The 117,316-nt window shown below is 42.1% G+C and overlaps 10 protein-coding genes and 1 long non-coding RNA gene across 16 annotated transcripts; 4 read left to right on the top strand and 7 right to left on the bottom strand.

The window, feature by feature from the left end:
- Nucleotides 1-7,707: 7,707 nt before the first annotated feature.
- LOC114785183 (rho-related GTP-binding protein RhoU) lies at nt 7,708-9,545 on the top strand. Its single transcript, XM_028971037.1, has 3 exons — nt 7,708-7,912; nt 7,962-8,020; nt 8,708-9,545. The coding sequence occupies exons 1-3, from the start codon at nt 7,708-7,710 to the stop codon at nt 9,218-9,220; spliced, it is 777 nt and encodes a 258-aa protein (XP_028826870.1). The 3' UTR covers nt 9,221-9,545.
- A 5,373-nt stretch (nt 9,546-14,918) lies between these two features.
- On the bottom strand, nt 14,919-19,661 carry ccsapa (centriole, cilia and spindle-associated protein a). The gene is made up of 4 exons (XM_028973886.1): nt 19,548-19,661; nt 18,704-19,076; nt 18,175-18,464; nt 14,919-16,737 (listed from the first exon to the last, which is right to left on the bottom strand). The coding sequence occupies exons 2-4, from the start codon at nt 19,053-19,055 to the stop codon at nt 16,558-16,560; spliced, it is 822 nt and encodes a 273-aa protein (XP_028829719.1). The 5' UTR covers nt 19,056-19,076; nt 19,548-19,661; the 3' UTR covers nt 14,919-16,557.
- Nucleotides 19,662-20,389: 728 nt separating this feature from the next.
- Nucleotides 20,390-23,129, bottom strand: LOC114785348 (actin, alpha skeletal muscle 2-like). The gene is made up of 7 exons (XM_028971485.1): nt 22,858-23,129; nt 22,211-22,350; nt 21,794-22,118; nt 21,528-21,689; nt 21,261-21,452; nt 20,988-21,169; nt 20,390-20,905 (listed from the first exon to the last, which is right to left on the bottom strand). The coding sequence occupies exons 1-7, from the start codon at nt 23,126-23,128 to the stop codon at nt 20,762-20,764; spliced, it is 1,416 nt and encodes a 471-aa protein (XP_028827318.1). The 5' UTR covers nt 23,129; the 3' UTR covers nt 20,390-20,761.
- Nucleotides 23,130-23,841: 712 nt separating this feature from the next.
- nup133 (nucleoporin 133) lies at nt 23,842-39,328 on the bottom strand. Its single transcript, XM_028972800.1, has 26 exons — nt 37,963-39,328; nt 37,763-37,869; nt 37,564-37,667; nt 37,192-37,296; nt 36,325-36,456; nt 36,032-36,202; nt 35,769-35,924; nt 35,360-35,430; nt 32,726-32,873; nt 31,825-31,975; nt 31,342-31,499; nt 30,991-31,082; nt 30,749-30,912; nt 28,267-28,358; nt 27,952-28,176; nt 26,968-27,090; nt 26,763-26,862; nt 26,411-26,662; nt 26,052-26,185; nt 25,799-25,957; nt 25,559-25,694; nt 25,363-25,481; nt 24,671-24,751; nt 24,531-24,595; nt 24,187-24,275; nt 23,842-24,093 (listed from the first exon to the last, which is right to left on the bottom strand). The coding sequence occupies exons 1-26, from the start codon at nt 38,088-38,090 to the stop codon at nt 23,963-23,965; spliced, it is 3,393 nt and encodes a 1,130-aa protein (XP_028828633.1). The 5' UTR covers nt 38,091-39,328; the 3' UTR covers nt 23,842-23,962.
- On the top strand, nt 38,717-43,455 carry soul4 (heme-binding protein soul4). The gene is made up of 6 exons (XM_028972808.1): nt 38,717-38,867; nt 39,860-40,038; nt 40,132-40,217; nt 40,322-40,463; nt 40,814-40,997; nt 42,134-43,455. The coding sequence occupies exons 2-6, from the start codon at nt 39,879-39,881 to the stop codon at nt 42,306-42,308; spliced, it is 747 nt and encodes a 248-aa protein (XP_028828641.1). The 5' UTR covers nt 38,717-38,867; nt 39,860-39,878; the 3' UTR covers nt 42,309-43,455.
- A 1,307-nt stretch (nt 43,456-44,762) lies between these two features.
- On the top strand, nt 44,763-70,844 carry LOC114786036 (inactive tyrosine-protein kinase 7-like). The gene is made up of 20 exons (XM_028972801.1): nt 44,763-45,134; nt 56,589-56,879; nt 57,495-57,597; nt 57,741-57,931; nt 58,736-58,883; nt 59,367-59,497; nt 59,620-59,886; nt 61,137-61,273; nt 61,670-61,805; nt 61,892-62,011; nt 62,179-62,328; nt 63,324-63,468; nt 63,564-63,691; nt 63,982-64,176; nt 66,106-66,264; nt 66,411-66,640; nt 66,804-66,884; nt 67,336-67,487; nt 67,589-67,767; nt 70,020-70,844. The coding sequence occupies exons 1-20, from the start codon at nt 45,044-45,046 to the stop codon at nt 70,178-70,180; spliced, it is 3,195 nt and encodes a 1,064-aa protein (XP_028828634.1). The 5' UTR covers nt 44,763-45,043; the 3' UTR covers nt 70,181-70,844.
- LOC114786040 (uncharacterized) lies at nt 62,846-71,888 on the bottom strand. 2 transcript variants are annotated; one of them, XR_003749158.1, is made up of 4 exons: nt 71,378-71,888; nt 71,156-71,303; nt 64,040-64,102; nt 62,846-63,417 (listed from the first exon to the last, which is right to left on the bottom strand). It is a non-coding gene; the product is annotated as an uncharacterized LOC114786040 (long non-coding RNA). The 2 variants fall into 2 exon arrangements; XR_003749157.1 differs by having other exon boundaries at nt 62,846-64,102; nt 71,378-71,881.
- Nucleotides 71,064-87,175, top strand: mark1 (MAP/microtubule affinity-regulating kinase 1). Of its 3 annotated transcripts, none has more exons than XM_028972804.1 (18): nt 71,064-71,345; nt 75,027-75,230; nt 75,469-75,522; nt 76,157-76,205; nt 77,061-77,126; nt 77,201-77,271; nt 77,707-77,763; nt 78,695-78,931; nt 79,169-79,288; nt 79,609-79,708; nt 79,852-79,964; nt 80,070-80,223; nt 81,309-81,487; nt 81,590-81,687; nt 81,848-82,009; nt 82,209-82,463; nt 84,995-85,039; nt 85,984-87,175. In XM_028972804.1, the coding sequence occupies exons 1-18, from the start codon at nt 71,319-71,321 to the stop codon at nt 86,324-86,326; spliced, it is 2,334 nt and encodes a 777-aa protein (XP_028828637.1). In that variant the 5' UTR covers nt 71,064-71,318; the 3' UTR covers nt 86,327-87,175. The 3 variants fall into 3 exon arrangements, with proteins under 3 accessions (XP_028828637.1, XP_028828635.1, XP_028828636.1); XM_028972802.1 differs by having other exon boundaries at nt 71,066-71,369; XM_028972803.1 differs by having other exon boundaries at nt 71,068-71,369; nt 82,215-82,463.
- Nucleotides 87,176-87,464: 289 nt separating this feature from the next.
- LOC114786038 (creatine kinase M-type) lies at nt 87,465-94,562 on the bottom strand. Of its 2 annotated transcripts, none has more exons than XM_028972805.1 (9): nt 94,466-94,562; nt 94,255-94,301; nt 93,568-93,766; nt 92,028-92,182; nt 91,442-91,574; nt 89,953-90,109; nt 89,099-89,222; nt 88,530-88,719; nt 87,465-88,230 (listed from the first exon to the last, which is right to left on the bottom strand). In XM_028972805.1, the coding sequence occupies exons 1-9, from the start codon at nt 94,497-94,499 to the stop codon at nt 88,037-88,039; spliced, it is 1,233 nt and encodes a 410-aa protein (XP_028828638.1). In that variant the 5' UTR covers nt 94,500-94,562; the 3' UTR covers nt 87,465-88,036. The 2 variants fall into 2 exon arrangements, with proteins under 2 accessions (XP_028828638.1, XP_028828639.1); XM_028972806.1 differs by having other exon boundaries at nt 94,385-94,505.
- Nucleotides 94,563-95,058: 496 nt separating this feature from the next.
- traf5 (Tnf receptor-associated factor 5) lies at nt 95,059-105,073 on the bottom strand. 2 transcript variants are annotated; one of them, XM_028973692.1, is made up of 5 exons: nt 104,715-105,073; nt 102,509-102,583; nt 101,966-102,085; nt 101,418-101,589; nt 95,059-95,951 (listed from the first exon to the last, which is right to left on the bottom strand). In XM_028973692.1, the coding sequence occupies exons 1-5, from the start codon at nt 104,853-104,855 to the stop codon at nt 95,386-95,388; spliced, it is 1,074 nt and encodes a 357-aa protein (XP_028829525.1). In that variant the 5' UTR covers nt 104,856-105,073; the 3' UTR covers nt 95,059-95,385. The 2 variants fall into 2 exon arrangements, with proteins under 2 accessions (XP_028829525.1, XP_028829526.1); XM_028973693.1 differs by having other exon boundaries at nt 102,002-102,085.
- A 1,201-nt stretch (nt 105,074-106,274) lies between these two features.
- On the bottom strand, nt 106,275-115,110 carry rcor3 (REST corepressor 3). The gene is made up of 12 exons (XM_028974434.1): nt 114,892-115,110; nt 114,752-114,808; nt 114,309-114,386; nt 114,161-114,213; nt 113,869-114,030; nt 113,618-113,742; nt 113,445-113,523; nt 111,607-111,825; nt 110,409-110,486; nt 110,271-110,328; nt 109,580-109,824; nt 106,275-107,192 (listed from the first exon to the last, which is right to left on the bottom strand). Exons 1-12 carry the CDS (start codon nt 115,004-115,006, stop codon nt 106,833-106,835), a joined length of 1,629 nt encoding a protein of 542 aa, XP_028830267.1. The 5' UTR covers nt 115,007-115,110; the 3' UTR covers nt 106,275-106,832.
- Nucleotides 115,111-117,316: the final 2,206 nt, after the last annotated feature.

Genomic DNA, 117,316 nt, shown 5'->3' with positions numbered 1-117,316 from the left:
GCTTCCCCGCGTCCAGATGGCGCGGCGAAGCCAGAAGTTTCGGTCCCAGCGGAGCCGACAGCTCACCAGCGGCCGTGGGAACGTAAACAGCGAGCGCGTCACACGATATCGATCAGATGAAGGCGTGTCACCAGCCCCACAAAACGCGACCCGATGGAGTCGCGGGGTGTCTGTAGTAAAACCGATGGTTTTAATTGCTATGAAATATGGTGATTGGGGTATTACCAGGGGTTTTACAAAACACTAGACAAAACAACAACATTTTGCCGTCAGCAGAACCGAACACCGGTTATTGTGTCTTTGCTACCTGTGAATGCGGCACTCCATTGTCTCCAGGTCTTATTACCCGAGACAGCTGCCCACAGGAGGACGCGGGCCCACCCCACGTCACTCCGGCCGCGTGGCACGTCGTGTAGGCGACGACTGTCGCCGTGTTGCCAGATCGCGACACATCGCCTCCGCAAACACAGTTAGGAAAACAGTGCAAAACGCGGCCCGATATTTGTCGACGTGGCCCAAGGTCAATAAAAACTTTTACTTTACAACTGTAGCGCCCAGTCGTTCGCGGTTCATTTCGGCCCAATCTGGCAACCCCGCTTGGTAGGAGACGCGATTATTCAAATGACGGGCGCGCGTGCGGAGGCGCGGCGGAAGGCGTGGGGTCGCGTGTCGCCGTGCACCGCAACATCTGCCCGCTGGTTTCATGGAAGATGCGTGTCGATTGGATCACGTGGCACTCGTTTTCAGCTTCATATAAATGTACATGGCTTTATAGGCATCGGTTATGTAAATCAGTTTTTTGTGTGGGAGCATCTGCCCTTTGAGGCAACAGATGCAGACACCTGTGCTGCAGGCTGCACATATGCACACATCAACCCCCTTCTCTCCTCTCCTCTCCTCCCTTCCCCCTGCACCTCCTCTGTCTCCTCAGCAGCAGCGGTGGCAGCAGGCGCCACAATGGAGCAGGAGAGCAAACCCCACCTAATCCCCCAGGACCCACGCTCTGTTAGAGACATTGTCACGGCTACTACAGCATGGCCCGCAATGGCCAAACAATCTGTCAAATGACTGCTCACTTCTAGGACATGGCATGGTCTGAAATGGAGTGTGTGTCTCTCTGTGTGTGTGTGTGGGGGGGGGATTCATTTCACACAAATGAATCTGCAGTCACAGACACACACACACAAGGGATCTTCAGTGTCACAAAGAGACAAAAAAGAAAGAACTGAGGAACAAGAGACAAAAATACATTGCCCTGAAGGCCAGCGTATGGCGTTTACTCCTATTGTACAGTGTGTAATGTTCCTGTTACGATGGTAAAGTTCATCCTTTGGGTGAGAAATCCAGCAGAGAAGGAGCTGTTGCGTCCCGACATTAAACCCCAGAGAGATAAGACCTGTGTGGAAAGGTGCAGCAGTGGGTGCTTATGATGCAGCGATTGGGGACAGAAGCCCTTGAGTGAAAAAAACTGTCCCTGAGTTTTTTTTTCTCCCAGAATCCATTCTGCACCTGTTGTGAACGTTGTACCTCAGGAATGCTTTTTAAACACACACAAGTGTCCTTGGGCTGTCTCAGGGGGACGAGGGGAGTTGAGCAGACACTGAAGTACAGAAGGTGGACAGGAGAGGGGGAAGGGGGGTCTATCCTTTTCTCTCTTCCACCCTTTTCAAGGGGAGGCCTGGCCTGGGACCTCTGTCCAAAATGGCTGGCCTCGGGGGGAATGGTCCCCTTTTGTATCGAGATGGCCGTGCAAGCTGGACACACAGCTGCCAGGACTCAGGGGCTAGGACAGCTTGTCCGGCACAATGCCGGCACATAACACCCCAGGGGTCCTGGGCCTCTATCTATTAAGCCTCTCCTTCCTATTCATGACCAGGCCATCTCTGATATGCACAAACATGTTTTCATCAAACTTTAATGAAGAGGAACTTCACCGAAGAGATGTGTTTTTTTTGTCTGTAAATATGTCCCATTGTTATTGGTATTTGCTAAATAGCTACCATACTTTCATTCAATATTTAAAAGAGCAAATGTGGTTTAAAGGCTTATTCTAGTTATTAGATGTGTTGTGGGTTTAGAACAGCTTTTCCAACACTTAGAATGTTCTTATTTAAAACTATGAAATACCTCAAACATCGTCTCATCTGAAGCAATGTTCTGAATTGTCCATACGGGACAGAGTCCAGATGTCTATTATTACAGCATAAGCTCAAGCCTCCATCAGTGTCTGTTCAAGTCAAGACTTCCATCATCTTTTTCTTTCTTTCGTCAGGGGTCAACACAGCAGACCCTCCCCATTTCCTTTGGACTGGCACCAAGAAATACACTGTTCCGTGCGTCCCTAGTGGGACGTACAAGGCATTTAAGCTAGTTGTAGTAGTGCCACAAGAATTTTCACCCCTGCAGGTGTGTGTGTAGTTTACATAAGAATGAGAGGACAGCGATGTTCCTGAGTCCCGCATTTACCTTTTTTTGACACTACTTTTGACCTGGACCATAGTGCAGCACTAGATAAGATAAGATGATCCATTATAGGTTGGAAATTTACATTGTCACAAAAGTGGACAATAAGATAATCATGTCGACAGTATAATTTAAAAAGTTCACTACACTCATAAATAATCTTGAAATAACTGGATGAGTGTATTACAAAATATTTGAAAATATATACATATATGTGTGAATGAATAATAATAATAATAATAATAATAAAATAAAGTGAAGTGATTGTCACATGTGATACACAGCAGCACAGCACACAGTGCACACAGTGAAATTTGTCCTCTGCATTTAACCCATCACCTGAGTGAGCAGTGGGCAGCCATGACCGGCGCCCGGGGAGCAGTGTGTGGGGACGGTGCTTTGCTCAGTGGCACCTCAGTGGCACCTTGGCGGATCGGGATTCGAACCGGCAACCTTCTGATTACGGGGCCGCTTCCTTAACCGCTAGGCCACCACTGCCCTATATGTTTGTATACATAATATACTAAGCATGGGACTTGTTGGCTGGTGAAAGGACAAAGTAGACAAAAAAAACACAATCTTTAATGATTTTTATGCATAGTGTGTGGCTCCTCCCATTTAAAAATCTGTCTATAAATAAGTATAATTAAAAATGGCATTCTGGGAGACAGAAATAATTACACCAAGTGTTTGATACCCTTTTCTACCTATAATGTGTAACAAAGACCACAAGGTTCCTTGAATTCCCCTGAAATTCACTTTTTGTTCCTTAGTTGTATACAGGGCCACCAGAAAGTATTCACAGCCCTTCACTTTTTTTTCTATGTGTTACAGCATTATTCCAAAATAGATTTGAGTTAAGTTTTCCTTTACAAAATCTATCGACAAATAGATGTATTGTAGTATAGACAGTACTACAATACTTAAACACCCTGCCTTGGGTGAGTCCAAACTTAATTTGCTTTGGTGCAAATTAAAGTGACAACAAGGGTACCGGAGAGGCAACAGCTTTACAGCTGGGAGTGGTGGCCACAGACAATCATGATGTCCTTAAATATCCTGAGTGATATTCAAATTCAAATTCAAATTTTATTTGTCACATACACAGTCATACACAGTATGATGTGCAGTGAAATGCTTTCTGCAACTGCTACAGATATGTCTCTAGTTCTGTGTTTTGACAGTGTCCCTGTCATGTCCACATGACGTGGTATCTGAGGGGAAGCAGTGGCCTAGCGGGTAAGGAAATGTACCAGTTATCAGAAGGTTCGAATCCCAAACCAACCACCAAGGTGCCATTGAGCAAAGCACTGTCCCCACACACTGCTCCCTGGGCGCCTGTCATGGCTGCCCACTGCTCACCAAGGGTGATGGTTAAATACAGAGGACACATTTCACTGTGTCGCCGTGTGTTGTGCTGGGTATCACAATGAAAATCTAATGAAGGTTTACCAGTAGAGTCTCTAGAGCATGGAGGAGATTCCAGGAAATACTGTGAGCACTAGACAAGGTCAAACAAAACCAAACAAAACCATCAACCCAGCTTGCTAGAAGTCTATAGGAGTATACAGGTGATCGCCAATGATAACATTTTAAATAAATACAGTTAAAATAGGTTAAAATAACTACATGGATATCAGGTGAAGTAGTATGAGAAAATGTGATTGCTTTAGTAAAGATAATTTAGATAATTAATCTATGTCCACACAGGTCCACATCAGTGTCATGTCCGATGAAGATTTTCTAAGGAAAAAAAGGACATCTGCCTAGAGTCACAGCTGGAAACAGAGCGTTTACTTATATAACTCCAAAACTACAGGGGGTTGGGGAGAGTGGCCAAACATTTTACTCAAGTAAGAGTACAAAAGTATCTAGTGATAAAACTACAAGTAATGAGTAACTGCTGGATTGTAGTATCTCATTTATTTTTGAGAAATGAAGAAAAACTATAAATGTACTAATTCTGCTATTTCAAAATAATAACATCTTATTAAAGTATGATTTCTAGTAATTAATGGACTAAATCTGGGCACCAAAGCTAGTTTACATATGCTAATTATATACCGTTAATTCCTTCCTCTATAGGATTGTATAGGTCTACTTAGCTCATTGCACCATTTAACAAAATGTTTAAAACACTAAAAGGGTTGATGTGAAAGACTGGGATTCTGTATTCTGCACCGAAAAGGAAGCAAGTCACCAGCGGTTAAGGAAGCGGCACCGTAATCAGAAGGTTGCCGGTTTGAATACCGATTTGCCAAGGTGCCACTGAGCCAAGCACCGTCCCCACACACTGCTCCCCTGGTGCCTGTCATGGCTGCTCACTGCTCACTAAGGGTGATGGTTAATAGCAGAGGACACATTTCGTTGTGTCACTGTGTGCTGTGCTGCAGTGTTTCAAAATGACAATCACTTCACGTCACTGGTTACAGTCCATCGGGACATGTCCGTGTCGGGTCACATTTTAATCTGGTCACCCTGCATATACAGACGTGAATACGCAGGACTGAAAATGTTCTGCTGATGGACACTCATAGCTGCACTTGATCTTCCCTTTTCATTGGGTCGTGAGGATTTTGCTGTTAACTTTTTCAGAAAATTTCACATCGTGTTCTTGTATCCAGGTCATGTCCAGACACCAGGCTGTCTGTGTTGCCATGTGTCTGACGGACTCTCATTTAAATTCAGCAGAATGGAGGATTTGCGTTATATTGATGAACATCAGTTGATGTCATTTGATCAGCTGCATTTTGATAAAAACACATTTGTTCATCGAGTGCCGTCAGAGGAGTTTAAAAAATCCAGGAATACATGTAAGGGTATTCACATATAATATAGAGTGGTTTGTAAATACAGGTTTATTGGTTTGTGAGCAAATGTAACAGCAATGACATTTGTGCATCGAGAAATGCGTTTTTGTGAATGGGGTTACATTTTTTTGAAAGTCATGAATTATATTTGTGAATCTTGTTACATTTGTTGCTGAATCAAGAAATATATTTATGAAAGGTGTGATATATATATTTTTTTAACTAAACTATCTATATGGAGTAGAGTTTCTAATTCACAAATGTACTCAAGTGGCATTGTAAACTTATTCTTAGAAGAACTTTTTTTTTTTTTAAGTTACTCAAGCAAATGTAACAGAGTAAATACCCACCCCTGAAGTTATGGAACAGAGTTATATCTAAATTAAAAACTGTCCGATATAACCAGGCACGCCCTTATGCCCTTCTGTCATCATTAGCAATTCTACAATAGTTACTACCACTGGCTGTTACAAAAGTAATACTTCCACTTCATGAAACATCCTCCTTTGTTAGATCCAATCCTCTGCTGTCACGTGCACCAATCTACTGGCAGGAATGATCACAATTCAGGCAACTCCTGGAACGATGAAAACCACACAACCCAGGGTAATCCAGTGGAGGGGGAGCTTCTGAGTTTAGGCCCTTTATCTAATGTTGTGTTTAATGTAAACAGAACGTGGTTTGTTTCTCTGGAGCTTGTAGCATATATGAGCACATGTGAGACATACACACTACCACATCACATTATGATTGGGGCAGGACGATAAAAATGTAAGACCAACAAAAACCATGCAAAACATGTTCAGGCCTTGTCTTGTTCCTCCATGAAAACTTGCCATATTTGAATAAAAGCTGTAAGTGTGGCCAGGGTGGAGGAGGGTCCTACAGACATCCTGCCATGTGAGGGAACTTCTTTCTCTTCCCTCAATAAAACCGTCCCTCCTTTTTTTATCTACCATTGTGAGTTTGATCCTAATGACGCCTGTTCCAGCTTTAATTAAAAACAGCACACAGGTCATTAAAGCCCAAGGTCGTTCCCATGGTCCGCTGAAAACCTGGACAGCAGGCGCGGGAGTCGAGACAACGCCCCCGTGGCACACGCCTGTTGACCGGGTGACAAAGCGAGTGTGTGACATTGCAGCGCCCCAGTGACCTGCTGCTGCCCCACACACACAGTGCTCCACCCCCTCCTCCTTCCTCCACACACACCCACCCCTCCCCATACATGCACACAGCAGCTTGGAGTCCATGTTGTCCGGAAAGAAAGCCCCATGTCCCACCTCTTCTGATCAATTTTACCAACTCGCCCCTCCCCACCAAGACTTATGCACACACAAGGACGCCGTCAGCTGCTGGGGTGCAAACCCATCAGTGTGTATGAGAAGGCGACACACACACACACACACACACACACACACACTGATTACCATTCACCAAGGAGGGGCCTCTAATTCAGCGATTCACATGCAGACAGTATATCTCATTTTCAGCGTGTGTGGGTGGGGTAATATCGTGTATGTGGGGGTGTACGTGTGTGTATGTGTGTAGCTGGGAGGGTGCCTGCCAGGGTCACTCTGTCCTGGGAAAGTTAGGCTCTCCATTTAAATCAGCACATGTTGTCTCCTTCTGGTGGCTGCGGTGAATGTAGCCGGTGACAGATGGCCGCAGCCCATTACTACAGACTCCCAGCTCGCCCGGCCCGGAGGGAGCGGTGAGGGAGACGCGGCCGCGCTCAGCTGATCTCGTCCTGTACAGACAGAATGACAGGGAGAGTCAATATAAAAAAAGGGAAATCAGATACACGCTGGATACAACTTATGACCACACAACACAATTTAAACTATATATTTACCATAAAATGAGGTTAATTGCCCTTTAAGACATGGACAATAGCATTTAATGAGTTGCCAAGGTAACACAACCAAAAAAAAAAAAAAAAAAAGAGAGAGAGAGAGAAAGATCTTCCTGAACAACAGCAACTTGACTAATGGCAGGACAACAATGCTCTCCATAGCAACGGTGACTTTCGGGGAGAAAGCGACCATCCTCTTCCTCCCCCCACCGCGCCCCTCCTCCATCTGCTGCCAACATTCAGGCTTCCAACATTGTAAGTCCTAATTGCTCGGCAGAAAGGCCCCGAAGACTCATATTTAAGGTTACATTTAAACTGCACACTTTTTATTGTGCCTTTTATTCAAATGATAGCCTAAACACCCAAAGACGGTTCTGCAAGAGTGACGTTGTAACGACACGTGGCCACCAGGTGGCGCTCTAGGGGAAGAAAAGTTCCACCGACCCGCAGAAACGTGGACTCAAATCTCTTTAATACGCGTACTCGGCGCGCATTAGTCCCGTTTTTTGCTCCGGACGGCAGGCGGTGAGCATCTTACAGCCCTCCACAAGCCGAGAAACGCGCCATGAAGACGGAATGAAAATGCCGCTGCCGGACGCTGACGAGGTCGCGCCTCCGATCCCCCCGAGGAGGGGGCGGCCTGTCCCCAAGCGCCGCTCTCCTGTCCCCGCGGCCGAGCGCAGGGTGACGTGCGTGCTGGTGGGCGACGGCGCCGTGGGCAAGACCAGTTTGGTCGTCAGCTACGCGACGAACGGCTTCCCCGCCCAGTACGTCCCCACGGGGCACGGTGGCGCGTCCGAATCTAATTGTCACGCGTGTGCACTGTTCTCTTCCAGCGCTGGTCTCCGTGGACGGGACGCCGGTGCGACTTCAGCTGTGTGACGTGGCCGGACAGGTACCCACGCAGAACGGCGGAAAAGTGCTGCAGATTTACAGCATTTATCAGACGTCCTTATCCAGAGCGACTTACAATCAGTAGTTACATGGACAGTCCCCCCCAAGAGACACTAGGAGTTAAGTGTCTTGCTCAGGGAGCACAATGGTAGTAAGTGGGACTTGAACTTGGGTCTTCTGGTTCATAGGCGAGTGTGTTACCCCACTAGGCCACTACCACCCCAGCAGATGCTCTGCTGGTGCAAAGAAAACACCAACTTATTCCATCCTGCGTTTTTTTAACACATGGAAAAAGGGAACACCAGCTAAATCTGTTTAGTGTCGCCGTGATGTGAATAAAACCCAACTAACCTGCTGTCAGTAGGAACTTACAGTTTAAAGAGTTATTTTACTGCAGTAATGAAAAAACAAATAACAGCTACAGTTTACTGTTTTCAGTGCATCCACACATTATAAAGTTGAACTCCGGCTAATTTACAAAAATTGTCCAAAAAAGTTTTCCCTCTGTTATTTTCTGCCGAATTGGATGAGAGTGTCAGTGTAAGGCAACTTGTCTGAACGCGTGTCCGATGTAGTTCGTGGTTTTGTTGGTGTAGGTAATAGAGCTGTTGTGTCTGTATGGCTTCACGCAGAGCTTTACATTTTCTTTGTGTAATCCGAAAACCTGCTGAATGCATCTCCTCTGCAGGACAATTTCACACGACTGCGGACGCTCTGCTACAGAAATGCCGACGTCTTCCTCCTCTGCTACAGCGTGGTGCAGCCTTTATCCTTCCGCAACGTGACAGGCAGGTGGGCTTCTGAGATCCAGCACTTCTGCCCGGGAGTGCCTATCATCCTTGTCGGCACGCAGTCTGACCTGCGGGAAGACGTCCATGTTCTAATCCAACTCGCACAGAGCAGCGAGCAGCCTGTGAGTCTGCAAGAAGCCCAGAGCTGCTCCCAAAGCATCGGTGCAATTACGCACACTGAATGCTCAGCGCTAACCCAAAAGAATCTCAAGGAGGTGTTTGACGCCGCCATAATGGCAAGTCTGCAGAACGCAGAGACGCTTCAGCAGAGACAGCGTCTGAGGAGAACCCCCGACAAAATCTGGAAACTGTCAGAGTCCTGGTGGAGGAAGCTCAGCTGCACAGCTGAATCCGAGTCCTGTGCTGAGACTCCATCTTTATCACGCACACGTGACCTTCATTCAGAGTAGGAGTTATGACCAAAACCCTTACATTCATCGTTATGAAGTAAAAACAAAAAAAGGCCAAAGGTCACCGAAGACAGTGATGTCATCAGTGTCATGGAACTCTCTCTGTCCATTTTAAATGCCGGTAGGAGACAGTCTAATTGTGATTTAGTGTGCCAGTGTTGAGTGATGCTGTTGTTATTGAGGAATGGAATTTTTTGACATCACTTAACATTAATACGAGTTCCCCTAGCCTGTCTATGGTCCTGCAGTGGCTAGAAATGGTGATAGGTGTAAAGAGAGCATTGGTTATTCAGTTTCACCATTCAGAGAGCAGCAGCTCAGATGGTCGGATCTGGAATTGTCCCCTTATGACGTCATAAAGGGAAAGGTTACCTCCCATTTGTCATGCTTTTTCCGCCCAGAGAATTTCCCAACCCAACGTTACCTCCACGGACCATCATGGCTTGAAAATGTGCAAAGCATTACAGTTGCTTGGTGATTGGATCACAATGATCACAAATTTTTTTTGTTACGTCATGTGACACTCTGAAAATACAGTATTCTTTGAATACCCACTCAACTTCTATAGGCTGCTTTCCTCATCATTAGCATTTAAAGCTACAGACACTGAAACTGCACATCCTGGAGAAATCTCATTGTGGGACTGGATCAAAGTGGCTATAATTCTGCACCAAGTCGGAATTTTGGAAAGAGACTTCAGATACAGTATTAGGGGACCAACAAGACCAATATAAAAGTAAAAAAACTTTAAAGACCACAATCAGAGACCATTGTTGTGACAAGATTTGCCAAGATCTATTATCAATATTGCAGTAGCTATTTAACCAAATCTACAGATAACCTTGTCACACAAGTATATGAACATTGCTGAGACTTTTATCGACACATCGTAATTGTTTTATTTATGTTTTGTTAATTGTATATTTATTTTATATTATTTATGTGTCAGCAAAATAGCTAATTTTACTGATTGTTTACAGTCCAACGTTCACATTGACTTACTGTAGCTAATAAAATGTTTGGCGTAAAACATTTTTGTTTGGTGCATATATAACATAGTATTTATGTTGCTTTATGCAAATACTTTGGAATTAAAATCTAAGCAATGGAACATTGTTACTGTAAAATTGCATACTTAATTCAGGTATTATTACCAGATTTTGTATTTTCTACCACTGTTCCATTCCGAATTATTCGTTATTATTACTAGGCAGCAAAAAGGAGTGGCAATTCTCGCAATTCTCTCACAATAATAAAAACGCGTCACCTGATGAAGGGGGCCAAGAATTGTAAATCAAACTAACATTTTATTAAAAAAAATTAACATTTAATAAAACAAACGTGCAACATGCAAAACACAGAAAGCATGGTTACTATAGTTACTGACCACTAATTTAGTAGCCTGACTCAAATGATAAACAGAGCCCGACCCGGGCCAATATTTACAGCTCTTCTTCAGGCCTTCGCTCATTTGGATTTGTTAACGGGAGGTTAAAACATTACAGCTCCTGCTATCATGGTCACATCACACATGTTTACTGCTTCACTACTGCTTACGGAGGAAGTGGAGGTTGAGGAGTTTTAAAAGTGGCATTGGGGCACAGAGAGGCGCGCTGACTGACGCCACCAGCTCTTATCCTGTAATAAGACCAGACAGGGACCACCTGCAATGGATTAGCGTCCCAGATCCGCTCTTCGTCTAATACCTTTGTACACACACACACACACACACACACACACACACACACACACACACACACACACCTGCGCAGAGAGGTTAAACGTCGGTGTTCAGCCCCGTCCTAGTGACACACTGATAAAATCACGCACTCCTGGAGAATAAAGATTCCAGTGACCCAGTGGGACGTGTTGTTTTTACCGAAGCAGAAGATTAAGACAACCTTCCAAAAGCACAAACTGGTTCCTGCAAATCAAAACACACCTTTGCATGTGAAACAACAGAAAAAGAATGTCAATTTGTCGTTGTACTCGAAGAAAATCGAGCGAGCATAGGAAACATTATAATTTTCCATGACATTAGGAATCAGGGGACAGCATCTGGTGAAAACACCCCCAATCTGGGGTATTTACATGGTGGATGAAGAAGAGAACAGGGAAATTCACGTTTTTACCACTAGAGACCAGTCTTGCTTCACTTACTGGTCTACATTTACCGCATTTATCAGACTGCGAATCAGACAACCATTTCACAGGTTCGAACCGCACTTACTACCGTTGTGTCCCTGAGCAAGACACTTAACCCTGAGTGTCTCCAGGGGGACTGTCCCTGTCACTACTGAGTGTAAGGCGCATCTGATAAAAGCTGTAAATGTTGCTGATAGCGAGTCACTATACATTTGTGCAAATATTCCATGGTAGTAGCCTAGTGGGTAACACACTCGCCTATGAACCAGGACACTCGCCTATGAACCAGGAGACCCAGGTTCAAGTCCCGCTTACTACCATTGTGTCCCTGAGCAAGACATTTAACCCTAAGGTGCTCCAGGGGGACTGTTCATGTAAATACTGATTGTAAGTCGCTCTGGATTAGGGCGTCTGATAAATGCTGTAAATGTAAATGTAAAAATTACCTGCCAATTACAGTGAACAAATTTCATTCCAGCCACCAGGTTGTTTACAACATGAACCATGTCTGGACAAGATTTGATGTTGAACAAAATAATTGTTGTCTATCAAAACTGAGAATATTTCTAAATGACCTTTAACTTTTGAATGACAGCGTGTAATCATTCTTGTCATTTGCTAGTGAACGTATTTTTGGATATATTCAGATTATGCAGTATAGTCATGAGACACTGTGCTCAGACCTAGACAACATTGCAATAAAAAGTGCAAGACAGTGCGCCAAATCACATAAAAACATATAGAACAGAACAATAAGCAAGACAATAAGAACGATTCCATTGGCTGTAATAATTCCAGAGATTGATAGCATTCAACAAACAGCTTGTGCTATTGAGGTATTTGTGTTGTTATGGTACGTGTACATTCACTGGTGAAATGAATCAAGCATCTGTGTCCCATGATGGACAAAGCAGGTATGTTTTGGTGGCAAAAGGGGGACATAGTCAATATCAATAATATGTCAGGGCGGATTGGTGTATATTTATACACAGAAATAGTGTATTGAAATCATGGATAAGTAGTATTCACTTGATCAGGAAAGGTGTAAGAAAGATGTTAGCGAGCGTTCTCAATTTGGCCTGGGAAACAGATTCGTGACGCAGTTTGTGGCTTTAAATCCAACCAAAGTGACCATGAGTGAAGTACTGTCACATGTCACACCCTCACATGTGGCAGCCCCTTAACTGCGCATTTCATCACATGCATTGTGCAAAATAAAAAAATCTTATATCAGAATTGCACGAGCACAAAAGTCTCTCCTTTACTTAAAATACATCACTAATGTCCCCAAACAGTCAAGGCATTAACCTTCCAAACTCTTCAACCAAACAAGCAGCTCCAAACAGCTGAAAGTGCTCCTACTATCGAGTTCCACCTTCATGGACTAAGGGGTCTGGTGCAAGGGAGCAGGGTCACCGAGGGGATCTGTGACAGCTCCTATATTTAGCCTGCAGAGTCACCACTTTGCTGGTGGGCTTCCAGTCCCCAATTTTGGTGCTGGAGCCCTTCAGTACTGTCATGCTTTAAATAGAGGGGGTTAGAAATGAAGTAGTCTGAGGAGGAGCAGGGTATTTAATCTAAGGGAACGTCAGAAGCTGAGAACTGCTGTTGCATTAATTATCCACTTATTAAGGATTTCCTCATGTTCAGAATGCCTTTAGCCTCATCACTAGTGATTGTAATCTTTAGTTGCCTCCCTACAACCAATACAAGTGAAGGAAGCATCAGACAGCTAACAGCCTAAATGTATTTTGGAACCATGTTTGTAACACTTACAAGCTGCTGCCAGACTTTATTTATAATGTGTGAGAGATAAAAGGTCAGGGAGACGGCATTGTGATGATTCTAATCGTAATTCAATTCGCTATGGAAATGGAACTCAGTCCTCATTCCAGGAGATAGTGTAGGAGATGCTGGAGATGCCAATTCCTTTCAGTCACTAAGGGATGTTGACAGCTCTATCAGAACACCGTTAATCACGTATGTGATACTCGCAACCCCTTTTTCAAACGCATTAACAATGGTACAGGCACACAAAGCATTGACTCAACAAATACAAATACTACAGCTGGGGCCAAAAGATTGACACAAAGTTTGCTGCTTCCATTTTTTTATTATGGCAATTTCATATACTCCAGAATGTTATTGCAAACTCCCTCTTTGCCATAAAATTAACGTAATCCCAAAAAATTCATTTCCACGGCATTTCAGCCCTGCCACAAAAGGACCTGCTAAGATCATTTCAGTGATCCTCTTGTTAACACAAGTGAGTTTTGAGAAGCACAAGGCTGGAGGTCATTCTGTCATGCTGACTGAGTTAAAATAGCAGACTGGATGCTTTAAAAGGAGAGTGGTGCCTGAAATCATGGTTACCTGCAAGGAAACATGTGCAGTCAATATTGCATTGGATAAAAAGGGCTTCACAGGCAGGATATTGCTGCTACTAAGATTACACCTAAATCAACCATCAGATCATAGAAAACTTCAAGGAGAGACGTTCAAGGGTGGTGAAGAAGGCTTAGGGTACCCTAAAAAGTCCAGAAAGCACCAGGACCTAAAGATGATTGAACTGCGGGATCAGGGTTCCAACAGGACTGGAGTAAAGTCATTCTTTCTGATTGTTTGGTGCATCTGGAAAAATGATTGTCCGGAGAAGAAAAGGTAATGCTACCATCAGTCGTGTCATCCTGAAGCATCCTGAGACCATCCATGTGTGGGGCTGCTTCTCATCCAAGGGAGTGGGCTCACTCATAATTTTGCCTAAAAACGCAGCCATGAATAAAGAATGGTACCAAAACATCCTCCCACAGCATCCAAGAACATTTTGGCGAAGAACAATATCTAATCCAGCAAGGCCAAAGTGACAACTAAGTGGCTCAGGGAACAAAAATATGCCAGGAAACTCCCCAGAACATAATCCAATTGTGTACTGTCAAGTGAAAAGTGAAAGTGAAGAGATTGTCATTATGAAACATTGCATTACACCACACAATGACACAACGAAATATGTAATCTGTATTTAACCATAGTGAGCAGTGGGCAGCCATGAAAGGCTCAGTGTGGGGGAGCAGTGTGTGCTTTGCTCAGTGGCACTTTGGTGGCTTGGGGATTCGAACCGACAGCATTCTGACTATGGGTCCGCTTCCTTACCCGCTAGGCCACCACTGCCCACAATAGGTGGGTAGACAAAGAAAAACCCACAAATTCTGACAAACTCCAAGCACTGATTATGAAGGAATGGGGTGCCATCAGTCAGGATTTGGCCCAGAAGTTGATTGACAGCATGCAAATATTGCCTTTTTGTATAATAAGTCTTATTGCCAATAAAAGCCTATGAACTTCAATACGCCACAGAAATAACTGACAAAAAGATCTAAAATACTAAAGCAGGAAACTTTGTGAAATGATTTATCCTTAAAACTTTTGGCCACAACTGTAGACGTCTTCTTTGATGGAAGATGAGAACCAGTCACATTTTGTGTGAAATGGGCACAATGCCTGAATCTGAAATCTTCCTAATGAGATTTAATTGTAAAAATCACCACACAGCTACTCATACGTAAACATTATTTATTCACAGCAAAGCCTGCAAGTAGATTTCCACACAATGCTCAACATGAAAATATATATATATAACTGTGCATGTTAATACAATTACAAAGTGATTAAAAATGTAAACATTGTCTGCTGCAAGAAGAGAAGTCTATATAATACAAATATTCTGTTATAATAATGTTTTCTATTGCAAATAATTTTATTTCTGAAAGCGCAATTGTGAATAATGAAGTACGCTTCTAGTTAAACCTTTCTATTTCTTTGCTGTTAAAAATGATTGTGCACACATTTGAAACATAAGAAATCATATCTATAACAAAGTGCGCCTAATTGGATGTACTCCTGAGATGCAGGTGATATTAATGCAAAATAATGAGACACGCACTGTCCAATAAATTAATTGTATGGTTCAATTAAATTCTACTAATTACCCCATGAGAGAGAAATAACATTTCATGATCAGCATACAATAAATAAATACATAAAAACTCTATCATCCCATAAATATACATAATTTCCATAAAATAAACAGTGAGAAAATACAGATACATTCTGTGGTGAGGGTGAGGTGACATCGGTGTCATTTACACTGTTTTCAGTAAACAGTGTACTGAAACAATCAGCCAGGAAAAAGAAGACATTAAAAGTGTCACTCCACATAACAGTTACAGTTAACCTGAAAAACTCAACTTCTTGATGAAATATGTGACAAATATTTAACCCAAAGCACGTCCAACTTAGACAGATCACCCAGCATCTGAATATTGTGCAATAAGATTGCTTCCATTCATATCTGAACGCAAGCATCAACAGTCTGTGAATATGACCATAACTGGTTGCTGGTTTATGAATGCCTATTATCAGATGGCCTAACCTATCAACAACATTCAAAATGCTGTTCATTTGTAACTAAAACTAGGGTGAACACTGGTTAACTGGGACTATGATGTGACAAGTGCGATCTATGAATTTAGAATTGTATAAAAAACAGCATATTCTTTTTTAAAAATTAGATATAGTAAAAAGTGACATCAAACATAAAATCCTTTGATTGAATTTATAGGATTTGAAAGTGTGAATATCTCATGCAACAATATGTATGCTTTGGTCCATGATGAGGGAACTTTGTGTATATACATTTTTTATAGCTTCTTGGAATGCAATTTAATTTTAATGTGTTATGTGCTCATGCAAAATATTATTGTTATTGTTGTCATTGCAATGTCTCAAATGTATTACTGTATTAAATTTTGCCATAAAAAGGCAAAGGTAAATATGGTCAATATAGTTTAACCTCAAAACTCATGTTTATATCAGTGCCTTTTTTTCTACACCTTTTCAGTATTCAGTTTTGTTTAATCTCCCAGAAATGCCACCAAGTGGACTATATAAACAGTATTTGAAAATATTTTAATTCTGGATATTACTCTGCCATATAACACATTCTTAACTGCAAGACGCTTCCTGAACAATTAAGATACTGAAAATTATAACTAATTACATGCTGCTGCCTCAGTAATATTACCCGAACATTCCACTACACTTTCAAAAACACACCACCAAATCACAAGAACTGAGACTACATGATGGTGACCTGATTGTAGCTCTGGAGCAGAGGTTTTGCCGTACCGCAGATTTCATCTCAGCCGCGCCGAGAAGCATCGCATGTACTCGGTCATCCAGCGATCATCCGCCTGTGAGAGTTCCGACTTGCGGATCTTCTCCAGATCGGCCGAACGTGCCCTCCGCCTATCCAGTCCAGAATCTCGCTTCTGAGAACCTCGCCGAGATGCAGCTGATGTTTCCGATCGATGGATCTGTAATGGTCAATTGGTCCTGGTCAATATAAGAACGATTGTTTCAACACTGAAATCTAAACTGCACATGGAAGACAATGTTCCATGACTTATAGTCATATCTTAATTCTCTTAATTTTTTTGTCTGAGGTTTCAAAGTAGCAACTTGCTATTAATAAATGTCATGCCTTATGAAAACGCTTGCATTTCAACAGTGACATAAAAGGTCCACTATTACCGTTTCGGTGTCTGTAGCTTAAATGCTAACGAGGAGGGGAGCGGCCTATAGAAGTTGAGGTTTGTGCCATTCACCAAGCACAACTGAGGTAATTCAACCACTCAGGTCATCAGTAGAGAGCAGGTTACATGCATTCAAATCAGCAAAATGACATTTTTGCACAGCCAGTTACTAATTTCATTTCATGCAACTGAATACTGCTTTATATAAATATTTGTTCAGAAAACACCCCAGTGCTCAGACACATCGCTTTTGTCTTTTTATTATTATGCAGGCTGAGAGGGGTTCCCAAACCTTTTCATATGACTGTATTTGGCTTAAACTGAAGATGAAAAGCACAAATAAATGCCAAAAGGAAACACACACACACCCCGTTCACACGGCAGCGGAGGGAAGACAACCGAGCTTTGGTTACAAGGCAAGCTTTCATTATTCATCGTTCCTACAGGTAGTATTGCATGTCCTGCTCAGTCTCATTTAGGAAATACTTTATAGCTCCAGTTTTCACTTGTGATTGATTTGCTTTCCGTTCGAATGAAGCAGGTGCGTATACACTGACTACAGCTGACAGAATAAAATGAAGAAACGGCCACTGAGTTAATAATGATGATGACGACGTTATTTGCCAGTCTTAAGAAGGCCAGTTGTGGTCTTTTTTTTTTTTTTTTTTTAATCAGTGCAACTGTTTTCAGCTTTTTCTCTAAGGCCCTGTCCACAGGAGAACGTTGTTTTTCTCTAAAGCAGAAACATTTCTATCCAATCTGGCCTTGCGTCCACACGGGGATGCTGTTTCAGGTGACCCAGAATGGTTATTTTCTCATATGTGTTTGAGAGTGAATTTCTCTTTTCTGTGTGGATGGTAAAACTGCTTTTTTGTGAAAACGCTGGTGTATTTTCACCTGACCTCCAGCCTAAGACAGCACTCGGGACGTTCTCCACGTCTTCATTTCAGATAAAGCTCCTGTGTGAACGCAGGTTTTTTACAACTGAAAAACTAATCTTAGAGAAAAGCGTTCTGGTGTGGAATGGGCCAAATAATCAATAACCCTTGCTTAATTGAACAAATCATTCCATCGAAACCCAAGACTAACTGCTGTTGGTAATGGGACTCTCCACATTTCTAGCTGCCACAGTCATTTACAACACGATTTTTCAATCGTTGTCCATTTTACCCCCTTTTATTAACATGAGCCAAAACATTTGAAAGGTCGTCCACTCACCTCTCCAGCAGAAACAGAGGCACGTATGTTTGGTGTCCTTCTGCCCCTGGTTTCAACGTGTCTCTCGGCCCAGTCGTATTGCAGAGAAGTATTCCTGCTCTCGGTCTTGCTGTGTCTCAGTCTTGTGTTGCCCGGTGGCTGACTTTTAGCCCTCAGTGGCTTTTGAACAATCGACGACTGTGACCCATCGCTGTCACCGAAGCAGGGCACAGAACGAGGAGCATGACGCCTTTGCCGGTGCCTTGGCATCACTTCAGGAAGACCATCTGTCTCATTTTGGTCACCGTTTTCTGAGTGGAAAAGGAATTATCTTAAAAAAATGGTCTCCCACCATCTCTGACAAACACAAACGAGCATCTATCTAACTTCATTCCGATCTAAATGAAATTCTCACAAACTTATCAGTCCACCTCCCAGATCTATGGGATTTTAAAGCAGGTTTGATAGCGGGTTTAAAACATCATTTTCAGTTAAATTACTGTGGACCTGTTGAGTAAAATATATTCATTTTTATGGGATTTTGATCTACCTGTTAGGGAAGAGCTCTCCAAGTTCTCTACAGGTTGCCCATTCACCACTGGCTCCGGGGCATCATGGGAATCGGAGTCCTCTTGTTTGGATTCCTGAAGATGAAGGGGTTTGGACGTTACGGGTTCCACACCGTTTCTGATTTTGGGGCTTGACCTGCCGCTGGAATCAGACCCGCTGTCCCAGCCATCCCAGAACAAGGGTCTGTGGGCTTGTTCAATCACCCTCCGATTCAGCCGGTACTTCACGGAATCTTCATAGCATTTGGAGAAGGTCTCCCATTCCGGATTGCGGAATTTTTTCATATATTCCGACCGGACCTTTTTTGTAACCATCTTGTTATTGCTCGACATTTCATCCGTTTAAATGATGATCTATCAAAGACAAATGTGTTTCAGTATAAGAAGGTTAGAGAGGGGTGAAACACTAGATCCCACTCATCTGAACTGGACAAGCACAACCCTATCTGTCTGCCCACTGTGCCATGCACATTAATATTTCAAAACGTGACTGTAATGGCGTTTCACTATTTACCCATTTTCCCACCTGATTTACCACGTTATAATAATAAGTAATACAGAGGGCGGGATTCCAACCAAATAATAATATGACGCCTGCGTTTATTCTGCCATGCAAATACGGGCTTGGATTAAGCGTGTTTTTGAACGCTGTCCAAGACAGTAATAATCTCCTCGACAATTAGAGTCTGCGGACGAGACGCTTAAGACTTGTGTTGTCCGCGTCTGAGGCGTTTATTAATCGCAGGCCGAGCATTTGCTACAATCATTTGCACGACGTCCGCGCCTCTACCCAACCAGACGGAGGTAAACACGGTCCATTCTCACCCGCTCCCTTCGCTGTGTGGCGTCGTGTAAAAGCCGGCATGTCGGCCGTCCTCCACACGCAGAGCACTGGCGAGAGAGCGGCGCCTGTCAGCGGCGCGCATGCGCAGTCGGGCCGCCGCGCAGCGATTATTGTCGTCACGTGGAACGCGCATGTTCAAGGTGCTGAAAGCAAATGGGGCCCTCACATACGTCTTACAAAAAAATTGAATTGTACCTTGTTCAATGATTTGTAGATGTAGATTGTAGATAAAAGTACATGCTGAGCCCTTACACACATTTTACCAAAAACGTGCAGTTCTAGGCAACATGTGCCATTGCAGAAGCATTAGACAATTTAGAAATCAAATATTTGTTTCCCCCATACATTATTTTCTGTGCCATAATTAGAAACAACAGACAATAATGACCTTCAAATAATTTGATTCCCCCATCTCAGCATTAAATTGAGATTCATTTCTATAACCTGGTTTATTTTTTGCATGTTATGCTTGATTTTATAATATTTCTTAATAACTCCTTTACTATTAAGTACCTTTACCATAAAGAAAAAAAATATTCACATTGTCGTTGAACACTTCACATTCATGATATGGTAATATGGCGGAAATTAGAGGAACAGGTAAGGTACCAGCTATATATATATATATATTTTAAAGAAAATATGTGTTTCCTTTTCAGCTGTTTATCATGTTACCTATTTAAAAGGCTGATTACGGGGAGAATTCCCACACTGTGTTGTAAGATGCCCGATCTAGCCAACAACACTTTTCTATAACCTGGAGCTTTTTAAACATGTAATTTCATCACAGACATCTTTCAATAAGGAGGAACACATGAGAAAATATTTTTTCCCTTAACTTTATTTGTTGGTGTGTGAGTGTTATGTTGGTCAAATGAGAGCGCGTACAGATGTGACGTATGCTGAGCCAACACTGAGGAACCAGAGAAAATAGCAGCGAGCTCATCTTCTAACAACCTGATCTTTCCCAAACAAATTCCGAGTGATGAACGTAGTCAATAAATTAGCATATTTACATTCGCAGGTTGGCAATAACTTCTCGATATTTTCGTCCGCACTCCTTTGTGTTGACGTCCTTCTCTCTGTTGAGCTGTTTTTCTGCATCGCAAAAGAACAGTCTTTGAAAATTGTCCCACCATGCAGCAGGGCGGGCCATTGCTTCTTTCCTGAGTGAGACGGCCTGTGGGCGCTTGGCTTAGAAGCACTTGCGGTGGACAATGCTGGGGCCGGCCTCGTCGTACTCCTGCTTGGTGATCCACATCTGCTGGAAGGTGGACAGGGAGGCCAGGATGGAGCCACCGATCCAAACGGAGTATTTACGCTCAGGTGGGGCAATGATCTACAAAGGGAGAGCAGCAGATGTGAAGATGGGCAGACGGGAGACGGAGAGGTGATTTAAGTGAAAACTACGGAATTCGTACCTTGATCTTCATTGTGCTGGGGGCCAGAGCAGTGATCTCCTTCTGCATGCGGTCAGCAATACCAGGGTACATGGTGGTACCACCAGACAGGACGTTGTTGGCGTACAGGTCCTTCCTGATGTCAATGTCACACTTCATGATGCTGTTGTAAGCAGTCTCATGAATGCCAGCAGACTCCATACCTGTGAGCATCATGTAAACACATTTGTTTAAGCAAAATAAAAATATCGCTATTTCTTTGGTTTGTTAACAAAAACATTGCATCACACTCACCAATGAAGGAAGGCTGGAAGAGGGTCTCTGGGCAGCGGAAACGCTCGTTACCGATGGTGATGACCTGACCATCAGGCAGCTCGTAGCTCTTCTCCAGGGAGGAGGAGGAGGCGGCGGTGGCCATCTCATTCTCGAAGTCCAGAGCCACATAGCACAGCTTCTCCTTGATGTCACGCACGATCTCACGCTCGGCTGTAAAAGCAGAGTTCTTAGCACTCCAACTGCATACTGTACTACAGAGCTGGAACTACGGTGTGCAGAACTCACCGGTTGTGACGAAGGAGTAGCCACGCTCAGTCAGGATCTTCATGAGGTAGTCGGTCAGGTCACGACCGGCCAGATCCAGACGCATGATGGCATGGGGAAGAGCGTAACCCTCATAGATGGGGACGTTGTGGGTCACACCATCACCGGAGTCCAGCACGATACCTGGTGAGAACGGATGTGTGATTATTGGGAACCCAACCAAACACAAACCCACACACACACACACACACATCACTTTTTATCTGTATTTAAATACATGGTCTTACCAGTGGTACGGCCAGAGGCGTACAGGGACAGCACAGCCTGGATGGCGACATACATGGCGGGAACGTTGAAGGTCTCAAACATGATCTGAGTCATCTTCTCACGGTTAGCCTTGGGGTTCAGGGGAGCTTCAGTGAGCAGGGTGGGGTGCTCCTCAGGGGCCACACGGAGCTCATTGTAGAAGGTGTGGTGCCAGATCTTCTCCATGTCGTCCCAGTTGGTGATGATGCCGTGCTCAATTGGATACTTCAGAGTCAGGATACCCCTCTTGCTCTGGGCCTCGTCACCCACGTAGGAGTCCTTCTGACCCATACCCACCATCACACCCTTGTGGCCAGCAGAACAACAAAACACAAAAGTGAGTGGAGAAGAACCAGGTGTAGAAGAAAGATCAGCTGATATTGGTTTGCTGGACCCACCTGGTGACGAGGGCGACCGACGATGGAGGGAAAGACGGCCCTGGGGGCGTCGTCACCGGCGAAGCCAGCCTTCACCAGTCCGGAGCCATTGTCGCACACCAAAGCGGTAGTCTCTTCGTCGTCGCACATCTTGATGGACTCTGTACATGTTTCGCGCACAGTTGTGTCAAGTCGTGTTAATAAAACGAAATCGCAGTTACACGTTTAAACGCGGAACGCGTGTTGGGAACGTCGTGCGTTTTTACGCAAGCAACTACAACGCGACAACAATCCTCATTTACATTACATTTACATTTACATTTACGGCATTTATCAGACGCCCTTATCCAGAGCGACATACAATCAGTAGTTACAGGGGACAGTCCCCCTGGAGCAAGTTAAGTGTCTTGCTCAGGGACACAATGGTAGTAATTGGGATTTGAACCTGGGTCTTCTGGTTCATATGCGAGTGTGTTACCCACTAGGCTACTACCACCCCTCAGGGGAGGTAGTATCCGCTTCTCGTCGCTGTTATCGTCGAATGAATAAAACGCCTTAAAACGGCGAAAAGCTGTATCCTCTCTGGCAGATAAATCATTTCCATTATTTAAAAAGTAAAAAGAGCAAAGCGGAGCAGGAAAGGAATGGAGAGGTCCGAGGCCGCTTACCTGCGGTGGTTCCTGCCTCGGGAGACGCTCGACTGCTGCTGGTTCCAGCTACGGAGGCAGGGGGACCATCCCGGACGCTTTTATTCCCGCGCCGTCCAGGAATTCCTCCCGACCCCCGTCCATATTTGGCGCTGGGACCCCAGTGCGCGGGGGGTGCGCTGGACGCCCCATATATGGAGGCTCGGTGGCCGGGCCGTGTATGGAGAGTCCGGGCTTCAGGTCCCACCGTGAATAAAACAGACCCGAGGCCACCCGAGCAAGACGTGGGCATCCTCCTTCATCCTTCCGGATCCCTTTCCACAGCAATAAAGTGGATGGAGGGTATAACTCAATGATCCATAGATCACACACAAACTTCATTTAAAGCAGCGAACCTAGCAGAGTGTGTGAATATAGATTATGAATTAACAGTGAGGGTCCTGGAAACCCAAATGAAAGGATTTCATTGCATGGGGAAGAATTTCATTCTTCAACTGCACGCTTGAAGAGCACCAGACTGCAGTACTACAGCCAACTGTAAAAGCTGGACTTCTCCTTTAGGGGTTCTCGCTGCTAGAACCCCATATAGGGACACTTCAGTCCCCCCCTATAAAAGCTGTCGTTATTCATTTGGGTTGCCACATTCGACCACCACTATTTTTAGGAAGATTTGCTGAGACATCTGCTGCTGCCTGTACTGCAAGAAGATCAATTGCACCTATTAAGACCCTTCCAAGAGGCCCCCCACACACACACACACACAGCGAGAGTGAGAGAGATTCAGGTTATATTTGGATCTGAATATATAGAGCAAGTATATCAGTTGGAACCCTCAAACACACACAGGGTGAAGAGGGTGGTGGCTACAGTAGACATTCTGAGGGCGGAGACAAGACTGCGCAGAGACGTCCGTTTCCGGAGTTTAAAAAGGACGAGATCCATCCTGGACATAACGTGAAGGGAGGGGGCGATATATTATATATATAAACCCACAAGCTCAAAACATATTTTACACACAAATTTTATTAAGAAAAATGTTTTACATGCATTTACATGCTTGCTTTACATTTTCAAGAAGCACAAGACAAAAAAAGAAAAAAAAAAAAGAAAAAATGAAGCATAAAGATTACAACTGCAGGTAATGTTCATAGTTTGCCCTCAGCACAAACTCAAAGAACGGCTTCGCCTTTAAGCCCTGCAGCTCTTCAGACTGGAGCAGATCCATGACATCTGGCAGGTATGTTGGCAACGACACCCCTGGAGAACGAGTGGAGGATGAGAGAAGAACAAGACAACAAATAAACTGTATGGATTCATTCAGAGTTATGCAATAAATGGGAATTTGGTTACCTTCATGGAAGAGCTTCAGAAGGATTTTGATGAAGATGCTGTCTTTAGCTGCCTCCAGTGGATCATCATTACCATCTGCTGAAGACCAGCTATTGGAAGCAGCAAACACATTCATTACTAGCCAGACCCAAAATGTACTGGTGTTTGAAGAAAGTAATGAAGAGAAAAATACCTTCCTTAACAAATGCTACATGTAACAATACATCACCTTCAAGTTAACCCAGGCCATAAATAAAATAAACACAAATCGTGAGAATGCTTCAGCAAAAAAAATTAAAATAAAAAATACATAACCATTAAGTCAATGTTAAGATATTAATCGATACAATATTAAATTTACGTACTCATCCTTCTTCAGAGCTTTGCAAAAGATCTCACACTTCAGAGCGTCGATGTTTACATCATCACCCTGGAAGAAGTATCAAGAGATACATTTTTTTTTAATTCATACATTTTTCTGGCATTAAAAAGGAAGTGATCATACCTCATCTATGTAGTCCAGGAGGTCCAGCGCTTTCTTGAAGTCGTATTCATCAGCTCGGCGATTATCATCACAGATATACAACTGAAGAAAATACAAAAACAGGCAACCAGACATGAAAGGGCTGCAGTAGCCTAGTGGGTAACACACTAGCCTATGAACCAGAAGACCCAGGTTCAAAGCCAACTTACTACCATTGTGTCCTTGAGCAAGACACTTAACCCTAAATTGCTCCAGGGGGGGACTGTCCCTGTAACTACTGATTGTAAGTCGCTCTGGATAAGGGCGTCTGATAAATGCTGTAAATGTAATGGGTTGTACTGGTAGTTACTGGTCAGGAAAGGAAATATTTGTGAAGAGTTTACAACTCGACAGCATGCTTTCAGGTTTTTGCAGCTCTACTGACCTGGATTGTAAACTTCGAAAACAACTGTTGCTCTTTCTCTAACTAAACTGCAATTGCAATTAGAAGGGTTCTTACAAAAGAGTCAGATTTCAATTACTTTTCCAGAATTTTATACGTTTATATCGTATTCCAAAAAATGTTCTAATTCCAAGACTTTTCCAGCTTTTTAATGACTGTAGGAACCCTGATTCTGTATTGGCAGGGACAGGAAAAAAATAACAAATATCCATTGAAGCAGGGCTGCTGTCAGTGGTAAGACAGATAATTTGTGGGTGTGGGGTGTTCTCACATTGATGAGGTTGTGCGCGCTGAGCAGAGGCATGGTTTCAGGGTTCAGCTGTTTCTCCTCCAGCAGCTGCTTCGGAAGTGTCTCCTGGTGCAGGAGAAACCGCTCCTGTTCTACAATGTCTAGTGGAGTCCAAGAACCAGAATTATAAACGATTAAGCCAAAATGGCCACTAGTACTAATGCTGGTCCCATCTCACCATCCAGCTGCTTTTCCAGGGCACTTTCAGGCATGTCTGAGGCCAGGGCGCTGAGTTTGCTCAGGGACAGCAGGGTCTTCTTTTTCACAAAGTAACGAGTCTCCATATTGACTTGGCTGTAAAGAGTCTGATGGGCCTAGGAAGCAAAAAAAGAAATAAAAATAAATAATGCTACATGGTCCAAGTACAGTAGTCTGTGTTATTATGCAGCATAAGTGAGCAATGTTTGAGTCAGCCTACATTCTGATAGTCCTGCACGTGGAGGTCATGAAGCCAGCTGAGATGCTCGTGGGCCTGAAGAAAGCTGGCCAGTTGTTGGTGCTGCGCAATTGGCTGCGAGAGCAGCTTCCCCCTCTTCCCCTTCTCCATGTACCAGCGGAACACAAAGTCCGCAAAGTTCTAACGAGCATGAAACAATTCAAACGTATAAAACAATGCAAAAGAGAGCAACTATATAGGAGCGGTGCTGATAATGGCGTCGTTCGGTGCCCACCTGGTCTGCAAATTTTGTCATGTAGTGCTGCAGGCGGCTCTGATTGTCCGTCTGTTCACACATGAGCACGAGGACATCGAAGTCGCAATATTTCTCTGCCAGTGCTGCCACCCACTGGTACTGCCTGAGCTCCACTGATGGCACAAATGAAAGGTTGTAGGTGTGGTGCAAAAAATACATTTTACTGATATTTTACCGAAGCTTCAAATAGCATCATGATGTTTTTGTGGTGAGCAGAGTGAAACGGTGAAAACACACAGACTGCTGGTATGTGAATGCAACACTGACTGGAGTAATGACAAAAAAAAAAAGTCACAAAACCAAATCCAAAACGAATACAAAAACCAAACTAGACTGACACAGCGGGGTGAGCAGGTCGGTGCGTCGGTGTGAGTACTCCATCTCCAGCACGTCGTATCGTTCCTGCTGTGCGGGCCGCTTCAGTGACATCAGCTGGGCAACGTAACCGCTGAAGTATGAGTCCAGCAGCGCCACCAGTTGTTCGTTTAAGGCATTGCGCAACTCTGAGTCCGCCTGGGGATACACCATCTTCATGATGATCTCATGCTGCCGTGTGATTGCTGTTCGGACTCCGCCCACTCCACTCGAGGCTGGAACCGGAAATCTTGCTCATTAGTACTAAAACAAGGACTTGTAAAATACCTTTATTATATTGTATAGAACAATTATGTAATAGATATTTTTTTGCACCTGTCCAGGGGATATACTCTGGTTCAGGGGCGGTGCTCTCCGGTGGCCTGTAAAGCAGGGCTTTGGTTTCTCTGTGCTGAGCTGCAGACTGAAGCATGTCCTACATATTTCCAAAACACCCCCACCGTGGGTTAATATTACTGATGACTCCTTTTAAACACAAATTTTCACAAGAGGTGTGTAGTTTTAAATAGCTTTGGGTCACCTTAATGATACTGTTAACATCGAGGACAACCTCGGCCCATTGGACTGAATCCACCGGGTTCTCACTGAGGGCTTTTTCCTCCTCGTCCAGCAGACACTCAAAGATGGAGGATATTTGAGACACCTGGAGAACAAAGAAAATGCTAAAAATTACCTGATATAGGACAGAGGTGTTGACAGTCTAGAATTGGGCCAAACCGATGTGTTACCTGAAATGTTTCAACAATGGACAAAACAATAATGGACATGATATATTGGTGAGAAGAAAACTAATTGTGTGTCCCTCTGTGGTAGATTCATTGGTCCATCTGCCTTTTGAAAAACCCATTTCGAGAACAGTGAGACAGCAATGCCTAAAAGGGCTTGAATAGTGAGCCAGGCTGATCAGGGCAAAAAACAAAACAAACAAAAAAAAAAAAAAGAAAAAAAAAATAAGATTGCACCGGTAAAATACGATATGTTCCAAATATGTGTCTGTTGCTTAAATCGGGGGAGGGGCAGTTGCCCGAAGCGGACCTGTGATCTGAAGGTTGCCAGTTCGAATGCCGAACCTCCAATGTGCCACTGAGCAAAGCACCGTCTTTACACACTGCTCCCCGGGTGCCTGTCATGGCTGCCCACTGCTCACCAAAGGTGATGGTTAAAAGCAGAGGACACATTTCATTGTCTCACCATGTGCTATGTTGTATATCACAATCACTTCACTTTCACTGATGCTTGTGCATTTCTACAAATTTCTGTGGCATTTCTGTGGCTCTCTACCTCCCCTGAGCACTCCCTAAAATTGAATGTCCCTGAAGTTTACGTAGGAAAGTCCAAGTTTCTCAGGATACTATGGCCTAATTATGTAAATATTTAATAAATAGATAAAATATACACTTACTAAAACAATGGGCCATTGGTTTTAATACACCGAATTCAGAAAAGCGTTGTGGTAGAAGAAAAGGTAACATGTGTCCTGCAAACAGGTGTTTGAAATCTGTACCTCTCTGAAGAAGACATCTGCTGGGGTAAGGCTAGGAGGCACATCTGCTTTGCTTTTCTTCAGCGCATTCAGGATAGCAGGATTTACCAACTCTGGGTGTTTTGTGTGGTGGTTCTTCAGTACGATGGCTGCCGACAACTTCTCAGCATGTTCACAGAGCAGCATCCTCGTCGCTATGGGAGACGACCGGACTGTGGTGGAGCTCAGGCGGTCAAACAGGCCCATCTGGGTAGAGAAATAAACAGAAGATGGGAAAAGTGAAGACCTGAACCAGTTGACAGATATACTCAAACAGGCATATGAAACCAGAATTACCTGTGACAGAAAGTCCATGAAGCAGACATGTGCTTTCATTTTGTCCTCCAGCTGGTGCAGCAAAATAAGGGAGGTCATGGTGAAGCCGCTCTCTACACAAATCCACAGAAAACACATTTGTTGCATGTGTTTGTCACATGACAAAGCTGCAGAGACTTATTTACCCTTCAGTACCGCAAGATTTAATCTTTAGTCATATGAAAAAAGTTTGGAAGTGAGAATTGACATCAATACCTAGTTGAGCCTCCTTTTGCATATATAAAACACCATTTAGACGCCTTATAGCCTGTCATGGTCGTCTTGATCCTTTACCTTTCTTGATTGCTGCTGAGCATGGACAGCCTGCCTCACATCCCATAGATTTCCAATGATATTCATGTCAGGGGACAGTGATGGCCAATCCACAGCATTGTACTTAACCATCTGGATGAATGACTTTGAAGATTCCATACTGTGTTTTGGGTTGTTATCTTTTTGGAATATCCAACCCCTGCATAACTTCAACTTTGTGACTGATGTTTTTATCGATATTGGGTAGAATACATCAGAACTCCCGACTTTAACAAGGACCCTGAACCAGTCACACACCCCTACAGCAGGATTAAAGCTCCAGCAAATTTGACAGAAGGGAGTGGGTGTGCAGTGTTCTTCTTCCCCCATGCCAATCACTTTTTGTTATGCTCAGATAACCAATCTTTCATCACATTGTTCCAAAATGAATCTGGCTTTCACACAACCAATGACACATTTTGTGGTGTGAGAGCTGAAAGGGCTTCTTTCTCTTCACCCCGCTGTACCATTGCTCTTTTAAATAAAACTTTGCTGGTGATCTGTGGTTGTCTGCAACCACTCATAATTAATTTACAGCGTTCATCAGACGCCCTTATCCAGAGCACCTTACAATCGGTAGTGACAGGAACAGTCCTCCAGGAGACACGCAGGGTTAAGTGTCTTGCTCAATAGTATTAAGTTGGGTTTGAACCTGTAAACTGGTGGTCCTCTGCTTCATAGACAAGTGTTTTACCCACTAGACTACTACCACCCCTCGTGCGTCTGTATTTTTCTTGGCCGGCCAGACCTGTACCTGTCTGGCAACTGTATCTCTGCATGTGGGTACCATTTCCTCATTACATTCCTTACAGTTGAAACTGAAACTGACACCTCAGAGAGCCTCCTCTTGCAATTGGCCACCTCTCAAAAACCACAACACTTCAAGGACAGAACACCAATACACTCCAGTCTGTGAAGATTCTCAGTCATCCAGGTGAATTGTCTGAGAGTTGAGTCATGGAACTGGACTTTCTTTAGAGGTAGAGACGTTTCATTCTGCATCCACAGAACTTTGTCAATCTGAGGGAAGTTGGCTTGTGCCCACAAATTAAGGTGAAACAGGTTGGTTTCACCTTAAGGACAAAGGACACTAATTTTTGGACGAGAATGTTAAAATTTTGGACAGAGAAGATAGGTGGATTGAGAGAGGGGTGAGGGAAGCTTTGCATGTGCAAATCAACAAACCCTCCCTCAACAGAGGTGGAGGCCTTAGACACAACCTATCTCCAACCTACCTAGCTGCCCTTTCATCCATCCCCAGAAAAATCAGGCCCAATTCACACATTCACCACGTCGGCCACATTTAATGACCCGGGGGGTATGAGGAGCTGCCAGTCACATCTACCCACCCCCTCCGCCTTTGTTTCCACTTAACAAGCCTTTTCAAGGCGGGATTGAGGTGAAACCTCAATTTATGGGCACAAGCCAACTTCCCTCAGACTGACAGTTCTGTGGATGCAGAATGAAACGTCTCTAACTCTAAAGAAAAAACGTCCAGTTGCCATGACTCAACTCTCAGACAATACACTCCAGCACTTTCACTTTCAGTCACTTCTGGACTCAATCCCCCCAGAAATCTTCTTTTTACTTTCACTTTACTCATTTGCATACCTTCACCCTACCCATACCTTCACCCCTAACATATTTTATGTTAAAAACATAAGTGTAATATTTGGTTTTGTTTGCAGTATTTGCATATTGGTTCATTGTATACTTGCACTATTTGGAATACTGTGGTCTATAGCAGTCGCTAAAGCATTTCTTTGCATATCATACTGTGTATGGCTGTGTATGTGACAAATAAAATTTGAATTTAAATCGGATTTGACACATGATTTTATGGCGTTCAAGGCTCAATGACCAAATCCAAAAAATATGGTGTTGCAAGTAATCAGTATTCAGCCGTTCAAACCAGCAAAATTACAAGGTTCCCAACATTTTCCACATCAACTAAATATAACCCAGTAGTAAGAAAATGCAAGGAAATGAAAGACATACCACTTTAAATTATTATGCAGGTTGAGAAGGGTTCCCAATATTTTTGATATGACTTTATAATGAATTTCAGAATTAAAATTATGTTAGAGGGCATATTGGAAATTGGTCTTTTTGTTTGTTTTTCTTCCCTTATAGAGTGTCGCTCAAGACTAACCATCAGGGACAGACTCTGCCCAGCGAGGATCTGAAGCGGGATAATCATCCACAAGGTCCAAGTTAATCTGGGTCACCACCCTGTCCAGTTCTCCTTCTGTGCCACTTTCCCCATTACTGGGGAAAAGCTCGTCAGTTGTGTGCTGAGCTCCAATCAAATCGTGCCTATAGAGATACAAACATCAGAATGGGGCAACAAGCAAAACAGAAGAGGCAGAAAAATGACAGAAGGTGGGACATTACCGGCAAAATTGTAAAAAAGCTGATTTTAGCACTTTAGTTTTGTCTTCTTGAGCTACAATCTCAATCTTAGAAGGAGTCTCCACAGCGCCACCCTACAACAAAAACAGATAAGATCAATGAGATCAAATCAATCCCACATGCCTTCTTCAAAATTGATTTTCACTTCTGTTAAAAAATAAATAAATAAATAAATAAATTTCCTTTTCAATATTTTCACTAAAGTGATTGGTTAAAAGCAGAGGATACATTTAATTGTGTCACCATGACAATCACTTTACCCTAACCCTAACTTTATAATAAACCAAGTTAACTGAGCATCTACTGTTGATGTAAGATAATCCATCTACATACCTCAGGTGCAGCACCGGCCAGTGAGGAACAGAGAGAGTCCTCCATGGTCTCCGGCAGTATAGAGGCGCTTTCCCTGGCTACCACGGCAACCAGGCCATTATTCTGGGAGAAAAACACGGGCAAGTTTGCACATACACCCCCACCACGAATATGGTCTCCTGCGTGGACAAAAATAGGAGACACAAAAGATGACGGGAACTCAGATTAGGTTCTTACTCATTGACATTAATAACCCCTTCGTTGTGACAGACATTTATTAATCTTATGTTTTAGTGATGTTTCACCCACAGATTCCATGGATTAAAGCAAGTAATCCATGGAAAAAAGTAGGGCCAAAGTTCAACAATATTCGTGATTGACCACGATGTGCGTGCAGTGAAATGACGCTCTTTGGGCGTGCATCCTATAGAAAACTTCAGGACTTGCTGGACACGTTCGGTATGTGAAGGCCTTTAGTGGACATCACAGCAATGAAGGATTTACCAGGGGAATTAAATGGGATCTTCTCCTCTGGATGGCCTCCTCGTCCTGTGCCGGTAGAGCAGGTAAATATAAGATGCTCATTGTACAGATAAGCTGCAGGGCTTGAAGCTCTGGGCAGAACCAGATGTGTGGTTAGCAGATCCCCCTCACTCTGTGATAGGAGATTTGATGAAAGACACACAAAAAAAAAAAAAATCACGCACAATACACAATCCATACTGAGCAATTTTCTGGATTGCACCAAATTAGTTCCACAGTAAATCAAGCAAGCCAACAATATCTCAATTTTACCCATGAACTAAGTTCTAAAAAGTGTACCGTGTGTGAAATGTACAGAGTACATGTCAGCTGTTCAGTGGAGAGTATTAACATATGACGACCATATGATCAATTACTTGTTTACTAGATGGTTTTAGCTCTTTTATGTAATTTACTACAGCTTATATTTTTACCTTATTTGACCTATAGAACATCATAGAGAGATATTCCACAGAAGTACCATGCATAGTACATGCATAGTGAATGTAATTGTTTTTCATAGACTACTAATGGCAATTAAGCAAAATTCTCTCACATCATTGGTTACATTTATATGATTATAACCTACAATCAATTTTAAAAGTTCTTTACTGGAGCATTATAAAGAGTAAATTATGCAGGATGAGAATCCAGTGTGATTATGCTGGGGGTGGTGGTGGCGGCATGTGACATGCTTCGTATTCTGGGAATTCTGGTGTTTCATTCAGTCTCAGGACAAGCTACTGGCCTGGCATACATCACGTCACATCCTAAATCTGTGCACCCAGGGACATGATGGTATTTATGAAAAAATTAGATACATATTAATACAATACAGCACAACAAATTACACAGTTGAGGCAGACAGACAAACAAGCTGTACCTGAAAAGGAGGGTTGTACTTAGTCACTTCCACTGACATTTCGGTAAAGAGTTGGCCAGCTTGCTCAGGCAGTGTGACCAGGCAAAAGTACACCAGACAAGGTTTGTCAGCTGGGTGCCAAGCTGCTGCCAAGACAACTGGTCCATCACTATGAAAACGGGACACACACAGTGGGAGTCATTAAAAGGGAGACACCTTCAAATAAATTTCAAAAAGAAGAGTCACAAAAGCTCTGCAAATGGAAATTGTAATAAAATATGTACATTTTAAGCAGGAAGGCTGGCTGATGTGGTTTTAGCCCCACCCACTTTGAGACTGAAAAAAGAAATCAATGATGCACAGAATGTGCATCATGAATTTCAATGAGACACATTAAATTAATTATAACCCAGGTTCTATTTATTGAACATTTTTATTCACCTTTTAAATCATTCCTGATATTTTATTATTGATTTATATACACTACTCACAATAAGTTAGGAATACTGGAAGAGATTTAGTGGATGTCATACATACAGTGTTTGTTTCACTTGGGACATTTTTGGGATTGGGAGGCAATTGTATTGGGGTGATGGAAAACACAAAATGAGGTGTCTATGTAATGGTCTCATTGTGTACAGGTGTGCCTTATATTGGGGCATAATACCAAGAGACAACCTTTCTCAGTGTGGCATCAATTTCCACATTCTGTGGGTGTAAAAAGCTGATATTGTCAGTAAGTCATTCCAAGTTTATCATTCAAACAGCCATGAACACACAACGTCATTTAATGGACAAGCAGCGTCACCTGGCCATGGTGCGCCTTCGGGTCGGTGGCAGTCAGTCAGATGTTGCATCTCAAAGTGTCATCAGCAGACTTGCCTCAAGACACAGAGCTAGTGGCAGAGTTCATGACAGACCCAGGAGTGGAGCCCCACGAGTGACAGACCGCAATGAGGACCAGTACATAAGGACCTCAGACTTCGTTATGCAACTGCCACACGGCTGTTTACGTGATAGGAGGGGTACTAGGGTTTCCAGCAAAGTATTTGCAACCGACTCAATCACTTTGGCTTGAATGCCAGACGACCGTTGCAGGTGATTCCACGTTTGCAGTGGGCACAAGACCATGTGACCTGGACAATGCAGCAGTGGTCTACTGTCCTGTTCAGTGATGCGTGTCGCTCAGCGTTGCTGGAGAAGTAAGGTAAGTGATACGCTGAGGTCAACATGGTCCCCAGGGCTTAATTTGGTGGAGGAGGTACAACATTCACCAGTCAGTGCAAAACAGATTTGGTTATTGTACATGGCTCAGTCGCTGCACGTCCTTACCTCAGAGACATCATAGAACCCATTATCATTCCCCAATTCCGCCAGCATACCCCCGACTTTCTGTGGATGATAATACTCTACCACATCGTGGCAGAATTGTAACAGCTCAACTTCAGGAAGTTGGAGTGCCTCATATGGTATAGCCATCAATGTCCCCTAACCTGAACCCCATAGAGCATGTCTTGGACCAGTTGAAGAAGAGACTGAATGATGGTACCCCAACCCCACGTGACCTGGCAGAACTGTGTGTACCACTTGTGGAAGAGTGGAACGCATTGCCTCAGAACAACATTATGAGGCTAGTGAGGAGCATGAGATGTAGCTGTGAATCGGTCATTGTGGCAAATTTGGGGCTATCCCTGTTATTGTCTAAATGTTTGGGGTAATAAATATTAAGCTAATTAAAAAGGTGTTTCTTCTCATACATTATTAGTAATATCAAAGGGAACTTTTACTTTTTAATTAAAATTCAGAGCAAAGCACTCGCGTAAATAATATCTCAAAATTATTGTGAGGAGTATTTTTCCCCAGTTTCTCTCATTGGATAAAAGAAGGTCTTTTATTCAGAGCTGTACAACTTACGTTGTTTTTTGTTTTTATGGTATGCCCTATATATATCTTTTTTATACTTTGTTTTCAGTGTTTGGTATTTTCTCTCCTGATTCACTTACTGTACAGCCCTTTGTGACTTGAAAGTCAAAGTGAAGTGTGGGAGCAGTGTGTGGGGACTGTGCTCTGTGGCACCTTGGCAGCTCGGGATTTGAACCGGCATCCTTCTGATTACAGGTCTGATTCCTTACACGCCACGCTATGCTAGCGCTTTCCACATAACAGACCTCATTACTTCAGCTAACAAACTGAACTGCATTAATCACATGCTATTTTTGTTTCATCCATAATAAGCAACGTTCACCTGGCAGGCCTACCGCGTCAAACTATCAACCTATAATCCATTTTGGTTTTAGAAGCTACTTCGATGCTTTGTTTCTAAGTGTTGCACGTCAGTGGATCACGGTGTTCTTCCGTGTGCCGTGCGGCACAATGCTTTGTCATCCTTCAGGTGAGCACGGCATAGAAAGAAGGGTTTCAGAACGCAGCACCGCGCTGGCCAGGTTCGGTTTGAAACAGGCTCCACGGGGACCTTTGGTGTACCGTTATAAACTTACGGCTTCTGGCCAATGGCGGTTTTGGTTGAAATTTGATAAATAGTTCAGGCCTACTAATTACACAAGGCAATGGTATTTTCCACATATAAATCTGAAATTAGATAAAAAAAAAAAAAAAAAAAAAAAAAAAAAAAAAAAAAATACAATTAAAACTCACAGGCCCAATTTCATGTCAAGGTAGGAGACATTCACACCTTCCTTAAGTTCCTCATAATTTGCTTCTGATCCCTAGAACATGACAAATGGGTTTAGTACAAAGATGACGCCCACCAAAAACAAAAAATGCTTAATAAAAATAAATAAAGAAATAATAATACCTTTCATTTGTGAAAACAAATTCACTTACCAGCTATGTGTTTGTAAAATATGCAATACAAAATAATTCATATAATTCACATAGCAGGTTAGTGAGCTATAGAATCAGAATACTTTATTCATCCCAAAGGTATCTAGGTTCAAGCAAGCACTGAAACATTATATTAAGTATCACGTGATGCTAATTGCCTTAAATTTCAGCCCAAATCAAGTTAAATTAAGCAAACATTTGACGTCTCCTTGCTGCTTACCCAAATGGCATCGGAGATGCTCTCGGTCATGCTGCTGCAGGCATTCCAGCTCATCACCTGCTGCTCAGAGCCATCCTCTACCAGCCACTTATTCAGCCCAGCTGATGTTAGGGTGTAGAGCGAACTGGCCTCTGCCACCCACAACACACTATATACCTGAATGTGACAGAGCAGAAGAAGATTGTGGCTGTGTGCTGTATTTTGTGATTGGCAATAAAAATAAATAAATAAATAAATAAACAAACAAACTACTGTGCTCTTACAGTGATGTCTGTGGGCTGGGCTAGAATTCCAAAAAGGCTAGAGACACGCCGTCCAATGCCCGAGAGCATACCCTGACCCTGCTGCAGAGGCCGCTGGTGCAGTTTTCCAGAAACATCTAGCCAGAATCGTAAGGGTTGGCCTTTACTGGATGCAACGAGAAAGCTGCTCCCCTAAAATCCAGGAAGGTGATGGAAAAAAAAAAAAAAAAGTAAATTTGTCTCAGTAGGGTTAGTCTATGAATTGCATTGCCTAGTGTGTGCATTGCCTAGTGTGTGAAACAGTTCATACTCACATTCATGGCAGTGACATAGTTGCAGAGGTTTCCTCCTAAGTCTGCCACCGTCTCCGCATAGTTACCTTCATGGGCTAAACTGGGCCAGAATCGGCATAAACCCTCAGGAGACACCACCAGAACACAGATGCTCTGCATGTGTGATGAGAATCAAGAGTCAACAAACTGATACATTTGTATACCAAAAGGTACCCACTGTTAAATCTTAACATATTAAGATAAAAAGATTTAGATTGTCGAACCTTGTTATGTTAATAATTACACTTTTGACTAGATTCGCCTAGTTAATGAATGCGCTTGGTCATATTATTAATTTTTTTTTTGCTTTTATATTGGTCTTGTTTGTCCCCTGATACTGTAATTCCAAAATTCCGCCTTGGTGCAGAATTACAGCCACTTTGATCCAGTGCCACAATGAGATTTCCCAGGACGCGCCGTTTCTATCTCTGTAGCTTTAAATGCTAATGAGGAGGAGAGAGGCGGGACGAGGAAATTATTAGGAAATAAGTCATGAGCACCATTCACCAACCACATTGTTTGGCCCAGACAGGAAGTTGTGTCTGTGTTTTTACAGAAAAAAATAAAAAGAACCCACTGGTTCTTCAGAGTCTCACTGCAATGCTTCGAAAGCATAAGAAACGGGAGGTAAACTTTCCCCTTATGACGTCATAAGGGGACAAATTCCAGATCTGATCGTCTCAGATGCTGCTCTCTGAACAATGAAGCAGAATGACGAAAGCTCTCTTTACACTTATCGCCATTTCTAGCTACTACAGGACCATAGACAGGCTAGGGGAACAAGTTTTAATGTTAAATAATATCACAAAGTGACATTTTCATGATAGGGGACCTTCATGAAATGCATACCTGTACTGGAGCGTTCTCCACTGGAGTGGTTGAGGAGATTGAGATTAGATCAGCAGAGTAAGGAAACTCACTGGGAGGCAACTGGAGGTCCTTGCACACAGACAGCTAAAAAGGGGAAAATGACGCATGTCTTAACATTTAACATTTACAGTATTTATCAGACGCCCTTATCCAGAGCGACTTACAATCAGTAGTTACAAGGACAGTTCCCCCCTGGAGCAACTTAGGGTTAAGTGTCTTGCTCAGGGACACAATGGTAGTTAGCGGGATTCGAACCTGGGTCTTCTGGTTCAGGCGAGTGTGCTACCCACTAGGCTACTACCATGTCTAAAGGGCACAATATTAGTCCGAGCTACTGTGGCATGGTATCACCTTGGCAACAGCTGTCTGGCAAATCTTCCAAACGATCAGCCGCTCGCAGCACACCATCCAGGCCCAACCTGTCGCTTCCACTTTAACCGAGATCTGCTCGTCCGCTGATTAAAAAAAAAAAAAAAAAAACACACACACACACACACAATTCCAGTGACTGGAGGCGTTTTACAGAGAGGTAGAAAACACGCACACGCACGTTGTGCCATGGTGAGCGCCTCCAGAACTTTGACAGGCAGCGAGGAGCCGAAGGTCTGGACGTCGAAGTTGGTCGCTTCATGGCTCTGCACTCGAGAAGGTGTTGATCTGGGGAGAAATGTCTATTTTAATTATTTTTTCTTTAAACAAAAAGTTTTTGTTCGTCTGAGGAACAAGAAAACTCTATTAAGTGCCACTAACCGCGCTGCTACTGCACTACGGCGAGGAGAGAAGAGCATCCCTGCCGGGGAGCCGGCGAAGCCTTTCCTGCCTCCGGCCCTCGACGTGGGCCGGTGGCCCGAACCTGGCGTGGCCCGCGGTGAAAACATGGCGAATATCTTCGCTTGTGGCGAAGAAACGGATCTCGTAACGCAACGTGATCGCCAAAACTATCTAAATCCCCTTCGTGCCGCGCGCGCATTCGTTCGGAGAGGCGGCGCGACGAATATACGTCATTCGCACGCTGTCAAAATAAAGGTTCGCCTTGTTCCTGGTTTTAAAATAAAACATTTAATAACAACATTTTGCGATTAAAACGAATATAATAATGAGGCATTTAAGGGTTGTTGACTCTAAAATCAACCTCTGTACTCAGTAACTTGTTTTAATGTATTGCTACAGTGAGTTAGGAACTTATTTGGCATAATCGAGGCATGGCACGTTCTTACATATTATTGAACTAGTCAGCGTGCATTATATAATAAGATTGTCTATTTAAAAGTGTTCATATATGATTTATTCACCGGGTAAACGCAACCCATATTTTGACGGAACAGTGCGCAAATGTCTGTGTTTCTGCTGTGAGTGGCAGAGCGCTAAACGCGTGATAACCCTGGGAAAACATTTCATTTCTACTCGTAGCATATTTTATTAGAGCGACCACAACGTTGGAGATTTGCCTCGATTCCCCGAAATCGCCACGGGCCCGTTGGTGAGAGAACCGGAAGTTCCAAAATACAAACAAACCGCCTACAAAATGACGTCACGACGTGTCGCGCCTGAGACCTGCGCTCCCGTGTAGACTCCTGGCGATCGGTTGGACCGGAGGAGGAATCCTGCTGGACGGCGTTGATTATTTATTACCTTCATTAACCGCGCTCTCTCCGGTGAGGTCACGTTTAGATTGTTAAACCGCGCGTCGTACGTCTGCAGCAGTGTTATTTATTTATTCTGCTTCCGCCGGACAGGTGTGCGACGCAAGAACAAATCGAATAAGATTTGACAGGCCAACATCGCTTGAAACGTAAACGGGGAAATTTCAGCAACGTTTTGCCGCGCTGTTGCGGTTCTAGCTCGGACGGTCGAGATGTGCGCAAGTTGGCGCGGTCGGCGCGGTGTTTTTGTCTCGCCGCCAGTTGACCTACTTTCGCGCGTGGAAAACGTGCCTGGTGCGGACATCAGAGCCGATGGGCTGCGCGTTTCACTCTCCCACTGATCTGGTCTGATCTGATCTACTCTGATCGTCGGCATGTCGCTTTCCAATTTGTTTCACGAATTGCGGTTGAAACCGGTGCGTGTTTGGCGATCAATAGTGTGATTTACACCTCCACACCGTTCCACGCAGACATCGCCACTGCTTTACTCTTCGCGGATAAAAGAATCGACATTTACGCACCTTTCTGCTGTTGTCCCATAATAATACTGTGGCTCTGTTTTTCACGTCACACAATTTGCTTTTAGAACATAAGGTGATTACCCTGTGCAAACTGAGTAAAAAGTTAACCAGATGGCGCTTATTAAGGGCTTTAAAAAAAAAAGAAAAGAAAAGCTGACTTGTTGGCTGCTGCAGACTTGTTAAGCATTGGATTGTTAAAGAGATGCTTAATTATGCATGTGGATGTTTATTATTTATGTATTTTTTTTTTTTAGAAGCTGTGAGATGATTCATTAAATAATTATGCTGCTGCTGTTGGATTTCCTTTTGCAGGAATGCATTTGTGTATGCGTGCATACTGTAGATATGTGTTGGCCTTGGTAACAGGCAGCACAAGTGCCACTTAACTCTGTCAGGGTCAAGGTTAAACCCTCAGGAATTTGTGACATGTCACAATATATCTTGTATATATCTCATGTATATTGTGCATTTGTTGTGCTCCAGTGTGACGACTCAGTCAGGAATGGCACTGATCTCCATTGAAGACCTGGCAGAGTTGGATGATGAACAGCTGGATGATGATGTCACCGACAGCTCAGAGCCAATGGATGACGAGCAGCAGGAGAGACTGTATGCCCACTGGCAGGCAGTCGGGCGCACACACCAGGTCTCTGTGCCGCGAGGTAATTCCGGCTGGGCTTTCCACTGGTCATCGCTGGAATGAAACAGCGAGAATTGTAAAGCATCATATTTATTTTAGTTATTTGTTTTGAAAGAAATGACTGGACCCATTCAGGAGATGACCAGGAGAAACCAAGAGAGAGAGCAAGTGCCCTTTGCCACAATATCCAGGCATGAAAAGGTAAAACGTATCTCTCCCCTCATCTCTTGCAGGACGAGAGTGTGTTGGGAAATATGGGGAAATGGGTTGACTTTTTTTGGCCTTCTTGTCTTAACCCATTACAGATGGGAGAGGTGGTTTTTGAAGAGAGAGTGTACCCAGCAGGGAAGTGGGCATGCATCACTAAAGGAGAGAAGTTGTATGAACAGAGCATCTCCATGGCCTTCATGAAACTGATGCGTTTCATTTGCAAGGAGAACTCTGCAGGTACATACAGAATAGAAATAACATAGAAAATCCTGATCTTAGGCATAAAACATAATATTGTATTACATACACTGCGCCTGTCATGGCTGCCCACTGCTCTCTCAGGGTTATGATTAAATACAGAGTGGGTTTGCAGTAATGGCCTAGCAGGTAAGGAAGCGGACCCGTAATTGGAAGATTACGGGTTCGTTATCTTGCCACTGAGGTCCCCTGTTTGAAGTGTGATGCAGGGTTAAAAGCAGAGAGCACATTTCATTGTGTCACCGTGTGCTGTGCTGCAGTATTACACAATGACAATCACTTCGCTTTCATGATTCTTGACCTCCGCTTTCCGCTCCGTTTCTCATTAGGTCGTTACCTGGGCATGACCGTGCCGGTGGTGAATGAGGTCCAAGTCATGGACGATGGGGTTACGTTCACAAAAGACATTTTAACTGCTTACTACCTGCCTGCTGAGTTCCAGGCCAACCCACCTGAGCCCACAGATCCTGACATCACAATCGTTCACAGGGAGCCTCTGCGAGTCATCTCTCGGTATGGTTGCACTTTCACTCGTGTTTTAAATACGTTTGTGGTGCTTCTTGGTGTGTTGATGTGGCTATTTACATCATTTACCAATTATCCTCATTTCCACTACGTTGGTGTTCAGCCGGTGCTGACCTGGGAACAAACCAAGAACTGGCCCGTGTTTACACTAGACAGGAGCTCAGTGGGATCCAAGGTCACAGGCCACACCCACTAAACAGAAATCCCGGCACCGAACCCATTACATCATAACACAAATCTTATGGACCTCCACTGCTGCCAATTTCACACAGCCTGTTCGTTTTTTTTTATGACAATTCAGTGGTTTGTGTGAAGCCTGCGACTTTTATGTAATTCCCTTATTTTTTCATACACTTTCTTCTTGTGCACATTTTCATTTTAGTAGAATTTTTGTGGATGTCCATATAGCTAGAAGAGCTTTCATTTCTTCAGTGCTCCACGTTACCGGTCTTTCGCTCTTCACCATTTTCTCTTCTAAAGCTTCCGATCCTCTGTCCACCATTCGTTACATCACGGATCCGAGCTATGAGACCAGCAGTGTTTAGGGACCGGTTCAGTGCCTGTCAGTGGAAATCACAGCTCTTATTACAAAATTGGGAACCAGAGCAGTGGAAAAGGGGTAAGGGACAGTCCCGCTGGAGACACTCCGGGTTAAGGGTCTTGCTCAGGGACACGATGGTAGTAAGTGGGGTTTGAACCTGGGACTTTGGTCTTCTAGTAGAAATAGACGTATTTGCAGTGCTAGCAAATGGAATGTTCCTTTATTCTCCATAAACAATTTCTCGAGGCACTTTATTGCGTAGCGATTTATCGTGCTATTGGCTCCTTCGTTCAATTTGAGCTCAGATCATGCCTAATGAAAGGTCTCTGGGCCTTTCTTGTATAAGTATTGCTAATGGAAAAAGTAAGTAGAGCAGGAATATATCAGAAAACTTCAGGTAGTGGCCAATTAGATTGCATATGATATTTGTAGCCAGAGAAGATACAGTTATAATTCATATAAGGTTGTGTGTGTTTAGCATGCTTTTTTTTTAAATACTTTTAGACAGGCACGGTCACCACAGCATAGCTCCTCATTTAAAGTGAATGAATGGGCAACCTGAAAATGTTCCACTTTCTTTCAGGGTGTTCTTTGGTACCACGACAGAGGAAACCATCCAGCGGCAGATTAACCTACTATGGGAGCTGCTGGGAGACGTGGGCTATCTCCATCGCCAAATGTACATGGTCGCAGTCTATGAGAACCCTGGGGTTCCGTGCCGCCGCAATGAGATCTGGTTCATCCGCAGAGACCCCTAAAAAACACTTCTCTATGCTACCTGTCTGGTTTTCACTGCTCCTCCTCTTACAAACACCTAATGCTCTCCCCTCCCTTCTGTAGTGACGGTAAAGACGTGTGTACAGACGTATACGTGTTTGTGCAGGCTTGGATGTGAGGACATGAAGAATAAGATTATTTTGAATCTTAGAGCTACAGGAATTCCAATCTTTAGATCCAGAGTGCTCACTGTGCCAAGTAACGAAAGGAACATTCCTTACTGCGGTTATTTCATTTTTTCTCCCCCACAATTTTCTTGCGCTATACTTTTTGAACAATTAAATAGCATCACACATGAAACAACCTTTAACATGACGTCAAGTACAGAGCAACGTCCTCTGTGCCTTTCCAGGAATACTACGCTGGCACTTACGCTCACATGCTCACATGTAAAGTCCATTACTTTTTTTTTCTTCTTTTAAATCAGATCCTTCGGTGAGGGCATTATCTGCTTGCATATTTGATTTACAAGAGTGTTGTTATGTGTCCTGTCCACTAGGAGGACAAGCGCTCCACTCTGGCCTTTTCTTTCTCTTTTTTACCATTACTATGAATAATATTTCTAAAACGGGATTATGACTGAGATATAAGGTTTCTTTGTGAACAGTGAAAAAGGCCTTCACTCCCTATAAGCTGTATTGTGTTGTAGTTCACCAGTAGACTTATTTCTTATGTCGTTTCATAATTTTGAGTTTTTGCCTGGTGGCAGATAATGTTCACATAATCGATAACATTTAATTCATGTCAGAGAGTCTGCAAGATGAAAACTTAATGTCCTCTAATGACATGAACGTGACACCAGCAGCAGCAGAAATATACAAGTGGCATTGAGGTTTTGTAAGAAACATTATAACTTTCCCTTATCTGTGTCTTCTAATAATACATATATACCCCAGTCTTTAGTTGATCAGTTCCAGTGATGTTGTTGTTTATTATTATTTTTCTTTCTTTTTAGTGTTTTAGTTTTGTGATTTGATAATACCAATATATGAGATTTTATAATCTATTCACAGGATTTTAACAATAGTTATATGGTTTAATCAGGTATGTTGTGTACAATAACAGAATGCTATGAACATTATGTATTTGTTTTCCTCTCAAAAAAAAATAAAGTTGAGTATATTTGAATTTTTGGATGTGAGTGGATTTTTTTCCTTTTATTAATAATATAGCATTATATTTCAGGAAACAATGACAGAAGACACTTATTTCCACAAAAAGAGAAATAAACTGTATATGTGTATATATACACACACACATAAATATATATGTGTGCGTGTATGTAAGTGCAGCGCACTTTGGAATTGCATGTTTTTGATATATTTATATGATGTACAGTACAGGCCAAAAGTTTCTCATTCAATGTGTTTTCTTTATTTTCATGACCATTTACATTGGTAGATTCTCACTGAAGGCATCAAAACTATGAATGAACATGTGGTGTTATGTACTTAACCTAAAAAAAAAGGGAAATAATTCAAAATATGTTTTATATTTTAGTTTCTTCAAAATAGCCACCCTTTGCTCTGATTACTGCTTTACATACTCTTGGCATTCTATATATGAGCTTCAAGAGGTCGTCACCTGAAATGGTTTTCCAACAGTCTTGTGGAGGCCAGGTCTCATAACATAACTCCACATGTGTTCTTGCATAATGTTGATGCCTCCAGTGAGAATCTAATGTAAATGGTCATGAAAATAAAGAAAACACATTGAATGAGAAGGCGTGTCCAATTTTGACCTGTATTGTATGTGTGGGTGGGTGCATGTTTTGATATATTTATATGATGTGTGTATGTATGTATGTATATGTGAGAGCATGTTTTGGTATATTTATATGATATATGTATGTATGTATGTGTGAGTGCATGTTTTGGTATATTTATATGATATATGTATGTATGTATATGTGAGTGCATGTTTTGGTATATTTATATGATATATGTATGTATGTATATGTGAGTGCATGTTTTGGTATATTTATATGATATATGTATGTATGTATGTGTGAGTGCATGTTTTGGTATATTTATATGATATATGTATGTATGTATATGTGAGTGCATGTTTTGGTATATTTATATGATATATGTATGTATGTATGTGTGAGTGCATGTTTTGGTATATTTATATGATATATGTATGTATGTATATGTGAGTGCATGTTTTGGTATATTTATATGATATATGTATGTATGTATGTGTGAGTGCATGTTTTGGTATATTTATATGATATATGTATGTATGTATATGTGAGTGCATGTTTTGGTATATTTATATGATATATGTATGTATGTATGTGTGAGTGCATGTTTTGGTATATTTATATGATATATGTATGTATGTATATGTGAGTGCATGTTTTGGTATATTTATATGATATATGTATGTATGTATGTGTGAGTGCATGTTTTGGTATATGTGTGTAAGTATGAATAATTTGGAACTGCCCACTTCTTACCTGCCGCGGGTTCGGGGGTCTCGGCGAGCACCGGAAGCAGCTCGTCTGGAGAGTTTGAGAAACTCCATCCCGAGACATCATGCGCTCGTCCGGCCTCCAGGCTCAGGCAGCAGCGCGGACATAAAGGAACTTTTCTCCCCACTCCTCTCCCCAGCTGGACGGGACGGAGGGAACCCGGACGCCTGCGCGGTCACTTCGATTCGTTCTGGGCGTTTATGCTGCTTCTCCCCCCGTCGCCCCGCCGAACTTCTGGTCATGGTTGTAGCGACGGAGCCGAAGAAAGGACGCCGCGGGGACGCGGCCGCGCTGTTCGCCGCCTTCTCCATCTTCTCCCTGCTCGCCGAAGGTAGGGGACGAACGTGTCGCCTTTGTCCGCGTCTTGTGGCTCACGGCGCGACGCGTTCTGATTTAATAAAACTCGCTTCTGTGGGAAAATATCTCGGTGCTTCGGCTTGGTTTGGGAGACAAAGGTAACAGGCGCTCGGCGTAATAAAGCGACTACAGGACGGCGACGTTCTTCTGGGCCACTTAGCTCCGTCTGTTTGCAGTTTGATGTATTTATTTTACATTTATAATTTATTTAAATGTATTTTTTTTTAAAGCAAATGCAACGTGAGGCGTCCAAAACAAAAGCGAAGCACTGTTCTCACACACGGACACCGCGGTCCTGCTCTGAAATGTTGACACTGGCCGCCTGGAAATGTCCACATCGCCGCCGGTCGGATCAACAGGCTCTTTCATGAGCTGAAAGCCCGGCGGGGTGGGTGCGTGGGCCTGCTGCCAGCCCGGAGTTCCTGCGTTTTGGCGTGGAAAACGCACGGAGGGCTTCTGCAGTTGCATGCCCCCTTTCTTCAGACAGAGAGAGACGGAGAGAGTAAGCTCATTCAGACATGTCTGAATCGGCCAGGGTTCCGTGGCATGTTTTGGGGTGTCTGCCTGACACGATAACGGGGCTTTGAGAAGCTTCCTCTTTAACGCCCTGCAGCTGCATTGTGTTGCAGAAGGTCTGGTGCAGCCAGGTAACAGTCGCTGCCTTTTACGGCGTGGAGCGCCGGGAAGAATGTGTGTGTTATTTCTCTGAAGGCTTAAAAGGAAATTGGAGCACATTTGCATAAAGGTTTCAAAAAGATGAAAGGCAGAGTCCAGTCCTACCTCACAGGTACTTGAGGACTGTGCTTGATCTTTAGAAGTTCTCTTTTTCTTTTGCTTCTTTGTCATGATAATGTTGTGGGGGTGGAAGGTGTCCCAGGGGTTCGAGGTTCCTGCGGTTATAAATGAATCCTTGCGTTAAAGTTATTGCCACTACCTCTTCCTCTTGGGTTCCTCTCACCGGGCTAACCAACGACAGCCGGCTGGTTCTAGAGCGTTCCGGAGCGTTCCTTTTGAATCCACTCCGTCAGGCCTGTTCGGAGCGCCTCTGTTAGAAGAAAGTTGTAAGTCCTTGATTGAATTGCCAGTTTTTTTTACCACCCGGTGAACAGGGATCCCCTTTTGGCTGAGTGGAGGAACTGATGTGGTCTGTGCAAAGGAAAGGTTTTTATCCAAAGCGACTTACAAGACCCCAGCAATTCTCATTCGGTTTCCATAGATTTTGAGTTACAAAACTAAGAGCCCTGATAAGGCCTAACTTGTCAAGAATAGAACATGGTAGGGAATTGTTAAGTGCTAGACCATTTTTTTGTGAGAGTGTGTGCCTGTGCGTGTGTTAGTGTTAGACTTGTTTGAAATACTTTTTAAACAAGTGGGTTTTCAAATGTTTCAATTGACTTGGTAGCTTGAATAAATGTAATTACGTTGTTAAATTGCAAATCTCTTGTCATCTCAGTGTTTGTTTTTTTTTATTATTTTTTATTTAGCTTTCTTTGTCTGGGATAAACCTGAGATCAGGGAGCTATGCCAAAGCAAGTCTAGAATGAAATGGCGGTTGATTAAAAGTCACTATACAACAGCCGCCCTGTGTTTTGGCAGCCAACCTTGTGAAACAAAGTGATCCTGTCGTCATTGTCAGTGTTTTGATCTCTGAGTTCATTAACTCCAGCAACGACAGCTCATGTCTAAAATATATACATATATATCCTTTTAACCCCTCCCCCATCCACACCAGAGATGTTGGAAGTGATGGAGGGGGGTGCTTTTCCACTAAAATGCTGCTGCAGCATTGTGATGTGGCCAAATTCTGTGGTTTTGCGGATTCTTCACGGTGTGAGATTCTCGGAATAAGAATAAAACTCTTACTCACCTGGATAAGGACTGTATTGAAAATGGTGCAGATGTGGAGCCACAATGGTGAGTCTACACACTGTGTAAAAAGTAAAATGTTTGGGAAAACTTTAAGGCAACCATCTGACAAGCATTTTTAAGTTCTCTCAACTTCACGTCTATGCCACATCTACATAGGCGTGTGGTGGAGGGAACTCAAAAACGCTTGGCAGACGGTTGCTTTGGATTTAAATTTTCCCAACATTCTTTTTTTTACAGGCCGAAAATGATCAGATTTAGGGGCAGTGGTGGCCTAGCGGTTAAGGAAGTGGCTCCATAATCAGAAGGTTGCAGGATCGAATCCTGAGCCGCCAAGCTGCCACTGAGCAAAGCACCGTCCCCACACACTGCCCCCGGGCGCCTGTCAGTTGCTGCCCACTGCTCACCAAGGGTGATTTTTAAATGCAGAGGACACATTTCGTTGTGTCACCATGTGCTGTGCTGCAGTGTTTCACAATGAAAATCTCTTCACTTTCACTTTTTTTCACTTTCATGTAGTAAATAAAATATAACAGTGTTTATAACAGTTTATTTTAAGAGTATAAGGGAAGTATTTATTCTTTTCATTATGGGGATCAAAGAATCAATAGAATAAACTACATTAATTAAAGCTAAATTAATATTTGGTGGCAATTAATTTATGTAATTCCTGTAGTAGATCTAGTTAAAATTTTTACATAACATTCCATGTTCTTTGGAAGGTCTGTGTCCTTCGTAGAAAAATGCTCTTCTTGCATCTGAAAAGTTGGCAAAGTTCATATTTTTCTCTTACGGCCCTGTGGAGGCAGGTTGAAGCCTCTCCTCCACAGTTGTCGACCTGAGGAGCAACGTTTTGGTCCAAGATGGTCTCTTGTCTCTTGTCTGCTGTGTTTTTGGTCAAACTTGTCCAGCAAACCTCTGATGTGGTGACTATATCCTGCATGTCTGAAGATCAGAGAAAGTGTGTGGCTTGATGGCACGAAAGCTGCCCCTCTTGGTGGCTGTATGACATCGGTCCACGGGGAGCTGGAAAACCACATGCTTCGAGCCATGAATGGAACCCCTGCTGGGCCAGAACACAGAGCCTCACAGAACCCAAGGCCCAAGTCTGTTTGCCATCAGCGTGTCTCCAGTTCCAGCCCCAACATGAAGTTGTTCAAAGAACTGAAGCACTGGTTCTAAAGTGAATTTTACCTGAAGTCTGGAATGGAAATTTGTTTGGAAATGTCTGTTACTTTAGAGAAAGAATGGTTCAGACTCAGAACTCGAAATAAAAAAAAAAAGATTAACATCTTAAACAAAGCTAACTTATCTACATTTTACTCAATAGAAGCTGAGGCAAAACAGTACTCATGTACAGAACCTTCTCCAAAAGAGCCCTTCCAGTGGAATAAAGGAGGTTGACTGATGGAGTTTTAGATGTAACATTTGGGAGCCTCTTCAGAGAACAAGCGTTTTTTTGTGAGCTTCGAGCTCAGATTGAAGCTATAATTAAGTTCATATGCTTTTCATTAATGCTTTTTTTTTTTTTTTTGGCTTTTTTTTTTTTTTTTGGCTTTTTGTTCTTTCTCTTGCTTGACCTGAATTTAACAACCAAACAACATTCTCTTTCTAAATGGCAAAGGGGGGTTGATGCTCTATGTTAGAGCATTTAAAACCCTTTAGGCACAAGGAAATGCTTTATGAGATACAGCTTGAATTTACCGATTTCCCTAAAACAACTCCAGAGATTCAGTTGACCACTTCCTTCCCCCTTCTTGGGATTGAGTAATTTATTTGCATACTACGTGCTAGACGTTCCCATTTAATTCTCTTACTTGCCACCATAAGGAGCTCCATGATGATTGAGATAAACCTCAGCCTCTTGTGCATGCCGTAGCACAAGTAATGTGGGAATGAGTTCATCACCTACTTACACTCAAATCCCTTTTATACTGGAATAGACATTCTGCATCCTTAGGTCTGGACTAGGCATGATGTCTGCCCATGTTGGTGGTCTCCAGGTTCTCCAGTTTCCTCCCGTCTGTGAATTGCCGACTCTGAATTGTGTGTAGGTGTGACTGTGTGAGGTGAATGGTGTATATGTGCATGCCCTGGGTGAGTACGACCAAGCAGTTATGGAACGTGAGTAATCAATAAAACAAAAACATTTCATCTTAAATGTCCTACACAACCTGTGACATCCAGCCACACATGAATTTGGTGGATCTATTATAAAACTTTGTATTACAAACTGTACCTTCTTAAATGTGTTAATACCAGGGAATCAATGAAGAATCTATAACATCAATATTAAATATAAATCCTTCTCTTTTGTGTACAAACTTTTTGTCTCTCTTTCTCTATATAATTCCTTTACACAGATCATGGAAACCACTAAACTCTGCCTGCTAAACTCCTTAATAGCCTGCAGTTTTAGGTTTCTTTTGGTGTCACACGGTTGACCTTTTGAGGTTCCCTGAATGAATGTACCCATTTGTGAAAAGTCTGGGCCATGTTGTGTCACTGCATCTGTTCTAGCAGTGTGGGGGAGAGAGAGATTTTCACATTTAACATTTTCACAAGACTGTCCTGATGATTGACCTACACTGATTGGATTTATAACACTATTAAAGGGTTCTTTAAGTTGCATACACACAGAAGTATATCTGAAATGCCATTCACACGGAGATGCAGTGTGGTTACAGATTCTACGTGGGTGACTCTGAGGGGGTGGCTATTATACTAAAACTGCCACAATTCACCACTTACGTATTTGTACAATATAACGTCATAAAAAGTGGTGTTTAATCTGCTTGGGAAAATATGCGATATTGTTGTTCAATATTGCGATAACGATATTTCTTGTGATATAACATTTCCCTAGAGAAATGCTTTTTAAAATATTATTATTATTATTATTATTATTATTGGCTATTAAAAAAACATTTATATATGTAATGATCATTCTAAAATAAACATTTTTTTCTGATTTAATTAAATCTAATTCAGGCTAAAAAGAAACTGTCATGGACGTTGCAAATATTTAGACTTCAAAACATTATGAATGACTTAAAACCCTCAGCAGATTCTAATTTCTGATTTGCTGTTACCATAGACCTGCCAACACAATATGAATTGCTTTCAAAGATTACTTTTTATTTACATGTAACCATACACTCATCAAGAGTGTCTTAAAACAAGAGCATCTTTTAAACAAAATATTTCCTTGCCATGCCTGTATTTGTATAATATAAAAATATTATTAAACAAAAATGAAATAAGAAAATACTATTAAACAAAGTGTACAGGCCTCAAATAAAGTGGTATGTAGTGGAAACACTAACATATTGTCAACATTCACTTAAAAAAAAAAAGTATTAACATGGCCCGGTCTAGCCAATAGCATTATATCATCTACTTGGGAGGCGGGTGTAAAGATAGTAAGGGCCCATTTGATTGGTCAAATTTGGACACACAAATGCTTGGCACATAAATTAATGCTGCGTCCAAAATTGCATACTACTTGAGTAGGTAATACATTTGAATGACATTTTTACATTATACTCTTGAAAAGAGCTGTTTCCCGCCATGTTTCGAATATGACTCCCGCTGCCTTATGATAGATAGTCCATCGAATGCCTACTACAGAATTCGGCTGGAAGTAGTAGTAGTTTTTCGAATACTATGAATTCACCGCTCAGCTCGTCCGGTTCCAGCCCGGTGTCTGTGTCCAGTCCACACGCACAGAAGTACTACTCTCCTCGCATACTGTTGTTCGGCAGAGGCCGGCCATGAGTTGTGACCAGCGTGCCTTGCAGGTGAGATACACGGCGACGGGACGGGCGCGCCCGGGGACTGCAAATAGTTAACGGGTAAATGTGTTCTGTTGGGGTTTGGGGTGTGTGTGTTATGGGGATTTAATGTAGCATGTGCAAGGGGAGAAGTAGGTATTGGCTGTTGGAGCCTCCTACTGGCTTCTGTTCAATAAAAAGATCATGATTGAGCTGATTTCTCCTTTCCTGACCTCGCGGCGATGGCTTGACACAATAGTATAGGGTATGCGATTTCGGACGCAGCATAAATTTCATTTATCACAACTCTTTGCGATACAGATATCGCGTATACTATTATCGCGATAATGATAATTTTTCGATATATTGTGCAGCCCTAATGCTAATGAATGTAGATTTGCCCATTTGTTGCATTTATACTTTACTTAGCAGATGCTTTTATCCAAAGCGACACCAGCCATTCTCGTTCCATTTCTATAGATTTTGAGTTTACAAAATTAAGAGCCCTGATAGGTCCTAACTTGTCAGAAAAAAAGAACATGTTGAAATTAAGTGCAGTATCTGTGCATGTGCGTGTGTAAGTGTCAGATTCGTCTGAAATACTTTTTGAATAAGTGGGTTTTCAACTGCTCTTAAAGATGGTAGTAGTTTTGGCTAGTCGAATGGAGCAGGGCAAGTTGGTCCACCAGCCAGGGACAACAAAGGAGAACAGAGTTGATTGGGATTGGAGACCCCGCAAAGAGGGAATTTTCAGTCTCATTTCATTTGCAGATCTGAGAGGGAGTGCAGGAGTGTAGCTAGGTAGTAGTGTATTGATATAAGAGGGTGCACTTCCATTTACAGCCCCGTAGGCAAGCATCAACGATTTGATCTCAATGCGAGCAGTTACTGGGAGCCAGTGGAGAGAGGTAAGAAGAGGCGTGACATGGGTGTATTTTGGCTGATTGAAGATGAGGCGGCCACATTTTGGACCATTATTACTACCTTATGTATGGGGAAGGCGTGTTTTGAGATGTAACCTATCAGTGTGCGTGAGTGTGTGTCTAGCGCGTGGGAGGGAGAAATGAGGAGGGATGAATTACATGAGTGAGATCTCATGCCTCGTCACTATCGACTCATAACACAAATAATTACAAATACTGTACATTCTAAGTGCTAATGTTAGTTAGCAATCATAAAAATACAATACCTTGTAGAAGTTCTGAGTCTGCTTGGATATTCTTTCGGTTAAGTTGCTGTAGCATTGACAAAGTACTTTTATGGTAAGCCAGGTCTGTTTTACAATGTATACACTGCACTATGTTGTCCTTGCAGCGTAAAATGGTCCCACACTTCAGACATTTTATGCCTTATTTGCACAGCGGTATCTTCATTTTCTGGCAATAAATCATGCGTCATTAAATCTTTGAAATGCACGTCAGTTAAAGCAGTCCATGTAAAACAATAATAATTGTTGTCTAATTTCATTCAGTGGGGTGACCAGACGTGCATGCAAGTGGATTTTTGGTCACCTTACTACGTGAATATGCAAGGCGACCAAATGTTTTTAACTTAAAGTGGACTGTTACTGGACACTTGTACTTTTTGTACTTCTTCTTGGACTTTTTTTTGTTGTTGTTGTTTTTCTATTTAGTGTTTATTTTTTTATTCTATTGTTTAAATGTTTTTTTCCTGACTTTATTAATATATGGTTCTTTAGTATCGACATTAAGTTTGAAATTTCAGTATAGTGACAAGCCTACCTTCCACACCTGTAAGTGGCACTGTAACACCGCGGGGTCACATAGCGCGGCTCCTCGGTTTTCAGCCGCACTACACAACTAAAATGCACAATCATCCAAACCCATAGTGCCTGTTTTTTATTTATTTATTTTTTTTTACATGTTGAACGGGCATCCATCATGATCATTGCTCAGTCCATCATGTTTTGCAACTTCACTGAGTTTGTCTGAAAGGGAAAGCATTTATTGCGCTGTACCCAGCAGTACAGCCCCATCTACAGGAGTGGAGGTTGTAGTCACACGTGGATTCTGATAAAGAGAATTGCTCAACAGTGCCACCCAGTGGAATTAATTTGTATCCAAATTATCAATACTTGATGTCCTTATATCGATACAATATCACAGCAATATATATCACAATGTTTTACGTGGTATCAATATTTTCCAACACCCCTAGCCACTAAAGTGTTTAACTGCCCTCCCCAGCAATATGAGCTTTTGAGGGTTTTTTTTTCCAGTGCACTGAATGAAGTGGGCCCTCACACCCACTCTGGTGTGCGGCAGGGCTAAGGCATGTCTAGGGAGTGGGACACCTGTTGACTTGTGTCTGCCCCTCCACACCCAAGCCTGGACTGCACAGCAGCTGCAACAACAGCAGCAGTAGCAGCCCACTTCCTGGCCTGAAGAAGTGTGACTTGACTTGATGAGGGACCGGTGGGATGCGCCATGAAATATCAGGTTACTGTACTGATTGCAGCAGGTGGGGGATAAATGCACCAATGTGCCACCCATGCAGAGTGAGGCGCCATTTGCTGTGATGTAATTAACACTCTTTATCTAAACGCAGCCAAATATTTTCTCTTCACTAAAGACGTGTATTGGAATGATGCTTAAATGAATAAAATAGTTTAATGGTATATATATGACATTGTTTTTGAGTTATGATTGAAATATTTTGTTGAATGTGAGTTGGTTTGTATTGGGTTCTATGTGAATGAATAAGTCAGTTTTTCTTTTAATTGATGCCGTGGCCTCTGTTCTAGAGAAATGAACCCAATCTACCTCTGTCATTTTGTCAGATTTGGAGCTTTTAATTAAAAAAACACAGAGCTAGCAGAGATGCTAAGCCTGTGGTGGCATCACATTTTAGAGGCCGTTCTTGGTCTAGGCAAGTTGTTTTAAAGCCTGTGAGAATAGAAAAAAATAGCTTGATTCAGTTTAAATGCTCTCTTGTACTCTTGGCAGTGATTTTGTGATTGTGTGGTCTTCTGTATGGTGTAATAATCTCTCACAATTTATTTGGGTCAAATAGTGGTCTGACTACCTCACCCACAACCCCAGCTTGGAGCAGTTTAACCGTTACTTCTTGACCACTCAGGTGGCCACAGTGGGTAAATAAGAGTTGAATGTTCATTCATCCATGCACCAAAGAAGGTATCAGTTTACTGCCAATCCCTGACCTTGATGCACTATATGGAATTACAGTATGTAGACCACAGGATGGATAAAAATACTTTTCTAATTCACTCACCCTCTCCCTTTTTGTTCTGTGGGTTTTGTAATCTGTTTATTACCGAACTAAATAGTGTTGTGATTGTGATAGAGACCACTGAGGAATCTGGAATGTTCTGGGTGGTCCGTGTTGTCCTCCAGACATAAATGATGTAGGCAAAACAACACATTATCTAACAGAAAGGAAGTTACTGAGTGATCACTGTCATGGGTTACTCTGCAGGATAATAATAAAAAAAAAAAAAAAAAAACTTAAAAGACCCCAAAACATGTTGTTAATACAACCTACGACTTTGAAATGCAGCAGTTATGGCACTGAGTAGTGAACATGGTAATGTACCAAATATGTACCGGTATTGAGTTTGGGCCTGAAACCAGACTCGCATGCTTGTACTTGTACCAAATTCCTAGATACATAAAACCGATACCATATGTGGTTATGTGTGACTGATATCTGCAATGTGTTTTTATTTTTATCTCTAGTTGGGTAAATGCTACAAATTAAATGATACAGGCATCTGAAAATGGCAGACCAAGGTTTTTTTTTTTGTGATAACCATACACAAATTACCATATCGTTAAATGAACCCAGTGTAACTCCTGTAACTTTGCGAACTGGGCAAGAGAAAATGCTACAAAATGGTTCAGATGGTCAATCGTGGCCTGGTTGTTGTCTGTATAACTTGCTTGAAATTGATCATGTCAAGTGAATGGTAGCTGATGTACCATATTTTCATATGCATTATGAAATATGTGAGTGCTTCCAAGGGGCAGTGGTGGCCTAGTGAGTATGGAAGCGGACCTGTAATTGCAGAGTGTGCTGTGGTGCAGATTTTCACCATGACAATCACTTCACTTCCAGTTCCTGTTACACAATGTTAATGCAGTCAATAGACAAATGCTAAAAGTTTCTCCCAGTCACATGCAGACCTCCCAGTCACATTTTTGCCCTTATCACCACTATAATACATATTAAGGGTTACCTTTTTAATTTCCCATAAAGATTGATAAAATGCCTTTCTGGATCTGTAGCTTTAAAGGCTAATGAGGAGGAGAGAGGCAGGACGAGGAGAAGGGTTATTTGTGGAAAGGTGTGGGGGCAGTGGTGGCCTAGCGGTTAAGGAAGCGGCCCCGTAATCAGAAGTTTGCCAGTTCGAAAACCGAGCCACCTATGTGCCACTGAGCAAAGTACTGTCCCCACACACTGCTCCCCGGGAGCCTGTCATGGCTGCCCACTGTGTGCACAGTCTCACTTGACTGAACAAAAAAAATACTTTTGTGCTCATTTGCAACTGCAATGCTTTGCACATTTGGAAGCCATGACTGTTGGTGGAGATAATGTTTTAGGGGAGGGGTGGGAAATTCTCTGGGCTGAAAAAGCAAGAGAAACGGGAGGTAACCATTCCAGATCTGACTGTCTGAGCTGCCGCAGAATGCCCAAAGCACTCTTTACACCTATTACCATTTCTAGCCACTACAGGACCATGAACAGGCTAGAGGAACTCAAAGTGATTTATTCATATAGAGGCACTTTAAGTTGCATTATTGTTTTGTACTAGTGGCGCCAAGGTCAGCGAGTATGTACGGTGTTTACTACCAGGCCTGGCAAGTTCTTGTTTGCAAGATGCAAGCTATGAATGGCAGGTCTGTCAACCTTGTCATTTGTGACTCAGTTAAATTTTCTGGTTAAAAAGGCTGCATTCATGGTCAAACGTCAGCTGTTTCCAGCTGCATCCCACTGCTGCACAGAAGGGTTTTGATCATAATGAGGATCACATTGTTGAGCAACGTTTTGGATGCGGCCATGTGAAATATTTGAATGTAGGCTTTACACAGTGACAACAGGCACCCTGAGTCTCAATTCAGTTGAGGCTCAATTCCTGTCCACCCTGAGGCTCAATTCCTGTACTTGTCTAGTGGGATAGAGATGTAAACAAGAGACCTAAACTTGTTTGGGGTCCTAAGTTCAAATGTCAGGATGGACTTTCTGATACAGTGCAACAATGAATTAAAAATGAATTAAAAGCCCTCACAAAGTTGTTCTCTCATACACCACTGCGTCATTTGCCCTCCCCATCCCGGTGTGAAATCGCGGAGAAGCAGTGCTCTCTGATGCGAGAGAGACTGCTGTCTGTGTGTTTTGTGGCTGAGGCAGCAGGGTGCTGGACGGCTGCTGTCTGTCTGCTTCGTCTGGCTCTGTTTGAATGGGCTTTCCTCAGGGGGAAGCTACCGGCATCGTAACATGGGGTTCACGTTCAGGCTTTCTGTGACAGTGATCGGTCTAATGAAATGCAAAAAAATGCACACAATTTATAATCTGACACACATAGTAGAGTTTATCCTCTTCTAAAAAAAAAAAAACTTTCAATATCATGTTGCAAATGTTATACCATAACCAAGTATAATCCTATAAACAATTTTTTACACCACATTATTAAACGTCTGCAAGAATGGGTTAACGGATTTCTTATTTCCCAGCTTTGCTTTGAGTGGAAAGGCCATACAGAGCATGGCTTCACTATGGGGACCTAATTTTTTTCTGCTTTATTTTTCCAGTTGTACATGCTGGAGCATTGCACAATAACAAAGGACCCAAATCCCAGGATGCGTACCATGGGCGCAGTGCAATGCTGCGATGTGAAGCTGGTGACCCTGTTGCCGTGCTCTACAGATGGCTGCATAATGGCGTGCCAGTGAGCGACACAGAGCGCCGTTTCCAAGCAGGCAGCAACCTCAAGTTCCTTGCCGTGGATCGAATACTGGATTCTGGAATCTTCCAGTGTGTGGCCTTCAATAATGCAACGGGAGAGGAGGTCCGCTCTGCCAACACCTCCTTCAATATAAAATGTGAGTGTGCCAGGCTCATCGCACTCAGCAAACACCGATATGTAATTATCGTAAAAATCGTTTAACCTCATCTTATCAGATCAATGAAATTACCGACCAGGTGAACCAAATAAATATTTTCGGCAAACTCATCATGGAAAAGCCACGAAGAAATGCATATGATGCATGGCGATGGTGATAGTGATCAATTTTGCTTTTCCTTTAGTGTGTGACAAAGTAATACCTTCAGGCTGTTCAATTCTGATACAGAAGACAACTTTATATGTAAAAAAGCAATTTCTTTTTTCTTTCAAAAATAAGTAGGTCCGGCCTATGGTCCAGAATTTATGGTACGACTGCACATGTGTCCCTTGTACATGAAATATTCTCCCAGACCAGCGTTGTGACCAATCCTGTTCCTGAAATCGTGTGACCTGCTGCTTGTCAGATCACAAGGAAGGTCGCTGAATAAAAGGTTTATTAATTTGTGGCCCAGTTGAATGAAAAAGTTTGGCTTTGACTATGAAATACATGGGCTTTCAGCAGTCACAGCCACGTCTTGATAAATGTTTCTCTCTTATCCATGGCTGCCTGTCCTGCACTCCAATTTTCTACAGTTTCTTTTTATTGTTTTAGGGCTCGACAGTGGTGCAGTCACTCTTCAGAATCCAGCCTCAGAAGCAGACATCGAAAGCTCGTCCCCTGTAACATTACGCTGCAACATTGATGGCCATCCACGGTGAGAACCACCTAATTTTTTCCTGATATTACAATTACTGTAGTTACATTGTGTTACAGTATTTGAAATGGATTAAGAGGTGTCAGTTTGGTTCTTTTGGTAGAATCCCATTTGAAATTTGTCCATGTTTGTCCTTCTGCCAGACCAACATGTCGCTGGTTCAAGGATGGGGTGCAGTTGACAGACGCAACTGCACATCATCACATCAATAACAAAGAGCGAACTCTCACTCTGCCCAAAGCCAACCCAGACCATAATGGCCTATACTACTGCTGTGCCAAGAATCCGGCAGGACAAACCTGCAGCAAATTCAATTTCACCCTCAACATTACAGGTGAGTGATGCAATCCTATTTTTTATTTTATTTATTTTTATCATTGGATGCTCAGCAAGTTCACTCAAGTTAAAGGCCAGCATAAGCTGTGAGATTTATTTTATTTTTCGTCTTGATTATGCGCCATATAGTGTACATGATGGTATGATCATGAGAAAATCAAACTTGTTTGAAATTTGGTTGTCCTTTGTGAGGTTTTGAGCTGTGGCAGACACACGTTGTCTTGCCAACGCAGCATTCTTCATTTATATTTTCTTCGTTTATATTTAAATTTACGACATTTACCAAGCGTCCTTATCCAGAGCGACTTACAATCAGTAGTTACAGGGATAGTCCCCCTGGAGCAACTAATAAGTGGGATTTGAACCTGGTAGTAGCCTAGTGGTTAACACACTCGCCTATGAACCAGAAGACCCAGGTTCAAATCCCACTTACTACCATTGTGTCCATGAGCAAGACACTTAACCCTAAGTTGCTCCAGGGGGACTGTCCCTGTAACTACTGATTGTAAATTGCTCTGGATAAGGGCGTCTGATAAATGCTATAAATGTAAACCACCACCTCTTCAGCATTGCTAACGATGCTTACGCTTCTGAAAACAGGAGTCGATCATGTTCATATTGCTTGTATAGTGTGAGTAGTCGGGTCGCATCAGAGTAACGGACTGGACAGTGTGCACACATAAATCGTGAGCTGGGTGTTGACCTAACTAATTGCACCATATATGCCTAGCTTAAATCTGCCGCTTGATAAGAATGTTTTTGGGAAGAGTCCTGACTGCTCTTGTTATGTTCATGTTCACAGATAAAGGCTATCCCAAACCAGTCATTAGCCCAGAAGACCTTGTGGTGATGAAGAATGAGGAAGCCATGTTTCACTGTCAGTTTACAGCTGAACCACTGCCCACTTTAGAGTGGTACCATGACACTGAGCTCATCACCAACAAATCCCGGTAACAAGCAGCAACAGAAGACAGAATTGATCATTTTATGTTTAAGGCTGTAACGTCTATGTGCAAACATCACAGACCTTCATACTACGCATTTCGCCAAGTGCAGTGACATTTGTTTCTGTAAATAAACCCAAGGGACACATGAGGCTTGTATCACAATTTAGTGTCAAATAACATTTTAGGACATTTTGACCTGGGGAGTCTTAAGAATGTATTAATTTAAGTGTTAATTATAGCATCAGCATCGGGCCAGGGCGTAAGTGACATGGGATTCAGACTGGAATAACATTTTTTTAATTTATTTTTATTTTTTTTTAACCAAGACTAGCCTCAATCTTGAGTACATGTATATGTTTGTTGATGTACATTAGTATTCAGACTGATGCTGGTGGTGAGGTGGCTGCATGTGTACAGTCATACGTTTCAAAATTGTGATTATATGCGTTCTCCTTTCTGATTTTTATTATTTTTTTCTACCTGTAGCTTGTTCATCATGAGCAATGGTTCGCTCTTCATCACCCAGGTGAAACCACGCAACACTGGCCTCTATAAATGTGTGGGGAAAGGGCCTAAGGGTCAGACAGTCACGCTAAAAGCCTCACTACACCTGGCAGGTGAGACACTGGTGCAGATCCGCATGGTGACCCGGAGACATAGCAATGCACTTTTTTTTCTGACTTAAAACGCAGAATTATTCACAAATATCTTATTTTCCTGTATGTCATCTCTTGTCTAGAGTTGGAAGATATGGTGTCCAGAATGTCTCGGGTGTTCACTGCCAACTCCTTGGAGCGGGTGTCATGTCAGCCACCCCGCGGGACCCCTGAACCCGAAGCGTGGTGGGAACATGGTGGACAGAGGGTGGCCACAGAAGGCAGAGTGTACCAGGATGGCCTTGACTTGGTCTTCAGTCCAACAAAGGGTGAAGACTCAGGCCTGTACACGTGTGTGGCCCAGAACAAAGCCGGGCAAAAGAAACTGGACCTGACTGTTACTGTGGCCAGTGAGTTTAAAACATTTAACTTTTTGTGTACCTGCACTCATGTCAAGCCAACATAACAGCAAGGGGCTGTAAAATTGTCAGTTGAAGGTTCTGTTTTACAAAGGATTAGGCAATGACCTCAGCTTAAACAATCAATGGGTAAAGATTAGTCTAGTTCACAGAAATAATCATTACATTCACAATTTTTAATGAATTTTTAACAAGCATAAACGTGACTGACATTGAAGCCAGCGCTCATTATTTATTTAATTAATGGTCATAAGATGATTCTTTATTAGTCCCACAAGTGAGAAATTTACAAATCTTGCATCTGTTATCATTAACATCTGAGTTAATTATAGTGGAGTGACGAGATCTCGCAATATTAAAATGTAGTGATAATTAGCTGTAAAGCTGTTTCGCAATGCGGCAGTCAGCATTTTACAGCATTTATCAGATGCCCATATCCAGAGCGACTTAGCATACTAGATCAGTCAGCATACGAGATGTCCCCAATACCTTTAAGTAACTTGCAGTGTAGTCACTGATTATGATGTTTTTTTTGTCAAGTTCAAGTTGAGCTTTGTCATTTTAGATAGTACATAGTAAAAACGAAATAACGTTTCTTCAGAAACGCTACATGTTACATAGTGACAAAGTGCATGTGTGCACCATCGACAAACTGGGCTACTAAAAGTGCAAACAGGGGACACAAGCTGTGCAAGAATAACATTTAAGGCAAACAAAACATTTAGACAACAAGACGGACGGTGCTAAACTAGTTAAAAGAATAATGAAGGTTCAAAGCCTGTCATTGCTGCCCACTGCTCACCAACTGTGATTGTTAAAAGCAGAGGACATATTTTGTTTTGTGCACTGTGTGCTGTGCTGCAGTGTATCATAATGACAATCACTTCATTTTCACTTTCATTGAAGCAATGCAGAAAATAATCGATTACATCATAATGACATTGCTTGGTGTTTTCTCACAGCAGCAAAAAATTCTTAAGCTGATCTTAACAGTCTCTGTCCAGATATCTACAACACTACGTTATCGTCTTACCAGAAGTTTAGAAAACCCTGCTTGCTGGGTAGTGAAAGTACCTTACGAGTTTTGTATTTGAAAATTTAATGTGACCATGTATAAAATGTATGGGATTCATTGCGATCAATATCAAGACATTGATAATGGTTATCGAATCATGAGACCAGTGAAGGTTGAATGGATGGATATAATAGATCACCTTTCTCGTGTTGCTGAACTGTTCCAGCTCCACCTGTATGGGTGCAGAAGCCTGAGAACGGCTATTTAGAAGAAGGGCATGCTGGGTATCTGCACTGTCTGACCAATGCCACCCCTGAGCCAGAAGTCACCTGGTACCGTAACCATGTTCTGATTGGTTCAGAGGTAAGAGTTGTGTGTCAAATTCTTCCAATCTGTATTGAGTTAAGTGTTCACATTGCCCTTGTCTTTCTACATCAAAATTAAATTTTAGTGCATTTTAGTGAATTGAATTGCTAAATCTAAAACCGTAATCACCTATCATGTGGTTGTTTTCATTATAGTTGAACTTTACTGCCCTCTACAGGATTATGGTGAAGGACATTGGGCTTTGCAAAATAAGGGAAGGGGAAAAGCAAGAGTTTTGTATAATACAGTTACAGACGGTTCATGGTGCACACAGGCTTTGTTACACATCTGGCAGTTTGCATTAATTCCAAGTTCACCAGGCCAATTGTCAGGGCCAATTTTAGACTGACTGGAGAATTTTCAGACATTTAAAGTCCTCTTTCTGTCCCACAGGATATACGTTTTAAGCAGTTCCCTAATGGCACCCTTCGCATAAACAGTGTGGAAGTGTATGATGGGCAGATGTACAGCTGTGAGAGTAGAACTGAGGCTGGAAAGCTGAGTGCCCATGCAAGGGTCTTTGTACTAGGTGAGTGCAATTTACACTCATGGTCTATTTTCTGTCTTTCTCTGGTCATGGTATCTACTCACCATTTTCATAATTTTTCTCTTTAGAACGGCTAAAGTTCACTCCCACCCCTCAGTCCTTCCAGTGTCTGGAGCTGGATGAGGAGAGCAGCGTGCAGTGTTCTGCCAAGGGCCGTGAGACTCCCACGGTCCTGTGGACCAAAACTGGTGAGTAACATAGTTGCACATCTGATCCACCTGCAGGTAGGGGACATTAAATTCTGAATAACTCAAATTTCTTAACCCACTCTGCACAATCATATCTTGTGTGCTTGCTGGATAAAGATAGAGTATCCTTCAGTGAAATTGTCTCCACTCTCTGGCACCCTCTGCAGATGGCAGTGAGATTCCACCTCGGGTGAAGCAGAATGCAGGTCTTCTACTGTTCTCTAAAGTGACACGGGATGATGCGGGAAACTACACCTGTCTGGCCTCCAACAGCATGCAAGGAGAGATCAGAGCTGTGGTGCAGCTCACCGTTGCAGGTGAGATCTGTGTTTGCGTACAAACACATGAAGAAACAAGAACTGTGTCTTTTATTACAGTCATTACAGTGATCCTGTAACTCTCATTTGAAGAGTAGTGTGATTGTCAGCTAAATGCTAGGACTAAAATGTGCTACCATTTTAAAACCGCTGCACCATATTTGCAGTACCATAAACAATTTTGTTCAGCTGTTCAGAGACCAGGCAGGCAGTGATAGTTTGATTATCTTGGTAGTAAGGGACACTCAGTGGTGGTGGCCAAGAGGGTTAGGAAGCAGACCCGTAATCTGAAGGTTGTGGGTTAAATCCTGAACCACCAAGGTGCCACTGATGTCCCCTTGATCAAGGTACTGTCCCCACACACTGCTCCCCGGGGGCCTTTCATGGCTGCCCTCTGCTCATTAAGGGTGATGGTTAAAAGCATTTCGTTGTGTTGACATGTCGTTGTGCAGCAGTATTTCACAATCACTTCACTTTTCACTCACTCTCGTCCATCCGAACTTAGGGGTGTGTCAGCTGATTGATAGATTTATTTATTGTCACTATACAAATACAGCAAGATAACCTATGGAGCAAACCAGCATATTTATTCTAGGGGGTTTCCATCTAATAAGTAGAAGCCAAAAAATAAGATCAATGGGGAAAAACGGCATGGCCTAAAAAAATTAGTTGAAAATGATGTGAAGTTCAGGTTATAGCAAGTCTGTTGCATGTTCATTCCTATGTAGCCAAAAAATGTAGAAATGTGGATAATTGGTGTGGGTTGATAACTGTATACTAATAAACATTACTCTGAAATAGTCCACACATTTGCTCAAGGCATATCTTGAAAGCAGGGGTCTGAGAACATTTGAAAAAAATTATCAATAACAATAGAACACAAAACAATGCAAAACTGTATGATATAGGATCCATTTTAAATATCTCAATATACTTAATTGATACAGGAAAAAGATTACATTTGGAAAAATTATTGTTTTGTATCCCATTCCTAGTGTACGTGGTATTTAAGCTGGAGCCGGAGAACACCACAGTGTACCAAGGCCACACCGCCATCTTGCACTGCCAAGCCAGTGGAGACCCGTCCCCCTACATCCAATGGAAGAAGAAAGATAAATTCTTGGATGCTACCAGGAGTAGGTCAGTAACCCTACACAGTACCCTGTTGAAATGGAGCTTTCAGTTACAGTCTTTATTTTTTTTTTATTTTGAATCCATGTCATTATGCTGTGCAGGTTCCATAAGATGCCAAATGGCTCTCTGATCATCTATGATGTCAGTATAGAGGACACTGGAAGCTACACCTGCATTGCTGGGAACAGCTGCAATATTGGCCACACCTCCGCTGAACTTTATGTTGTGGGTAAGGCGAATGGCTAGCTGGTCACTTTCCTTGAACCATGTGGGTGTGTTTCAAATAAGTATAGATTAAAGTAATACATTCCATAGTCAATCCCTTGACTAAATTAACTACTCCATGTTTACGTGACCAACATCAGCATGCTGAAACCGTGATCTTATTGAGGTCTTAATAAAATTAACCTTGACCACACTGACTGGTCACGTGTATATGAATTACATTGCTGTCCTGCATTCAAGCTTTGCATTTTGTCCTCTACATGAAACTTTGTGTGTTTTGTGTACACTATGTAGAGAAACCTGTGCATCATGCTCTGGAGGTAGAAAAAACCCCTTATAAGATGATCCAGACCATTGGGCTTTCGGTGGGTGCAGCTGTGGCCTACATCATTGTCGTCTTGGGCCTGATGTTCTACTGCAAGAAGAGGCGCAATGCAAAGAGGCAGAAGGGCAATGAGGGAGACGAGCCTGAGATGCAGCACCTTAATGGTAATGGATTTAACTGCCGTAAATGTAAACAATTATCAGATGCTCTTATGCAGAGCGACTTACAACCAGCAGTTACAGGGACAGTCCCCCTGGAGACACTCAGGGTTATGTATCTTGCTCAGGGACACAATGTTAGTAAGTGGGGTTTGAACCTGTGAATTTTGTAGGCGAGTTACCCACTGGGGTAACAATTTTTATACAATCCTTTAGTATTTTTACAGTGACTTAGCACTTCCTTGAATAAACTTATTTCATTTGCAAAGATTTTGAAAACGGGGGTGATTTTAAGAAATCGAGACTTGGGAATAAAATATTTGGCCATAAGAATTAAGTTATTATTACAGTATTCTGATTCTTCATCTCCTATCAGACCAACCCTTATTTTCTCAAAGCTTTAAGGTGGAATAGATTTTCAATTTTGAAAATCATTCCAAAAATATGTGTGGCATTGCAAACAAAAAAGAGGTGTTCTAATGTCTCAATATTAGAGTTACAGAAAACACAGGAATTGTCATTTATACCACATTTCTTACTAGGCTATACAATTCTATTTTTAATTTTTTGCATATTTTGTCCTCCAAGAAGAATACTACAATGGTTCTGCTGTGATGTCGTAAGATTTATACCTACAACATTTATTTTCAGTTTATTTCAGTGAAACCTTGTTTCTTAGCATTGTCAGGTTGTATTAGTAGTGAATGCTGCAGTTGGCCATGGACTATCCTTCAGTAGGATGCAAATCGAACACTTGTGTTTTCAGTCGAGTGCACATTGGTGAAACTTTCCAGTATGGCTGAAACAATTATTCAAATAACTCTAATGAATCAGTTGGAAAAAATATTAGAGGAAAATTCTTTGCCTCGAGGCTTCGTTTAATTAGTCACCAAAGTCCATCTATTATACAGTAAAGTTATCGTATCACGCCTGCGGAGCTGCGCAGCACCGGTATCATCGTTTTACACAGACTGTTTATTGCCAGAAAATGAAGATACCAGTGTGCATATAAGGCATAAAATGTCTCAACACTGTAAAATGGACCTGGCTTACCATAAAAGTATTTAGTCAATGCTTAGAATGTACATTATTTGTGTTATGAGTCGATAGTGACTAGGCATGATAAGGCATGAGATCTCACTCATGTAATTCATCACTCCTCATTTCTCCCTCCCGCGCGTCAGACACACACACAGACACACACACACACACACACACACACACACAAACACACAGATAGTTTACATCTCAAAACACGCCTTCCCCATACATAAGGTAGTAATAATAAATGCAACAGATGGACAAATCTACATTCATTAGCATATATATTTACTTTTGGGTCATTTGTTGTACATCACAGCGGTGCAGGCTTGCACATGCATTGCACACACATGCACTAAGACAAATTATCTATTTTGCACATAACATTGCACAAAGACAAACATTGTACCTACCTACCTCATCTGGATACAGCTGGACACTGAACTGTATTGCTTAAGTCGGATTATTAGAAATAGTTGAATTGTTTATTTATATTTTCTTTTTTACTATTTTGTACCTTTTTCCTTATAACCTATGTTTCATAGTTTTTTTTCATGTACATCATAAATGTTTCACAGAAAGATTTTGTTGTGAAGAATAACAGCCAATTGCTTGCTCATTTTAAGAGGATATTCATGTTGCATAACACACTATAGATAGTTGTTTAAAAATGCAAAAGTTGGAGCTATCTGATTACTCGATTAATCGATGGAGAGAAAAAAAGACAGAATACTTGATTCCAAAAATATTCGATAGTAATTCGATAGCCCTACTTTCCAGTTCAATCTTGATAGACTTAGCTGCCTCCACGTGGTCCATAAATGTAAATGGTTTTACAGTGGTTTTATTTTGTGATTCTGATTTTCAATTGTATTTTTATTTTTTCATTTTCAGGAGAAGCTGGGGGTCAGCAGAATGGCCAGACCACAGCAGAGATCCAGGATGAGGTGTCTTTGACTACTATGGCTGCCACAGGAAATACCGCCAAGCGCTACAGCAGCCATGACAAACTCCACTTCCCCCGCACCAACCTCAACACAATCACCGTACTGGGTACAGTGCCCAGCTAATGGTTACAGTTCTCTCTTGTTGCAATGTTTGTATATGGTCCGCTATAGAAAAACTGAAATTAAAAAATATATATAAATAAAGCCAAGATGGCACATAGTGATTGTTGTGTGCTCATTTCCCATCCACAGGCAAGGGAGAGTTTGGTGAAGTGTTCCTGGCCAAGGCAAAAGCCGATGAGATCGAGGAGGAGACGGTGGTGCTGGTGAAGAGCCTCCAGACACGTGATGAGCAGCTGCAGCAGGAGTTCCGGCGAGAGGCGGACATGTTTGCTAAGCTCAGCCATGCCAACATTGCCCGTCTACTGGGCATGTGCAGGGAGGCAGAGCCACACTACATGATCCTGGAGTATTCTGACATGGTAACTGTGCATGCATTGAAACATTCATCTCTGCATTTCAACAAACGTAAAAGCTGTGTTTGTTTCTATGTAATGATCATTTTCATATCTATATATGTGTGTTATTGTAAACATTATTCAGAATAGGAAAAACGTGAAATTATTTAAACCCCTATTTTCCCAGGGTGACCTTAAGCAGTTTCTGAAAGTTTGCAAAAGTAAAGATGAGAAGAACAAGGTGCAGCCCCTAAGCACAAAGCAGAAGGTTAGTGTCTTCATTGTGTATCCACTTGGAAGCTAAATAGACAGTGGTGGCCTAGCGGGTAAGATAGCAGACCCGTATTTGGAAGGTTGCGGGTTCAAATCCACAACTGCCAAGATGCTACTGAGCAAATCACAGTCCCCACACACTGCTCACTGGGTGCCATTTCATGGCTGCCCACTGCTCACCAAGTTAAAATGCACATTTCGTTGTGTCAGCGTGTGCTGTGCTGTCACATTTGCAAGCCCACAACCTTCCGATTACAGGTCCGCTTCCTTATACACTAGGCCACCACTGACCTGACTTTCCTCAACTAGCCTCAGGGGTTTCTTAAAGGTGGTAGGTTGACCGCAAATTTGAGTTTCTTTTTGAGGGTCCACAAGCATGATTGACAGACACTGCTTGATTGTGTTCTTTTACAAACACACGCTTACTCTCCTGTGTGCCTCCCCAGGTGTCTGTGTGTCTGCAGGTTGCTAGGGGAATGGAACATCTATCCAACCAGCGCTTTGTGCATCGGGACCTTGCTGCCAGGAACTGCATGATCAGCTCCAAGCGCCACATCAAAGTGTGTGCACTCGGGCTTAGCAAAGACATCTACCACAGGTTAGAAGCCTTGATGAGTTGTCTTAAAGATTTAATAAATGTCTTAATAAGTGTTTTAGTGTTAAGTTACAACTTGACAAACTATGAATCTGTGAACACAGCGAGTACTACCATTACCGACAAGCTTGGATTCCGTTGCGCTGGCTACCAGCTGAGTCTGTCTTTGAAGATGACTTCTCTACCAAAACTGACGTGTGGGCCTTTGGTGTACTCATGTGGGAGGTGTTCAGTTTTGGAGAGCTGCCCCATGTCTCAATGGCTGATGACCAGGTTCTTGAAGGTAAAATCCCATTGATTTAATACTTATACCTAAATGGACTTGAAAATTTAGGATATTATACAGGGAGTGCAGAATTATTAGGCAAGTTGTATTTTTGAGGAATAATTTTATTATTGAACAACCATGTTCTCAATGAACCCAAAAAACTCATTAATATCAAAGCTGAATGTTTTTGGAAGTAGTTTTTAGTTTGTTTTTATTTTTAGCTATTTTAGGGGGATATCTGTGTGTTCAGGTGACTATTACTGTGCATAATTATTAGGCAACTTAACAAAAAACAAATATATACCCATTTCAATTATTTATTTTTACCAGTGAAACCAATATAACATCTCCACATTCACAAATATACATTTCTCACATTCAAAAACAAAACAAATACAAATCAGCAACCAATATAGCCACCTTTCTTTGCAAGGACACTCAAAAGCCTGCCATCCATGGATTCTGTCAGTGTTTTGATCTGTTCACCATCAACATTGCTTGAAGAAGGTGTCTTTCAGAAACTGGCAGTAGGACTGGAAGTTGAGCTTGACTCCATCCTCAACCCAAAAAGGCCCCACAAGCTCATCTTTGATGATACCAGCCCAAACCAGTACTCCACCTCCACCTTGCTGGCGTCTGAGTCGGACTGGAGCTCTCTGCCCTTTACCAATCCAGCCACGGGCCCATCCATCTGGCCCATCAAGACTCACTCTCATTTCATCAGTCCATAAAACCTTAGAAAAATCAGTCTTGACGTTTCAGCTTGTGTGTCTTGTTCAGTGGTGGTCGTCTTTCAGCCTTTCTTACCTTGGCCATGTCTCTGATTATTGCACACCTTGTGATGTTGCAGCTCTGAAATATGGCCAAACTGGTGGCAAGTGGCATCTTGGCAGCTGCACGCTTGACTTTTCTCAGTTCATGGGCAGTTATTTTGCGCCTTGGTTTTTCCACACGCTTCTTGCGACCATGTTGAATATTTTGAATGAAATGCTTGATTGTTCGATGATCACGCTTCATAAGCTTTGCAATTTTAAGAGTGCTGCATCCCTCTGCAAGATATCTCACTATTTTTGACTTTTCTGAGCCTGTCAAGTCCTTCTTTTGACCCATTTTGCCAAAGGAAAGGAATTTGCCTAATAATTATGCACACCTGATATAGGGTGTTGATGTCATTAGACCACACCCCTTCTCATTACAGAGATGCACATCACCTAATATGCTTAATTGGTAGTAGGCTTTTGAGCCTATACAGCTTGGAGTAAGACAACATGCATGAAGAGGATGATGTGGACAAAATATTCATTTGCCTAATAATTCTGCACTCCCTGTAAAGCACAATGTCTGTAGGTATTCTATATTAAAGGTCCCCTATCATGAAAATGTCACTCTGTGATATTAATTAACATTAATACAAGTTCCCCTAGTCTGTCTATGGTCTTGCAGTGGCTAGAAATGGTGATGTGTATAAAGAGTGCTTTGGTCATTCTGCTTCACCGTTCAGAGAGCAGCAGCTCAGACGGTCCCCTAATGATGTCATAAGGGGAAAGGTTACCTCTCGTTTCACATGCTTTGTCTGCCCAGAGAATTTCCCCTAAAACGTTATCTGTACCGACCATCATGGCTTCCAAACATGCGAAGCATTAAAGTTGCTCAGTGAGTGGATGTAAAAATGAGCACAAACTTATTTTTTGTTTTTTATGTAAAAACACTGACACAACTTCCTGTTTGGACCAAACATCGCGGTTTGTTAATGGTGTTCATGACGTAATTTCCCCCTCAACTTCTATTGGCCTCTCTCCTCATTAGCATTTAAAGGTACAGACACCAAAACTGCGCGTCCTGGGGAAATCTCATAGTGGGACTGGATCAAAGTGGCTGTAATTCGTCACCACGGCTGAAGGTCGGAAAGAGACTTCAGATACAGTATTAGGGAACCAATAAGACTGATAAAAAATGTAATGTCAGGGGACCTTTTAAAACCAAAAGATTCCTGTAAACTTTACCAAACAAGACAAAGGGCACTATTTTAAATATGAGTAACATCTTCAACAATGTTTGCATGTGACTTATTTACTGAATATGCAAGTCTTGAGTGAGACAAGTACCACGATTAGCACCTTAACACTGCTTAGCATCAATTTGAAAATACTTCCCTGGTGGGCCAAGTTCTGATGCTGCAATCACTCTTCGGCCTCTTTTGCATTATTCTTTTATGTCTTGATGTGATGAGTGACACTCTCTACATATACATCTCTCTCCATTCTCAGGTCTGCGTGAGGGGAAGCTGAAGATGTCTCCCCCCCAGGGTTGTCCCTCACGGGTGTATAAGCTGATGGTGCGCTGCTGGGCAGCCAGTCCTAAAGACAGAGTCTCCTTCAGTGAAATTGTCTCCACTCTCAGCGAATTACCCTCAGAGAGCAAAGTTTAGGTGTGTGGCGAGCAAGCAGAAATCCTTACAAGAGACAGAATGTAGTGTTAGTCCTGAGGACCACACAAATGAAAATGAGAAATGCATGAAGGGAGTGAGGAGATATGCTCCTAGTTCATCTGTATGGAATTCCTCAGTAGATCAGTAGATACTGATTCATTCAGAACGGTTCATATCATGAGACCGAAGGAAAAGTCTGACCGATTATGACTGATTGGTTTGTCCCTTTTAGGCCATGCACTGACCAGAAGTTTTATACATTTTGTACCAGGATTATTCCTGGAACCTGGAAGTTGTCTTTTGTTTCACTGTACAGATACGGTACTGTTTATATGCCTCTTTTATATTGATTTTGTTCATGTCTTTTGATATGGGGGGAAAAAAAATAATAGATAGTTGTAAAATTAAAAGGAGTATGAGCTTCTTTTCTATCCTAAAGTGCCTGTTTTTATGAAGGAATTCTTCATGTTTTTTATGCTAAGAAAAATACCTTGCATTTTAAGATTTTTTTTTTTTTTTTTACTTGAACATTTTTATACAATGTTTTCATGTTTTTTCCATTCATCGTGTATACAAGTTGTGCATAGCCAGTATCTATGTTCTTCCGCATTATATCTGTATGCAACCAGGATCCATATAGCTGCCATTCCAATAAACCTTCCTGGTTTAAAAGGAAATAATTCATGTCTGTCTGTCTTATTTTATGGAACCAGACCGATATATATTATTGAGGATCTTCAGAATAAGACAGAATTTCTATTCTTGCAGAAATTTAATTCACATGAAGCTAGCGGGTACACCGTTCAGATTCGGTGTAGTTTTTTCTATTTATTACGGACCATTAGATGGGGACAGAATTTATAATTAAATATGCATTTCACTCCTTTTCTGCTCTCCATTACACTGACGAGAGCGACGGAGAGCGATTCCTCCTCCTCCCCCTCCAGACATTAAACGCGAGACCTCGGTACAAACTTGCATCATCCCGGCGGAGTCTCCATCTGGATCGATGCTCCCTGCCCCGTCCCGGACATCCACGCTCCCCGCGGAACGGGGACGGACGGCTAGGATCATGCCGGTGGGGTAGCGGTGGACGGAGCCGGAGAGCTGTCCTCACCTCGGCCTGAAAATACACAAAATGTCGACCAGGACGCCGCTGCCCACGGTGAACGAGCGCGACACGGAGAACGTACGTACCGCCGCGTAGTTAGCATCGCTCGGCTAGCGGGGACGCTTTCGGCGCCTGGTGCCGGTCGCCAGTGGACAGTTCCCCGCTGTCGGCCGCGGACGTGCGGGAAAGGGGAGAATTTCCTCCGGAAAGCGGCGTTTCGATGCCGCCGGGGGCTTCTGGCGCTGTTCGGCGGTGGTCCGTCCCGCTTGGACCCCGTCGTTCGACAAGAAAGGGAGTTTGTTGCGTCTTTCGGGAGTAAATATTGCGTTAAATCGGATATAATTGGGCGTAGCTGACAGATATGCGTTTAGCTGTAATGCGGGTCATCCCGTCTGGATTAAAGCAACGACGCGGGCAAGGCCGGGACGATGCGGTTCTACGCGGGATGAGCCTGTCTGGTCCTTTTATCGATAAAACCGGACGGACGTCGGTCCAGACTGGTTCGTTCGGGAATTTCAGACGCGATTCTTGCTCCGTCTCAGCGTTCACGCACGTTTTCTCGTCACATTTCTAGGGCCACAGATGCAGGTGAATGGAGGGCAGTGGCCGACTTCCCCTTTTTTCGCATGATACGATTAAAAAAATGTTTTAATAAAAGTGCTATTTAACACCAGTGTGACTACTACTCGTTTTCCTCATCTTTGTTCTGTTTTGTAGTTGTAGATGGCAATATCCAGATCCAAACTCGTTCAAATATGCAAATGCATTAAATATCTTATTAAAGCATCCCAGTTTTAGATAGTTTGTAACACGTTTTTATTACAGATTACACGTTATAGTCTGGTTATGGGGGGACGTTTGAGAAAGCTTTTGAGTTGACTTTTGCAAGAAGAGATTTACATAATTTCCCGAAAAGTAACCTGGTTTGTAAAACATGCCCCAACTTTCCAGAAAGCTGGAAGCTGTGTTTTTTTTTCCTGTGTTTTTCCCCAATAATGATGGAAATGGGTGGTTAGGTGCGGCCAGGTAAGTCAGTTTCACAGATGAAGCTAGTTCACCGTACGACCTGACCCAGCAATGTCGGGTTTGTGTTTGACTTGTGTGTGCTTGACTTCCGTATTCCATCATCTCCTTTTGAAAGTCGTGTAAATTTTGCTTGGGTTCGACTTGCATGAAATTGGAGGAAGAAACACTGTCGTTTTAAGTTTTGATAAATTTTACTTTTTGTGATTTTTTGTGTGTGTAAGAACCCTGTAAAATGCTTTTTCATTCTTTATTACAGACGTATAGCCTCTGTGCCCATTTAATAAAAAAAACATAGAAAGTAGGAGTGGAGGAACATGCTTGCTGTATACGTAAAACATGCAAAATGTTTCAATGCAGGTTGCAGCAATATTCTAGTGTGTATGCAGATTATCGTTCAAATGTTGATGGTAATTTATAAACCATGAATATTTACTTTGAATTTTTTTTTTACTATATTAATAAATTGTAATTGATAAAGTCGACTAGTGAATTGTGGGACAGTTAGTGTAGAGGTCCCGCCTCAGTGGCACCGTGGCGGTTCGGGAATTTGATTCGTTAGCCGCCTGGCCACCAACACCCCAACAGCAATGATCCTATTTGTTCTTAGTTCCCACAGTAAAAAGTGAAGTGATTGTCACTTGTGATACACAGTACACGGTGCACACAGTGAAATTTGTCCTCTGCTTTTAATCATCACCCTGTGTGATCAGTGGGCAGCCATGACAGGCGCCCGGGGAGCAGTGTGTGGAGACGGTGCTTTGCTCAGTGGCACCTTGACGGAAACCTTCTGATTACAGGGCCACTTCCTTCACCGCTGTGCCACCACTGCCCCAACTCATCCTGAATATGAGTTGGCTCAGATTGACTGGAATTAATGGATGGAATTTAGAATCCATGGAAGAAGTTAAGCTTGAAAACAAGGGGATAGAGCAAACCATTGAATGGAGTAATGAACTCATTGTAGATAAAGGTGTTAAAAAGAAAACACTAAGAGAGCAGATACTTCATTTTTCATGCCCCTCTGGAACCTCTCTGGAATCGTGCTGATTGTCATGCCAACACTGGAATTCTAGTGGTGAGCTGCTTAGAAAAGTGCTTCTGATTCCAGGAAGAGATCCCAGTCATCTATTAAACAGCCCAAAGTAGGCAGTGTGTGCACATACACAAATTCATATACACATAAATAGAGATTCATATGTGCAGTTAAACACAAACATGCATAAAAAACACACTCGCCTATGAACCAGAAGACCCGGGTTCAAATCCCACTTACTACCATTGTGTCCCTGAGCAAGACACTTAACCCTAAGTTGCTCCAGGGAGACTGTCCCCTGAAACTACTGATTGTAAGTCGCTCTGGATAAGGGCGTCTGATAAATGTCGTAAATGTAAATGTAATGTTCAGTATCATGTTTTATCTTGTGAAATCTTTTTTGGATTTAGTGGTCCCCTAATACTGTATCTGAAGTCTCATTCCCACATTGGGATTTGCCCTAGACACGCCGTTTTGGTGTCTAGATTTAAATGCTAATGAGGAGGAGAGCGGCCTATAGAAGTTGAGGGGACATTCGTGGAATTTACGCCATTTATCAGACGCCCTTATCCAGAGCGACTTACAATCAGTAGTGACAGGGACAGTCCCCCCTGGGGCAATTTAGGTTTAAGTGTCTTTCTTAGGGACACAATGGTAGTAATTGGACTTTGAACCTGGGACTTTGTGGTCTTCTGGAAGGCTTGTGTCTTACCAACTAGGCTACTTCAGTCCCGTACACAATCTAGAGACTTCAAGGGGGCTAGCGGTTTAACAGATTTCTTTATATTTCTCCACTGAGAAGTGTACACTGTGTTTAAAACGAAAGTGACTTGTATAATATAATTTACAGTCAATTTTTTAATATTTATTTTAATTGAGAAACCTGATGTCGTATTAATGCAGTCTCTAAATGAATGAAGTCCCTATTTCCAATGAAAGACATTTAAGTTTTCTCTCTTTGCCGCTAGGACACCACTGCCTCAGTCAACTGAGGTGTTCAGTTAAATGTCTAACACCCACACACACACACACACACACACACACACACACATATATATATATTTATATATATTCATATATATTTATATAGAATCATTGTTCTTTATTAGTGTGTGTAGAGGAGTTCTAGATAGACCAGTTCTTATATAAGTTGAATTGTGATTGGTTAAACTTGATTAGTTAACTAAACCTTTACCACACATTGCATGGTGTAAAGTTACTTGAAGCTCACTTGTTCACTTGTAGCTTGGATCACACTCCGGTCACCTGACAGTGTAGAAATTAGCAGTTCGCTTTAATATGAGTGAAGTGAAGTGAAGTGATTGTCACATGTGATACACAGCAGCACAGCACACGGTGCACACAGTGAAATTTATCCTCTGCATTTAACCCATCACCCTGAGTGAGCAGTGGGCAGCCATGACAGGCACCCGGGGAGCAGTGCGTGGGGACGGTGCTTTGCTCAGTGGCACCTCAGTGGCACCTTGGCGGATCGGGATTCGAACCGGCAAGCTTCTGATTACGGGGCCGCTTCCTTAACCGCTAGGCCACCAATACGTGACCTGTAGCCAGTATGCGAAGTATAAATTAGTTGTAGTGGTTCAGTAGTTATTTTTTTATGCTTGTAATCCTGTCTTTTTGTAATCTGTTGTTTTCAACTCCTTTCTGTCTTTCAGCACACATCTGTAGATGGTTGCCCAGATTTGCCTGTCCCGCCTACCAAGTTGGGCAGCCGACAGAGTTTACCACGGGGTCGAAACTCAGTTGTGTCCACCACCGATGATCAGCTGCATGTTGGCAGTTATCGCCTACTCAAGACCATTGGCAAGGGCAACTTTGCCAAAGTCAAATTAGCAAGGCATGTGACGACAGGAAGAGAGGTGAAGAGTCTTTCCGATCTATTTGCACACCAGTCCCATGTTGTCAGGTCATTCTGCTGGGTTCCTTTCACGTTTCCTGTGCTTAAAGCAAACCTTAGAACTGGGAAATATAGACATGACTTTCATGTTCAAAAAGAACCTTGCCTTCAGATGCAGTAATTGAGGATATTGCACTTGAGCATATTGGCCTCAAGTATGGTTATATTACTTAAATCTGGATATGTCTCCAACCCTACAGGTAGCCGTAAAGATAATTGACAAAACACAGTTGAACCCCACTAGTCTACAAAAGGTGAGTCTTTTTTTGTAATACAGCTTCCCAATTACACCAAATGAATTTTAACAGCCATGACTGAAATGATCAAGTCTGTATCCTGACAGATCCAACTAGACATTTTGACTGAATGCTGATTTGTTGTATTCAGTGATACAGCCAGTTAACTTAATATACATAGTTTACCGAAAACAAATATGGCCGGATGCACACTTTTGATTACCTACAGTAAAAAACACCTCAATCCCACTGAAGTTTCTGGTTGTAAAAGAAACGTCTAGACAGGTGCATGGATTTTTGTGACATGCTACAAACAAAAATTGTATTGGCAATTAATTCCATTATGAAATACACATACTAAAAGTAAGTCATATCTTTTTCCAGTTTCCCTTTCCTTAATTTTGAGCTGGTGATATGGCCTAGAATAAAACCTCACTTTTAAAAAAATGTCAACAATTCTGTGTTTTCCTGTCAATATGTTGTGCTGTGTGTACATTTAATAGGAACATTTTAGCAAATGGCTGCAATATAACAGAGTGAAATTTGAAGGAGGTCTGAATACTTTCTGTACCCACTGTAGCTTTACTTTGTGAGCAGAATGAATGTTGGCTATATTTTATAGTAACTATGTACTCTTTTCTAAATCCTGCAGCTCTTCCGTGAAGTCAGGATAATGAAGATCTTGACGCACCCAAACATAGGTAAGACCACCCAATTTTGAGCATGTCTGTGTGACCTACAAATGACAAATGTGTTTAAATGGGAACTGTGGCATGAGTCCAGTACTTTATGCAATAGCCAATACAATAAGAGCAGTCCTTTCAGATCAATCTGCAGTGTATCCAGAACATTGTTTCAGATAATAATTACCCTCATGAAGTTTGAAAATACCCGGGCCTGACATTATTTGTCTTTTCCCGCTTTAATCTTTACGTGCTTGTTTTTATGTTCCACATTGGCATTTAGACTTGAATAATTTCCTGCATTGTTATAATTGTGGCTCCTTTGCTAACTGAATGAATTATGAATTATTCTGAATGAATTATGAATTATTCTGATCACTGCGAGAGGGAAGCCCTGTGAATAGTAATTTTAGCCCAACGCCGTTACCAATCCCTGATAAACTCTCATTCTTTATAATGATTTATTTCTCTCTCTTCTGCAACTTTGTGTTATCATGATCTGTTCCTAAACAAAGCTTTATCTGAGGTCTGCTTTCCTTTCGTATTCCTGCTTTCTGTGTCCTGCTAATGTAAATGAATATGACAGGATCTTTTTAATTTGTGGAGAAATGTGTCTTGTGGCACTTAAGTAACCAAATGATGTGTGTGTGTTTTACCAATAAAGTCTACTGTAAAGCCACTTTCATGTGCTGTGTAGCCTATTTGGAAACCACATAAATATAATGAACAGTGCTTACACAAATTTTGCTCGATTGACCAAAACAAACAAATTATGTAATGGTGGTCAATGGTGTCATTTAAAGGGTAATTCACTGACCATTTGTCCTTTTTTTTCTTCTTCTGTTCATCTGTCTGCTCTGCTATTTTCGCCAGTTAAATTGTTTGAAGTCATAGAGACTGAGAAGACACTTTATTTAATTATGGAGTACGCCAGTGGAGGTGAGTGCATGCCCATGTCACCCTAGCTGGCATCTCTGTTTGGGACCAGGCCTGATGAATGCACTTCTCAACAGGTGAAGTATTTGACTACTTGGTTGCACATGGGAGAATGAAGGAGAAAGAGGCAAGAGCAAAGTTTCGCCAGGTGAAGAAATCAAACAAACGATACATTTTACAATGAAAGTAAAACGCTTTTAGCCAAAACCTTCATTTGAAGGCTCCAGGCTGATTCATATATATTGATAGATAGATATATTCTGAAATCCACCCACCAGGTCAATATTCTCTCTAGTGGCCTTAGAGTGGTCTTATGGCATAACAGCATCCAATCTGCAACTTTATTAATTACACTCATTCTGTCTGATCGGCCTGATTGGACTGCATGTACACACAAAAATATTACAATCGGGCAGTAAGAGGTGATTATTGCCAACAAAAGATTTCTTGCCCAGTGTCTTCGCACCATTTATATGCGGTTTCCACATTTGCATGCATAATTGAAGCAAGCAGACATTAATAATCCTATATTTTATGCGTGTTTCTGAGTTGTATGTGAGAACTTTGTTGTTCTATCCCCCAGATTGTTTCAGCAGTGCAATATTGTCATCAGAAAAGGATAGTCCACAGGGACCTGAAGGTAAGCTTCATTCTTTCTCTACTACCAATAAGTAGGGGTTCAGCTACTTTGTACATCTCTGCGCTGGCCTTTTTATGCATCAGGCAAATCTATTCAATGCTGTATTGGTATAATATTTACAGTTTAAAAAGCATACCGCCTTCACCAGCTCCTACTGACCTTCGATACTTTCTAGCATTCTAGAAATTCTCCTGGATTTCTTCAACCTTTTTAAACATTTCATACAGTGTTTTGGACAAGATTAGGCCAGAATTTCTGGGCCTTCTGTTGGATTGTTCATGCATGTTTAGGTATTTACATTTTACAGCATTTCTTTGAGTAAGTCTAAAAATGGGACATGTGACCAGAGTTCAGGACTTTCTGAAACTGACATTAGATCGCAAGAGACTTCATTTTTTTGGGCTCAACCTGGGTTTACGTGTATATATTTTTGTAGCCACCAGGCACACTCTATCATAAAATATATACAGTTCAAAAATATTTCTGAACTCCCTTCCACCTTGGCCACTTCTGTTCTCTGTAACGTCACTATGTCTCTATCCTCACCCTCGTTCATGCACTTCTGCCCTTCATTCCTCTCATCTCTGGAGCACACTTCTCCAGGCACCATACTCTCACTGAAGATAATAATTTCCAAACATCTCACCATCTGAAAGTGTTTATTCATGTGGCAATATGACAGCAGCATAAAATCCTTTATTTGCCAATAAATTGCCAGGTTTATCAAAATGATCTTATCTCACACTTTGTCCATTGAATTGATATCTAGGGATGTTGTAAATGCAGGAGCTACAACATTGAATAGATGTCTTATCCACTGAATTAACTTATTAAAATTGTAAAAATATATATATTATTATTATTTATTTTTACCAAATGTATTCCTCTGCTTTTCTTCCCTGTTTTTTTTTTTTTTTTTGTTACTGTCCAGGCTGAGAACTTGCTCTTGGATGCAGACATGAATATAAAGATTGCTGACTTTGGCTTTAGTAATGAGTTTACCATTGGCAGTAAGCTGGACACGTTCTGTGGTAGTCCACCCTATGCAGCTCCAGAGCTCTTTCAGGGCAAAAAGTATGATGGGCCTGAGGTGGACGTATGGAGTCTGGGCGTTATCCTGTACACGCTAGTCAGTGGGTCACTACCCTTTGATGGACAGAACCTCAAGGTCAGTGCAGGGTCGTACACATATTCACTTTTAAACATGGGATAAAATAAAACACTGTAATATATCTCAGTGCCTTGTGTACAGTGGGAAGAAAAAGTATGAGAACCCTTTTAGATTTCATGGTTTGGAAGTCTTAAAAAACTTCATTTAAATCTAGATTTTGACTTTGTTAAATGAATTTGGCTGGATTCTTAAATGTTATGTTAAAAACATTGTGCTTGTGTGTGTGCCCTGTAGGAGTTGCGAGAGAGGGTTTTACGGGGGAAGTACCGCATCCCTTTCTACATGTCCACAGACTGTGAAAACCTACTGAAGAAACTACTGGTGCTCACGCCAGGCAAAAGGGGTAGCCTAGAGGTCAGAGAAATAATGATTAGCCGTACTAAAACAGATAGACGTATATATCAAAATACAAATGTCCTTTTTTTGGGAAATAAATGTTATGCTAATTAAGCAATTAGAAAGTCATTTTGTAGAACAGAACAGAAACATATTTCCCAACACATTCAAAAGCAGTTTTTAAAAAGGAATTACATTATCATTATTATGTAATTAAGTTCTGTTTACACAGGGAATCAATTAATTTACAATTTAACTTAATGACATGCATTGACTGTGCCATGCATAGCACTGTTCAGATTAAGTATCGCTGGTTATTGTTAAAAACCTTATCTCAGCAAGTTATGAAGGATCACTGGATGAACGTAGGATATGAGGAAGAGGAGCTGAATCCCTATGCAGAACCTGAGCCTGACTTCAGTGACAACAGCAGGATAGGTCAGCATTTTACTCCATTCTCATAATGTCCTTTTCTTCTGCTACATTATCTAATTTACTCACTTTGAAGTGGCGTTTAGTTATTCTCTCTAGAATCTTTTATATTTCTCTCTTTTCACTCTCAATGTCTCTATCAATCACAGAGCTGATGATCACCATGGGATTCCTGAAAGACGAGATAACAGAATCATTGACGGCTCAGAAGTATGATGAAGTCATGGCAACATACCTGCTTCTGGGCAGTAAGCCCACTGAGGTCAGTGATAGGTTAAAGCATCATGCTTGTGTTTGAGGCATTGATCCTTATTTTCACCAGATTAACCAGATTTAGATTCTGATTTTTTATGTGTTTTATGGCTAGTTTGAAGGCAGCGAGTCACTGTCCAGTGCCAATGTATGCCAGAGGACCAGGCCCACCAGTGATCTCAATAACAGCTCCAGCCAGTCACCTGCCCACACTAAAGTCCAACGCAGCATATCAGCCAATCAGAAGCAGAGGCGATACAGTGACCACGGTTAGGAAAAGCACCTTTATGGCAATGATTGATATGACTAAAAGTAAAGTTTGTACCTATCCTCTTGTTTGGCATATACTGAAGTTTTTTATTTTCTCCCATGATTAGTTCGAAAAAGGAAATAAAAGCAAATGTATCTGAATGATACACTTGTTTATATAGGCTAAATTGCAATGGCTGAATGAGTTGGTCAGAACAGCAGATCTTTTGGGGTGATGACACCAAAAGTTGAAGCAACCAGTACATCTTCTATATAATACATTTATAGATAAATTCATTTTTCTGTTTAAGAAAACGCGCTTTGTAAGTGCTGAACTGTGGCCACGTACATTCGACCAATCACCCCTGAATGTACAAATGACAAAGTAGCAATAGTTCATCACTTACTAAGCATGTTTTCAAAAACAGTAGCATAATTTTTTTATAAAGAAATGCTGTAAATGCCAGAATGCCATTTTTGCCATTAGTGCGATCAGTTTGTGATGATGTGATGAATGTTGAATAACCTCAAGAACAGGCAGAATCCCTTCAAAAAAGAGGGGTTGAGTCATACCAAGTATTTGGGAGGGGGGCGAGTAACATTGCCAGATGATTAAATATGCTGTTAATTTGCTGTCAAATTAATAGTGCCCTCAGGGGTCTATTCTGGACCTCTTGATGTTTTCTTTGAATATTCTAGTGTCCATATTTAAAAAAAAAAAAAGGCATATTGTTTAATTTCTACATAGATGACAAACAGATTTACTTACCACTGATTAAGGACCTCGACTACTACAACTTACTTTATTCTGCTAATCACTCGATCTTTTTTCGCTCTCGGCTACAGCTCGTGCTCATTTTGTTTCTAGTACTGGGAAATTTGATTCCATTACCCCAGTATTGGCCTTGTTTCACTGGCTTCCAGTTGAATATTATATACCTTTCAAGATTCCACCTTTCTTCGCGGAGTTGCAATATGTGTATCATTTTAATTGTATCTCTGCTGTATATTGGTGTGGCACTGCGTCATCCTTTTAATTGTGCTTCATAAATCAATTATTTATTTTTTTTGATAAGTTAGCTGCTAGTTTTCTTCTGTCCTGTAGTGGCCCCCTCCATACCACCGGCAGTCTCATACACCAAGCGAGTGCAGGCCAGCAGTGTGGAGAGCAACAAGAAGGATGAGTGGGACACCACACGCAAACTCCCCACTTCCAGCTCCAAAGAGATGCCTGTCTCTCCACTGGTGGCTCAGGAACGCCGGAAGTCCTCCACGGTCTCAGGGGTATGATATGTTTCACACTTGCCTAAAATTCTTTTATTTTTGTTTGTCTTTTTGAATATTGCACCTGTCATGGTGTGTGTGTGATTATGTGTTTCATTACAGAACAGTGCAGCTGGAGCAATGACGCGGCGAAACACATATGTGTGTGAACGGTCCAGCACAGACCGATACTGTGGCATTCCCAATGGCAAGGACAGCAGGTGAACAGATAGCTGAAATAGAGAAGCAGAGATATTGTTTTTTTTATTCATTTTGATTATTACAGGAACCTTTAAAACATAATTATCCCAAAAATAGTGTCATATTTACCATATAGTGTTCAATTTTACAGACATATGACTTTTTTTTACTTTTGGTCAGTTTAACAGAGATGTCTGCTTCGGCCAGTGGTGCATCTCCATCATCAGGTGTGTCTTCAGCATTAGCTTCCACACGACCCCGACATATCAAGTCCATGTCTGCCTCTGGCCATCCTGGTAAATCACCCCTGCCCCCCATTGAAGACAATACTGAATACAAGAGGTGAGTAAGAATTCAAATTTAATTGTAACTGTATGTCTCCCTTACAGTTTTTTTTTTTTTTTTTTATATATTTTTATATATTTTTTTGTGTATATACATATACATTATATAAATATATATAAATTCCTTTTCGCTCTCCTTAATACCTTTACATATCTATGTTACATTTTTACTCTGCACTCTTACCTTGTATCTCGAGTAACAGCACTCGTGCACCAGCAGCATCCCCGTCAGATCACAGCATCAGCAGCGCTGCTGACCGTACCCATTTTCCACGTGGCAGCACAAGCCGCAGCACCTTTCATGGTGCTCAGCTTCGAGAACGCCGCAGTGCCACCTACAATGGCCCACCTGCCTCACCCACCCTGTCCCATGATCCCAGAGCTCTCACACAGGCCCGGAGGGGTGCGTCCACTGGAATCATTGGCAAGATCACCTCCAAATTTGTTCGCAGGTCAGTTGCAGTCATGGAAACCACGCTTTTTTTCAGGAAGCCATAATATGGAGTTACATACATAGGATTTTTATTATTAATACTCCACAATTTGTCTGCTGAGTCATTATCTCAATGATACCCAGATTCCATGTCCTTCAGATATCTTTCTAAGTATCCTACACAGAACATAATGACAATGTGAAAACGTTTACTTGAGGTTTCGGCAAATTTATTAAAAATAAAAAAACAGAATAATTCAGTTTGGCAGCACATGGCATGTTACTCTAAGTGGAGGTTGACTATTCTTCCTGACACATGGTGAATAATAGTTTTAACGGGGCAGTGGTGGCCTAGTGGTTAAGGAAGCGGCCCTGTAATCAGAAGGTTGCCGGTTCAAATCCCCTTCCGCCAAGGTGCCACTGGGAAATACCGTCCTCACACACCGTCCCCACACACCGTCCCCTGTCATGGCTGCTCACTTAATGATGGCTTAAATGCAGAGGACAAATTGCTGTGTATCACAATGACAATCACTTCACTTTCACTTCACTTTTAGAACCACTAATTTAATAAAATGTAATATTAAATGAATAATATCATAGTAAGCTAATATTGTGTTATGTAGTTAAATAGGCCTTTACTAATGGCTGTTCTTGGAGGGGCAAATATTTTGCAGTATGAGAACCACTGGTTTAGAAGAAAAAGGGCACTTCTTCTAGAAGAAAATATAATCAGTATTGCCAATAGTTCTGATGGAATCATTTTTGCTGAAAGTAATTGTTCTTTACATAATGTGTAAGCACAGTACATTATACTATCTATATATCTTTGAAATCTAAAGTGTTTTGTGTGTATGTGTATGTAATCTCACAAAACTGAGTACACATTTACATTTTTGTAAATATTTTATTATATCTTTACTTGGGACAACACTGAAGATATGACACTTTGATGTGATGGCCACCAATATTTTGCAGCCCTGCTATTACTCTGTTGGGCATGGAGTTCAATAGAGCTTCACAGGTTGTGACTGGAAGCCTCTTCCACTTCTCCATGACGACATGGCAGAGTTGGTGGATGTTAGAGATCTTGTTCTCCTCCACCTTCCTTTTGAGGATGACCCACAGATGCTCAGTAGGGTTCAGGTCCAGATGCTCGGCCAGTTCAGAACCTTCAGTTTCTTTAGTAAGGCAGTGGTTGTCTTGGAGGCATGTTGGGGGTCTGTATCATGTTGGAATACTGCCCTGCATCCCAGTTTCCTTTTCTGCTTCAGAACGTCACAGTACATGTTCAGCACCCAAACCATGACACCCAAACCCAAAACCGTGCTGGACTGTAGGCATCCGGTAGCCGGCACACACGCTCGACTCCATTGGAACCAAATAAATGGTCTCATCAGACCACAGGACATGGTTCCAATATCCATGTCCTTAGTCTGTCTTCAACAGACTGTTTATGGGCTTTCCTGTGCATCATTTTCCTTTTGGGAAGACAGCTGTGCAGACCAGTGTGGTATCTGGTCTGATGATTGGCAGGCTGACCTCTGCAGCAATGCTGGCAGCACTCTTACATCTATTTTCAAAAGGCAACCTCTGGATATGAATTTGAGCTCAATTTCAACCATGGTGGACCATGGTGAGAAAATTCAAAACAAATTGAGCACAATTTGGACATTTTCAATTAGTGTACTTGCTTTTAATGCCAGCGGTTTAGACATTAATGTCTGTGTGTTTAGTTATTTTGAAGGGACAGAAAATGTACAAAAATTTATACCAATTTACATTACATCAAAGTGTTGTGTGTGTGTGTGTGTGTGTGTGTGTGTGTGTGTATACACTTATTCACTGTGTGAGATTACATTGTGGCATTATGGACTATCCGCTCAGTATTGGAACAACTTGACCACAGGCTGTTCAAAGGTACATTATTTTTACATTATTATTATCATCAATACAATCATGAAGACATTTGGACATGACTAGCTGTAGTCATGCACTTCTGGAAATTGCCACGTCATTCATGTAATCCTGGCTAGAAGAAGATTCCTTACTGACCTGGCTCCCCAAACCTAATCCAAATGAGTCACATGTCTTAAAAATGCCCTCTCCCCCCTCTGTCACAGAGCTCTCTCTTTCAGGGAAGTACAGAGGTAGGACAGTAGAGCATCTCTGCCCTTTTATTACCTTTTTTTATTCCAACTAAAACCCTTTGAATGAAATGTGGTCATGCCTGTACCTGTTAATAATCTGACCTTTGACCCTCATACGTATTTAACCTGTGTCAAGCCTGTGCCAGATCCCCTCCTTCCTGTTTTGCACGTCACATTTTGTCACATTCTACTTGCTTGTGGTGACCTACGTTCTCAGTTTTTGTGACAGAGCAGTGTATGGGCCTGATTCGTTTGGACTGGTTGTTATTTGGTTGTAATTCATTTTCACATTTTTTAAATTTAAATTTAATGTTTGCATTTTACACTTTCTTAAACTGTGTGTACACTGTGTTCATATGAATGGATATGTGAACCTGATCTCTGATTGGTTGTTTCAAAGGGCACCCAGTGAAGGAGAATCCAGGGGCAGGACGGAGAGTTTAAGGTGAGACCCTGCCTCTGGTAAAATACCCTCTTACCAAAACCAAAAACATGAACATTGTAAGGATGCTTATATACACACAGACCCCAAAATATATACACATGTATTCATGCAAACACAACCCTTACATTTCCCATGACACTGTTCTTCCGTAATTCTGATCTTGCAGGTCAATAGCTCCATATTGTATATTCCTTTCACTATTTCCAGCCATTTTTCTTGTGATTGTGGACCTGGCTTGTACCATCACTTTATTTTTTACAGGCTGCTAAAAGAATTTAAAATAAATATATATCTTCTTTTTACACGACTGTTCCTGTTACAACAACGAACATGACCAAGGTATTTGGTAACCCTGAATCTAGTCAATGGATACATGAACACTCTCCCAAAACTTTTCAATGTACGGACTGAACGAAAATACATGAGAATGATTTGCATTTGCTGTTCCACACTGTCTCCAGCATGGCTGCACCACGGATAACTGTTGATAATTATTAGCAGCCCAACAAATGTTTGTGGACAAGTTATAAATAATTATTTTTATTTGAAGTTGTTTCTTTCTAATTATCTTGACTTGATCAAAGAATAATTCATTTGAAGGAATTACAGCTTGGCATACCCTGTCCATTCCAATACCAATTTGTTGAGGTATTTCTAAAAAACAAATAATGTTTTAAAGTGACATACAGACAGAACACAATATTCTGTTGAGACTAATTGTGTCTGATAATGGGCCCCTGTACATTAATGCAGCTATTACATTCATTAGCAGCCATTTATTAATCCAATAAACGTAATGTTACTGCTGAAATACGACTTTCCATGAGGCATGTCATTTATTAAAAAGAAGTTGCTACTTTGAAAATTCAGCCAATGATAAAGACAAAAATTAAATTTAGCTTGGTGTTGTGCTCAAGTTTGATTTGTACTGTATCTTCCTGCAGGAGCACATTGGGAGAAGGCAAAGATGATTCCCTTGATTCTAAGCCACGGTCACTTCGCTTTACCTGGAGCATGAAGACCACCTCGTCCCTGGACCCTGCAGACATGATGCATGAAATCCGCAAGGTGCTGGATGCCAATAACTGTGACTATGAGCAGCGGGAACGGTTCTTGCTCTTCTGTGTCCATGGAGATGCCCTTCAGGACAGCCTGGTCCAGTGGGAAATGGAGGTATGCAAGCTGCCACGCCTCTCCCTCAATGGGGTGCGTTTTAAGCGGATATCAGGCACTTCTATCACCTTCAAGAACATTGCCTCTAAAATCGCCAATGAGCTCAAGTTGTGACAAGTTTTTTTTTTTTCTTCAGAACGCTGCTGTACATTTTTTTTTATTATTATTAAAAATCTTTTTCTGCCCATCAATGCTTCATTCCAGTAGTCGGTTCCATAACTGAAGCAGAACCAAGTAAATGATGAACTCATAACCGTAGGGTTTACAGCTTATGTATACACTGTACAGCTGCTGAATTGACATCTGCATTCGGCACCTTGGACAACATGGTGACCATCACTGCAATAATTTGAGGGGGCGGCTTTCTTGAGGTTACTAACATAAACGGAGGATACTTTTTCCAAATGTACAGATGAACTAGAGAATGTTTATTAACAGATTTGTATTTACCGACGTAGATTATGTTTGAAGCTGTTTGTAAAGTGTACAGAAAAATCTATGTTTTAATGTGTATGCATGTAATGTCATTTTCCCCAATTTGAACTTTAGTTTGCAGCATTTTATTTTATTTTTCTGCACTGAGGATTGTCTATGAAAAAGACAGGCATTCCTTTTTCCCCTATAATAAACGGTACTGTAGCTATACTGTAAGCCCAGTGAGAAATGAGTATGACACTCAACTCAGCCCCGACCTTTGATTAATAAGTTGCACTCTTGGGGTTGTGGTCTTATCTGGTTTGCTGCTGTAAAAAAAATATATTTCCGGTTTTGTAATTTCTAAATTTGTTCTCACAATTGATAACTATAATTTAAGTATCTTTTTTGTTTTTTTTACACACAATATGGTGAACCTTGAACATTGTGGTAGCAATGGTGGTCAGGAGACTGAGGAATTGTGGATTGTGCTTGTTTTACTATTTTAAGGTGTTTGTCCAAAGCGTTCTAAGAAAAGTATTTCCAGCCTGCATGTGTCCTTTATTTTGCTGTATTTATCAATATCAAAAGGCCAATTTCAGTATTAAGAAACATTTCCCAAGACCTTATCTTATCATCACTATTGGTTTCTTCTTGTTCATTTCAAAAAAACATTTACAGTAAAGGGCGATGGAGTATGTTGCCTCAAATAAGTGGTTATTCACTGTTTATTTGGCAGGATTTGAGTGAGGAAGTGTTCTGCTTGTGCAAGAAGAGCTGTACTAATAGAAATAAAATTACATCCATTAATATAGTGAAAATTGTGACAACAGCAAAGTCATTCAAACCATTTTATTTTTGATTAATCAGATCATGCTCAATTAAACACCATTACATCAGCCATAACCCTATAACCACCCACCTAATATTAAGTAGGTACCCCCTCTGCTGCCAACAAAGCCCTGACCTGTCCAGGCATAAAGACCACAAGACCACTGAGGTAGGTATGCTGCAGTATCTGGCATCAAGATTTGGAGGCCAATTCAACACCTCAAACTAATCTTGATCCATTTTTGGGAGTATGGCATGGTGAATTATCCTGAAAATAATTCACCAGCATCAGGGAAAACTGTTTCCAATGTTTGAGCACAGGAGATCAGGTAGGTGGTATGTAGGTGGTGCACGTGCACCAGCCATCATGATGCCTGCTGACCAGGAACAGATTCTCTAGCAGGCATAATATGGAATCAAGGACAAAATTGCTGCCTAATGTATAAAGGTATGGCTGTTTGGAGAAAAACCATTTAATACACATACAGAAACAAACATTTCACTTCACTAGTGTAATATTACAAACGTCTTCATCCAAAATGTATAATTATGGCATTCCATTTCTCAAAAAATACCATTTCATGCTTTTAATAGGGTGACTGTGTCCATACTGTACTTGTGGGCTGGCACCAGGTCATCAATGCCTCCTTCATTCTCCAGCCTCTTCTCAATCCTGATGAGCAGCTTCACTCCGTCCACGAGCAGCTGCACCAGCCCCACCTCGGTGAAGCCGATGGTGGGCGCATTGCTGACTCTGTACAAACCAGCTTTGGCTGAAGAGAAAGTTTTTTGACTTTTAGCTAATTCATGTCATTTTTAATCAGCCATGTCAAGCACACACACAAAATTTGTATGGAATGCACATGGACAGCAAGACACTCGAATGTGAACCAGGAGACCCAGGATCAAAAACCCCACTTTCTACTGTCCATGTCACTACTGATTGCTCTGGATAAGGGTGTATGATAAAGGCCATAAATGTATAATATTTACAAGCATGCTATTAGGTCCAATACAGAAAGTACAGTGTGTCATTTGAATGTTGTCATGCTACATTCTGAGGCTCCAGTACCTGTGGGATGCAAGTGAAGGCGCAGTCTCTCGAGGATATCATGAATCCGCTTGTTTTGTGGGATGTGACTCAGTCTCACAATGACGCTGGCCTTCAGGCCTGTGCCCACCTCAGCTGGAGAGCTCACCACCCAGCCCAGATGTTCTTTCCACACAAATGGGTGCCGCCACTTCTTGTAAAAAGCCTCCAGCTAAACAGAGCAGAATGTCCAACCACATCTCACATATTTCTTCACTTTGAATTTTCTGTTCATTAAAGACATTTTTGTTTAATACAATTTTTGTCTTTTAAGAACTGCAAATTTCAGTGGGCGAGCATCTAAAGTTTAGTAACAATTAATATGAAGAAAGAGATCTGGGTTTTCTGGTTTGATGCCCTGGTATAACACATAGAAATATAAAGAATATATACCTTCACACTTCATATTTGGCTGCATAGCCCTTGCATGCAATAAGATGTCAACTGACTGTTTCTTAAATTACTTTTTGAGGCAGCAAATTGATGTAAATTATAGATAGAATAATTTCCAACAACATCAACAACAATAATAATAATAATGTGTAGCTCACCTTTACCAAGTTAACACAGATGCATTTGAAAGCCTCTTGGATGTTGGCATCAGTCCTGGAGCTCAACAGCCTGAGATGGTCTTCAGTGTTAATCCACACAACAAGGGATCCATCATTACTCACCCTATGGTGAGAAGAAAAAATGTTAAACCACAGTTTCATTATGCTACTGCTGGCCACAGTGTTTAACATGTCTATTTCATTTTAATTGTTAATACACATCTAGTCCCGCTATTCAGGCCTGCAGCAGTAAAGCATTTTTCACATTCTTGTGATAAATGCTATTGTATTGTGAAATAAGCATGAGTGTTCGGGTAAAACACCAGAATGCAGCATTTATTTATCTCTACCATAGACACAACAACTCCATACCATGAGAGACCCGGGGTTTTAAAGTTGCTGGTGACAGTCCTTTTATTTATGGTTACAGAGAACCCAGCATCTCTTTTCTCCGGTTAATTTGTCTAACCTGAAAAGCTGATGGAACTTCTGGCATTCATGGGTTTTATGGTACATATTGTGGTTCTTGAGTTATTCCTACAGTTCGCCTGGTTGTGTTTGTACTGGACCAGACCAGGATCAAATTAAAGCTTCCTTGAAACTTTTTATGATGTTATATATTGTAGAAGCTGACATGGCCAACCCTTCCTATCTTTCCTTCAGGAACACAATTTTTAAACATTGTGATAATTTCATTGAGCATTTGCCTTTCCTGAATGCTGCATTTGTATGAAATCATAATTGAATTATGTAACTTCACTGTTAGTCCTAAACTGAGTTTGCAGCCCTGAAAAGCAGCCATGGACATGTATTTAGAAATTCTTAAAACGGTCACACTCAAGTTAAATACGAACCATCTTGCTCTGGCATCTGGCCAGTCTCGGCCCACTGCAGTCTTTATCAGCTCAATGGGTGGGACTTGCTGGTATAAAAACCTCTCCTCGCAATGCTGCGTCAACTCCGCCAGATTGGTCAGGCTTCCTGGAAAATCCTTAGCCAGCTCGCTTAGAACTAAAAGCACATGCCACATTTACATTTACATTTAAGGCATTTGGCAGACGCCCTTATCCAGAGTGACTTACAACGTGCTTTCAAGTTATCATCGATGAAGTGATCAGTTCTGGTTCATTAGGACCCCAACTATGAATACAACCTTTTTATTCACTCTGTTGTAGATTTATTGTTGTCGACAATAAGAAAGTTACAAGTTAATCTAAATATTCTTTAAAGAGGAAGGCCGTTTGAAAATATTCAGTGACTGAGCTGTTCTGACCTCGAGGGGAAGTTCATTCCACCACCGAGGGGCCAAGACGGAGAAGAGTCGAGATGAGTGTCTTCCTTTTACCTTTAGAAATGGAGGGACCAGGCAAGCAGTACTGGAGGCTTGGAGTATACAATGTGCAGTGCGAGGTATAATAAGGGCTGTGAGGTAGGATGCTACTCCATGTTTGGCTTTGTAGGCCAGCATCAGTATTTTGAATCTGATGCGTGCAGCTACTGGGAGCCAGAGGAGGGAACGTAGCAGAGGGGTGGTATGGGAGACTTTGGGAAGGTTGAAGAGCAGTCGTGCTGCTGCATTTTGTATGAGTTGTAGAGGTCGGATGGTACTTAGAGGTAGACCTGCTAGAAGGGAGTTACAGTAATCCAGTTGTGAGATTACTAAGGACTGAACCAGTAGCTGGGTGGTCTGGGTTGACAGGTAAGGGCGGATTCGTCTGATATTGACCTAACCCACATTACTGTCTTTTTTAGGGCCATATTTGGTTATGCAAAGCACACAATGTAGTTTGTTGCATAATCTAACGACAGGATATGTAAATGACATAATGACATAAATTCTTGCAAAAAGGCATGCCTGAGTTTTTATTTTATCTAATGAAACTGAATTTATAATCTGTAATCAGAATATGAAAAATATGTAAAGGATTAAAAATTAAGTCAACTAATCAAATAAAATGTACAAAATTAACTACTAAATAAAGTATAAAATAATTTAAAAGGCTTGTCGATCTGTCCTAAATGTTCACATGACCACTGCATCAAATAATGTATTTTAAAATTTTTTGGGAGACAAAGAATTAACCCATATAAAGGGGGGAAATAATCTTTACTTGTCAACGGAGGCTGTTCTGATTTGCATTTGTTCCACTGGTATGCTATGATCATTATTGCAAATGTCCCTTTAAAAGTTTATTGATATTAGCCCTTTTCAATGATCAGAAATAGACAATGAAGTGGCCTCCGTTAGACTTGTTGAGTACTTTGAATACATCATTAGTTCTTGGAAAACATAGTGAACGGCTGTGGCATCTTTGGCTGTAGAAGTAGGGGTAGTTGTAGTACCTTGTTTAGCCAAGGAAAGGAGCTTTCTACGCTCTCCTCTGCTGCAGTGCATCGGAAAACTGAAGTCCTCCACAGCTCGAGACACGCTGACCTCACAGCTTATTGCATACATGCTGTCAAAGTCATCCCCACCCTAAACACACAAACACACACAATAACTAATGCCACAAACTGATCTGTAATCTGTTGACTTGCAGGGGAACAGTCATTTCCATGATTATTACTGTAAAGATCTAACAACGGTTATAACCTTAGAGTGTAGTGTTTAGGCTACACTCTGCCCCCTCCACTCTGTAATTCACTTTACCCGTCATATGAAAAGAAAAAAGTGAAAGTGACACTGCAGCACAGCAACACGATGACAATGAAATGTGTCTTTTGCATCACCTTTAGCACACACTGGGCAGCCATGAAAGATGCCTGGGGAGCAGTGTGTGGGGACAGTACCTTAATCAATGGGACCTCAGTGGCACCTTGGCGGCTCGGGATTTGAACCGACAACCCTTCGATTACGAGTACGCTTCCTTACACACTAGGCCACCACTGCTATGGCTGGTCAGTGTAAACCTGGGCAATTAACACAAACCTTGAGGTTGTCATAATTGAAGTCGCTCTCCTGTGTTCTGCTCATTTTGTGGTCATGGTATGCCTCAATGATGCGGTCGAAGAAGTCGCAGAACAAAATATAGGACTGGGCATCTCCGGCAGCACAACCGACTGACACCGACCCAGCAGAGGATCCTATCAACCAGTGAAAAGCATACATTATACATGTACAATATTTTTATATTTTCTTTGGAAAGAATTACCCATACACAATGTAAAAAAATAGGGTCTGCTGGATTAGATCCTTAAGAGTAAACTCAGTTTTGGGCGTGGAGGATATAGATTTGCCAGTATAGTCCCCAGTCCAACTATAAAAAGTGTAAAAAGTAAAAAGAAATGTTGAAACCTCAGCACATGGACCATCTGGACTAAAGGATTAAATATGATATTGGTTTGATTGACTTCTAATTTTGTTGGGCAGATTTGAGATTTTCTGAAAGTCTGATAAAGCTACTGAATAGACCCAACAGCTAGCATCCCTCCTTGGATGTCATCACAATGCCCACACCTTCTCACCAGACCTTCATGTAAGTTTAAAAGTCTGGTAGGATTTGAAAAAGATTTTAATAGTCAAAATTTATAATCTGCGATCCCCAGCATCATTTGCATGTCACTGCCTATTGCATTCGTAGACATTTACATAGATCAGTTCACATTTCTAAACAAAATCATGCAACTGGGCTGGCCTAGAGTCTCTGCAAGCATAGATTTTCTTTTACATTTAAGGCATTTGGCAGATGCCCTTATCCAGAATGATTTACAACGTGCTTTCAAGTTACCATCGATGAAGTGATCAGTTCTGGTTCATTAGCACCCCGAACTATGAATACAATCTTTTTATTCACTCTTGTTGTAGATTCTAAACACAAGTTCGACAATAAGAAGTTTACTAGTTAATCTAAATATTCTCTAAAGAGGAAGGTCTTGAGCTGCCGTTTGAAAATACTATAGATGCTCGCCCGCTGAAATTTGCAGTTCTTGTCGATAACTACCAGAATTTTTTTTATTTGGTATCAGCTTGGAAAGGAAAAGGTGGAATTGCACATGAATACTTTGCAGTACAGGAGAAAATGCAGAAAAGGCTTGTTTTCTGTCAGACTAATGTTTTGGCCTGCTTGGGAGAGGACTGTGTGTGTGTTTTTCTGCATGAAGATAGGGCCGGAGAGCCCATGGAGGAGTTTGGAGTGTGGACTACGCGATTGTCATTGTAAAAGACAGCACAAAACGAAATGTGTCCTCTGCATTTAACCCTGTTTTACCCTTAGTGAGCAGTGGGCAGCCAAAACAGACGCCCGGGGAGCGCTTGGTGGATCGGGAATTGAACCGGCAACCTTCTGATTACAGGGCCGCTTCACTGTCTTTACACCTTCAGTTGTTTCTGTGTGTCCAGTCCCAGGTATCAACTCCCACATGTCTACGTTTCCCTTAACCCCTAGACGGGATTGTGACACTTTTTTTTGTTATATTATTAATCAATTATCTGTTAGAAATAAATGTGATATAGATGGCAAAAATCTCACCTGGATTCTCTAGACCAGGCCGGATGATATCATCAAAGATGACTCCGCTCTCTGTAGCTCGGTTGAACTGCCGGCTGTACATCTGCAGAGTGAGGATGCGCCCCATGCAGGTGTAGTTCCCATCCAGACAGGGGAACTCCTCTTTGGGGGAGCCTCGTTTCAAATTGAAGCAGCTCATGGGGTCTCTGGGGAGCATATTCTGTGGGGGAAGTCAAGCAGTCTGCAAATGACTAATCAATTTGCTCAAATTCTTCTGTGAAGGTAGGTGGATCTTTCTCAGAAATCTGTTTTCAAGTATGAATGCGGACCCCTGGAATTACAAAATAACTGATGCATATTTTCCATTGAAATGGAATTTTGAGTTGATGTGTCGAAACTATAAAGTTCCTAATTAACTGGGCTACAGATATGAGATGACACAGATGCCAAATTCATTTAGTCATCCATCAGCATGCAAAAGACAACAGAACACACACACAAAAAAGTGTGCTTAACTTTCAGCCAAAACTTCCACAAAAAGATAAATGACTATTATGAACAAACAAGCACTGCTTACCAAGGTGATGGGTTAAATGCACACTTTGTCAGAGTGACAGTCACTTCCCTTTCACTTTCACATGGCACAATTAACTTTACCCTTGATGTGGACGTGAAAACTCCTGGCATTTGAACCCAATAATGTCCTACCTCAAGAATGGGCTTGTATTTTTTCTCCAACGCATACTCAAGAGGAGCTAAAAAAGAAACAAAACGTTTTGGATGGTTAAAACAGCATAATCATCTGTCTCATGGTTGAGTTTATTCACTAGGCTACTACCTCCCATGTTGCTTTATCCACAGAACAGACCCCTGCTCTATAGGCATTTGCTAAATTATCAGGAACAAGCATATGACTTACGCTTGACCTTCCATGGCCTGTCAGTTTGCCACATCTTCACCAGACCAGAAGAGCCAGAACCACATACATCCAAACGGTCCTTTCAATTGGAACAAAGGTGCTATAAATAGCTGTCAGGCGGGTGAAAGTGGGGGCGGTCTGGCAATATTAAAAGACGCTGTCCCCCTCCACCCACCTGCCACGTGTGACTGCATGCAAAGCCACACAATGCCTGAATGCGTGTCATATTTCTTTGGCTTCAGTGATGTGGGTATTTTTGCAGCTGTCTCATTTGTACCAAAGAGTCACAGCATGAGTCCCCTCTCATGCCACCAAATCGGCTTCAGCCTGTTAAGGCATGGACTTTGCAAGACACCTGAGTTGATGTGAATGTGTCGAAACTATAAAGTTCCTAATTAACTGAGCTCCAGATATGAGATGACACAGATGACAAATTCATTTAGTCCTCCATCAGCATGCAAAAGACAACAGAACACACATACAAAAGGTGCTTTGGAGGATCTGTCAACACATTTCTTGCAATGTGACCTACCGTCATCAGGGATGTCGTGTGCTTCGACAATTTTCTAAAATAACAGCCACGTGAGAGCCAGAACACAAGATCTTTCCAGCAGAACTATATTCTATCCATATAAGACATCAAGTAATACTACTAAATGTAACGCTACTAATCATTAACACACCTAAACGCCAACACCCAGATGTAGATGCTGACTTGGCCTCAACACGTCAGAAAGGAGAGGTATGGACTGATTTTCTCCTTTTTAGGATTACTGGAGTACTGCTAGAATTGCTGAGAAAACGCCTAAACACAGAGTAGTGAAATACACAGAGCTAAATTTAGGATTTTACTATTCTTTATTTTCATAAAGCTAAAAAGACATCCTTAAAAAAACATCCAACAGCAGTTTACTGAAACCCTACAAATGTTCAAGTCCTGTTGTGTCCACCTTGACTCTGATGAACAATGTGTCGTCCCGAATATACACTGCATTCTTTGGTGCCTCTAGATTAGCATGAGAAACAAAGAGGTGATATCCTGAGGCTTTGTTGGTGTCCGTTCTAGGCCGGTGGAAGCTGCTGTTCTCCGTATCAGGACTAAAGCTCATGCTGATGTGGTTCCTTGCTACACTCTGGTCCAGGACGGACAGGGTAACCAGTTGCTGAAATGGCCAGGGGAGCAAAGAATCGAAATCACCCCGCATCAGCAACACATACAGGGAAAGGTGGCTTCCGTGTCCAGGCCCATCTCCACCCAGGTGAGCTCGGGCACTCAGCTTGTATCCACAGCGACTGGTGTAGAAGGGGGGTGCGCTGACAGGCCTGCCAGACTCTTTCCTTTGGCAGTACTCCGGAATCTTCCATATGAGGTTGCCATTGTAGGAAGTGGACTCCAGGTGGTGGAAACGCTTATCGTTGCTCCGTAGCTGCTCCTTGTGGAGAGACAGAAGTTGAGAGTGATTCTGGTAGGTTTGCTCCAGCATTCCTATACAAAGACACACAGGAAAAACACACAAATCATTATGCCCAACACTGAAAAGCTAAAAACATCCCTAAATCCATAGAAAATGCATAGCTCAATATGAAATTATTCATATTGAAATTATTATATGATTCCTCAGCTTGACAAGGACAGTCTTTTTGGTCGCAAAAAATGTATTTGTATAGACTTCTCAAAGTGTGGCAGGCATACCGTCTAGTCGAACACAAGGAAATTTTGGAATTAACAGTGGATGACCATCAATAATTAATATTCATATTAGATGTAAAAATTGCATAAACCAATCTCGACACTATGTAAAAGCAGGTAGGCAATTACTGAAGAGCAGTGGTATGAGATGGCCGTATCGGAAAAAATGGTAGGAATTTAATTGGAATACCAATAGTCAATGAAACTATTTAGTACAACAAACTAGTTGGAGACTTTGTGGACATTTAAAAGCACAACATGTCCATGTGTTTCGAACCTGTGAAAGAATAAAGGAAAGTACATACAGTTTTGGGAAAGGTGTTCCAGTATGACTCCTCCTTGAACCGACACCTTATTGTGGTGGAGGAGTTTGAGAGCCCTAATGATCCTAGGAGCTATGATGTCTGGGGCACTTGGTGCCCCTGGTAGGGCTTCCCATGACAAATAGGTAAAGGGCATGACAAAGAACGGTTCAGAAGACATTTCATGGAAAAAACAACAAACACTCAGTATACCCGGCCTGGAGCCAGTTCTGGAGCCTGGCCTGGGGTTGGGGCCCATGAGCGAGCGCCTGGTTGGGGCCTGGCCGGGCCCAGCCCGAACCGGATAAATGGGTTCATCCAACTGTGGACCCACCACCTGCAGGAGGAACATGAAGGGTCCGGTGCAATGTGGATCGGGTGGCAGAACGAGGCGGGACCTTTGGCGGTTCGATCCCCGGGCAAGGAAACTGGCTATTGGGACATGGAACATCACCTCTCTGGCGGGGAAGGAGCTGGAGCTTGTGGAAGAGGTTGATAGGTACCAGCCAGATATAGTCGACACCTCGACACATAGCATCGGCTCTGGAACTCAAGTCCTTGAGAGAGGTTGGACACTCTCCTTTGCTGGAGGGTTGGCTTATTGTTAGCCCCAAGACTCTCAGCCTGTTTGTTGGGGTTTACCCTGGGGGATGAGAGGATAGCTTCCTTGCGCTTTCGCCCAAGGAATGGGTCCTGACTGTTGTTTGCAGCTCAGAATACCCACCCTAACAGCTCAGAATACCCACCCTTTTTGGGATGAGTCATCTGACTGGGGACTCCATTGTCCCACTGGGGGACTTCAGCACTCATGTGGGTAATGACAGCATGAGCTGGAGGGACGTGATTGGGAGGAACAGCCCGCCAGATCTAAACTCAAGTGGTGTTTCATTATTGGACTTCTGTGCAAGCCGCAGTTTGGCCATAACGAACACCATGTTCAAACATAAGGATGCCCACTGGTACACTTGGTACCAGGGCAGCCTAGGTCACAGGTCGATGACTGACTTTGTAGTCATATCATCTGACCTGCGGCCATATGTTTTGGACACTCGGGTGAAGAGAGGAGCGGAGCTGTCAACTGATCACCACCTAGTTTTGAGTTAGATCAGAAGGCAGGGGAAAATGCCACGGAGGCCTGGCAGACCCAATCGTATAGAGAGGGTCTGCTGGGAACGCCTGGCAGAAGAACCGGTCAAGATGGTCTTCAATTACCACCTCCGGCAGAGCTTTGACCGTGTCCCGAGAGCAGTCAGAATGGACCTTGTTCCCCTCTGCGATTGTTCAGGCGGATGTTGCTAGCTGTGGTTGCAAGGTGTCTGGTGCCAGTCATGGCGGTAACCCCCGTACCCACTGGTCGATACCAGAGGTTAGGGGAGCCATCAGGCTGAAGAAGGAGGCCTATGGGACATGGCTGGTCTGTGGGTCTCCAGAAGCACCAGACAGGTACCGGACGGCCAAACTATGTGCAGCAATGGCAGTCGCCAAGGCAATCACCGATACCTGGGTATGGACTGTACAATCTCAGGGGCAGAAGTTGCTGAGGTAGTCAAACAGCTACACAGCAGCGGAGCCCCAGGGGTGGATGAGATCCGTCCTGGGTATCTCATGGTTATTGATGTTGTAGGGCTGTAATGGTTGACACGTCTCTGCAACATTGTGTGGACATTGGGGGCAGTTCCGGTGGAGCAGCAGACTGGGGTGGTGGTCCCCATTTTTAAGAAGGGGGACTCCAAAGTACTGGAGAGGAGGGTCTAGTCGATAGTTGAATCTTGGATTGAGGAGGAGCAATATGGTTTTCGTCCTGGCCGTGGAACTGTGGACTGGCTCTTTACAAGGGAGTTTGCCCAACCAATCCACATGTGTTTTGGGGATTTGGAGAAGGCTTATGACCGTGTCCCCAGAGGAATCCTATGGGGGGCACTCCAGGAGTATGGGGTGGATGGCCTTTTGTTAAGCGCCATTCAGTCCCTGTGCCAGAGGAGTGTGAGTTTGGTCCACATAGACGGCAGTAAGTCGGACCTGTTCCCAGTGAGGGTTGGACTCCGCCAGGGCTGCCCTTTGTCACCAGTTCTGTTCATAACCTATGCAGATGATGTGGTCTTAATAGCTTCATCAGTCTCTGGTCTTCAGCTCTTGCTGGGTAGGTTCGCAGCCGAGTGTGAAGCGGCTGGGATGAGGATCAGCAGCTCCAAATCTGAGACCATGGTTCTCGACCGGAAAAGGGTGGTTTGCCAACTCCGGGTCGGGAGAGAGGTCCTGCCTCAAGTGGAGGAGCTGAAGTATCTCGGGGTCTTGTTCATGAGTGAGGGAAGAAGGGAGAAGGAGATATACAGGTGGATTGGGGCAGCGTCCGCTGTTGATGTGGACGCTGAAGTGATCTGTCGTGGTGAAGAGGAAGCTGAACCAGAAAGCAAGGCTCTCGATTTACCAGTCAATCTACGTCCCAATCCTCACCTATGGTCATTAGATTTGGGTAATGACCAAAAGAACGAGATTGTGGATACAAGCCTAAATTAGTTTCCTCCATAGGGTGGCCGGGCACAGCCTTAGAGATAGGGTGAGGAGCTCGGACATTCGGGAGGGACTCAGAGTAGACCTGCTGCTCCTCCATATCGAGGGTTTTTGGGCATGTCCTGTTGGCAGGAGGCCACCCGGGTCGACCCAGGACTCGCTGGAGAAATTATATCTCCAGTCTGGTCTGGGAACGCCTGGGGGTCCTGCTGGAGGAGCTGGTGGAGGTTGCTGGGTAGAGGGCTGTCTGGGATTCCCTACTTGGGATGCTACCCCCGCGACCCGGACACGGATAAGTGGAGGAAGAGGTTTATACATTAGGCATACCTAATTTATAAACCGCAGTATATCTAGGGCATATCTCATAAATGAATGAGCAGAGCAAGAAAGAGTGAACCTCCCACAGTCAGTCTGTGGTATAATATTGTACGGGAAAAATTAACTCACATATTTTGGTAAAAAGGACAGTTTTGAGGAAAAAAATTATAAAATGGATATAATATATTCATTTAAATGATATGTACAATGACTGCTTTATACGTTTTGATGCAACATAACAATTGAAACTGTAATCTTTATTTTAGTTATTTTTTTCTGTTTGCATTTTGTCCTACAGTGGAGGAAATAATTATTAGACCCCTCGCTGATTTTGTACGTTTGTCCAATGACAAAGAAATGAAAAGATTCAGAACAGTATCATTTTAATGGTAGGTTTATTTTAACAGTGACAGATAGCACATCAGAAGGAAAATTGAAAAAATAACTTTAACTGATTTGCATTTCATTGAGTGAAATAAGTATTTGAACCCCTACCAACCATTAAGAGTTCTGGTTAACACAGAGTGGTTAGACACTCCTACTCAATTAGTCACCCTCATTAATGACACCTGTCTTAACTAGTCACCTGTATAAAAGACACCTGTCCACAGAATCTATCAGGCAGACTCCAAACTCTCCAACATGAGAAAGACCAAAGAGCTGTCCAAGGATGTCAGAGACAAAATTGTAGACCTGCACAAGGCGGGAATGGGATACAAAACCATTAGCAAGATGCTGGGAGAGAAGGTGACAACTGTTGCTGCAATTGTTAGAAAATGGAAGGAGCACAAAATGATCATCAATCGACCTTGGTCTGGGGCTCCACGCAAGACCTCACCTCGTGGGGTCTCAATAATTCTGAGAAAGGTAAGAAATCATCCTAAAACTACACGGGAGGAGTTAGTTAATGACATCAAAGTGGCTGGGACCACAGTCACCAAGAAAACCATTGGAAACACATTACACCGCAATGGATTCAAATCCTGCAGTGCTCGCAAGGTCCCCCTGCTCAAGAAGGCACATGTGCAGGCCCGTCTGAAGTTTGCCAATGAACACCTGAATGATTCAGAGAGTGACTGGGAGAAGGTGCTGTGGTCAGATGAGACCAAAATTGAGGTCATTGGCATTAACTCAACTCGCCGTGTTTGGAGGAAGAAAATTCTGCCTATGACCCCCAAAACACCATCCCCACTGGCAAGCATGGAGGTGGAAACATTTTGTTTTTCTGCTAAGGGCACAGGACAACTTCACCGCATCAACGGGAAAATGGACGGAGCCATGTATCGGAAAATCCTGAGTGTCAACCTCCTTCCCTCTGCCAGGAAATTGAAAATGGGTCGTGGATGGGTGTTCCAACACGACAATGACCCAAAACATACAGCAAAGGCAACAAAGGAGTGGATCAAGAAGAAGGTCATGGAGTGGCCTAGTCAGTCTCCTAGTCAATAGAAAACCTATGGAGGGAGCTGAAGCTCAAAGTTGCACAGAGACAGCCTCGAAACATTAGTGATTTAGAGATGATCTGCAAAGAGGAATGGACCAAAATTCCTCCTAAAATGTGTGCAAACTTGGTCATCAACTACAAGAAACGTTTGACCTCTGTGCTTGCAAGCAAGGGTTTTGCCACTAAGTATTAAGTCTTTTTTTGTTAGAGGGTTCAAATACTTATTTCACTCAATGAAATGCAAATCAGTCTCTATCTTTTATTTAAAGTTATTTCTTCAATTTTCCTTTTGATGTGCTATCTGTAACTGTTAAAATAAACCTACCATTAAAATGATACTGTTCTGAGACTTTTCATTTCTTTGTCATTGGACAAACTTACAAAATCAGCGAGGGGTCAAATAATTATTTCCTCCACTGTATGTACAGTGAACACTACGAATGGATTAATGTCATTTTGTAATGTCATTTTGTACGTGGAAAACAATCGAAAAAGAGCAAGAAGTAAAATTGCCTATTTGCCAGTAGTTCAATAGGTCTATGCTACTGTTTTAATGGAATTCTAAATGGCATACTTATTTTTGGAGGGTGTACTCATGAACATTTTTATATTTTTAATTATATTTTCAATAATTAAAATAATATTTTGTGGTTAATTAATGAAAATGAATAAAAATCCAAGTTTTACCAAGCCTTGTTCTGAGGGCCTCTGATTCGTCCACCTGCTCCTTGAGGGACTCTACTGATGCCCTGAGACCCTGCAGCCGTTTCTGGCTCAGATCCGCCCCCAACACACATCTCAGACCTTGAAGTTGCTGCTGCACACTGGACGCACACTCTCTTTGTTCTTCCAGAGAGTGCTGATATGTGCACGTTGGTATTCATGCGCACACACACACACACACACACACACACACACACACACACAAACACACAGATGCATAAATACAGAGTTAATATTATATGTTATGCTACAGAGAAACATTCATAATCATGAACAGTACAAGGGGTTACTGTATGAATGGACATAAAAGTACGAACTGGGGCAACAAACAATATAAAATAATGTACTGAACAACATCTATTAGAAGGACATTCTTAATCAGATTAAAACATTAAAAATTTAAGATCCAAATGTTATTCCGAAAGAAATTCAAAGTTTTCCCATACAGGTCTTACTGCTGCCTATTTGTACTGTCCAGATTAAAGAAATTCTGAGTAAGGTGAATTCCCAACCTGCAGAGCTGAAAGTGTGTGGTCACAACCGCTGACCTCTCTGTCCAGTGTCCTGACCAGCATGCCCCTGTCCTGCTGTTCACGCGGTCTGTCGGTCAGATCCTTCTGAAAATCCTCCACCTTTTACAGAAAACGAAGACAGTGAAATAACTGACTAGGAAAAAATCTCAGGCAAGATTTAACATTTAATTTACTTGGCTTTATTAACTGCAATTATTAAGTCTATTACATTTCAAATTGTACCACAATCCATCCTACCAGTTTCCCAAGATTTGTGTTGCTCTCCAAAACAAGAAGCACATGGTAGTTGAATTCAGTGTGTTCATGCTGCTTAATTCTACTTATTTTATCCTATAATGACAGGTTACTTATTTTTAAGTAAAATATTAATATTTCAACCATATCATGATCAATGATGCCAGTTAAAGGACTTAAATGATAAATCCCTCAATAACCCAAAACAAAATACAAAGACAGCGGTGGTTTTACATCATATTGCAGCAGAATGACAATTTCTAAATCCAATATCAAATATTTACCCACCTTAACTGGACAACCATACTTCCTGTAAGTACAGTCGATTTCCATTTCTGGGCAGACAAGTGAATGATCCCATATCTGTGGAATTAATGAAATTCAGAGTAAGGATGACAGAAGAAATTGCTGTACACTGTTCTGCCAAAAAGGTGCTCTAGCTTTTATTACACCATACTTTCACTCAGTTGTGAAAGGGTTGGTAAGACACTCTAGAAGTCTCAGGTTCAAACCCCACTTACTACCATTGTGTCCCTTAAAGACACTTAACCCTGAGTGCCTCCAGGGGGACTGTCCCTGTAACTACTGACTGTAAGGCACTCTGGAGAAGAGTGTATGGTACATGCCACAAATGTAAATTTATTCAAATTGGACTCATCAGTACCACGTGACCTTTCCATTTCTCTTGTTGGGCAGTTCTTCAACCAGTCTTTTCTCCTCAGCTGTTTTATGGCTTAATACACAGTAATCATTTTTCTGAATTTCATACGACTATGGAACATGTCTTCCAATATGTTAATTTAAGATGAAAACATTAAACTTTAGTAAAAGATTCAACAGCATGCTGAAAACATATTCATATCTGGAGAAATTGTCTTCATGCACCAGGCGGTCAGTATTTACAGTGACTAAGAAGTCAGACCTTGTTTCTATGTATTCATCTGTTTCTATGGACATTTGTTTGGAAATTCAACCTCCATCTCTACACATGTAGTTTGTTTGCAAATGATGTTCTGACCTTTAGTTGGCCAAGAGAAAGGGGCTTTTCACAGTGACGACAGGGTTCTACATGGAACGTACAGGTACTCTGTGGATGCATCATGACTTCGGTACAGCCCGGGTTGGAGCACTGCACTCGTATTCACAAGATGCTAGATGTTCCTCCATAACATTCGAGTGAATAAAATATATTTTACTTGTAGTTTTGTAATAAATGGCTTAAATTGTCCAGCTGATGTTTAATCTTGACGTATTTGTTGTACATATTGATCATTATTTTGGCTTGGAAAGCCAAAATCTTGTTCTTCCACTTCTTCTTATTCTTATTCTACTGACGTTTTTCTAGATGCATCTCCTCCTACAGTTGTCACCCTACATCCTCCAAACTTCACACATGTATCCGGCATATGGCCGTGGGGTGTGCTTGTGTTTTTCTAAGGGATACGTGGTTCCGCCCACCTGCCACACAGTTTTCTGACCCATTTTTCCCATTGACTTAACATTGGAGCACTTTTTGACAAGCTCTCACATCCACAAATTTAACTCTACACACCCGAAACTCAACATCCAGCATCTCCATGACCCCCTCTTTCCGTTGCACCCCTTTTTTCCCCAGTGGCCACGCCCACACTCCTCCCATTGAGCCCCAAATTCTCCCCATTCACTTATAATGGGAACTTTAACCCTTTCTCACATCAACACACTTGAACATATTGACATGAAACTTGGTACACACCTTCATCGGGGTCCCGCCTAATTTTCTAGACCACGCCCCTGACAACAACCACGCCCCTTACACAAAAACAACGCCCCACCAAAAAAACAATTACCAAATTCACTTTGCTGGTCAACAAGCAACATCCCCCAATTACAGGCCACACCCCCTTATACACCGCGCCCCTTTTAACAAAAACACGCCCCTAGAAACTAAAATTAACCAAATTAACTTTGCAGGTCAACAAGCAACATCCTTCAATTAGAGGCCACACCCCCTTGCACACCACGCCCCTTTTAACAAAAACACGCCCCCAGACACTAAAAATGTCCAAATTAACTTTGCAGGTCAACAAACAACATCCCACATGGGAGGCCACACCCCCTGATAAACCACGCATCCAAAAGTGGCCACGCCCCCAGTAACTCACAAATAGCCCAAACATTTTTGCCAGTCAACAGACAACACCATTCAGCAAAAACCACGGCTTTTTTTCTCTTTTTACTTTTTTCTCTTTTAACCTTTTTACGGCTTTTTACGGCTTTCCAAGCCAAAATCGAAGTTTGTTCACAAACTTCCCTTGTCTAGTTATAAAATGATCGCGGACCTGCAGATGACACCGTGTGGTCCTGTGTGGACAGTCTGGTGCATTGGTGCAGTAAACCTCCATATTCATCAGCTGCCTTTCCCAGCGCTTGTCTTGAAAAACCTACAGTCGCCAGCGAACGTGTGACGATTGGAACAAACCGGGTTTATTTAATAGTTAAAAAATGCGCGTACCTGATCAAATTGGATCGGAAGGTTGTCGTGTAGGGTTCTCCCAGCAGAGTAAAGTCTGGCGATTTGGCGACCTGTCCCCGCTTCAGCGGACGCGGTGAACGCGGGCTTCCTTACGAGAGGGGACAGAAGACGCGTCCGCATCCTGTCCCGGCCGCACCTGAGCCCGCCGCCATGCGGTTCCGGACGGCGCCCGCGGGGATTCCCCCGTCAAAAGTGACGTACAAAACGCGAACTGCTCTTTATTATGAGGAAGACGGTTAAAAATGGACGTCGAGTTTCGGTTTGTCGCGGTAAGAACCCGGAAGGCTCCTACCTCCGCCGGCGCCTCAGGCTGGACATGGCGGTCACACGCGAGTAAAATTCACACCCCACACACACACACACACACACACACAGCTCGCCGTTTCTGCGCTCTTCTCTTTTAATGCGTTCTCGGGAAGAAATGTCAGCACGCACGTATTACACCAGCATTTCACTTTTAAACATGCAGACTCTGTACAGGAGTTAGGCCAAAAAAAAAAAAAATATATATATATATATATACCAGAACAGAATGTATATTATTAGCCTCTAATATTTGAAAATATAAATCTCACTCTTACCTGAATGTAATGTTTGGGCTGCAGCTAACGTGCAAAGCAAATTTAAATCCACATAACTGCACGAAAAATATATATAAAGTGTTGGAAAAATATTGTTATACATTAGCACTAAATAAGCACAGAGTTTTGCACAAATAACATGGGATATGAAAAGCAAACAGGAAGAAATAAGGCAAATGAATATCGTTTTTGTTTTTTTTATTAACTGGAGAGCAAAACCTTCTGCTTGTCTGACAGCAACTAAACTGCAACAGAATAGAACACGGTTTATTTATGAAAATAGTTAAGGCAGGACAGTAAAGTCCCCTTTTCTGTTTTATATTCTTGAATTCGATTTGTGTTCATAAGACTTCACAGTAGGAACAGATTAGTTTTTTTGGTCACAGTCATGCACATCAGCACATCATGCCACTAATGAGCCATTACAGCCAAAAACAAAAATTGCAGTCACAAAATCAACCAAGACATATTTAACAAGAACTCAAGAAATGGATGAATGCATAACCTTTATCTCTGAAATATTAGTGTACCCATTAGTGTCCAAGTACGGGTACATTTTATTAAATCCATTAAATCTCAGACTGAACAGATTAATTTACAGAAAAACTATGCTGTTATCTTGACTAAAGAAGTTATGGCGACAAGAAAACAGCTTTTGTCAAGGTAACGTCTTTCGTTATTCGATTTTGAATTGTGATATACCGAGACAGAAAATTATAACGACAAATGATCTTCTCTGTATCATTTAGGATTAAAACTCTGTAGATGCTGCAAGTTCCACAGTGAGACAAGGAGGAATCAATTTTACATAAATTACCCACAAAATACAGTGCCTTTTAAACTATTATAATTATATAATCATTATAACATGGAATAGGAACTGACAGCCTTCACCTATTCCCCAATAGCTTATTCAACAGGCAAAATACCATTCAATAAATGTATCTGAACAAAATGCATTTTTCTATTCATGTAATGGGGACATTAGTCTTTACAACCAACACAAACACAATTAAACACAAAACAACAGGAACAAGTAACAAAAAAACGGTCCTTTGTAAGAGCACTTTGCCAGTTTATGTCAGGTCTCTAACAAATCACTTAGAAGTTCATAGCACCAAGTATAAAAATAAATAAATACCTGTATATATGACATAAAAAAAAAATCACAAATCACCTGTAACAAGTGTGTAACAAAACAGTTTTTGTTTTGATCACCTTAACAGCAGAATCTACACAATTTCAGTAATGGGCCAGACAATAAGCATTTTTATGTTATAAATAGCAAAAACCATTGGTTTAATAATTACATTAATATATTTAAATAAATAAAAAAATTAAAACATCTGTAAACTAATATACATTACATTACCTTTAAGGTTACGTCTGATCACAATATTCTTTACCTTAAAACCAGCACTGGCCTCCCAATCTGAATTTCATGTCATAAAAAGCCGGACGGGTTGAATTAGCTAGCCTGTTGGCAGCATGGTTGTTAAGGGAACGCCACACATGCTTAGTGCATCGAGGGGGAGGGGGTCTCAGGCTGGATGCCCATCAGAGTGGGTGGCTGTTGACCAATAGCAGCACCAACAGTGAGTGAAGGAGTGGGGACAGCGGGCCGGGGATTGAGGCGAGGTGGCAAGGGGTTTGATGGCCGAATAAGGGGTGGTGGCTGGTTGAAGGATGGGCGTGGCTGCAGGAAGCGAGCTTGCTGCTGGAGGGGAGGAGGTTGCCTGTGGAGAGCTGGCGTGGCAGGAAGAGATGGGCGGAGCAGAGGAGGGGGCTGGTTCAGGGAGGTGCTGCCACTGATTGGGGACTGAGCTGACATGGTTTGAGCAATAGGAGATGGACCAGAGGCAGGAATCACCTGACCCTGAGAGAGCAAGAAAAAGAGATCAGTGAAGAAGTCAGTACATTTAATCAAGAAATTTACTAACAGAATATGATCCCTGAACTAAGACAAGTTTGTTTGAAAGTAAACACGGTCAAATGATGATGTTTTGAAGAAAGTACATGTGATTTATGCAGTGCGATTATGCTTAATACACTGCTTAAACAAAAGATGTAATTGTAATAGTAAAGTTTTCCATGGCAAAGTAAAAAAAAAAAAAAATCATATATAAATAAATGAGTGAGGTAAGCCTATAACAGTTTTTGAGTATTGACTACAGATATAACAAACAATGGACCACAAATTGCCTAAGAATTGATGGTGCTCTAGACTAACTTTTTGCACTGGTGCACCTTTTTATTCTTAGGTGCACCCAGCACAAACACCCTAGATGCACCAATATAGGCGATAAAGCGGACGCTAGTCTGAGGTGTGGGAAAAAAAATGACGTAAAAATGTATAAACAATGTTGGTGGTCATGTTGGCCGGCATCCACCACCACAATAATGTTGGGTTTGGGCTTTTAACACTAGAACTCCCAGGTTTTTCTGACCCCCTCAGCCCTACCAGAGGTAGGCCAAATGGTCCCTTGATTTGAAACTAAGAACTCAATCACTGACAATTGGCTCTCATTCATTTGTAAATGGTTGGCCCATTGGAATGTGTCACTTGTGTATAGGAATATCTGTAATATCCGAACGGTTGGTCACACCAAATTGGTCGTCTTCCTGCAGCAATCCTGACAGTAACAGAGTCATAGTCGTTGCAATTTTTTCTTTGGTTGATGATCTGTTCTCTATATGGTCAAAAGCTGGCATTCACTCTTTTAAAGACCTATACACATAGACGATGTCTTTGCCTCTTTCTCACAACTGCTTCATAAATATTCTCTTCCTCAGCATCATTTCTTTAGATACTTGCAGGTGCGTAGCTTTGCTCATCATACTTTTTTCCACATTTCCCTATCTACCCCCAGACTCTGTTTTAGATGACCTTCTTAAACCAACTCCATCTCTGAAAGGTTTGGTTTCTTATATTTATAATCAAATTTTTAATTTATGCGCTAATTCACTAGCCCCTCTGAAGACACTTTGGGAGGAGGATTTGGGACAGGAAATTCCTGATGACATTAGGGAGGAGGTTCTGCTGCGAGTTCATGGATAATCTTATTTGTGCTAGACTTGGTCTCATACAGTTTAAAATCTTACACCGTTCATATTACACTAAGGTGGGGGCATCAGTCCATTGTGAGACCGATGTCAGCAGTCCTCTGCTAATATTATTCATATGTTCTGGTTTTGCCCTTCTTCACACCAGTACTGGACTGAGATATTTGATATGTTGTGGGGAAAAAAAAAAACCTGTTTGGGGCATTGTTTGGGGTCTTTTCCTCACCTCCTTCGCTGTCTGCCCATCAAAGGGACATGCTAGCCTTTTCTACCTTACTGGTGAGAAGATTAATTACGACATAATGGAAATCGTCTAAACCTCACAGCCAAATTCACTGGATACAAGATATCCTTCCCAGTCTAACGAAATAACGAGTAAGACTTTTTGGATAGGTTGATTGTGGGGGCGTGTTACATCCCTGGACATATGCTCCCACGTGTTGTGTGTCTGGCTGTGTTTTTGAGTCCTGTCTCTTTTAGGTTGACTTTGTGAGAGGATTTGAAGCCTTCCAGCTCCACCAACCATCTGCCATTGGTCACCTCCACCTATATAAAGAGAATTTGGATGGTGTTCAGGAGGTCCCCAGGGTCTGCTAGGCCCTTACTCTTTCGGGAGGTCCCCAGGGTCCACGGAGATCTGCAAGGAGCTCCGATGGGGATCTCATTCGTGTTTCTTGTTGATTTGTGTGATAGCTTTATGTGCCCTTTTGTTAACTTATGCGTGTTTTGAGTTATCCCTGTTGGACCATCCCTTCCTTTTGGCTGTTTTAATGTTGGATTGCTGTCCTGAGTCCGCTGTTTTATTGTACCTGTTAGCAACCTATAAATAAAAGCACTGTTTGTATGCTTTGTTTGTTTGTGTGTGTAACAGTGGACCTCCTCCTCTCCACACCCTTGTCACGTTTCTTAGACCCTAGACTTAGGAACGTGACAGGGCGATATATATATATATATATATATATTCTTCTTCTACTTTTGTTTGTTTTTGTTTTATTTATTTATTTTTAATTATTGGGGATTCTTTGAGCTGTTCTCTTAAGTAACATCTTGTGAATATTGTTATTGCTCATAATATAATTCCAATAAACAAAGTAAAAAAAACAAAAAAACTTGTTCAAATCCATAAACTCTATCCAGACCCACCACCCATGTGTGACTGATGTATGGAGGTCACCGTAGTGTAAGATAATTTGATTGTACCTCTTCCTCCTCTTCATCTGTGCTCTTCCCTGAGGTAGGGTTGGAATTGTTCTTTGCATCCTCACTGGATGTGATACTGTCACCGTTGGTTGCATGAGTTCCCTGTTCTGCTTCCCATTCTTGAAGCACCTCCTCTAAGTTGAAGCGTCGGCGATAATTCACAAAGAAGTTCTTCACCTGCCCAACCGTCTTGTTGCCGATGACATCAGCGATGGCTTGAAAGTCCTTGCCATACTTACGAACACCTGTCAGGAAATTATGATTAGCTTAAAATCATTCAGTTCAATCATACAGTTCATTTAAAACTTAACTTCCTTCATCCAACGCTACAAAGAATAGGACAGAAACATGAACTCACTTCTGTTGCTGTCAGAAGTCTACATACGAACGACAGTGATACGAATTTCATTGTTATGTTGGGCTTTCAGTGATTTCTAAAATGTTCCTTTTACAAAGTAGAATGATTGTACAACTTCGGTGTCCTTGACCCTGTGGTGTCCCTGTGGGTGACTAGGCGTTCTCAGTTAAAGCAGCTGTAAACTACAGAAAACATCTTTACAGACGGCAGATCCCCACTACCTTACTTCCTGCCCTCCACCTGAACTTCGCACCCAGTTGTTACATGAAATCAACCTATTGATTGTTCATTGAAAAGACTGAATTGCTACAGAGTTGGGATTGTTTCATTTACCTTGAACAGCTAGCAGCTGTTCGTCTGTAGTCCAGCGGGCATTGACCTTCTGATTACACTAGAATGGAAAGACAGAAAGAAGTTCAGTTGATGAACTGTTGTTGATTTGTGTATGACATTTTTCCCATAATTACTTACCTCAACCAGTCTGTACTCATCAACACCAGACTCCAGTTTCTGTTTCAGACCACTGTTTAACTGCTTGGCGTTCTGTACCTGCACAAAGAAAGCAAAAATACCACTACTAAGCAAATTCCCAGTATTGCCCTTGGGATGGATAGTCTCTACACATTCAACTCACTATCTGTTCTTCACTAATAATGATGTGAAATGATCACAAATCGGACTTCTAGTTATAGCAGAGGAGTAAACAGATGCCTTCTCCCTGGTACATTTTTGCCTTGATTGATTTTTTTCTTTATTGCACTCTATTACATTTTTCTATTTGCAAACATTATTCTGTTAAAATGAGTGAATCAATGAGCAAATTTTACACAATTTGTTATTTTACTATTGGTGTAAAAATCCACAATAGGACACATTCCCCGTTCACTTTTATTTGGAAGCTTAACTCCCAACTCACTTTTATTTGGAAGCTAAACTCCCAATTCTAACTCTTTATCAGCCTTATGATGTATCCCCCTTACACTCTTATCCTTCTCAATATACCTCAAATACATTAGTCTTGTCCATGATCAGGGTCTGGAAGCTGGAACTAATTTGGATTTCAAGCCTTCAATTTTAACATCACCTTGTGACTTGCTTACTGATAAAATACTTTCTATTTCAGTGACTTATAAAATTATTTCAACCACAGTGAACTTTGCTTACCATCTCTGGTTGTTGGGAAAGGGAATTAGGCATTGAATTGTGGCGGAAATGCATTCTTGATAGGGTTAACTCAACCTCTTTCTGTTCTAATTTGACACTTTTATTCAATTCAATGTTCTGCACAGGACACATAAAAAACTTAGCAAAATGTTTGAACATGAGAAAGATGTGTGAAAGGTGTAATTTGTGGACCATTTTTTCTTTTATTCAATTGAGCTATTTTGGTCATTTTATTACACTCTCTTTAAAGCCATTGATGAACTATTAATCCCCTGATCTCAATTTTTGGTCTTCAAATAGGAAATGTTAAATTGTATTGTTTTTTTTTTTTAATCGAACTAATTATTTTTTATCTAACTTTAAAACCCCAATAAAGATACTTGTGAAATGATCCCAAATCAGTAATAAAACCGATTTCTCTTTTCCAGCAAAAATAATAGTGGAATACAGCAAGAGACACTTAATTCCTGCATAACTTTTGCTTTAAAAAAATCCAAACTTTTACCTGTCTCTTGAGGGATACCAGTTCCATATCCAGCTGTCGCAGAACAGTGCTTGCAGCACTGGCACTACAGGACACAGCCACCACATCCTCCTGAGTAAGGTACATGCCCTTGGGGGGGCGGCACTTAGAGCGTTGTGAGTGGTGGCGGTGCTGCAAGGTTTGGTGCTCCCGCCGGCCCAGTCCAATCTTGGAGCCAACTGGCTGACTCTCAGAATGGCTCTAAAAAAAAAGAAATAATAATAATAAAAAAGCTTTAATAACATCAAAAAGTAACGCATATTACTACAGTTTTTTTTTATATGTATGTACTTGTGCTGATTGGTGCTGGCCATGCATGCAACAGCGCCCAGCCTTGACAGAGCCCCCCTCCAAGGGCTCAGTCCTCGGAGCCCAAGCAGAAACACCACCACAGGGCTCCGGCCTTGTTGCTGGGGGTCCTTTCCTGTCCAGGAGGACCCTGACCCTCTGGACCCTCCAGATGTTTTCCAGCATGGCAGCGGCTCTGGCCCCTGGTGACCGGCACATACAAAACAGGGCGAGGCATCCTTTGTCCCTCCCTGAGACTGACAGGGAGGAGGTCCCGGACCACCCTCTCTACCGTCGGTGTGGGGGCTTCGCCGGACCCCTCAGGGATCAGACCCTTTTTGTGTCCATTGAAATGAACAGCCTGTCTTCCTGCCTTTCACGGCCGGACCCTCTTGCCACCCTGGGGACTCTGTGGGAGGGCTGAAATGGGTGGCAGGAGTCCATCTGTCATGCTCCTTTTTTCCTGCAGGGGTGGAACGCTGCGCTGCAGGAGTGGTGGGCGTGTGCTGGTGGTGGATGGCAGCCACTGCTGACTCTGCTGGTATGCCAGGTGGTGTTGGGAGGCATGTGCGGGGAACTGGGACAGGTGGCTGCTGGGAAAGGGAGTCGTTCGCTGCAGTGGGCTGAGGCGCTGTTGCTGCGCAGTGACCTGCGGGAGAACGTCTGTGCAGAGGGTGGGTGTGTTTGCAATCAGCGCTAGCGAGGCGGGTTCCCTGTTGCAGTCCCGGCAGTGCAGTTACTGGTTGCAAATAACCCGTCGCTCACATGGGGATCGCTGGCCCTCCACACCGCTACTCACCATGGCTCGAACCATCCATCAAACGGATGGCCCCTCCTGCAGGTCATACACTCTCACTATCCGCTCCCCGAGCTGGCCCCCCAGTGCTTCTTGCTGTTGCCTGCTCTGCACACAACCTCTTCTCCGTCTGTCTTTTTGTCCTCTGCTTACTCTTTATACTTCTGCGCTTCTGGTTTGGGCTGCTACTTTATTATAAACAAACCAAAACCTGGCACAAGGAAAGAAACCAAAGGGGAACAGAAACTAACACGAAGGCGTGTGGTATGATTACCAAGGACTGAAACAACAATGTGGTAGGTGTCAAGTCCAAATTAATGCAGCAGCGTTGTCCTGCTGCATTCTCCCTTGTTTTACTGGGCTCTAATCATGGATGCCTAATCAGCAGCAGCTGTCTCCATGATCAGAGCCCTGTAGTCACGCTGCGCCCAGCCATTACAGTACTTTTATGTTGGTTGAGACAAGAGCATACTATCTTAATGCCAAAACACAGCTAATACAAAAGTAAACCTGCGACACTTTAACCAAAAAAGGTAGCAATTAAATGGTTAGTAGCCTAGTGGTTAGCACACTGGCCTATGAACCAGAAGATCCATGTTTAAATCCCACATACTACCATTGTGTCCCTGAGCAAGACACCCTAAGTTGCTCCAGGGGGGGGACTATCCCTGTAACTACTGATTGTAAGTCGCTCTGGATAAGGGCGTCTGATAAATGCTGTAAATGTAAATGTTACCTCTTTTTTGGTCTCCTTGTTTGGGTCATAGTCACTATCATTTGCCTCAAGGGGATTGGCCTCCTCCATTTCCTCATCACTTGAAGAAAAATGTCACGTTTTAGCTTTTCACATGTATTGTGTAGTAAATGCAAAAGTAAAGTCTTAGTCTCCATTTAAACCAAATACACTACCTTTCATCCTGATTATTTCGGTTTGCTAACTTCCGAGCTTGCCGATCCATCAGGCTGGTTCTAGACCGGGTCTTTTTCCAGGAATAGTAATACTTTACAAGACTGGATATGGATTTATCTGGCAACTACAGAAAGTTATAGCAAGAAACAAAGTAATACAGAATTACAAAAAAAAAACAACCTTTATTAAACTGAATTAAACTGCATAAATGAATGTTACAAGGCAATGAGAACTCATACACAGAGCTCACCATTTGCTGTATCCTGTGGAAACTCTTCCCATGAAAGCTGAAAGCCTGTTCAAACAGAACTTTATCTTCCACTGTCCATTCATCTGGGAAAGGGGTGAAGTTGGGCAGGTCTGCCAATGACTTTTCTACGTTGTGTTTGTGCCAGAAGAGCATCCCAAGAGCCTGTGAAGAATTGTTAAAGATACATTAATGTTCTGCATGAACATTACGGTACAAATCTGCATATCCTACAACAATGCTACCTATAGCAGTTACCATAAACACTTACATAATGAGAATAAATGTTTCACACCTGCTCAACGTTGTATCCATGTTTTTCTTTTGCAATGGCAATGTATTCATCCACTACAAAATCACATCAAATACAGCACAGAAAATAAATGCACTGTTCCAAACAACGGTATTATTCAAGACCAACGAATAAAAAACAATCCACTTACATTTAGCCTCAACAATCGTATGACATGGCGACCACACTAACATCCCTCCAGTGTCTTTATCGTTATATTTGGTAGCACCTAAAAGATTGAAGAGATTTATGCACATTAACTTGGAGCTGGGCTCGTATATAAACGCATGTGGTAATACCATCAAACATACGGTTATACACGTGCAACTTGATGTTAAGATGGTTTACTTCTGTAACGTGCAGTACGTAACTGTAAAAAAACATATTTACGTCAGGGTTTATGACGTTATTCTGGAGCATTGACGGTGGTCTGGAACACTAATTATACAATCAACGCGAATATAATAGTCCAAGCTCAAGAGCAGGACAGGTTTATAACCCCAATGCCAGCTGTACCAGCGTACACGTCTGATGCAGCGATGTTGATACCGAGGCTACCACAAACATCTCATTTAATGCCGACAGCCGCCATACCTGGTTCATAGTCGGGAATATTTGCCTGGTAATCGGATCCTATACGCATCCCAACATCTATGAGAAAGCATAAGAAATAATTAATAACGTATCCGCATGCATAACACGTATGGCGGAGGCAGTTTTGTTCGAGGCTATACCGTGCTCGTCTTCACTGCCGCTTTCGTCGGAAAAATGTCCATTCGATGGGCTTTTGGTTCCGTTAGATCGACCCTTCCCCAAATACTCTGAACCCTTGTCCATCATCCCTGGCATCCTAAATGAGAAAACGTAACAGCAGATACCCAGGAACTGTAATTAAACGCAATTTATTTAGCCTGTCTGTCTCAATAACTACCCTGCTACGCAAACTGTGCCACTGTGCCACTGCCAGGTATTCATACTCAACTTTTAAACACAATAACAATTTCGCTTTTGTTCATCCATTTTTAAACTACCATTGTTTACATATGTAAAATGATTAGGCGAACTGAATAGTTTGCCGTGTACTGGATGAAATATTTAAGGTTGGGTGGAACTATTCCTTCAAGCGGACGGTATTGTCATGGACTCGGAGTGGGTTGTACTGCGGCCTGTGCGTGCGCCAGTGAAGCTGAAGATAACGCCTTAGAGCAGGCGCACCTCTCTCGACCAGCCTGTTGGTCAGAGAATATTCCCTAATTTCACACGTTCTCGCAAAATGTTTGCTGCCAATCTTAAAGTATTTGTAATCACTGAATTTAAAATGATTCCGAGCTTCAGCATTCAACTGCCTGCTGGAAAGCGGTAGGGATTGTAGGCCTGTACCAAGCGTGCTCAAGAGGACATTGATGATCACTTCTTGAATTGCTGCTACCACCTTTTTGATTTAATAACGCTGGGGAGGTCCATCAAAAAAAAAAAAAGATGGGAGAAACAAGTGGTCACTATTATTTAAATACTGATTCAAATGCTTCCCACACTTTGGCGAGTGTTACACACTGTGCTACCACTAGGTCTACCAACCCCTGTGGAACCACTGTGAGGGAGACAGTTGGGACAAAGTATACATTAACCAGGCATCTGGAGAGAAAGCACCATGAAATGTAATATAACTAACTACAACATTGTTGACTACCACAGCGTTTCTTGTCGTCAGACCATGAAGAAAAACTCCTAAATCTGACAAAGAATGTCGTGTATGCATGCATAGTACAGTCGTCTATTCAGGGGGAGATACACAGTTTTTTGCAAAAAAAAAGAACTATCTTATCCTAATTAGTTATTATCTTGCATAGGTTTCTGTACCACAGTCTGTCCACACAGGTTTAGGACAGTTATTTAATATTTCTTAAGCTTCTATAATATAGCCTCCAATAACTCTCGGGTCCCTGCTTGTTTCATAGAAATTCAGACAAATGAATTTTCATGAGAAGCTGTCGATACACCCATTAATACACACGGTAAAAGATTTTAATTTGTCATATGAATCATTGTGTATTTTTTAGGTCCCTAAGCCTTTCAGTATCTTTCAGTGAGCCTTTCAGTATCTTTCAGTATGCACAGCAAATTTGTCCATAACTTGATTAGCTGAGTCCTTTCCATCATGAGGTGTGTATCTTTTTTAGAGATGGAAATGAATTTAGAGGAAATTATTTTAGGGGCAGTGAACAATCACTGTCTTACTAATGTTAATTTGATGAATTTTGCTGGAAGAAATTCTATTTAAGTCCATTGTCTTCATTGTCTTCAATTCAAAGCAAGAAATCATTACATGGTCATATTCATAACTTACCCGAGGCCTCTGTCCCTGGTATTACAGACTTAGTATGAACATTATTTTACTAGGCGAGGTCTGACAAACTAGTCATAGGAAAGTGTAACAGGGGTGATAACTACTCCTTCCAGAACAACCTGAGAGGTGATGGTGTGCAGGTATGATGACACAGAGGTGTTGTCAGTGAGGGACACCCCTCTGTGTTCATCATTCAATGGTCTCTGCTAGCTCCGCCCCCTTCCCAGAATCAGGAAATATGTTCCTTACCATGTGCTTGGGGTTTCCAGAGGCCACATGCAGCACTATACCCAAGTTTCCCAGTAACTAATAAACTGTTAACTTCTACTCAGCTGGCCGGTCTAATCACAAGACTAACAATATGTTTTACTTTTATTTTAGGAAGCATGTATTGTGGACTTGGATAGAACTATAGCTCTATCTTAATATGCTTTTAAGAGTGATTCTTACACACTGCCCAAACAAAATTAAAGGGAACAACAACATTTATTTCTTATATAGCCCAAAATCACATACAGTATGTCTCAATGGGCTTTGACAGGCCCTACAGTTGTCACACCTCACACTTGACCCTTCTGTCCACAAGGAAAAACTCTAGGAGATAGAAAAAACAAAGGAAGAAACCTTGGGAAGGAGTGATACTGAGAGGGACCCCCTTCCAGGGTACAGTGAACCTGCAAGTGGTGTCAGTGCAGGGTTGTGATGATTTGTCCAATAAGAAAAATAAAAATTATAATAAGTCATACAGTTGTAGGGTTGGAGAAGTCCAGAGTGTAGTCCAGTGTCCATTATGATGCTACTGGTCCATTTGA

The sequence above is a fragment of the Denticeps clupeoides genome, chromosome 3 (genome assembly GCF_900700375.1).
Source record: "Denticeps clupeoides chromosome 3, fDenClu1.1, whole genome shotgun sequence".
Taxonomy (NCBI): domain Eukaryota; kingdom Metazoa; phylum Chordata; class Actinopteri; order Clupeiformes; family Denticipitidae; genus Denticeps; species Denticeps clupeoides.
Note: the sequence above shows the minus strand (reverse complement) of the source record. Positions and strands in the feature narration are given on the sequence as shown.

Excerpts from the sequence above, each read along its gene's own strand:
- traf5 (XM_028973692.1), bottom strand. The coding sequence starts at position 104,855 with ATGCGGACGCGTCTTCTGTCCCCTCTCGTAAGGAAGCCCGCGTTCACC. Across the intron at positions 102,086-102,508 it reads AGTATGGTTGTCCAGTTAAG|GTGGAGGATTTTCAGAAGGA; the intron begins GTGGGTAAATAT and ends TTTCTGTAAAAG. Across the intron at positions 95,952-101,417 it reads GGCCCTCAGAACAAGGCTTG|GAATGCTGGAGCAAACCTAC; the intron begins GTAAAACTTGGA and ends GTCTTTGTATAG.
- LOC114786038 (XM_028972805.1), bottom strand. The coding sequence starts at position 94,499 with ATGTGGCAAACTGACAGGCCATGGAAGGTCAAGC. Across the intron at positions 93,767-94,254 it reads AATACAAGCCCATTCTTGAG|AATATGCTCCCCAGAGACCC; the intron begins GTAGGACATTAT and ends CTTCCCCCACAG. Across the intron at positions 88,720-89,098 it reads TCTGTGTTAACTTGGTAAAG|CTGGAGGCTTTTTACAAGAA; the intron begins GTGAGCTACACA and ends TGCTCTGTTTAG.
- soul4 (XM_028972808.1), top strand. The coding sequence starts at position 39,879 with ATGGCACTGATCTCCATTGAAGACCTGGCAGAGTTGGATGATGAACAG. Across the intron at positions 40,039-40,131 it reads CCAGGTCTCTGTGCCGCGAG|AAATGACTGGACCCATTCAG; the intron begins GTAATTCCGGCT and ends TTGTTTTGAAAG. Across the intron at positions 40,464-40,813 it reads TTGCAAGGAGAACTCTGCAG|GTCGTTACCTGGGCATGACC; the intron begins GTACATACAGAA and ends GTTTCTCATTAG.
- rcor3 (XM_028974434.1), bottom strand. The coding sequence starts at position 115,006 with ATGCCAGGGATGATGGACAAGGGTTCAGAGTATTTGGGGAAGGGTCGA. Across the intron at positions 114,809-114,891 it reads CGGCAGTGAAGACGAGCACG|ATGTTGGGATGCGTATAGGA; the intron begins GTATAGCCTCGA and ends GCTTTCTCATAG. Across the intron at positions 107,193-109,579 it reads CAGATGAAGAGGAGGAAGAG|GGTCAGGTGATTCCTGCCTC; the intron begins GTACAATCAAAT and ends TTGCTCTCTCAG.
- ccsapa (XM_028973886.1), bottom strand. The coding sequence starts at position 19,055 with ATGTCGAGCAATAACAAGATGGTTACAAAAAAGGTCCGGTCGGAATAT. Across the intron at positions 18,465-18,703 it reads GGAGAGCTCTTCCCTAACAG|AAAACGGTGACCAAAATGAG; the intron begins GTAGATCAAAAT and ends TTTTCCACTCAG. Across the intron at positions 16,738-18,174 it reads CCTCTGTTTCTGCTGGAGAG|ATCCATCGATCGGAAACATC; the intron begins GTGAGTGGACGA and ends TGACCATTACAG.
- mark1 (XM_028972802.1), top strand. The coding sequence starts at position 71,319 with ATGTCGACCAGGACGCCGCTGCCCACGGTGAACGAGCGCGACACGGAG. Across the intron at positions 82,010-82,208 it reads GACAATACTGAATACAAGAG|TAACAGCACTCGTGCACCAG; the intron begins GTGAGTAAGAAT and ends TTGTATCTCGAG. Across the intron at positions 85,040-85,983 it reads GGCAGGACGGAGAGTTTAAG|GAGCACATTGGGAGAAGGCA; the intron begins GTGAGACCCTGC and ends ATCTTCCTGCAG.
- nup133 (XM_028972800.1), bottom strand. The coding sequence starts at position 38,090 with ATGTTTTCACCGCGGGCCACGCCAGGTTCGGGCCACCGGCCCACGTCG. Across the intron at positions 32,874-35,359 it reads CTTGACATGAAATTGGGCCT|TGATGGACCAGTTGTCTTGG; the intron begins GTGAGTTTTAAT and ends CCGTTTTCATAG. Across the intron at positions 24,094-24,186 it reads TCTGAAGCTCTTCCATGAAG|GGGTGTCGTTGCCAACATAC; the intron begins GTAACCAAATTC and ends CTCGTTCTCCAG.
- LOC114785348 (XM_028971485.1), bottom strand. The coding sequence starts at position 23,128 with ATGCCCACGTCTTGCTCGGGTGGCCTCGGGTCTGTTTTATTCACGGTG. Across the intron at positions 22,351-22,857 it reads CGAGGCAGGAACCACCGCAG|AGTCCATCAAGATGTGCGAC; the intron begins GTAAGCGGCCTC and ends AAACATGTACAG. Across the intron at positions 20,906-20,987 it reads CCAGCACAATGAAGATCAAG|ATCATTGCCCCACCTGAGCG; the intron begins GTACGAATTCCG and ends CTCCCTTTGTAG.
- LOC114785183 (XM_028971037.1), top strand. The coding sequence starts at position 7,708 with ATGCCGCTGCCGGACGCTGACGAGGTCGCGCCTCCGATCCCCCCGAGG. Across the intron at positions 7,913-7,961 it reads GTACGTCCCCACGGGGCACG|CGCTGGTCTCCGTGGACGGG; the intron begins GTGGCGCGTCCG and ends GTTCTCTTCCAG. Across the intron at positions 8,021-8,707 it reads TGTGTGACGTGGCCGGACAG|GACAATTTCACACGACTGCG; the intron begins GTACCCACGCAG and ends TCTCCTCTGCAG.
- LOC114786036 (XM_028972801.1), top strand. The coding sequence starts at position 45,044 with ATGGTTGTAGCGACGGAGCCGAAGAAAGGACGCCGCGGGGACGCGGCC. Across the intron at positions 59,887-61,136 it reads CCTGACTGTTACTGTGGCCA|CTCCACCTGTATGGGTGCAG; the intron begins GTGAGTTTAAAA and ends GAACTGTTCCAG. Across the intron at positions 67,488-67,588 it reads AGCAAAGACATCTACCACAG|CGAGTACTACCATTACCGAC; the intron begins GTTAGAAGCCTT and ends CTGTGAACACAG.